At 30.4% G+C, this 144,179-nt stretch overlaps 1 protein-coding gene across 1 annotated transcript; it reads right to left on the bottom strand.

Annotated features, from left to right (window-relative positions):
- Positions 1-40,446: 40,446 nt before the first annotated feature.
- Cpr50Ca (Cuticular protein 50Ca) lies at positions 40,447-132,801 on the bottom strand. The gene is made up of 4 exons (XM_075313086.1): positions 131,935-132,801; positions 113,872-113,955; positions 110,112-113,771; positions 40,447-41,149 (listed from the first exon to the last, which is right to left on the bottom strand). The coding sequence occupies exons 1-4, from the start codon at positions 132,004-132,006 to the stop codon at positions 40,925-40,927; spliced, it is 4,041 nt and encodes a 1,346-aa protein (XP_075169201.1). The 5' UTR covers positions 132,007-132,801; the 3' UTR covers positions 40,447-40,924.
- Between the last annotated feature and the right edge of the window lie 11,378 nt (positions 132,802-144,179).

Raw genomic sequence — 144,179 nt, 5'->3', positions numbered from 1 at the left:
TAGGTGGCAGCCCGATGTATCAGGCTCACTTAGACTATTCAGTCCATTGTGATACCACATTGGTGAACTTCTCTCTTATCACTGAGAGCTGCCCGATTCCATGTTAAGCTCAATGATAAGGGACCTCCTTTTTATAGCCGAGTCCGAACGGCGTTCCACATTGCAGTGAAACCACTTAGAGAAGCTTTGAAACCCTCAGAAATGTCACCATCATTGCTGAGGTGGGATAATCCACCGCTGAAAAACTTTTTTTGGTGTTCGGTCGAAGCAGGAATCAAACCCACGACCTTGTGTATGAAAGGCGGGCATGCTAACCATTGCACCACGGTGGCTCTGATTTTGCAATACTTCTGGCTGACGTTCACATATTCCAAAGTGCAATACATAATGCAATGCATTTTTGCCAAAAAAAATATACCTAGAGTTTTTTTCATACTTAATTATTTTTCCGACAAATCATTTACCTTAGCAACTGAACATTTTTTATATATCAAATGTGTATGAAACATGTATGTCGACACATGTCTATTAACTGACATCCCCTTTCCACAATTACTACTCGCAGCATACAATTTTTCTATACCCATTATTCATAGGGTCCTTATATTTATATGTCATCACCATAGAATGGGGAGTAAAATAAGTTTGTCATTCCATGTGTAACAAATTGAAATATTTTGTCCAAATTTTATTCCTATATGTTAGTTCATTTCTATAGAAATTATTGTCAAAATTTTATTTCTATAGAAATTTTTTCTATAGAAAATTTTGTCAAAATTTTATTTCTATAGAATTTTTTTTCAAAATTTTATTTCTATATAAAATTTTGTCAAAATTTTATTTTTATATAAAATTTTATCAAAATTTTTATTTTTAAAGAAAATCTTGTTTCTATTGAAAATTGTGTCACAATCTTACTTTTATAGAAAATTGTATTAAAATTTTATTTCTATAGAAAATTTTGTCAATTTATGTTTCTTTTGTCAAAATTTTATTTCTATAAATAAATTTGTCAAAATATTATTTCCATTAGAGGTGTGCGCGTGACACGAAACTGTAGTGACACGCGTGATTCACGCGTGAATCACGTGACTCGTGAACAAAATCTGAAGAAGCTTTCGTGAATGTGCGTGAATGGGACTAAAAATAATATGTCGTGCGTGAGCGTGTGTGAGAAATAAAATTGGTTCGTGAATGTGCGTGAATAAAATTTCTGCAAAATCACGCTCACGAAAAAAATCAAGATTTAATTCTTTCTGATATGATAACTGAATTCTATTTAGCTGTCGAACTATATCCTATTTATTAATTTAGTTACCTTTCCTCTTTCCCGGTTGGAAAATGTCGTAAGGCTCGTGAATTTGTCGTGAGTCTGGTGAATTTGTCGTGAGTCACGTTAATTGTCGTGAATCGTGCGTGAGCGTGAGTCTTTAAAAGTAGTTCGTGCATGAGCGTGCGTGAGTACCGGTTTACATTTCGTGAACGTGCGTGAGTGTGAGTGGTTACCAAACATATCGTGCGTGAGCGTGCGTGAACAAACATTTTGCTTCGTGAATGTGCGTGAGTGTGAATGAAATTTCACTCACGCGCACACCTCTAATTTCCATAGAAAGTTTTGCAAAATTTTCGGAAGGTTCGAGTGTGGTTCACTTTGGGTTTAGTGAACTATCGGAATTTATTCTGATAATTGGTTGATAGTTTTGCTGTAAGTAGAGGATGCTGATGAGGTAATTCCGAAATGTACGTCCATCCAATCATCTTGCAGTCTATAGGGCTTTGCCCAAATAAATTTGACAAACATTCTTTTCCTCTGTTGGTTAAGCTACTCTTGTAGTTTATTCAACGCAATGGTTTTAATGCTGAGATCAAGACAAAAATATGATTGAAACAAACCAACAACGAAAAACAAAAACGAAATTTTATTTCCATAGAAAATTTTGTCAAAATTTTATTTCTATAGAAAATTTTGTCAACATTTTATTTCCACAGAAAATTTTGTCAAAATTTTATTTCTATAGAAAATTTTTTAATATATTATTTTTATAGAAAATTTTGTCAAAATTTTAATTCTATAGAAATTTTTTCAAAATATTATTTCTATAGAAAATGTTGTCAAAATTTTATTTCTATTGAAAATTTTGTCAAAATTTTATTTCTATAGAAAATTTTGTCCAAATTTTATTTCTATAGAAATTGTTGTCCAAATTTTATTTCTAAAGAAAATTTTGTCAAAATTTTATTTCTATAGAAAATTTTGTCAAAACTGTATTTCTGTAGAAAATTTTGTCAAAATTTTATTTCTATAGAAAACTTTTTTCAAAATTTTATTTCTATAGATATTTTTGTCAAAATTGTATTTCTATAGAAAATTTTTTGAATATTGTATTTCTATAGGTTAGGTTAAGTTTAATTGGCATCCCGATTAAGTTTCAGGTTCACTTAGACTATTCAGTCCATTGTGATACCACATTTAACTAACAGTACCTATTACATATGGGCACTTCTAGTTTTAACCACTGAACCTTCTCTATTATTTTCTATTGTTGAACCAACCAGATTGTTCCAAAAACAATAACAGACTGCTTAAGTTAACGTTTTCCAGGTCCGCAACTAACCTAAAGCCATATGCCTTTAAAATTCGCGTACGCCTTACACAAGTGATTCCTTTTCCTCCGCATCGTGACAACTCATGCAGTAGTCATTATACTTCGCACCACTAGTTTTTGCAAATTCGCCTATCAGGCAGCGACCCGTTATAGCAGATATCAGGAGTGATAGCTGACGTCTTGAGAATACTAGCATATCTAGTGTGCGGTTTAAATTTAAATGGGGCCATACGAGTATTTGCTTGGCGTCGTTACAACCCTTGCAATTCTCCCATCGAACATTAGCCATAGGCTAGGTTAGGTTATGTGGCAGCCCGATGTATCAGGCTCACTTAGACTATTCAGTCCATTGTGATACCTCAGTGGTGAACTTCTCTCTTATCACTGAGTGCTGCCCGATTCCATGTTAAGCTCAATAACAAGGGACCTCCTTTATATAGCGGCGGGCAAGGCGGGCATGCTAACCATTGCACCACGGTGGCACATCATAACAGCCTTCCCACGCAGTAAGAGCTTGTAGGTAGGCAGAGGCATACCAACAGATTCTAGTTCCCCTGGAATATGTAAGGTAGTTCCTAGCCTTGCTAACTCATCTTCTTCGCGGTTCCCCGGTATGTTCCTAAGGCCAGGCACCTATATTAGGTGAATATTGTACTGCTCAGCCATCTCGTTGGGGGATTTGCGGCAGTCTATGGCCGTTTTCGAGTTAAGGAACACAGAGGATCTTATTGCAGGTTGACTGTCTGAATAAATAATAATGCCAATAATATTTATTGGAACATTACTTCTCAGCCAATTCACCACTCTCTCTCTCTCTCTTATTGCTAATATTTCAGCCTGAAAAATATTACAGTGATTAGGTAATATTTGGCTATTCGAATTTCCAGATCTTTAGAATATACTCCGAAACCCACTTGTCCATCCAATTTAGAGCCATCAGTGTAGAAATCTATATATCGTTTATTCCCCGGGGTCTGTGTACATCACGCCTCACTTTTGGGAATTAGAGTTTCAAACTTTTTGTCGAAAAGTGGTTTCGTAAGGGTGTAATCCACTACGTTAGGCACATCTGGCATAATTTTGAGGACCGAACTGTGACTGTATATGTATTTCAATAGAAATTTTTGTCAAAATTTTATTTCTATAGAAAATTTTATTTCTCTAGAAAGTTTTGTCAAAATCTATAGAAATTTTTCTCAAAATTTTATTTCTATAAAAATTTTTCTCAAAATTTTAATTCCATAAACAATTTTGTCAAAATTTTAATTCTTTAGAAAATAATGTCAAAAATTTACTTTTATTGAAAATTTTGTCAAAATTTTATTTCTGTAGAAAATTTTGTCAAAATTTCATTTCTATAGATAATTTCGTCAAAATATTATTTCTATAGAAAATTTTGCTACAAAATTTATTTCTATAAAAAATTTTGTAAAAATTTTATTTCTATAGAAAATGTTGTCCAAATTTTATTTCTGTAGAAAATTTTGTCAATAGTTTATTTCTATAGAAAATTGTGTCAAAATTATATTTCTATAGAAAATTGTGTCAAAATTTTATTTCTATAGAAAATTGTGTCAATATTTTATTTCTATAGAAAATTTTTTTGAAATTTTATTTCTACAGAAAAATTTGTTAAAATTTTATTTTTATAGAAAATTTTGTCAAAAATTTATTTCTATAGAAAATTTTGGCAAAATTTTGTTTCTATAGAAAATTGTGTCAAAATTTGATATCTATGGAAAATTTTATCAAAATTTTATTTCCACAGAAAATGTTGACAAAATTTTATTTCCATAGAAAATTTTGTCAATATTTTATTTCTGTAGAAAATTTTTTCAATATTTTATTTCTATAGAAAATTGTGTCAAAATTTTATTTATATAGAAAATTTTGTCAAAATTTTATGTCCATAAAAAATTTTGTCAAAATTTTATTTTTATGGAAAATTTTGTCAAAATTTTTTTCATAGAAAATTTTGTCAAAATGTTATTTTCATAGAAACTTTTACCAATATTCTATTTCTGTAGAAAATTGTGTCAAAATGTTATTTCTATAGAAAACTTAGTCTTATTTAGGAAGGAATATTTCGCAAAATCTACTAAAACAGAAGAAAAAACAGCAAACAGAAAAATAGGATAATTTTTCTCCGATATAATAATATAATTTGAAAGGAAATTATTATATTTGATTCATGGTGGTGGGTATTTAAGATTCGACCTGGCTGAATTTACGGTTGTATATTTACTCGTTTTATAATCTATTCACTATTCCGTAATTGCATCTGCCAACAATTAACATTAATTGAATTTATTACAAAATTTAATTGTAAAAAAAAACCCCGCTTCAATGAAAAACATCTATGAACGCTGATAGATAATTGACAAAAAACATCGATATGAGCTATAACATTTGACAATTAAGAAATAATAAATTCAATAACATATGTCAGAACATTACAACATTTTGTAAAAACACATAGATAAGCCCTAGAGAGATTATCGATATGGGAGAAAAAAAAGTTAATGATTTTATAACCTTAAAAAAAACTTACAATGTAGTTTGTTTGTGAGAATATAATGGAAATGTTTTTATTTTTTATGAGTGCTTAGTATATGAATATTTATTAAACTTGAAAGCTCTGAGTGCAGTGTTGCATATGCTATTTTTGATAAGTAGGAAAACAATGTACTGAATAATGAGTTGAGAAGGATTTTGTGGAAGGGATGGAGACTATGTGCAGGAATGTCATTCCATTCTGTCAACTCTAAGTTAATAAAAAGAATGTGGCACTTTAAAAAAAATAATTATGGTATTTTATTTTCGATAATTGCCTCTTTTTTGTACCACTTTCTGAAAATTCCCAATGGTAACGCTGGCAAGAAATGAGGGACCATCCTTTTTAAGCCATTCTTGGTTGACTCGTGCTGAGTACGATGTTGCTGCGTCCTGTTGGAATGTCTATAGCCTTCGACTGGAATATCCAATAATATCCGAAATATATTTTGACGTCACTGTTGATGTAAATGAGCAGAAACCCCAAATAGGCCGTTACGGCGACTCGCACCATTACCATCGGCGGCTCTAGAGTTTTGGTGGCCAATCGAAGGTGTAAATTTTCAGTTGACCTCTTTGATAAATAAAGCTCAATTTGATCGGATGGTATTGCAAATGGGTCATAATGGACAACTTTTACTTATACGTAGCCTCCATTAGAACTGACCCCAGATTTGGCTTGCGGAGCCTCTTAGAGAAGCAAATTTCATCCGAATAGTTTAATATTTGGTACGTATTGTTAGTATTTGGTCTCTAGCGACCATGCAGAAATTGGTTCATATCCGTCGATAATAATATATAGCCCCCATATAAACCGATCTTCAGTATTGACTTACGGAGCCTCTTGGAGGAGCAAAATTCATCCGATTCGGTTGAAATTTGGTAACTAATAACCATGCAACAATTGGTCCATAGCGGTCCATAATTATAAAGGGTGATTTGTTAAGAGCTTGATAACTTTTAAAAAAAAAAAAAACGCATAAAATTTGCAAAATCTCATCGGTTCTTTATTTGAAACGTTAGATTGGTCCATGACATTTACTTTTTGAAGATAATTTCATTTAAATGTTGACCGCGGCTGCGTCTTAGGTGGTCCATTCGGAAAGTCCAATTTTGGGCAACTTTTTCGAGCATTTCGGCCGGAATAGCCCGAATTTCTTCGGAAATGTTGTCTTCCAAAGCTGGAATAGTTGCTGGCTTATTTCTGTAGACTTTAGACTTGACGTAGCCCCACAAAAAATAGTCTAAAGGCGTCAAATCGCATGATCTTGGTGGCCAACTTACCGGTCCATTTCTTGAGATGAATTGTTCTCCGAAGTTTTCCCTCAAAATGGCCATAGAATCGCGAGCTGTGTGGCATGTAGCGCCATCTTGTTGATACCACATGTCAACCAAGTTCAGTTCTTCCATTTTTGGCAACAAAAAGTTTGTTAGCATCGAACGATAGCGATCGCCATTCACCGTAACGTTGCGTCCAACAGCATCTTTGAAAAAATACGGTCCAATGATTCCACCAGCGTACAAACCACACCAAACAGTGCATTTTTCGGGATGCATGGGCAGTTCTTGAACGGCTTCTGGTTGCTCTTCACTCCAAATGCGGCAATTTTGCTTATTTACGTAGCCATTCAACCAGAAATGAGCCTCATCGCTGAACAAAATTTGTCGATAAACACATTTCGAACCGAACACTGATTTTGGTAATAAAATTCAATGATTTGCAAGCGTTGCTCGTTAGTAAGTCTATTCATGATGAAATGTCAAAGCATACTGAGCATCTTTCTCGTTGACACCATGTCTGAAATCCCACGTGATCTGTCAAATACTAATGCATAAAAATCCTAACCTCAAAAGAATCACCCTTTATATAGCCCCCAAACAAACCAATCCACAGATTAGACCTCCGGAATATCTTGGAGGAGCAAATTCACCCGATCCGGTTAAAATTTTGTACGTGGTGTTAATATATGGTCTCTAACAGCCACGCAACAGTTGGTCCATATCGGTCCATAATTATATATAGCCCCCATACAAACCGATCCCCAGATTTGAACTCCGTAGCCGCTTTGAAGAGCAAATTTCATCCGATCAGTTTGAAATTTGGTACGTGGTGTTAGTATATGGTCTCTAATAACCATGCAACAATTGGTCCATATCGGTCCATAATTATCTATAGCCCCCATATAAATCGATACCCAGATTTGACCTCCGGAACCTCTTGGAGGAGCAAAATTCATCCGATTCGGTTGAAATTGGTACATCGCGCTAGTATATGGCCGCTAACAATCATGCAAAAATTGGTCCATATCGGTCTATAGTTATGTATAACCGATCCCCAATCTCACAAAAATTGGTCCATATCGCCAAAAATAATCTAGCAAAATTTTATTTCTCTAGAGAATTTGGTCAACATTTTATTTCTAAAAGAAAGTTTTATTTCTAAAAGAAAAATTTGTCAAAATTTTATTTCTATAAAAAATTTTGTCAAAATCTCATTTCTATAGAAAATTTTGTCAAAATTTTATTTCTATACAAAATTTTTCTCAAAATTTTATTTCTACAGAAAGTTTTGTCAAAATTTTATTTCGGTAGAAAATTTTGTCAAAATTTTATTTCGGTAGAAAATTTTGTCAAAATTTTATTTCTACAGAAAGTTTTGTCAAAATTTTATTTCGGTAGAAAATTTTTTCAAAATTTTATTTGTACAAGAAAATTTTGTCAATATTTTATTTCTATAGAAAATTTTGTCAACATTTTATATCCATAGAAAATTTTGTCAAAATTTTATTTATATGGAAAATTTTGTCAAAATTTAATTTCTGTAGAATATTTTGTCAAAATTTTATTTCTACAAGAAAATTTTGTCAAAATTTTATTTCTACAAGAAAATATTGTCAAAATTTTATTTCTATAGAAAATTTTATTTCTACAGAAAGTTTTGTCAAAATTTTATTTCGGTAGAAAATTTTGTCAAAATTTTATTTCTATGGAAAATTTTGTCAAAATTTTATTTCTTTAGAAAATTTTGTCAAAATTTTATTTCTATAGAAAATTTGGTCAAAATTTTATTTCTACAGAAAGTTTTGTCAAAATTTTATTTCTACAGAAAGTTTTGTCAAAATTTTATTTGTACAAGAAAATTTTGTCAAAATTTTATTTCTATGGAAAATTTTGTCAAAATTTTATTTCTATAGAAAATTTTGTCAAAATTTTATTTCTATAGAAAATTTTGTCAAAATTTTATTTTTGTAGAAAATTTTGTCAACATTTTATATTCATAGAAAATTTAGTCAAAATTTTATTTATATGGAAAATTTTGTCAAAATTTAATTTCTGTAGAATATTTTGTCAAAATTTTATTTCTACAAGAAAATTTTGTCAATATTTTATTTCTACAAGAAAATTTTGTCAAAATTTTATTTCTACAAGAAAATTTTGTCAAAATTTTATTTCTATAGAAGATTTTATCAAAATTTTATTTTTATTAAAAATTTTATTTCTATAGAAAATTTTGTCAAAATTTTATTTCTATAGATAATTATGTCAAAATTTTATTTCTACAAGAAAATTTTGTCAACATTTTATTTCTATAGAACATTTTGTCAAAATTTTATTTTTATAGAAAATTTTGTCAAAATTTTATTTCTATAGAAAATTTTGTCAAAATGTTATTTCTATAGAAAATTTTATTTCTATAGAATATTTTGCCAAAGTGTTTTTTCTGTAGAAAATTTTGTCAAAATGTTATTTCTATTGAAAATTTTGTATAACTGAATTATGTTCGTAATCGACCATTTTTGTTTAATATATACCCCATATGGACAAACTTACAATTTAGAAGACGGTGTTAAGATGTTTTCAGATACCTTGCCATCGGCAAGTGTTACCGCAAACCTAGTAATTCGATTGTTGATGACAGTCTTCAGTAGAAGTTTCTACACAATCCATGGTTGAGGGTACATAAGATTCGGCCTGGCCGGACTTATGGCCATATATGCTTGTTCCATATGTGTTGTATCCCTTTTCGCGATATGTTCAAGTTCAATACGGCGTGGATTTCGATCTAATCTGGCCTTCTTATTTCGGATAATTTCTAACCTAACCAAACTTTACGAGGGCGGTTCGGAAACTTCTTAGCCTATCAATGAAAAAGAATAGTTAGTTTTTCAAAAAATATACTCGTACTTTAATTCGTTGATTTTAGCCATTGTTACGAGTATCTTATTAATGAGTGCTGCTCGATTCTATATTAAGCCCAATGAAAAAATTTCTCCGTTTTACAGCTGAATTCAGTGAATGGTATGTCCTTCTAAAATTACTTAGAGAAGCTTTCAGGGTCAAAATGCGTCCGCTGTCTGTAGGAAAATTTCTTGATCCGTGGCGGAACGTACCATAAGATTAAGCAAAGCCTATGTAAAGCTGACAAAAAAAAATTATCCAAAAATCTAACCTTTAACAAGCAACAATGTAACAATGACATTCAAAAAATACTTTGTAATATATGAACAATAGGATGTATCAATAACGTATTATAGAAAAAAAAAATGAAAATTACAAATATATAAACCTTATATGTTTTTTTTTTCTAAAAATTCTACTTTTTTTCTGTATGTTACACATGCGATTACAACTAGTATCGAAACACATCAATCTTTTTTTTTTTTCAATTACTAGAAAAACAACGTATTGGTCCCTCAACCTACTCGACCCTATTTGCATTATAACAAAATTTTGTACTATAGTCAATTTATACAATTGAACTTGCCTCCAATCTAATACCTTGTCTATGTTCATCTATTCCCAATAGACATATGTTCATAAATATGGCTAGTTTAGATTTTTATCTCCTTGCAAGTCATTATTTGGAGCTGAACACCTTCGGTAGCTCAGTCCCAGTGTATAAATGATGAATGAATGATAAATTTTCATAGTCTCACAAAGTTTATTTATTGCCATAAATCATGCTCGAACAAAAAAAAATCGACGTCGATTAAATGCCACCTTTGCGCATGCGTATTGTAACGCCAGGTTAAGCATAACTGCCATTGTACGCACAAGCGTTTGGGGAATCGATTTAAAGTTCGTCAGACCAAATGTGATTTGAAGATAGTGGAAACGAATGGCATGCGCATAGTACGCAGATGTGCATTTTTGTTATTTATTATTATATTTAGTTAGCGCATCTGACAAGCGCATCTTCATTTTATAAATATTTTAGAAAAAATAAATACAATGTTAATAATAACAATGTAATATTGTGTTTCCGAAGCAATGCTGGATGATGATAAAGGAAGATACTTAATTTGATAGTTTGTTTGTAGCACATAGATTTTGTTACAAATCATAGATTTTGTTACAAACTCCGGGTTATTAGTGCAATATAAAAAGTAGACTATTCCCATGTCCAGGTTTTATTTTATGTAGGGGCCTCACTTCTTGACAAATGTCCACTATTATTTAAAAAAAAATCTTGTCGGACCCACACAGATTTTAATAAGGATAATAATATTCCAAAAGGGTGATATCACTTTCTATGGAAATCATATGACAAATTTCAGAAACATCATGTTGGGCCACATTCAAAAAAAGTGTACTTTGATCCATCTCCCTTAAAGATTTTTGTATTGTTTTAGAACCAAAGATGTTGCTTCTTAAAATAAGGATATCTCATTTATCGATTTTTTTTATCATTTTATATAAGATTTTGACAAAATTTTCTATTGAAATAAAATTTTGACAAAATTTTCTATAGAAATAAAATTCTGACAAAATTTTCTATAGAAATAAAATTTTGGCAAAATTTTCTATAGAAATAAAATTTTGAGAAAATTTTTTATAGGAATAAAATTTCGACAACATTTTCTATAGAATAAAATTTTGACATAATTTTCTATAGAAAAAACATTTTTTCTATAGAAATAAAATCTTGACACAATTTTCTATAGAAATAAAATTTTGACACAATTTTCTATAGAAATAAAATGTTGACAAAATTTTCTATAGAAATAAAATTTTGATAAAATAGTTTATAGAAATAAAATTTTGACAAAATTTTCTATAAAAATAAAATTTTGACAAAATTATCTATAGAAATAAAATATTTGACAAAATTTTCTATAGAAATAAAATTTTGATAAAATATTCTATAGAAATAAAATTTTGACAAAATTTTCTATAAAAATAAAATTTTGACAAAATGTTCTATACAAATAATATTTTGAAAAATTTTCTATAGAAATAAAATTTTCATAAAATTTTCCATAGAAATAAAAGTTTGACAACATTTTCTATATAAATAACATTTTCATAAAATTTTCTATAGAAATAAAAGTTTGACAACATTTTCTATAGAAATAAAATTCACAAAAGTTTCTATAGCAATAAAATTTTGAGAAAATTTTCTATAGAAATTAAATATTGACAAAATTTTCTATAGAAATAAAATTTTGAAAACATTTTCTATAGAAATAAAACTTTGACAAAATTTTCGATAGAAATAAAATCTTTTCTATAGAAATAAAATTTTGACACAATTTTCTATAGAAATAAAATTTTGACAAAAATTTCTAGAGAAATAAAATTTGGCAAAATTTTCTATAGAAATAAAACTTTGACAAAATTTTCTATAGAAATAAAGTTTTGACAAAAATTTCTATAGAAATATAATTTTGACATAAAATGTTGACAAAATTTTTTATAGAAATAAAATTATGCAAAATAAAATTTTTTGTTTGTTTGCTTGATTATTTTTGACTCTAGTGACAACTGTGTCTAAAAGCCAAATCTCGGATCGATGTACAATCAGTTTAGAATTGTTCGAATTGGCTACCTTTGGCACGAATTATGGCCTTCAAACAGTCAACAAAACCATCACATGCTGCACCAAAGTAGCTGTGCTGTATTTTGGTCCAATCCCGATGATGTGTCGTCTTGTGATGATCGACACTTTGGTATGTTTTAGTGCTAACGTTACTCACCAGAACAAATTCTCGCGGAAAAGTCCAATGGACTGAGATTCGGATATTTTGTTGACCACTGTGTGTGTGTAGAAATGTAGCAAAGACTATTGGCCGTTACGGCGGCCCTGTAGGCGACGCTTGAGTTTCTGTCTTAAGGTGTAAATTTCCATCTGTCCTCTTTGGCAAATAAATCCTATCACTGTGGTTGTTCACAAATTGCTGAATTTGGAATGGCTTCTCACGAAAGAAAACTAAACTCGGTAACTGCTCACTTTCGTGCAAGCGAAACAACTCCATGGCTCTTTTCAGTCTATCCTTATTTGTGCATCGGTGAACTCATGTACTATATGGAACTTCAATGGCTCATTTTTCAATATGTATTCCATCCGTTCGCGCGATATGTTCTGTTCACGAGTTATTTTTCTACCACTGCGGAGTGAATTTCGATCAAATTTGGTCTTAATTTTTTGAAACATTTCTGGGGTTTTTATCGCTGTTTTCGTCCACTTGTTGGATGCAAAGTGAAACCACTTAGATAAACACTCGAAATGTCACCAGCATTACTGAGAGGATATAATCCTCCAATGAGGATTCTACCGATACCACTTGTAGTTTTCTAAGCAAATATAAAGCGATCACGCTTGAATTCCATAACGAACGAAATTTTACCAAAAACCTACCAAAAAAATTTTCAAAAACCTTCCAAACAAAAAATCTCATTTACAAAACAACAAAATTTCATTTCTATAGCAAATTTTGTCAAAATTTTGTCACAATTTCATTTCTATAGCAAATTTTGTCAAAATTTCATTTCTATAGGAAATTTTGTCAAAATTTCATTTCTATAGGAAATTTTGTCAAAATTTCATTTCTACAGGAAATTTTGTCAAAATTTCATTTCTACAGGAAATTCTGTCAAAATTTCATTTCTATAGGAAATTTTGTCAAAATTTCATTTCTGTAGTAAATTTTTGTCAAAATTCCATTTCTATAGGAAATTCTGTTAAAATTTCATTTCTGTAGGAAATTTTTGTCAAAATTCCATTTCTATAGGAAATTTCGTCTAAATTTTATTTCTATAGGAAATTTCGTCTAAATTTCATGTCTATAGGAAATTTTGTCAAAATTTCATATCTATACGAAATTTTGTCAAAATTTCATTTCTAAAGGAAATTTTGTCTAAATTTATTTATAAAGGAAATTTTGTCTAAATTTAATTTCTATAGGAAATTTTGTCAACATTTCATTTCTAAAGGAAATTTTGTCTAAATTTCATTTCTCTAGGGAATTTTGCCTAAATTTCATGTCTATGTTCCCATAGACATGTCAATATTTAATTTCTATAGGAAATATTGACAACATTTAATTTCTATAGGAAATATTGACAAAATTTAGGAATTTAAGAAATTTTGTCAAAATTTTATTTCTACAGGAAATTTTTTCAAAATTTCATTTCTATAGGAAATTTTGTCAAAATTTCATTTCTATAGGAAATTTTGTCAAAATTTCATTTCTATAGGAAATTTTGTCAAAATTTCATTTCTATAGGAAATTTTGTCAAAATTTCATTTCTACAGGAGATTTTGTCAAAATTTCATTTCTATAGGAAATTTTGTCAAAATTTCATTTCTATAAGAAATTTTGTCAAAATTTCATTTCTACAGGAGATTTGGTCAAAATTTTATATCTACAGGAAATTTTGTCAAAATTTCATTTCTACAGGAAATTTTGTCTAAAGTTCATGTCTATAAGAAATTTTGTCAAAATTTCATTTCTATAGGAAATTTTGTCTAAATTTCATGTCTATAGGAAATTTTGTCACAATTTCATTTCTACATGAAATTTTGTCAAAATTTCATTTCTACAGGAAATTTTGTCTAAAGTTCATGTCTATAGAAATTTTGTCAAAATTTCATTTCTATAGGATGTTTAGTCAAAATTTCATTTCTAATGGAAATTTAGTCAAAATTTCATTTCTATTGGATGTTTAGTCAAAATTTAATTTCTATAGGAAATTTTGTCTAAATTTCATGTCTATAGGAAATTTCGTCAAAATTTCATTTCTACTCGTATAGGAAATTTTATCAAAATTTTATTTCTATAGGAAATATTTTCAAAATTTCATTTCTATAGGAAATTTTTTCAAAATTTCATTTCTATAGAAAATTTCGTCAAAATTTCACTTCTATAGGAAATTTTGTCAAAATTTCATTTTTATAGGAAATTTTGTCAAAATTCCATTTCTATAGGAAATTTTGTCAAATTTTTTTCTATAGGAAATTTTGTCAAATTTTTTTTCTATAAAAAATTTTGACAAAATTTCATTTCTATGGTATTGAAAATTTTTGAAGTACCTCTAGATGTAGAGGAATGTTTTACAAAATCTACCAAAATATCAACAATTCTACCAATCTACCACACAGTAAAAAATCTACAATTTTTGGTAGAATTCTACCAATTGTGGCAACCGTTGTTTCAATACAATATAATTCTAAGTGGACATTCAAATAAAGTTTACCCTCAAAAAGTTTGGTGTTGATTCCGAGCCAACGATGGGGGTTCTTTACAATAATGACATTTTATTGCAAAGCTCTATATCCTCGATTCTAGGCTTTATCATGCCTAGACTTTATAAAATTGAAATCATGATACAGATTTCATTTAGTGAATTTTCATTCAAGTTTTTCTTAATTTTAACAAAACTTTTCACGTACAAATAAATATCGGTTTAAAAATTAAAATTATAACAGTTGAATCAAAGTAAAAAACGTTTTCTTAATTTCAGAAACTTTTAACCATAGATAGATAGATGGATTAAAATCTATATTTGAAGCTTTTTTATCTGTAGTTCAAAGATTCTATATCTCGGTTTGGAGACAATTTCTTAAAAACAAAAATGTTTTTAATTTTTTTATAAATTTGCCTTATCTTCAAAATCAAACGACTTTAAGAGAGGAACGAAGATTTTAAAAATTCGTGTCCTAAATAAAATTTTTTAAGAAAAATTTTATATTAATATTATGTAAATTGCGTGTCCTTAAATTTTGGTTGAATAATCTTTCCCATTAAGTCAATATTTCTTGCAGTATAGATGCATATCCGTTTGAGTAAAACTGGGCAAAAAAAATTACTATTTATTTGTTTGGAAACTTCTTAAAGTATTGTAACCATAGAGGTTTGTTTATTTGTTCAACCACTAAATTACCGGGTAATTTTTTTTTGAATTTTTTTATGGCATTTATATGCTTGTGTTTCCATAAGTTAGAAACTATTGATATTTTGTTATCTCATTGAATTGAATTTCATCGTATGTGAGATGAACAAGAAAAAAGCATTAATTTTTGAAAGATGTTAAATTTGAAATCTTATACTTGTTAACGGTTATAATTGACACTGACATTTGATCAATTTTTAAGTGCGACCAAATCATATTGAATTCCGGCTCTAACTTTCTGTAGATAAATACCGACAAAGGTCAGTTTCATTGGTTTGCTATACTGTAGCCATTCATAAAGTGCAATCACTATATGATATTAGAAGATGTCTGTTTTTTTTAGATTTTTTTTTGTATCATAGTTGAAGCGAACTCGTAACACCCAATGATTCATGGATTCAATATATTCCTCTCATTCGGTCAGATGCTGACGGCTATGGTGTGGCTTAGATAGTGTTAGTGTGTTTACAGAATTTGTGTTGAACAATTAGACATGGTCATAATACCTCATCGATCATAATCATTAGCGCTTATCCGGTAGTTATGTCGGTTTAATTGTTAATCGGATTTTGTTACCAAACAAAAATTATTTGTTTCATATTTAGTTGAGTTTTTTGTTTTTGTGATGTTTGTTGTTGTGTTTTTTTTTCTCTTTGACACAATTTCTGATTGGAATTTGCCAATAATTTTTTTTTCATTTATGATTATTGTTTAATAAAGTGCTATAATTTGCCCATTAAGGGATTAAAGATGTATTTTTATTTGATTTGATAGTATTGTATACAAACAAACAATTGCAATGAAACATTAGACAGCAAATGACCATGGGAGTTTAGTTTCCTTGGCAAATTTTAATAAATCGAATAAGATTATTTATATGTCAATTTAAGGAAAGGAAGGGGGTTTGTAATAATTCATTGAAGAAATTGGGGAATATGTTATACCTTATAAAATCCCGATATTAAAAATACAGATAACATATACTTGTTCGGCCAGGCCTAATCTTATGTACCCTTCACCATGGATTGCGTTGAAACTTCTATGAAAGACTGTCATCCACAATCGAATTACTTGGGTTGCGGTAACACTTGCCGATGGCAAGGTATCTTAAAACTTCTTAACGCCTTCTTCTAAATTGTAAGTTAGTCCATACGGGGTATATATTAAACAAAAAAGAAGCCGATTAAATACGTATATAATTCAGTTTTATAATTTTCTATAGAAATAAAATTTTAACAAAATTTTCTATAGAAATAAAATTTTAACAAAATTTGCTATAGAAATAAAATTTTGACAAAATTTTCTATAGAAATAAAATTTTAACAAAATTTGCTATAGAAATAAAATTTTAACAAAATTTTCTATAGAAATAAAATTTTAACAAAATTTGATATAGAAATAAAATTTTAACAAAATTTTCTATAGAAATAAAATTTTGACAAAATTTTCTATAGAAATAAAATTTTAACAAAATTTTCTATAGAAATAAAATTTTAACAAAATTTTCTTACAAATAAAATTTTAACAAAATTTTCTATAGAAATAAATTTTTGGGAAAATTTTCTATAGAAATAAAATTTTGAGAAAATTTTCTATAGAAATAAAATTTTGACAAAATTTTCTATAGAAATAAAATTTTGATAAAATTTTCTATAGAAATAAAATTTAGATAAAATTTTCTAAGCAAATAAAATTTTGACAAAATTTTCTATAGAAAAAAAATTTTGACAAAATTTTCTATAGAAATAAAGTTTTTACAAAATATTCTATAGAAATAAAATTTTGACAAAATTTTCTAAAGAAATAAAATTTTGACAAAATTTGCTATAGAAATAAAAATTTCACAAAGTTTTCTATAGAAATAAAATGTTGACAACATTTTCGATAGAAATAAGAAAATTTTCTGCAAAAATAAAATTTGGACAACATTTTTTATAGAAAACAAATTTTGACAAAATGTTCTATAAAAATAAGATGTTGACAAAATTTTCTATAGAAATAAAATTTTGACAAAATTTTCTATAGAAATAAAACCATGTTATTTTCATGGAAATTATGTTTGGTGAGAAAACAATATTTTGCGGCCAAAATAATAGTCAAAAATAACATTTTGCTATAGATCGTGATAAGCGGCTTTGAGGTTATTCAGTTGTCTTTTTTCTATAACATAGAATTTTCTATAGAAATAAAATTTTGACAAAATTTTCTATAGAAATAAAATTTTGAAAAATTTTGTATAGAAATAAAATTTTGATAAAATTTTCTAAGCAAATAAAATTTTAACAAAATTTTCTATAGAAATAAAATTTTAACAAAATTTTCTTACAAATAAAATTTTGACAAAATTTTCTATAGAAATAATATTATAACAAAATTTTCTATTGAAATAAAATTTTGAAAAAATTTTCTATAGAAATAAAATTTTGGGAAAATTTTCTATAGAAATAAAATCTTGAGAAAATTTTGTATGGAAATAAAATTTTGCCAAAACCTGGGGTCGGTTTATATGGGGGCTATACGTAAAAGTGGTCCAATATGGTCCATTTGCTATACCATCCGACCTACATTAATAGCAACTACTTGTACCAAGTTTCAAGTCGATAGTTTGTGTCGTTCGGAAGTAAGCATGATTTCAACAGACCGACGGACGGACATGCTTAGATCGACTCAGAATTTCCCCACGACCCAGAATATATATACTTTATGGGGTCTTAGAGCAATATTTCGATGTGTTACAAACGGAATGACAAATTTTGACAAAATGTTCTATAAAAATAAAATGTTGACAAAATTTTCTATAGAAATAAAATTTTGACAAAATTTTCTATAGAAATAAAACCATGTTATTTTCATGGAAATTATGTTTGGTGAGAAAACAATATTTTGCGGCCAAAATAATAGTCAAAAATAACATTTTGCTATAGATCGTGATAGGCGGCTTTGAGGTTATTCAGTTGTCTTTTTTCTATAACACAGAATTTTCTATAGAAATAAAATTTTGACAAAATTTTCTATAGAAATAAAATTTTGAAAAATTTTGTATAGAAATAAAATTTAGCAAAATTTTGTATAGAAATAAAATTTTGATAAAATTTTCTAAGCAAATAAAATTTTAACAAAATTTTCTATAGAAATAAAATTTTAACAAAATTTTCTTACAAATAAAATTTTGACAAAATTTTCTATAGAAATAATATTATAACAAAATTTTCTATTGAAATAAAATTTTGAAAAAATTTTCTATAGAAATAAAATTTTGGGAAAATTTTCTATAGAAATAAAATTTTGAGAAAATTTTGTATGGAAATAAAATTTTGGCAAAATTTTGTATAGAAATAAAATTTTAACAAAATTTTCTATAGAAAAAAATGTTTGACAAAATTTTCTATAGAAATAAAGTTTTTAGAAAATATTCTATAGAAATAAAATTTTGACCAAATTTTCTTAGAAATAAAATTTTGACAAAATTTTCTAAAGAAATAAAATTTTGACAAAATTTGCAATAGAAATAAAAATTTCACAAAATTTTCTATAGAAATAAAATGTTGACAACATTTTTCATAGAAATAAGAAAATTTTCCGCAAAAATAAAATTTGGACAACATTTTTTATAAAAAACAAATTTTGACAAAATGTTCTATAAAAATAAAATGATGACAAAATTTTCTATAGAAAGAAAATTTTGACAAAATTTTCTATAGAAATAAAACCATGTTATTTTCATGGAAATTATGTTTGGTGAGAAAACAATATTTTGCGGCCAAAATAATAGTCAAAAATAACATTTTGCTATAGATCGTGATAAGCGGCTTTGAGGTTATTCAGTTGTCTTTTTTCTATAACATAGAATTTTCTATAGAAATAAAATTTTGACAAAATTTTCTATAGAAATAAAATTTTGAAAAATTTTGTATAGAAATAAAATTTTGATAAAATTTTCTAAGCAAATAAAATTTTAACAAAATTTTCTATAGAAATAAAATGTTGACAAAATTTTCTATAGAAATAAAATTTTGTTAGATATTTTTATTTTAGGCTATATATAATTATGGACCGATATGGACCAATTTGTGTGTGGTTGTTAGAGACTATATACTAACACCACGTACAAATTGTAAACTGGATCGTATGAATTTTGCTTCTCCAAGAGGCTCCGGAGGTCAAATCTGGGGATCGGTTTATATGGGGGCTATATATAATTATGGACCGATATGGACCAATTTTTGCACGGTTCTTAGATACCATATATTTACACCTCGTATCGGATGAATTTTGATCCTCCAAGAAGCTCAGGAGTCCGGAGGTCAAATCTGGGGATCGGTTTATATGATGGCTATATCAAATTATATATCGATATGGCCCAATTTTTGCATGATTATAAGATACCATATATTAACACTACGTACAAAATTTCAAACGGATCGGATGAATTTTGCTCTTCCAAGAGGCTCCGGAGGTCAAATCTGGGGATCGGTTTATATGGGGGCTATATTTAATTATGGACCGATATGGCGCAATTTTTGCATGGTTATTAGAGACCATATACTTACACCTCGTACAAAATTTCGACCGGATCGGATGAATTTTAATCCTCCAAGGGGCTCAGGAGTCTGGAGGTCAAATCTGGGGATCGGTTTATATGATGGCTATATAAAATTATATATCGATATGACCCAATTTTGGCATGGTTATTAGAGACCATATACTAACACTACGTACCAAATTTCAATCGGATCGGATGAAATTTGTTCCTCTAAGAGGCTCCGCAAGCCAAACCTGGGGTCGGTTTATATGGGGGCTATACGTAAAAGTGGTCCAATATGGTCCATTTGCTATACCATCCGACCTACATTAATAGCAACTACTTGTACCAAGTTTCAAGTCGATAGTTTGTGTCGTTCGGAAGTAAGCATGATTTCAACAGACCGACGGACGGACATGCTTAGATCGACTCAGAATTTCACCACGACCCAGAATATATATACTTTATGGGGTCTTAGAGCAATATTTCGATGTGTTACAAACGGAATGATAAAGTTAATATACCCCCATCCTATGGTGGAGGGTATAAAAATATTTGGTTCGTTCTTGAGATTATTGAAAATTTGCTGCCCTATTGATATCTGTCATTGATAGGTATATTAAATCAACGTATAGCCGCTATTTGCTCCATTGCTAAAAATATCGTCCAAGTTGATTACATCTTTCCCAAATGAGATGTAAAGTAAATTATTTGTCGAATTTTGCAATTATTTTCTGTGGTCCCAATATGTGGTATCAATATTACCAAAGACACCATTTGCCTATCTCGTCTCCTTCTGGGTGTTGCAAACATGTACACTAACTTATAATACCCTGTTCCACAGTGTGGCGCATGGTATAATAAATGGTCACTTGACTAAAAAAATTGATCTGACCAAAATGGTCCTGGAAAAAATTTTGACATTAATTTTGATCAAATATTTGCCTAGTGTGACCACACTCTTAGGATTTGGAGTAATTGTGCTCATAATATGAAAGCAACTTTTGATATTTCTACGTATTCTAATCCACTGAGGTGTAAAGCAGCAAACTCACGCCTTCTCGATTCCCATTTTTTATACTCACCTCTTACAAAAATTCTTTGTGAAATTTTGTCAATAAATTTCCATTATTACATATTGTAAAATAGATTATTTTTTTTATTAAAATTTAATAACAAAAATTAATACACACGCATTTTCTCTCTCTCTCTCTCACAGATATATCGATTACATATTTATATTTGTAGGTATCTGTGTGTATATAAACATAAATATGGAAAAAAAGAAAATTATACTAATTTATAAACTAACAGCTAATATTGCACATGGATTTCAATAAAACTGAATTGGAAATTTAATGAGATACTGTTAATAATAGTAATAATAATAATTATATGTATTATAATAATAACAATAACAACAACAACAAATGTAATAAAAACCAATTTATATTAAATTGTATAGAATATATATGTAGAAGGGAATAGAGAATGTGTTGTGAGTCTGGATTTTCTAACACACACTTGTATATAAATGTGTGTATGTATTTGTCTTTGAGTTGTTTTTTTTTGTATATCACTCATAGACCTTTTGGGGATCTAGATAAATACATGGGTGTGTGTGTACATATGTGATATGTGTTAGTGTTACTAAATTCATGCGGTTTGTAGTTTTTTTTGTCTATCATTTGATTATAGGAAATATGAGTCCACTTGATATTTATATTTATAAATTAGTTTAAACATTATAATTATTATTTTTTTTATTGTATTGCACATATCCTTCATTTTTATAGTTTGTTGTGACAAATTTATATCGTTGTGATTGTGTGAGTAGGGAATTTTGTTTTGTTTGATTTTTCATTGTAGTACTCTTATTATTATGGCAAAAATGCAACTGAAATAAAACTTTAATTCATCGAACATAATTGGAAAGCAATTAACTTAAAATTAAATTATATATTGTCGTAATTATTATTATTAAGTAGTATTACCATTAGTTTCATCGGGTGTAGCAATGTTTCATTTGCATTATATTCATCCATAAGGTTATATATATGAGGCATTTCTGAACGAATACAAGCAATAGTATAAAAGAAAACAATATTTTTTAAGTTTATTAAAAAATTAAAAATAAAAAAAAAAAATAAAATTTCCCAAAATAGAAAAAGCAGCATTTTCCACCGTATATGACAGCCGGTAAGAACCATATGAAATATTTTCTGCTGCAAGTTTCTAACAGACCCATCCTTATATTTTGCCTGGATGGAAAAAGGATAAAAATTCGAAATAAAAGATTTCTTTTTTCCCACCGACTATTTTGTAAAAATCCAAATATATGAGAGGTTTGAAAAAAAACAATAGAGAACAAAAATGGGAAATTATTAGCCGAGACACTTCGATACACTTAAAGAAAAATTCGAAATAAAAGATTTCTTTTTTCCCACCAATTATTTTATAAAAATCCAAATCTGTGAGAGTTTTGAACACTAACAATAGAGAACGAAAATGGGAAATTATGAGCCGAGACACTTTGATACACTTAAAGAAGAGTTTTCTTTTTCGATGAATAAAATTTTAGATAAACAAAGTTTTTTTAAGGCTACAAAATTTCCTTTAAAAACAAAAACAAAAAAAAAAAACAGATTGGGGACAATCCTTGAATCGATTATCATAAATTCGTATTACGTTGCTATTCAAGAAAATACTTTAGGAGAAAGGAAAATTTCGTTTGTCTAAAATTTCATTTTGGAAGAAATATTTTTTTCTTTGAGTGTAAGCACTTTAAATAAATTAAATTTTTTCTTAAGGATTTTGGTATTGATTCCCAGCCAAAAATTCGTTTTTTTTTTCAAAATGAAAACATTTGTTTTCTCTGTATATATTTTCTCTGGGCTTTCAAGGTCATTTTTGAATGCGAATAAGACAAATATTGAATTATTCCATTATTTTCATCCAACGTTTCGCTGGGATTTTTTCCAGCTTCATCAGGGATGATTTTTTTTTAATGGATCTGGCAACAATATAATAGTGAAATATATTAGATCTTTTCGTACAAGTTTCACTTATATTCAATCTATCGTCAATTACATTTGCAAACAAATACGCCAATTATTACGATATTACTAGAATTCGACATATAACATTTGTTTTGGAGGCTATCTGTATTGAAATCTACACTCAAATAGAAGTAAAAGCTACACTGAAAAAAAATATTTACGTGATATTAAAGATTACGCAACCTTAATTTTAGGATGCGCAATTTACACACTATTAAGGACAAATTTCTTTAAAATAATGATATTTTAATTAAAAGAAAGTTTATAATCTTTGATTAAAAAAATTTTTTTTTCATTAAATTTAGGACACACATTTTGAAAATTTGTCTTCCTTAAAGTTGCATGTCTTTAATCTAAGGCGAAATTTCCTTAAAGTAAAGAAACACATTTTTGATTTAAAGAAATCGTCCTTAAATTAACTGAAATATTGAATCTTTAGATTTAGGATAAAACTCTTCAAATATAGGCAAAGACTTATTTTGAGGTTTTAGCATCTTTGGTTTAAATTTTTTTTTTTTAAATTAAGAATATATTTTTTACTTCGAAGTATCCGTTACATTTTGGATTTTTAAACTGGCATTTGTGTGTTCATGAATAACTTTATTAATATACCGAAAAATAGAATGAAAATTCGATAAATGAGATCTGTATCCTAATTTTATAGATCCTTGATTTAAAGCCAGAGAGGTCGCAAACAAATTTCCTTATTTTAAAGAACCTGCATCTTTGGTTCGGAATCAATACCAAAATCCTTAAAGGAAGGTCAAAATCTTTGGATCCAAGTAAACGTTTTTTGAGTGTATATGCCGCTAAAGACAAATTAATTCTATTTTAGTTAAAGGAATTATTATGTTTTGAGAGGTTTTTTTTATAGTTTTTTGCGTACCTTTATTAAATGAACTTAAAAAGGGAGGAAAATTGTACACAAATTAAGCATAAAGATTTACTAAATTCGTGTCTCCCACAAAATAGTTCAAAAATTCTTAAAATTTGTGAATGTTACCAATAATACGTCCATCGTAAAATTCGCATGGTAATAAAGACATTTTTACAATTTTTAATTCAAATTTTTTCATTCACAGTACGAACACCCAAAAAAAATGAACCCACCGTGGAAGAAAATTTTAAAAAATTTTAACTAAAATGGTTCTCTAATTGCAACATGTTACAAATAAGTTAAAAATTTTTGTCAAATTGAAGAAAATTTATTAACAATAATTCATTTTTTTCTTTTGTTTAAGAAAATTTCATATGTTGAAAGAAAAAATTGGATTTAAAAATTGTTAAAATGTCTTTAGCGCTATACGAAGTTCATGACAGGTAAAATTTTAGTAAAATTTACTCATTTGAGAGGCTTATGAACTCAATTTAAGCAAATGCCATTTTAGGAAAATATGAACTATTTTATTTTTTAGTAAAATTGTGGACTATATTTGTATACAACTTTTTTTTCTTATTTTTAGTTCACGTCTTTAAAGTTAGCAACAAATTATCAAATAAGAAACATTTACTCATATTGTGCAAAATGTAACTAAAATCAACTAATCTTCATGAACTAAAATAAAGTTCAGTTGGCTTAGAGCCCCGTTTTTCTGGGTGAAATAAAAGAAAATATTTTTAAAGTAAAAACAAGACAAAAATATGTCTAAAATGAAACTAACTATTCGAAAATTAACTAAAAAGAAAAACAATTAACCAAAATGAAACTAACTTTTCGAAAATTAACCAAAATTTCCCTTCCTTTGGTGGGGTCATTGCTTTTTGAGTATGAGCTTCATAAAATAAAAATTAGGATATGGGACTTTTTTAACGAATTTTCATTCTCTTTGTGCGATATTTTACAAAGCTATTCACGTAAAAAAATAGCATAAAAATGATATTTTGAAGATCCAAATTAGAACGAAAAATCCTCAAAATTAGTCTTAGCCTTTATTTGCCAATTTTTTAGGTTAGGGGGGAATAATCTTTCATATTGGTTCAATAGTTTTTCAGTATGAGTTGCAATTAAACAAAAAATAAGAAAAATTAAAAAAATTCTCTTTTAATTTAAATATTATTTATACAAATAAAAAAATTCTATAGCTTAAAGAAAATTTGCGCTATTAGGTTCACCATTTTTTTTATGATTCGTGTCCCAAATTTAATGGAAAAAAATTTTAAACAAATATTAAAAATATTCTTTCAATTAAAATTTCTTTAGTTTAAATAAAGTTGCCTCAATATTATATAAATTGCATTTTATAAATTTTAGGGGGGAATAGTCTTTCATATTGGTTCAATAGTTTTTCAGTATGAGTTGCATTTAATCAACAAATAAGAAAAATTAAAAAGATTCTCTTTTAATTTAAATATTATTTACAAAATAAAAAAATCTATACTTGAAATTTCCCAAAATATACGACTGTAGCAGGGGTTCACAATTTTTTTTATGATTCGTGTCCCAAATTTAATAGAAAAAATTTTTAAGCAAAGATTATATATATCCTTTAGTAAAAATTTCGTTAGTTTTAATAAATTTATTTTTTTTAATATTATGCAACTTGCATTTTATAAAATGTCGGGAGCATAATCTTAAATATTTTTTCAATATGAGTTTAAATTACGCAACAGATAAGAAGATTTTAGAGATAGAAAAAAATCATTCCTCGTTTCTAATTACTCATAAATACCAAATATTTGTGTGTTTTCATTCTTAAAAAAAAAGTAATAATAAGAATAAAAAATAAAATCAAATTAAAATTAAGAAAAATATTTTTGTGGTCTAAAAAACCACCTTAATCGAGTAAACTGTTTGCAACACATTTGGCATAAAAAATTGAATTGAACTGTGGAAAGTTTTGAAAAAAAAATAGTAATTAAAACGAAATATTTTTTTTATAAAAATAAGACAAAATTTGGCATCAGTTAAAAAAGTTCGTCTGTGTAAAAAAATTAAAATATTTGATCAAACAAATTACCTTGGCCCTGGTGAACAATTTAATATTGCATTTGGCATAAAAAAATGAATTGAACTGAGGAAAGTTTTGAAAAAAAAGAAAATAGTAATTAAAACGAAATATTTTTTTTTATAAAAATAAGACAAAATTTGGCATCAGTTTAAAAATTTCTTCTGTGTAAAAAAATTAAATTATTCGAGCAAACAAATTACCTTGGCCCTGGTGAACAATTTACTATTGCATTTTTATTAGAAATTCACAGATATATAGTCTTAAGGTCATTTGGTATAAAGTCGACTAATTTCCCTTCCTCTTGTTCTATTGCTTTTAGTTTTTCATTTTCATACCGGTTAACAATTAAATATTCCATAAAAATTCCTCTGGAGTAATGACATTTGCAACTGACCTGTTGACAACAGGTTTGACATAAGACTTATTGATATTACTCCTGAAGAATTATTATGGAATTTTTGATTTTTCATACAGCTTAGAATCAATTCGATGCTTTGAACATCATTACATCCATCCATATTTCTATGAAATTGTCCATATCACTGTATGATATAATCTATGAATATGCATATGTATTTGTGTCATTATTATGCATTTCTGTATGTGAATGAATGCTTGCATATACCCATTTCATCATATGCCCATATATTGTTATCCTTATTGGATGGAGAATGTTGTGTTGCAAAAATATTTCTCATATATACCCCGATAATATAATTAAAATTGTTATTTTACATAGAATTGATAATACAATAAAATGGTAATAAAATGCATATCAAATTAAATTATTATATACGAGTATGTGTACGTATATAAATATGTTTACGATACTTTATAAATACGAACATACAGGGATTTTTTGGTGTTAATAAATTTGTGTAATATAATTATTATAGGGGAGAAGATACAAAAAAAAAAAAGACAACAGCAGCTGCAGCAGCAGTAACAATCAGCAACACTAGCAAGTAAAGGCAATTTTAATATACTACTTGTGTCTAAATATGCTATGTGAATTGGTAATATAATTTTTAGATTTCTGTGTGTGTGTGTTAATACACTATTGATTAAAAAAACAATACATTTTTTTTCTATATATTTGTAAAATATTCAAAAATATGATTGCAAAATTAATTTAATATTTCCTTTGTCATTATGTTGCTTTTCAGTTTTTGAGACATAATTTCTTTTTAGACTAAAGGCAAGCAATATTTTTTCTCTGCTAATAAAAGAGATTTTAGACAAACCAAGGATTCATTTATTGTTAAATAAATTTCTTTATTATTAAATAATTGTTTTATTGTGGAGTGATCATCGTTGCCAAAAATTTGATATGCCTTGCGATTTTCAAAAAAGCGATAAGGATAACGAAGAAATAAAAAAATGTTATCGAGTATTGTATGGTAAAATTAATTTATAAATATCTTGTTATCATGTTCTAGCTTTTTTTATTCAAAGCGCCAATAATATTTTTTCTCTGATAAGAAAAGAGATTTTAGACACACTGAGATTTAATTTATTACTGAACAATTTTTTTTATTATAAAATAAATTTTTTTGGGGGTGATCCCAGTTGTCTAGAATTTTATATCCTTTGTGAATTCCAAAATAGCGATATCCATTTCGGGCTCTCTTAATCCTTTTTATATTGTTTTGTTATTATTATTATTATTTTGACAAATTATGACAATGCATTACCACAAGTACGCCGCAACTCTCTTATATAAAAACTATATATAATGATTAAAATTGCTTTTAATTGTATGGATTTTTTATGCAACAAATTAATACAATAACAAATTATAAGCGAATATAATTGTGACCAAAGTGAAAATAAATTGTTATTTTTATTGAAAAATTCAATCAGTATACATATATTGCAATACAACCAATGGTCCTGGACTCCACAATAAAGAAGAAAGTCAGTACAGAGTTTATTGTGAGGAGCAATAAAAAAATGATTTTTGTGTTGACAAAAAAAAAAAAAATTGCGATATTTGGTTAATATTCCATTAAATTAATTTAATAAAAAAAAATTAATTAAATATTTAAAAAATTGTTTGTTTAAAAAAAATAAGAGAAATATTTTTTTTAAAACAAACTATTTTTAAAATATTTAATTAATTTTTTTTTTATTAAATTAATTTAATGGAATATTAACCAAATATCGATGTCTCTATTCCAAAGTACGCTAACTCTAAAAAGTGAATTTTACAGGAAACAAGTTCAAAGTTGTTTTTTTGGGGAATTTCTCAAAATCCGTATAATATGGAAATTCACTTTTTTTTAATACTCGTATCATATTTATTTTAGATTTTTTTTTTTAGTATGTACGAACTCAAAATAGTTATAATAGAATATGGCTAAAAGTGACTTAGACCCCTTTAGATCGAACAAAGCTTTTTGTCCTTTTTGGATTGGACATTTTTTTAAAACTTTAGTCACAGGCTAAGTACAATATTAATCATAAGTGTCCAATAAATTTTTTTGACAGGATATAATTCACTTCAATCCGAATAAAAAACAATGAACTCCATCAAAACATGCTAAGTCGACTTAGTGTACTCTGGAAAGAGGGCATCGGTATGAAGGTAAACAAATTATTATTTATTTTTTGGTAATTTTTTGATAATGTGTAAGATGAAAAATAGTTTAAAATTATTTATTAAATAATGTTATTCAATTTAAAAAAAATATATATAATTTAAATTATATTTATTTTTAGAATAATTCATTTGTTTTTCTTAACTTAGCAATTTGACAAAATTTTCTATAGAAATAAAATTTTGACAAAATTTCCTATAGAAATAAAATTTTGACAAAATTTTCTATAGAAATAAAATTGTGACAAATATTTCTATAGAAATAAAATTTTGACAAAATTTTCTGTAGAACTGAAATTTTGACAAAATTTTCTTTGGAAATAAAATATTGATAAAATTTCCTACAGAAATAAAACTTTGACAAAATTTTCTATAGAAATAAAACTTTGATAAAATTTTCTATAGAAATAAAGTTTTGACACAATCTTCGTTTGAAATAAAATTTTGAAAAAATTTTCTATAGAAATAAAATTTTGACAAAATTTCCTATAGAAATAAAAATTTTAGAAAATTTTCTATAGAAATAAATTTTAACAAAATTTTCTATAGTTATAAAATTTTGACAAAATTTTCTATAGTTATAAAATTTTGACAAAATTTTCTATAGATTGACAAAATTTTCTACAGAAATAAAATTGTGACAAAATTTTCTATAGAAATAAAATTTTGACCAAATTTTTTGTAGAACTGAAATTTTGACAAAATTTTCTTTGGAAATAAAATATTGACAAAATTTCCTACAGAAATAAAACTTTGACAAAATTTTCTATAGAAATAAAATTTTGACAAAATTTCCTATAGAAATAAAAATTTTAGAAAATTTTCTATAGAAATAAATTTTGACAAAATTTTCTATAGTTATAAAATTTTGACAAAATTTTCTATAGTTATAAAATTTTGACAAAATTTTCTATATATTGACAAAATTTTCTCCAGAAATAAAATTGTGACAAAATTTTCTATACAAATAAACTTTTGCAACAATTTTCTATAGAAATAAAATTTTAACAAAATTTTCTATAGAAATAAAATTGTGACAAAGTTTTCTATAGAAATAAAATTTTGCAACAATTTTCTATAAAAATAAAATTTTGCAACAATTTTCTATAGAAATAAAATTTTGCAACAATTTTCTATAGAAATAAAATTTTGACAAAATTTTCTTAGAAATAAAATTGTAACAACATTTTCTGTAGAACTGAAATTTTGACAAAATTTTCTACAGAAATGAAATTTTGACAAAATTTTCTATAGAAATAAAATTTTGACAAAATTTTCTATAGCAACAAAGTTTAGAGAAAAATTTTCTATAAAAATAAAAGTTTGACAAAATTTGTTTTCTGAACTTAGCAATTTAACTGGAAAAATATAATGAATATTAAGTGAAGGAATTTAGATTTATATAAAAATTTGATAAAATTTCAAATTCTACTTTTTCAAATTTTAGTTATTTAAAAATTCAATTTAGTAAACAGCAGAGAATATATTTATTCTTTTAGTTAGCATGCTTTGTAATTCTTAAATCTTTTCATTGAAGAAAAGTTTTAGAAATCCCTCTTTACTATCTAAAGTTTTTGCAACAAGAAAAATAATGTGGGTTTACACTTATCCCTATTTGGAATTGTAGTTTTAAATTTTAGTTTGGATGTTTTTAATTTTTATGGGATACCGTGATAAGTTTTTTTATGTAAAATATGCAATATTTATAAAAAATAATATGTATTAAATTAAATAATTGGTGTTTTATATACACTGAAAATATTTGTTTATAAAAACATAAAGAAACCAATACATTAAAAAAACGATCTCAAGCTTGATTAATTATTTTCTATTGGATAAAAGAAGATCGAATAAAATCAAAATTTCTACATAAATTTTTTTCCTAATTATGATTTTTTTAATAAATATTTAATTTCCAAACCAAATATATTTTTTTTTATATTTTGCAGAACCCCATGTGGTATAAGTAATCATATTTTGGTTCTTTGTGTCGTATAAGTAACAAATAAATTAGTAAAAAATATACGACCTATGATCTTTGACTTAAATGACGTTTTTCTTCATGCTGCAATTTTTTTAGAAAAAAAAAAATGTAACAAAATTTGTCAATTAAATTTTTTTTTGAATTTTTTTAGAAAAATTAGAAATTAGTAAATTAAAAAAAAAACATAAACAACATTTGCCAATTAAAAATTTAATTTAGATTGTACAAAAGTTAAAAAATTATTGAATCAGTTAAAAGTTTTAATTGCATCGATTATTTTTGTATTCAAGTCCATGATTTTGTATCATTTTCGCTATTGAAGTAATTTAATTATTCGGATTTATAAGAGCATTTAATATATATTTATTTTTTTAATATTTTGGCGAACCCCATGTGGTATAAGTAATCTTATGTTTGTTCTTTGTGTCGTATAAGTAACAAATAAATTAGTAAAAAATATACGACCCATGATCTTTGACTTAAATTACATTTTTCTTCATGCTGCAATTTTTTTTTAGAAAAGAAAATATGAAAAAAATGTATTAGAAATTAGTAACTAAAAAAAACAAACAAAAACAAGATTTAGAAATTATTACAATATTTATTCGAGCTTATTGGACAGGAAGATTAAGGGAATTGACATCATTAAGTTACTGAAAAGAAAATGCCAGAAGATTTGCCAATTAAAAACTTCATTTAGATTGTATAAAAATTAAAAAAAAATTATTGGCTCAGTTAAATTTTAACTAAAAAGAAACAAAAAAACACATCAAGAAATTGAATCACTTAAATTTTTAATCAAGTCCATGATTTTGTATCATTTTCGATATTGAAGTAATTTAAAATAATTTTTTTTATGAGTTTTTATATTTTTAAGTGTATCGATTAATTTTTTTTTATTCAAGTCAATGATTTTCTATCATTTTCGCTATTGACGTAATTTCAATTCATCCGATTTATAAGAGTTGTGATTAAAACCAATAAATAGTTTTTTATGAGTTAGTAACATTTAAGGTTTTTTTTTTATTTCGTATAGAAAGCAATACAATTTATGGCTTTTATTTATTTGCTTGGAATACCATGTTATTGTATTCATCATTTTTGCATATTAGTATCATTTATGGGTCAATCGCTTTATTCAGATAAAGCCGGTACTTAGTTCAAGTATTACAAGATGAAACCAAAATTAATACTGCAGGAAAAAATGATAAATTTACGACTGTTTTGAACAATCTAAAATAAATTAGAGGTTATAACTCAAATCATGGCCCTGAAAACATGGCTACTTTTTTTTAATAATTTATTTTAAATAAAATACAATTTCTTGAATTGTTGTTTTCAATCATTCCTTTCCAAGTTATAATAAGACTTGTTAAAAAAATTCGTTTTTTCCATATATATTTTATATGGAAAATTTAATTTTAGTTTTCCCATTAAGAAAACATTTTGTGGAACTTGGTGTGGTATAAGTAATATTATTACGGTTAGTTCTGTCGTATGAAGAACAATAAAGTTACTAAAAATTATACGACCCATTGCCCTTATTTGGTTCTCAAAATTTTTTCTCGCTAACATTTAAATGTTTATTTTTTGCCTTAAAGGATTCAAAATTTTTCGTATGTTGAAGGTTAATTTCCCAATAAATTTATCTCGACAGGACATTTCAGTTCTTGATGTCGTGTGAATAACAATAAAGTTACTAAAAATTATACAACCCATTGTCCTTTATTGGGTTCTCAAAAAAAAAAAATCATGCTGCAGAATTTTTTCTTCTACTTTATTAAATCGCTAACATTTAAATGTTTATTTTTTGCCTTAAAGGATTCAACATTTTTCGTATGTGGAAGGTTAATTTCCCAATAAATTTATCTCGGCAGGAAATTTCAGTTCTTGATGTCGTGTGAATAACAATAAAATTACTAAAAATTATACGACCCATTGTCCTTTAGTGGGTTCTCAATAATTTTTTCTTCCTGCAGATTTTTTTCTTATACTTTATTAAATCGCTATTTAAATGGTTATTTTTTGCCTTAAAGGATTAAAAATTTTTCGTATGTGGAATAATAATAACCCAATAAATTTCTCTCTGAAGGAAATTTCGGTTCTTGATGTCGTATGAATAACAATAAAATTACTAACAATTATACGACCTATTGTCCTTAATTTTTGTTCCGAATAAATTTGATATCCTTTAGAATCACTAAAATTTTTAGCATTTATTTTGTATATTTTTTAACTTTAAAAGATTCAAATTTTGTCCACATTTATTTTGGATTTTCGTGTCAGGAAAGTTAATTTCTCAATCAATTTTTCGCAGAACATTTCATGGAACTTGGTATTGTATAAGTAATATTATTTCGGTTCTTGGTGTCGAATGAATAACAGTAAAGTTTTTTTTTAATCCAAATTATTATCAATCATACGACCCACTGCCCTTTATTTGATTCTGAACAACTTTTGGTTGCTGTATGAATTTTTTCTTATACTTAATTAAATCCCTAAAATTTTAAGTGTTTATTTTTTATGATTTTCAAATTAAATTAAATCTACATGTTTCATGCTTCATAGTCAAATCTACTTCTGATGTTTATTAAATTCTCTTTAGATAAAATGCAAAAAAAAAATGCAAAAAAAACCAACTCTAACTAAATTTAGCACAGAGGAAATTCAAAAATATTTCTTTACTATTGAAAATCAAATTTTATTCTTTTTTTGTCTTAAAATAATTCATTATCATACAGCATAGAATTATATTTGATTTTAGTATTATCCTTTTGCTATATTATTGCCTGATTGCATTTGTTTTTCCTGTATATGCAAATTGAATTTATGTAGCATTTGATTTGTCTCTGAATTAATGACAATAATGAAAAGTTGCTTCCTAATTTTATTTGCATTATTTTGTTGCTGTGTTGTTTTGTGTCTGTACCATTATCCTTTCGAAAAAAGGCGACATTGTATATTCTTAAATAATTTATGCATACAAGCTATGTGCAAACAAAACCAAAATATTATACTAATAAATAATCAACAAGATCCTAAATAAAGTAACAAAAATAACAGCATAAATATACACACTTAAATATATCCTATAGGGTCGCTTCGAATAATAAAACAAATCACAACAAGAGTTAATAACGAAATAATGATGTTTGTAGAATGCAAATGTATGCCAATAAAAATAACAATATCATGGAAATTTCAATAACGCAAAATAGATTTATGTTATATGCAAACTATGATATTATATGGTCGCATAATCAAACAATAATAATAGATAGTGGACATTTATCGAAAGAGGCCTGTGGAATTAAAATATTTCCTCTATGTTTTTAATACTCGAAATTTTCTTTTATATAAACTCATAATTTTTCCAATATACTTTAATGCAAATGTGTTAAAGGGTTCACAAATATTGTTTGCTATAAACGAAATTTCATTATAACCGTGGGAATTATGAATGTGGTCACTTGAATGGAGAATTCAAGAAAGTTTGTTAAGCCTGTTCGTTATAGACGAACACGTTTATGTATGTAAAGGATATCAGTTCGAATTCGAATTAGTTCTGACTATTCCGTTATGGAACAATGGGTTGTATGAATTATAATAATTTTGTGTGTACATCAAGTCGTATGAGCAACATATTTGTAAAAAACTTATACGATACATTGGCTATAATAAAATTCTTGAATTTAGTATGTTAATAATGTAAAAAACTTACAAGATACATTGGCTATAATAAAATCCTTGAATTTAGTATGTTAATAGTTTTAAATTGACTTATTTTTTTAGTTTTTTTTTTTGCAATTCTGATTTTTCAAAGCATTTTTTATTACTTTATTCGTTTATATAGTTTTAATGAAAATTTGTTAAATATTCGGGTCCTGAAAAACTGGTCGTTATAACCGGAGCTCGTTATAAACGTGTTCGTTTGTAGCAGTATGTAAATTATATCAGTTTGAATTGGATATAGTTTTGACTGTTCATTTATGGGACAATGGGTTGTATGATTGATAATAATTTGGTATGTACATTATGTCGTATGATCAACATATTTGCAAACACTTATACGATACATTGGTTGTGTTAAAGGCCATTAATTTGAATACGTTGCTCATGAACTTAAAAACAATAAATTAATGTTGTATGTTGTTTCTGTAATAGCAAGGTGTTAAAAAACGAATTTCCTTATTTTAATTTTCCGCTTTACTGAAAGGCAAAATATCTAAAAATATGAATATTTTGAGACTTACATAAAAAGCATTTTAGAAAACAGCTAATAAATAAATTGTTATAGATTTTAGAGTTACGAAAAAACGAAATAGAAATTCAAACTTTAAGAGGTATAGACTAGGGGGGTAAGAATAGCCAAAATAAATGTTTTTGGAATTTATAAAACAATTTTCATTAAATTGCAAGCATAAGCAAGATTTTTAAAGCCTTACTATATTAGCAGAGACAACTTACTTACACGATAAAAATACAACTGGGAAACAAAATATTTTTGGCCATATCTAAAAGTAGAATTCTCAAAAGTAGATATTAGTTAATAAGTTTGAATTTTTTTAGATATACCTTACAGGGACTTAAATGAGATATAAGCTACTTTCAGTTGGAAGTTACAATTTAGAACAAAAAAAAAAAAATATTGAAAAGGTCCGATATCAGAGTCAATGCTTCAAACTGCTTCCCCCCAAGGATAATTTTTAATTTGTGTAGTTACTACACAGAAAAAAATTTCACGAAAATTTTTCCAATTAAAATCTTAATTGAGTTTTAAAAAATATTCAATTAAAAATTTAATTGATTCAATAAATTTTTTAATTGAAATAAAAATCAATCACACAAATTAATAGTATCAATTAAATATTTAATTGGATCAATTAATTTTTTAATTGACAGTCAATTAATTTTTTAATTGATACTATCAATTCTGTGATGGAAGACATTTCAATTAAAAAATTAATTGGATCAATTAATTTCGTGATTGAATCAGAAAATTTTTTTTTTTGTGTGTACCTTAGGTTTCTATCCTAAGATTTTGAATTTATTTAAATACTTCCAAGCAGAAGTTCCCAAATTGTCACTAAAAATTAGTTGGTAAAAGAATCCGTATAGATTCGATAGACACTTATAGAAAAAAAAATGCGTTCCACAATCGTGAACGGACGGTGACAAAATGAACGGGACCGTTCACAAAAAATCAAAACAGAATGTTCACGATTTCGTCCACGGGCGTTCACGATTACATGAACGGCATTCTTTTTTCTTTGGCCATGAAAAGTCTTAAAATAATCGTCAGACGTTATTATGGCAACTCCCTCGGTGGTGCAATGTGCTAAGGCGACTATTAAATGGTATGATGCAGACAACATAGGTTCGAGTCACAGTGGAAATCTGTTTTTATTTGGTTTATAAATTCGTAACCATTACGTTTTCAGATCATGATCAGGGTTGTTGTTTTGACAACGCATTATGTCAGTTTTACGTTGACCCCGTTCGTTCTTAGTTTGACAACACAGGTGTGTTGATTCAATTTCATGAACGGATGGTTTTGAAATCACCACACCGTTCATAATTTTTTCTATGGATGTATATTTATTCGATAATAGTCGATGCCTTAAAATAAATCTCTTTTAGAAACACGTGAAATTTGGTCATATGGCACCAAGCAGAAGTTCCCAAACGGTTGATTAGTGTGAAAACCCTCTTGAATAAGCGCGACATTATTTTAAATTTTTTTTTGGGCCCACAGGCTTAAATAATGCCTCAAAATACATTTCTCTTAGGAATACTTTAACTGATTTGCTATAAAAAAAATTCCAGAATTAAAGTAAATATCTCAAAATATTACTCACTTACGAAATTTTGAAATTTGATAAATTACTACAAAGCAGAAGTTCCCAAACTGAATAAATTTGTAGAAGCATCTGCATTAGTGAGAAATTTTTTTTGGCGAACCCTTGAAGTGCATCACTGATTTGCTATAAAAAGAATTCCGGAATTAAAGCAAATATCCCAAATTTTTCTCATTTCGAAATTTTTAAATTTGATAAATTACTACGAAGCAGAAGTTCCCAAACTGAATAAATTTGTAGAAGCTTCTGCAAAAGTGAGAAATTTTTTTCGGTATTAAATAGGACCGGGATCATAATCAGCGTAAAAAATTATCTCACTTAGAGAATTTTTAAATATGTGAAGTGCTTCTATCAAAATTTTTCGAAATATTTCCATGGAAGAAAAAAAAAATATTAGCATGAGCCATTACCATCAGTGTTACTATTGTGCAACTTTAGTGACATATTAGCACCTTTTTTCAAGGGGTATAATTTTGTGCCATCTGTTTAACATACTGTGCTACCTTTTATTTACCTTATATATTTTGTGACACCAGATTAAGGAAACAATCAATGTCTTAACAAGCAATTGAGATTACGAGTCGAATATTATGTCTGTTATACAGAAAAAAAAATTCACGAACATTTTGTCCAATTAAAATCTTAATTGAGTTTTAAAAAATATTCAATTAAAAATTTAATTGATTCAACAAATTTTTTAATTGAATCAAAAATTAATCACACAAATTAATAGTATCAATTAACTTTTTAATTGGCTGTCAATTAATTTTTTAAGTGATACTATCATTTCTGTGATTGAAGACATTTCAATTAAAAAATTAATTGGATCAATTAATTTCATGATTGAATCAGAAAAAAAAGTTTTTTGTGTGTAGCAATTTTCCTTTCTTTTTACCATAATATTTTCAATGGACACATGTATCCCCTAAAAGTATGCAACGAAATTTTTCTGCGTTAAACAAACCGAGTTAATCTGCTGAATATTAAATTTTAAGGAGTGGTTGTAGAGTTTTTTTTTTTTAAGTGAGAATCTAACTTGAAAAATTTTTTGTTAAAAATTCTATATAAAACGCTGATATAAATGCGTTCAACTGTGACTTTTTCTTTATAAAGAAGTGTGGCATTTTTGAAAATGATTGTATCACCTTTTATGACCAATGACACTTTTTGTGCCACTTTTTAGAAATTCTTAACGAATTTCTTTTCGTCTTGGTGCTATGGATTTTTTTCCTAAATCAAACGGATGATAGCTAATGGTAATGCCTTCAGTAAATCTCTGAGGATTTGGAAATTACAAATGGAATTAAGTTCTTCTTTTCTCCTTGTAGAAACTATCAAAGACAAAGGGGAAATGCAAGTAAATTTTAATTTTTCCTACTTATTAAAAATATCAAAGGCAAGGGTCTTAATTTTGAATATTTGTACTTTCGTCTTTTAACAGTACTGTTTACAAGAACTAGCCACATGTCCACAGAAAAAAATTTCTCGAAAATTTTTCCAACTAAAATCTTAATTGAGCTTTATAAAATATTCAATTAAAAATTTAATTAATTCACAAATTTTTCAATTGAAACAAAAATCAATCACACAAATTAATAGTATCAATCAATTTTTTAATTGGATCAATTAATTTTTCAATTGGCTGTTAATTAATTTTTTAATTGATACTATCATTTCTGTGATTGAAGACATTTCAATTAAAAAATTAATTGGATCAATTAATTTCGTGATTGAATCAGAAAATTTTTTTGTGTGTGGTTACGAATTTCAAAAAGCACAATTTCAAGCTAAAAAATAATTTTCTTCGTAAAACCGGCTCTCAAGTAAATGATTTGGAAATTTAATTTTGACAATAATTTGAAAGAAAAAAAAACTGGCAATAATTTGAAAAGAAAAAAAAACTTAGATAACGCTAGAAAAGAATTTTTTTAAAGATTCAATACGGTAGTCAAATATTTTTTGCGTTTAGTGTGATATGCCTCAAACTTTAATTATTGTTGGCAAAATAAACATATTTTTTTTCGTCCTAAAAATCAATATTCTTTTTCAAAAGCAATTGTTTTGAAAAATTATATTTTTGAAATATAAAATACTTTTTTTCAGATTAAAATTTTTCTTACAAAAATAGACAAGTATTTTATTTTTTGTCTTTACAATATAATCAGTGGTTTTTTCAAACACTAGATTTTTTTAAATATTGTTAAATTAAATTTTTCCTTTTAAATTGAATTTTTCCCTAAAAAAAAAAAATAAAAATAAATTTTTTCTCAGTTAAATCAATACTCCATTCAGAAGCAGATTTTGTTTTTAATATGAATATCCCAGCAAAAAAAGCATCTCCAAAAAAGTAGTGAAAATATACTTTTTGAATCCGGAAGAGGCGCAAAATTGACGCAGAAGCGATGAATTTAACATGGGCTTGTCATAGGACGGATGTGCACCATTTCAACAGCCATTGCACTGAATTTGCATCACTTCTTAAGGTGTGATGCCAATCCAGTGTTTTGGATGTGATTTAAGAAATTTTGTGATATTTTGACAAATAAATAATTTTTAAATTTTTTTATGATTTTTACTATATTAAAAAGCTTGTCTGGAACTTTTGACATGAAATAAAGGGTGGTTAAATTGTAAGGGCCGATGTTGAATGTGAACCACACCTAAACGCCAAGTTTTTTTTCCGAATTTTATTTGACATTTATCTATTTTAGACTTACTCAATTTGAGCCATGGCAACAGTGGATGATCAATTTTCGAAGAAAATCATCTTCAGTGATGAGGCACATTTTTACCTCAGTGGATTCGTCAATAAACAGAATTGCCGCATTTGGGCGATTGTCAAAAAACCAATGCACCCACAAAGAGTGACTGTTTGGTGCGGTTTATGGGCTGGCGGCATCATCGGGCCTTATTTTTTCCAAAATGAGGCCGGTCAGCTAGTTACTGTGAATGATGTACGCTGTCGTGAGATGATAACGAACTTTTTATGGCCCGAATTGGAAGATATGGATGTGGACGATATGTGGTTTCAGCAGGATGGTGCCACTTGCCAACGAAACAATGGCTCTTTTGCGCAACAAATTCAATGGCCGTGTTATCTCACGTAATGGCGATGTCAATTGGCCGCCAAGATCATGTGATTCGACACCGTTGGACTTTTTTCTTTGGAATTATTTGAATGAAAAGGTGTACGTCGATAAGCCAGCAACAATTCAAGAGCTAAAGGATGAGATAATTCGGCCCATTAACGGCATAGAACCTCCATTATGCCTCAGCGTCATCGAAAATTTGGACCATCGGATGAAGGTGTGCCACCGAGGTCGCGGCGCCTATTTGACCAATATATCATAATAAAATAATATTACAATAATTTCCTAAATAGTTTGTGTTTTATTCAAAATCAACATCGGCCTTTGAAAATTTAACCACCCTTTATATTCAAAAATTCGCAATTTTTCTAGAAAGGATTTACCATTTTTTTCTGTAAAATCTAAATAATTTGCACTATTTTATTACTTTTTAAACTGTTTTTAACCTATTTCAAACAAAAAATTTTAAATTTCCTATTTAAAATATTTAAAGAAAAAAAACGAGTTATACAAAAATTGAATTTCCTGTGCAGTTAAAATAAAGAACATCTTTGGGAGGATATTTTTTGAAGTGCTTTTAATTTTTTTTGCTGGAATGTCATATAAACAAAATCGCTTATGTTTTTGAAATATAAAACATTATTTTATATTATTTTTCAAGATTTAAATTTACACAAATAGAAAAATATTTTTTTCACCCTATAAATCGATTCTTTTTTGCAAATACAATGTTTTTTAAATGAAAATAAAAATACAATAAAATGAAAAGAAAATAAATATATTTTTTCTCAGTATAAATCAATAGTCTTTTTCCCAAAAAAAAAAAATTCTATATATGCATATGCCATATAAAAACCCGATTATCTTCTTGTAATATAAAATATTATTTAATATTATTTTCCCAAATTTAATTTTTGTTAAAAATTTTTTCTCCCTCGAAATTAATATTTTTTCCAAAAAACAAGTTTATAATTATTAATTATTATTTTTAATTATTATTATTTTTCTCAAAATTTAAATTTTGTTTTTGAAATAAATATAAATTTTTTCTCAGTATAAATCAATACTACCTTTCAGATGCAGATTTTTTTTTTATAAATATGCATATATCATATATGCAAAAAAAATTGATTATCTTCCTGAAATATAATTTTTTTTTAATAAATGTTATTTTTCCAATATTAATTATTATTGATGCTATGGCATTTAATTTTGCATTTTTCATTTGGGAAAATAATAATTTCAGTTTTTTATCTTATTTATCATTGATTTTTATTTTCGATATTACCATTCGCCAAAGCTATGTAAACAAGCTTCCACAATTGCTGCTAGTTGATGCTGATGATGTTATTACTGTTGGTGTTGGTGTTGTTGCTGTTGTTGTTGTTTTACCCCCTCGCCCGCCCCAAAAAAAATTATGCTATATGATTGTAGTTGGTAATGCTGATTCTCTTTCGCTTTTTATATCTGGCTCTGGTGTTGAGAGGCCTCCAACATTGGCCAAGGTTTTACCAATACCATTTGACCATCCAATTAGACGGCCGGTCTTTCGGTTCCTTCGAAACTAACATCCGCATGGAATCCTGTATCATCGGCATGATAAACGACATTCTGAATGCGACCATCCGGCAATAAAATGTGATATGAACCCCGTGTCACACCATTTGCATCACGATTCTGTTTGTGGCCGAAATCATTGCCGGTTCCGAAATCACGTATGCGATAACCAAATGCATACTTTGAGGCGTATGATTGCAGCTATATATGGCAACACATACACACACACATGTTGAGGAGTGTGATAGCGAAGATATGAATATGCGGTAGTCACATTGCAATTTTTGTTTTTGGATGGACAATATCAGCATTGTGTCCGCAGCAATATGAAAAGAAGAGAAAAAGAAAACAAAAAATTTGAAAGAAAAATAAGTCATCAGAAAATGTAATCACAGTATAGGGAATCAAGAAATCCTATATGTAAATTAACGAAGCAAGTGACAAGAGGGAAAAAAGGAAATAAAAAACATTTCTGTAAGATAAGACAGCATAAGGAAAAGAACAATGAAGAATAAATACAGTTCAGACATTGATACATCCAAGTTAGAAAAGACTAAGTCAAAAAAATTATATAAAAAATAGAAACTACAAGTTGCTCCAAGCGGAGCCTATAGCTCTGGTGCTAAAAATCCTTAATAAATTAAGGCAACTAAAATGAAATTAAATCTATGACATAATGGTACCCTAAGGAAAAAGTGTTCTTCGTTTTAATGAATTCTGACTATAATATTAAAACAAGTATATACGGCCGTAAGTTCGGCCAGGCCGAAGCTTATGTACCCTCCATCATGGATTGAAACTTCATCTAAACACTGCCATCCACAATCGAATTACTTAAGTTGCGGTAACGCTTGCCGATGGCAAGGTATCTTAAAACCTCCTAACACCATCTTCTAAATTGTATGTAAGTCCATACGTAGTATATATTAAATCAAAAAAGATCGATCCAATACGTATATAATTCAGTTTGACAAAGTAGAAATAAAATTTTGACAAAATTTTCTACAGAAATAAAATTTTAACAAAATTTTCTATAGAAATAAAATTTTCACACAATTTTCTGTAGAAATAAAAATTTTGACAAAATTTTCTATAGAAAGAAAATTTTGACAAAAATTTCTACAGAAATAAAATCTTGGTAGATTATTTTTGGCTCGAGTGGCAACCATGATTATGAACCGAATAAAATTTGAACAAAATGTTCTATAGAAATAAAATTTTGACAATGATGAAAATTTTATTATGAACCGAATAAAATGTTAACAAAATTTTCTCTAGAAATAAAATTTCTATAGAAATAAAATGTTGGTAGATTATTTTTGGCTCTAGTGGCAACCATGATTATGAACCGATATGGACCAATTTTTGTGTGATTGGACCAATTTTGGTATGGTTGTTAGCGACCATATACTAACACTACGTTCCTAATTTGAACCGGATCGGATGAATTTTGCTCCTCCAAGAGGCTCCGGAGGTCAAATCTGGAGAATGTTTTATATGGGGGTATATATAATTATGGACCGATATGGACCAATTCTGGCACGGTTGTTAAAGATCATATACTAACACCATGTTCCAAATTACAACCGGATTGGATGAAATTTGCTTCTCTTGGAGACTTCGCAAGCCAAATTTGGGGATCGGTTTATATGGGCGCTATATATAATTATGGACCGATGTGGATCAATTTTTGCACGGTTGTTAGAGACCATATACCAATATCATGTACCAAATTTCAGGCGGATCGGATGAAATTTGCTTCTCTTTGAGGCTCCGCAACCAAAATCTGGGGATCGGTTTATATGGGCGCTATATATAATTAAGGACCGATGTGGATCAATTTTTGCACGGTTGTTAGAGACCATATACCAATACCATGTACCAAATTTCAGCCGGATCGGATGCAATTTGCTCCTCTTTGAGGCTTCGCAAGCCAAATCTGGAGATCGGTTTATATGGGGGTATATATATAATTATGGACCGATGTGGATCAATTTTTGCATGGTTGTTAGAGACCATATACCAACACCATGTTCCAAATTTCAGCCGGATCGAATGAAATTTGCTTCTCTTTTAAGCTCCGCAAGCCAAATCTGGGGATCGGTTTATATGGGGGCTATATATAATTATGGACCGATGTGGACCATTTTTTGCATGGTTGTTAGAGACCATATACCAACACCATGTTCCAAATTTCAGCCGGATCGAATGAAATTTGCTTCTCTTTTAAGCTCCGCAAGCCAAATCTGGGGATCGGTTTATATGGGGGCTATATATAATTATGGACCGATGTGGACCATTTTTTGCATGGTTGTTAGAGACCATATACTAACACCATGTACCAAATTTCAGCCGGATCGGATGAAATTTGCTTCTCTTAGAGAAATCGCAAACCAAATTTGGGGGTCCGTTTATATGGGGGCTATACGTAAAAGTGGACCGATATGGCCAATTTGCAATACCGTCCGACCTACATCAATAGCAACTACTTGTGCCAAGTTTCAAGTTGATAGCTTGTTTCGTTCGGAAGTTAGCGTGATTTCAACAGACGGACGGACGGACATGCTCAGATCGACTCAGAATTTCACCACGACCCAGAATATATATACTTTATGGGGTCTTAGAGCAATATTTCGATGTGTTACAAACGGAATGACAAAGTTAATATACCCCCATCCTATGGTGGAGGGTATAAAAATACAAAAAATAGAAACTACAAGTTGCTCCAAGCGGAGAATTATATACCACAGCCTATAGCTCTGGTGCTAAAAATCCTTAATAAATTAAGACAACTAAAATGAAATTAAATCTATGACATAATGGTACCCTAAGGAAAAAGTGTTCTTCGTTTTAATGAATTCTGACTATAATATTAAAACAAAGTCCAAATTTGTTAATACAACGAATGATTTCGTAGTATTTAGGTAAATATGCGTTGTATTAACGAATAATATTTGTTTGTTTATTTTATAATCGGGTTGTTGTTTTTTAGTATAGTGTTGTTTTTTAGTATATTTTGTCTGCAATAAGAACCCCAGTTTAACAGTTTTATAGTTAATATTTTTTCTTATTATTTTCCCCCCATTTGTCACTTAGCCTATTTGGTCATTACGTTAGCGATGTGTAAACAATCTCAACGATTGAAATGCATGTACGGTAATCAGAAACTTTTCGCTTGTCAATATGAGGGTATTACTTCGATTGTAACGAAGTATGAAAAACATGCATACTGTATGAGTTTTTCCATGAGATGAAAATGTAAATGACAATGACAAAGAAGGACGTGACTTTCTTTATTGTCTCCTTGACTAAAATTAAGATGAAAATATTTTTTAGTTGTCTTTTTAGCACAATTTCTTATAGGATATTGTATGGGGGACCACTAAGGATGGCTTAAAGTTGATCATTGAGTAAGAATAGTTTTTAGATTTGTGTGTATACTCTACTAAGATTGATGCGAAAACGATAGTTTATTCAAACTAAGTGTAAAACGTCTAAGAGAAGCTTTTGTAATACACATAAATTTGACCAGATATATATATATATATAAGACCACCACTGTGGTATTACAATGGACTAAATAGTCCAAGTAAACCTGCCACTGTACCTAACCTAACCAAATATGAGTCAACAAACTCTGAAAACCGGACACCTCCCAAATATGGACAGTTGTCTGGGGACGGTTGCTATATAAACACTCATAACTGGACACCTCGCAAATGTGGACAAAATTTAGGCGACCGTGGGTGTCCACCTCTCAGAGGTTTCACTGTACAAGGAAACAATGGATATCATCCATTGTTTCACTGAGGCTTCACGTGAAACAATATGACACATTTAGCGCCTAAAAATCTTGTACTGCGAATAAAATAATTACATAATTAATTATATAATAATTTAAAATAAACCATATTTTTATCCTCATTCATCGAATCATCATCCACAATTTGCCGATAACTAAATTACCCAGGAGTTTTACCATAGGATCACTTTTGTCTTTGGGCAAAAAACTGATGCAATTGCATTTAATTTGTATTTGGCTTTATGAAAAAGTGTGCTACCTTTCAAAAATGATTGAGCCATTTTCTATTGCTAGTGAAACGTTTGGTGCCACTTTTTTGAAAGTTTCAATATCTGCAACTCAAGTTTCATGTTATAGAAAATTTGTATAAAAATAGTTGCATATTTTTACCACAGTGCCACTTTTTTCTTTGGAAAAAAAACTGATACAGTTGCATTTAATTTGTATTTTGGCTTTATGAAAAAGTGTGCTACCTTTCAAAAATGATTGAGCCATCTTCTATTGATAGTGACACGTTTGGTGCCACTTTTTTTGAAAGTTTCAATATCTGCAACCCAAGTTTCATTTTATAGAAAATTTGTATAAAAATAGTTGCATATTTTTAGGCTTCCCCTGTACATTTGCAAATACCCTGAGAAGGGAAAAGTGTTCATATAAACAACGGAATTACACAAAAAGTAGCACAAACAAGTGTATACCGCCGTAAGTTCGGCCAGGCCAAATCTTATGTACCCTCCACCATGGATTGCGTAGAAACATCTACTAAAGACTGTCATCCACAATCGAATTACTTGGGTTGCGGTAACACTTGCCGATGGCAAGGTATCTTAAATCTTCTTAACGCCGTCTTCTAAATTGTAACTTAGTCCATACAGGATATATATTAAACAAAAACAAGGCCGATTAAATACGTATATAATTCAGTTTGACAAAATTTTCTATAGAAATACAATTTTTACAAAATTTTCTAAATATAGAAATAAAATTTTGACAAAATTATCTATAGAAATAAAATTTTGACAAAATTATCTATAGAAATAAAATTTTGAAAAAATTTTCTATACAAATAAAATTTTGACAGAATTTTCTATAGAAATAAAATTTTCTATAGGAATAAAATTTTCTATAAGAATAAAATTTTGACAAAATTTTCTATAGAAATAATTTTTTTTCCAATTGATAATTGTTGATAAAAACGAGCTCGAGGTCTGGATGATTAATTTTTATTTATTCAATATTTCGTCTTTTCATTGAAAATAATACACCAACTGTAGAGTAAATAGCTAACGACGGTGTCTGTTGCATTAATGCAGTTGGTGTATTATTTTTGTTCTTTTCAAAAATTTTCCCGATGAAGTCTTTAAATGAAAAGACGACATATTGAATAAATAAAAATTAATCATCCAGACTTCGAGCTCGTTTTTATCAACAATTATCAATTGGAAAATCTATATACAGGTCGAATATAATAAAAACATCCATAATATAAGAAATAAAATTTTAACAAAATTTTCTATAGAAATAAAGTTTTGATAAAATTTTCTATAGGAATAAAATTTTCTATAGAAATAAAATTTGACAAAATTTTCTCAGAAATAAAGTTTTAATAAAATTTTCTATAGAGATAAAATTTTGACAAAATTTTCTGTAAGAATAAAATTTTGGAAAAAATTTTCTATAGAAATAAAATTTTGAAAAAAAATTCTATAGTAATAATATTTTGACAAAATTGTCTAAAGAAATAAACTGTTGGTAGATTATTTTTGGCGATATAGTCCAATTTTTGTGTGAATGGGGAATCGGCTATATATAAGTATAGACCGATATGGACCATTGGCATGGTTAGCGGCGTAATGCACCAAATTTCAACAGAATCGGATGAATTTTGCTCCTCCAAGACGTTGCGGAGGTCAAATTTGGGGATCGGTTTATATGGGGGCTGTATATAATTATGAACCGATATGTGCCAATTTTTGCATGGTTGTTAGATACCATATACTTACAGCTCGTACCAAATATCAACCTGATCGGATGAATTTTGCTTCTCCAAGAGGCTCCGGAGATCAAATCTGGGCATCGGCTTGTATAATTATGGACCGATATGGAACATTTTTTGCATGGTTGTTAGATACCATATACTAATACCACATACCAAATTTTAACCGGATCGTATGAAATTTGCTTCTCTAAGAAGCTCCGCAAGTCAAATCTGGTGGTCGGTTTATATGGGGGCTATATATAATTATGGACCGATATGGGCCAATTTTTGCATGGTTGTTAGAGACCATATACTAACATCACGTACCAAATTTCAACCGGATCTGATGAAATTCTGCGGGTCGGTTTATATGGGGGCTATACGTAAAAGTGGTCCAATATGGCCCATGTGCACTACCACCCGACCTACATCAATAGCAACTACTTATGTCAATTTTCAAGTCGATAGCTTGTTTCGTTCGTAAGTTAGCTTGATTTCAACAGACGGACGGACATGCTTAGATCGACACAGAATTTCACCACGACCCATATACTTTATAGGGTCTTAGAACAATATTTCGATGTGTTACAAATGGAATGACAAAGTTAATATACCACCATCCTAAGGTGGAGGGTATAAAAACAAAATTTTGTATTGTGGCATTATGAAAAAGTGAGCCAATTTTTTGAAATGATTGAGCTACGTTTTACCGTGGGTGATACTTTTTGTGCCACTTCTGTTTTTTTAATTCTTAGCGATACCGCTATAATCCAATTTTCGTACAATAGAAACTTTTGGGCTTCCCCGTGTTCACTTGAAAATACCATGAAATGAAAAGTGCTATATATATAGAATTGGACAAATAAATCGATTATTGAATATATGCCTAATCTAAATTAAAGTCGAGTTCAAAATTTAAAAAATAATCGAGGAATAAGAAAAACAAAAAGTAGCATCAAACACAAAAAAGTGTCACCGATATGTAAACAGTACAAATACATCTAATTTATATTTTGGCTTTTTGGAAAAGTGACACTTTTTCTTGCCACTTTTCCTTCAATTCTCAACGGTATCACTGTAACCCAGTTTTTGTTCTTTAGAAAATTATTATAAAAATATTTGCATACATTTAGGCTTCACCACATCCGCTTAAAAACATTATGAGAGTTCTCATGTATAGACCTGCAATCTTAAGCAAATAACTGCAGTATGAAGGAATTCAATAAAAGGTTGCACAACATACCAAAAAGGTGTCACGAAAATGTAAACAGTACAAATGCATTTAATTTGTAATTTGTCTTTATAAAAAAGTGATCAATTCTTTTGAAATGATTTTTTCACCTTTTACTGCTTGTTACTCTTTTTGTTTAACCTTTTTGAAATTTCAAACAGTACTGCTGTAACCAAAATTTTAGGACAATAACTATTTTATATTAAAATCTTTGCATATTTTTAGGCTTCCGAGCAGGGATCAAAATTTATGAAAATTTAATAAAAAGTAGATGACAGCGCCAAGAGGTGTCACAAACATTTAACAAGAATGGAGATTTGTCGCATTATAAAAAAGTGACATGAAAGCATCATCGCATGAAACGAAATGGTAACGTTGTTCTTAAAGTTTTTCATTTCTGCCCTTATTTGGACTTGAAATGTTCAAGATTTTAGTGGATAGTTTTCCAAAAATCCTACAGAATAGTTAATCCGGTATACCCAAATTTATCTCTGGTTGCGAAGATATTCCACAAATATTTGTGTTTATTTATTTATATTGTTTTATTTTGGCTGAGGCTTGATTTGTACTTTGCGATTTATAGCTCGAGTTTCTTCTATTTCTTCTTCCGAAATTCTCAAAATAACAAAATATTAATTAAATTTTGATTTCTTTGAGCACTATTGACCTGTGTTTGTCTACAATGTAGACCTTAAAGTCTCATGTTTCAGATATATTAATATTAATTCTACTTTAAACTGAAACTGTGATAGATCTGTACACAACAGACCTATGTGTGCAACAGATAACCATTGCAGCACCACGGAAGTCACAGTGATGCAATGGTTAGCATGCCCGTCGTGGGTTCGATTCGTGTTTCGACCGAACACCATAAAGTTTTTCAGCGGTGGATTATCCCACCTCAATAATGCTGGTGACATTTTTGAGTGTTTCAAAGCTTCTCTAAGTGGTTTCACTGCAATGTGGAACGACGTTCGGACTTGGCTATAACAAGTAGGTCCCTTGTCATTGAGCTTAACATGGAATCAGCATGGCAAAACTCAGTGATAGGAGAGAAGTTCACCAATGTGGTATCACAATGGACTGAATATTTAGTCAAAGTGAACCTGATACATCGGGCTGCCACCTAACCTAACCTATCTGTGCAACAGAGACTCTTTTATGACTTTACAAATGTGTTCATATTGCCCTCTGGTAATGATTTAATTTAAAATTAGGCCAAATAATACCATTTTTCGGATACAGAATCCAAAAACCTTTCTATACAAGGCAGTCTTATTAAACTTTGCAAAAGAGACTCGGCTCCAACTTTCATGAACATGGTCATATTGCCCTCATTAATTGCCATATCTAATTCTTGCAATCATTTACTTATGTGGGCTTGGAAATTATGTTTTGGAAGTTTTAATCACCCCATTGAATTTTGAAGGCCATAATATATTCACCAATTTTATTCTATCAAAAAAAAAAAAAAAAAAGCTTTATATCATCTTCCCACTTAAATCTTTTAAAATGTCCATCGTTAAATGGTTATGCAAGCATTATGTCTGCATTCAAAGCAAATCCTTGAAAGAACTCTAACTACTCATTTTTCTTCCTCAGGGAATACCTTGGAAATTTTGAAAGAGAAACAATTTTCCTATGTCCCTCACAAACAAAAACTTTTTTCTGTTATCTACTTATAATTCTACTTGCCATTCTTGTTGTTGTTATTTATCCAATGTCATCTACAAGTGTTCTTACCAAACAAATAACACCTTTTGTAATCCCTTGACCTCATAGAGCCCTTTGGTATATCAGTATGTGTTATTGCTACCATTACACAATTCCAAATATGCATTTCTGAGTAATAAACACTTTGTTGGTGATTTGCATACATTCAATATTAAAACTCCTTTCGAATTTAGGTTTTTATTTGGATAAATTCTTTTTGTACTTTTCTGAGATTTGTTACAGGTAGATATGTGGAAAATCTCAGTTTATAGCTGTCATCTGCACATGTTAAGTTAGATGTTTTTTTTTTTGTGTATGTCCTTTGGTTTGTCTGCATGTCCTTCGGTTGGTCTGTCTGTTATTTCCTGTTTTTATGTCCATCAGGAAGACATGGTCCCACTCATTCACACCACATACGCATACGAGATCTCTAGAGTTTAGGGCAGCTTTAACAAACACTAAAACTCTCAAGTAAACTCATTGCTTAACCATTCTTCATAGGTTCACTTAAATCTCATTTATGTCTAAAAGTATGCAACACATTTTGTATTGCGTTACCTCTCTTGGTTGGTGGTGTGGTGAGTTATCTAACCCTCAATAATACCCCACACTCACACCCACTCTCCCGTAGACACCATTGCAATTCTACACACATTTATTTTTGTAAAGGGTGATTCTTTTGAGGTTAGGATTTTCATGCATTAGTATTTGACAGATCACGTGGGATTTCAGACATGGTGTCAAAGAGAAAGATGCTCAGTATGCTTTGACATTTCATCGTGAATAGACTTACGATCTGCCACAACGTCGAATTTTCAGTGAATGGGCCCTAGAAAAGTTGGCAGAAAATCCGCTTTTTTATCGACAAATTTTGTTCAGCGATGAGGCTCATTTCTGGTTGAATGGCTACGTAAATAAGCAAAATTGCCGCATTTGGAGTGAAGAGCAACCAGAAGCCGTTCAAGAACTGCCCATGCATCCCGAAAAATGCACTGTTTGGTGTGGTTTGTACGCTGGTGGAATCATTGGACCGTATTTTTTCAAAGATGCTGTTGGACGCAACGTTACGGTGAATGGCGATCGCTATCGTTCGATGCTAACAAACTTTTTGTTGCCAAAAATGGAAGAACTGAACTTGGTTGACATGTGGTTTCAACAAGATGGCGCTACATGCCACACAGCTCGCGATTCTATGGCCATTTTGAGGGAAAACTTCGGAGAACAATTCATCTCAAGAAATGGACCGGTAAGTTGGCCACCAAGATCATGCGATTTGACGCCTTTAGACTATTTTTTGTGGGGCTACGTCAAGTCTAAAGTCTACAGAAATAAGCCAGCAACTATTCCAGCTTTGGAAGACAACATTTCCGAAGAAATTCGGGCTATTCCGGCCGAAATGCTCGAAAAAGTTGCCCAAAATTGGACTTTCCGAATAGACCACCTAAGACGCAGCCGCGGTCAACATTTAAATGAAATTATCTTCAAAAAGTAAATGTCATGGACCAATCTAACGTTTCAAATAAAGAACCGATGAGATTTTGCAAATTTTATGCGTTTTTTTAAAAAAAAAAAGTTATCAAGCTCTTAACAAATCACCCTTTATTTAGTAGAACTCCTCAGATTTCTATTCGAGAGAAGAGCGAGATATAAAAAAAAACGCACATGCATATAAATCCACGAATTGAGTAACATGGGTGTGTGGGTGTTAAAAAGTATAAAATAAAAATGCAAAGCAATGCAATAAATGTTGCAAATATATTAAATTCCTGTCATGTACAAAATCATTGTTTACTCTTTTTATGTGTTTTTTGTTACCAAATACCATAGTAAAACAAGTATATACGGCCGTAAGTTCGGCCAGGCCGAATCTTATGTACCCTCCACCATGGATTGCGTAGGAACTTCTACTAAAGGCTGTCATCCACAATCGAATTACTTGGGTTGCGATAACACTTGCCGATGGCAAGGTAGCGTAAAACTTTTTAACACTGTCTTTTAAATTGTAAGTTAGCCCATACGGGGTATATATTAAACAAAAAAGGCCGATTAAATACGTATATAATATAGTTTGACAAAATTTTCTATAGAAATGAAAACTTGACAAAATTTTCTATAGAAATAAAATTTTGACAAAATTTTCTATAGAAATAAAAACTTGACAAAATTTTCTATAGAAATAAAATGTTGACAAAATTTTCTATGGAAGTAAAATGTTGACAAAATTTTGTATAGAAATAAAATGTTGACAAAATTTTCTACAGAAATAAATTTTTTACAAAATTTTCTATAAAAATAAAATTTTGACAAAACTTTCTATGGAAATAAAATTTTGACAAACATTTCTATAGAAATAAACGTTTGACAAAACTTTCTATAAAAATGAAATTTTGACACAACTTTCTATAGTAATAAAATTTGACAAAATTTTCTAAGGAAATAAAGTTTTGGTAGATTATTTTTGGCGATATGGACCAATTTTTGTGTAATAAGTCATCGGCTATATATAACTAAAGACCGATATTGACCAATGTTACATGGCTGTTAGAGGCCATATATTGACAAAATGTACCGAATTTCAACCGCATCGGATGACTTTTGCTATATATAATTATGGACCGATATGGACCAATTTTTGCATGGTTGTTAGATACCATGTATTAACACCATGTACCAAATTTCAACTGGATCGGATGAATTTCGCTCCTCCAAGAGGCTCCTGAGGTCAAATCTGGGGATCGGTTTATATAGGAGCTATATATAATTATGAACCGATATGGACCAATTTTTGCATGGTTGTTAGAGACTATATACTAACACCACGTACTAAATTTCAATTGGATCGGATGAATTTTGCTCCTCCAAGAGGCTCCGGAGTTCAAATCTGGGGATCGGTTTATATGGGAGCTATATATAATTATGAACCGATATGGACCAATTTTTGCATGGTAGTTAGAGGCCGTATACTAACATCGTGTACCAAATTTCAACAGGATCGGATGAATTCTGCCCCTCCAAGAGGCTCCGGAGGTCAAATCTGGGGATCGGTTTATATGGGGGCTATATATAATTATGGACCGATATGGACCAATTTTTGCATGGTTGTTAGAGACCGTATACTAACATCAGGTACCACATTTCAACCGGATCGGATGAATTTTTCCCCTCCAAGAGGCTCCGGAGGTCAAATCTGGGGATCGGTTTATATGGGGGCTATATATAATTATGGACCGACATGGACCAATTTTTGCATGGGTGTTAGAGACCGTATACTAACATCAGGTACCACATTTCAACCGGATCGGATGAATTTTGCTCCTCCAAGAGGCTCCGGAGGTCAAATCTGGGGATCGGTTTATATGGGAGCTATATATAATTATGGACCGATATGGACCAATTTTTGCATGGTTGTTAGAGGCCGTATACTAACATCAGGTACCAAATTTCAACCGGATCGGATGAAATTTGCTGCTCCGGGAGGCTCCCCAAGCCAAATTTGGGGATCGGTTTATATGGGGGCTATACGTAAACGTGGTCCGATATGGCCGATTTTCAATACCATCCGACCTACATTAATAACAACTACTTGTGCCAAGTTTCAAGTCGATACCTTGTTTAGTTCGGAAGTTAGCGTGATTTCCACAGACGGACGGACAGCCGGACAGACGGACAGACGGACGGACGGACGGACGGACGGACATGCTTAGATCGACTCAGAATTTCACCACGACCCAGAATATATATACTTTATGGGGTCTTAGAGCAATATTTCGATGTGTTACAAACGGAATGACAAAGTTAATATACCCCCATCCTGTGGTGGAGGGTATAAAAATACACAAATATACTGGGAGATTGCACAGTGATTTGAGATAAGAAAAAAAAACAAAAATATTGTAGGTACTTTTGAAGAAATCCAAGCAACGTTTTCTATTTAAAACCAAGAATGGAAAAAGTCGCTGTCGCCATCCAAGACCTCAAATAACTTGACTGTCCATGCTATTTTTGTAGTTTACCCAGAAAAAAATGTTGAAGTTGTCCTTCAGTCATTACTTCTAATATTTATCAAAAAATGCTCTTCCAGAGATGGACTTTATTTTCAATTAACAAGCAGCTTTTTAAGGTTCTTCCTTTTGTTTCGCGCAAACATTAACCCTCTAATGCCCAAGCCCGCCTTTAGGCGGGCTTCATTTTATAAGGAAGCTTTCAGTAAAACACACCTTAAGACAACACAAATGGGCGAAATAAAAAGAAAACTTATATGAAACTATTCAAGAGGCTTTGCAGCATATGCTGAATTTTACGGTATAAATTTTTCTTGCTTAGTTCTCATGCTTTTTTGTCGTTAACAAAAAAACAAAAAAGTGGGGCATTAGAGGGTTAATACTCGCCAATTTCGCTGTTAAGTTACTATTAATTATGTCTAAAAGTATGCAATACATTTTGTATTAAATATGTTTATATTGATTGGGTCTGGTGAGTTGAGCCAATGTACCCACACATACATATAGTTTCTCTTTCTCTCTCTCTCCACAGCAAAAGGGCCACATATATTTAATATTCTTTTAGTTCTATTGCATAATTTTCCTTCTAGAAACTACTGTGCACATTGTGTTCAAAGTATGTAGTATTGTCAGCTTTAATGTTTGTTCCTGTATTTGATTGTATTCCAGCTAATACAGTCTATATCATTTGAGAAACTTTTTACGATGATTTTGTTTGTGAATATGGGGTGCGGTGAAATAAGGACGTTTTTCGTAAAAAATAAAGTTGTTACAGATTTTAGCCATATTTTATGAAAAGAGTCAACCAGTAAAATTTTGACGACAAAATTATTATTTTTCACTTATTAATGAAATCTTCGTAGTTTGAAGGACAAAAATGGAGTTCAAAATTGCAAAAATGTCGAAGTTCAAGATGGGCACATTTTTGGTAAAATTTACAAATTTTAAGTAATTCTAAACTTTTTTGTGGGAGACACGATTTAGATAATCGCTAAGCTTCATTTGTTTATAATTTTTTCTCTGTTTTCGTTAAACTAAAGTACGCAAAAAATTATTAAATTCTTAGAAACTTTTCTAACACGTAATAATTCTGTGAAGTAGAATTAAATCGGATTTAGTGAAATATAGGGTTCACTTTATTTGAGTGCATATGGGAGATTCTCATAATCTATAAATAGACTAAATGAGCAATATCCAGCAAAAGAGCATAGCCTAAAAAGTAGTCAAAATTGTCTTTTTAGTTCTGCAAGTGGTGTAAAATTGGCGCAGAAACGATGAATTAAACAAGGACTTGTCATACACGACTATATCTGATATGAAGGATAATTCAAAACCTTCTAAATCTTACGCCGAAGGAAGCGAAATATGTCTCATAGACATATAAGATGATGACCATCTCTGTTTTGGGAGTCACCAAATGTGATCCATTTTAATTACTGAAAACTATCTGAAAACCTATTTGAAGAAACCCTATCTCTTCCAACATAATACATCCTTACTGCTGATCATCGTCACCTTTGAGAATTTCTAAAATGGGGGTCAGAAAGTATCATTCGCAATGAAAGCCGGCACCGTCATTTAAAAAAAGTGACGCACTTTTTATAAACAACAAGTAAGGAAAGTCTAAAGTCGGGCGGGGCCGACTATATTATACCCCGCACCACTTTGTAGATCTAAATTTTCGATACCATATCACATCCGTCAAATGTGTTGGTGGCTATATAACGGTGTGTCCCCAATACATACATTTAAATATCACTCGATTTGGACAGAATTTGATAGACTTTTACAAAATCTATAGTCTCAAAATTTAAGTTGGCTAATGCACTAGGGTGGAACAACATTTTAGTAAAAAAAATATGGGAATCATTTAAATCTGAAGCAATTTTAAGGAAACTTCGCAAACGTTTATTTATGATTTATCGCTCAATATATATGTATTAGAAGTTTAGGAAAATTAGAGTCATTTTTACAACTTTTCGACTAAGCAGTGGCGATTTAACAAGGAAAATGTTGGTATTTTGACCATTTTTGTCGAAATCAGAAAAACATATATATGGGAGCTATATCTAAATCTGAACCGATTTCAATCAAATTTGGCACACATGACTATATTACTAATTGTACTCCTAGTGCAAAATTTCAACCAAATTGGGCCAAAACTCTGGCTTCTGGGGCCATATAAGTCCATATCGGGCGAAAAGTATATATCGAAGCTATATCTAAATCTGAACCGATTTCAATCAAATTTGGCACACATGACTATACTACCAATTGTACTCCTTGTGCAAAATTTCAAGCTAATCGGGATAAAACTCTGGCTTCTAGGTCCATAAATGTGCATATCGGGCGAAAGCTATATATGGGAGCTATATCTAAATCTGAACCGATTTCAACCAAGCAAGGCAAGCATAGCTACAATGCTAAATCTACTCCCTGTGCAAAATTTCAACCAAATTGGGCCAAAACTCTGGCTTTTAGGACCATATTAGTCCATATCGGGCGAAATATATATATTGGAGCTATATCTAAATCTAAACCGATTTCAATCAAATTTTACACACTTGACTATACTACAAATTGTACTCCTAATGCAAAATTTCAACCAAATTCGGCCAAAAATCTGGCTTCTGGGGCCATATAAGTCCATATCGGGCGAAAGATATATATGGGAGCTATATCTAAATCTAAACCGATTTCTTCCAAAATCAATAGGGTTCTATTCTGACTCAAATTAGGAACATGTGCCAAATTTGAAGGCGATTGGACTTAAATTGCGACCTAGACTTTGATCACAAAAATGTGTTCACAGACAGACGGACGGACAGACGGACAGACGGACATGGCTATATCGACTCAGGAGCCCACCCTGAGCATTTTTGCCAAAGACACCATGTGTCTATCTCGTCTCCTTCTGGGTGTTGCAAACATATGCACTAACTTATAATACCCTGTTCCACAGTGTGGCGCAGGGTATAAAAAATATATATTAATCTTATTTCCAAAGTAAATGTTTCCAAATAGAATTATTAAATAGTTTTTATAACCACCACCATAGAATGGTGATGGGGGTATAATAAGTTTGTCATTCCGTTTGTAACACATCGAAATATCGATTTCCGACTATATATAGTATGTATATTCTTGATCAGGAAGAAATTCTAAGACGATATAAGCATGTCCGTCTCTCCGTCTGGTCGTCTGTCTGTCTGTTGTAGTCACGCTACAGTCTTCAATAAAGGAGCTATCGTCCTGAAATTCGGCACAGAATCCTTTTTTGTCTGGAGGCAGGTCAAGTTCGAAGATGGGCTACATCGGTTCAGGTTTTGATATAGCTCCCATATAAACCGATCCCCCGATTTATGGTCTTGAGGTTATAGAATCCGTAGTTTTTATCCAATTTGCCTGAAGTTGGAAATCTAGAGGTATTATAGGACCGCTAATAGGTGTGTCAAAAATGGTGAGTATCGGTCCATGTTTTGGTAGAGCTCCCATATAGACCGATCTCTCGATTTTTTCTGAGCTTCTGGAAACGGTAGTTTTTGCTCGATTTGCCTGAAATTGGAAATCTAGAGGTATTTTAGAACCACTAATAGGTGTGTCGAAAATGGTGTGTATCAGTCCATGTTTTGGTATAGCCCTAATACCGATCTCCCTATTTGACTTCTTGGGCTTCCAGACACCGCAATTTTTATCCCATTTACTCGAAATTCAAAATCTGGAGATATTTTGAGTCTACGCATAAGTATACCGAATATGGAGTGTATCGGTTCATGTTTTGGTATTTAGCTAATATATACCAATCTCCAGATTTGACCTCTTATCCCAATTTTTATGCGATTTGCCTGAAATTCAAAATCAAGAGGTATTTTGGTTCCATACATAAGTAAACCGAATATGGGCGTATCGATCGATTTTGATATAGCCCCATATAAACCGATCTCCCGATTTGACTTCGAGACATCGCAATTTTTATCCCATTTGCCTGAAATTAAAAATTTTGAGGTAAATTCGGTCCGTAAATAGGTGCAGCGAATATGGTGTGGATCGGTTAATGATTTGGTATAGCTCCCATGTGTTAAGTCTCCTGATTTCCATGTTGGTATATATGTTTGTTTGACAGAGTATCTGTCATCAAATCCATCTGAAATTCTATAGTCCTCATGTTCCGATATTCGGAATCGCAAATTGCAAGAATTTACGTTTTCTTATAACGAAAAGTTCGAGATACTTTCGGACTCCAATACAATTTTAGCTGTAATTTCTCATTAAAGAGAACTTTATTGCCGAGATTTAATTTTCAATGTTTCAGGGTTTAGAAATTATGGCCAAACTAAAATTTTGCGATTTGCGATTCCGAGTTTCGGAACATGATTCATGGTGGTGGGTATTTAAGATTCGGCCCGGCCGAACTTATGTTCGTATACACTTGTTCAAATTAAATTTAAATTATCTTAACAATCATTTTAACCCAATTTCATCGAAAATAACTAGAAATCAAATCAGAACTTTACAGTTCAGAGGAGTAATACTATTTACCTACTAGAGACAATTTTTCTTGCATAGTTTTAGGCAGTATATATTGGGCAGAAAACGTTACGATATGCAAAGGAAAAAAGGATCACAAATATAGTATTGGTAGCGTTAAATCGAGTATTTGCGAGGGCAGCGATGCCATACGAATCTTTACTGGAATTGGAATAAAATTCTACAAAATATATTACATAATAAAAGGAATTTATTTTAAAATTGGCACAGCGTGTGGCATAAAACATATGTCATGTAGTGATAGAACTAAAATGTAGGAAAAAAGTATAAAAAAATTGCAAATTTGTCATTAAGGTGGCATAATGAGAATGCTGATCTTTATATGACTCCATGCAAATTTTATTGTATTTTTAAGAATATATAATAAAACTAACTTGTTGGGTGTAAATATCAATGTTCATTGAAACAAGCCTCAAAACAACGAATTTTGGATACCGATTAAAAAATAATTGACGCAGCACTAAACCAGGTCTATACTTATAAGCTCACATGTCAAGTTTTAAATCATCACATTGTTCAAAATTTCAAAAGATCTCTCAATTTCTTCTCTTCTCTTCTTAATCCAAGACTTCCCTCGTATATGCATAAATGAGAAGAGAAGAACATACAGCTATTATAACATCCAACTGTATCAGCGTTGCCACAATGAATTATTAGTTTGGTCCAATATTATTCCAAAATTGGACCAAATTTCGTACCAACGGACCATTTTTCTAAATTAAATTAATATCATTAAAAAGTTAATTTTTTTCTAACATTTTACTTCGATAGAAAATTTTGTCAAATTTTTATTTCTATAGAAAATTTTGTCAAAATATTATTTCTATAGAAAATTTGGTAAAAATTTTATTTCTAAACAAAATTTTGTAAAAATTTCATATCTATAGAAAATTTTATCAAAATTTCATATCTATAGAAAATTTTGTCAAAATTGTATTTCTATAGAAAATTTTGTCCAATTTTATTTCTGTAGAAAATTTTGTCAAAATTTTATTTCTATAGAAAATGTTGTCAAAATTTCATATCTATAGAAAATTTTATAAAAATTTCATATCTATAGAAAATTATTCAAAATTTTATTTCTGTAGAAAATTTTGTCAAAATTTTATTTCTATAGAAAATTTTGTCCAATTTTATTTCTGTAGAAAATTTTGTCAAAATTTTATTTCTATAGAAAATTTTGTCAAAATTTTATTTCTATAGAAAACTTTCTCAAAAAATTATATCTGTTGATTAATTAGAGAGTCAATCCATAAGGGTTTTATGATCAAAAAATTATGGTCAAAATTTTATTTCTATAGAAAATTTTGTCAAAATTTCATATCTATAGAAAATTTTGTCAAATTTTTTTTCTATAGAAAATTTTTTCAAAATTCTATTTCTATAAAAATTTTGCCAACATTTTATTTCTTTAGAAAATTTTGTCAAAATTTTATTTCTATAGATAATTTTATCAAAATTTTATGTCTATAGAAAATTTTGTAAAAGTTTTATTTCTATAGAAAATGTTGTCAAAATTTTATTTCTATAGAAAATTTTATCAAAATTTTATTTCTATAGAAAATTTTGTCAAAATTTTATAGCTATAGACAATGTTGTCAAAATTTTATTTCTATAGAAAATTTTGTCAAAATTTTATTTTTATAGAAAATTTTGTCAAAATTTTATTTTTATAGAAAATTTTGTCAAAATTTTATTTCTATAGAAAATTTTGTCAAAATTTTATTTTTATAGAAAATTTTGTCAAAATTTTATTTCTCAAGCCTTTATTCCTATAGAAAGTTATCGCAGAATATTATTTCTATTTAAAATTTTTACAAAGTTTTCTTCCTATACAAAATTTTTGCATAATGTTGTATCTATACAATTTTTTTTTTAATATTTATTTCTGTACAAAATTTTATTTTCCTAGAAAATGTTGTTAAAATTTTATTTCTATAGAAAATTTTGAAAAAAATACCGATTTGACGAAAATGGACAACAATCAACCAAATTCTATTTGGTCCTACCATCGGACCAAATTTAAAAATGAATAATTTTGTGGACCTATTTTGGCAACCCTGAACTGTATGTATATCTCGAGATACTATGCTCATAGTAAACTATAGACTGCGATACCGTATTGATGTGTTGTATGTATGTGAGAGGCCATGAGAGAGTATATTATTCAGTATGTGTACAATAGCTTCGACTATGGTCTACTCTAAGCTTAGGGAGTTAACATAGCTGTGATACAAATACCAATACCCTCTTTGCTTGCCATATAACTGTGAACAAAATACAATTGAAGTTAGCACATACCAATAACCAATGAGACTAACAATGAATGCAAAAAAAAATCGTATATCTGTTGAAAGAACTCATGTACTCTCATGCTACGTTATAGTATTGTCAATGTAATGACATTTACAAAATCCTTTTTGCCTATAGCCCCCCTCATAGCTCCCCTTCCTATGGCCATTTTCCCGGAAGCAAACAAAAACCTCTTCACATATCGTAGTTACGAAAAAAAATATACATGGGCCGATAATAGCAACTATATCCATATTCTAAGAATAAGATAATATTCAAGGGATTTGTAGTGTGAAATGATAAAGAGGACATGTTGAGCATACCGATCTATTTGTTTAGTCATTGTGCCTGAATCTAAAACAGCTTGAGGGGAGTTTTGAGCAACTACCTAAGGTTTATGTTAACACAATAACAAGGCAAACTAAATTGTGTTATTCCTTGCCATACAAGGTAATAATTACCTGGAAAAAAAATCTTGTTTTCTTTTTATAGAATTCCTTCGTAATGCATTTTATATGTCCTGGTCTTTGCGAGGGGTTCTTAGACTATGAATTTCCTTAAATGTTATTAAATATTTGTATAGCTTGGTTTTCAAATGTTTGCTGGTGACATTTGAAAAACTTCCTTTTCTTAGATGTTATTTATGTAGTGAAATGCAATTCTACTCTTTTCAATGAAATCACGTTTTTCCATTTTCTATTACTTGACAATTTGCATTTTCGGTCCTTAATGCTGCTGTTGATTGGAAAGGTGGTCAAATAGGAATTTATTTTGTATATGACTTGCTAAGTGTATTTGATTTGTTATATTTTTTTCTCGAACATGAATTTTGTCTAGCCAGATGTTTTTTTATTTGGTCAGCTAAAGTATTTCCCAAATAGAAAGGTGTTTTCCTAAGAATCTATTTAGATTGAAATTGATTTTAGCTAAAGTAGTATGAATATGATTGATAATGGAGAATAGAATTATGACAAAATTATTTGCAAGAACATGCTAATCGATTTTTTGTAAAAATATAAAAACAAGTCGAAGGAATTTCCATAAAAGTACAAGCAACATAGAAAGCCATTATTGGGGATACAAAAGCGGAAACTCAAGATTAGGTTAAGTTGATGGTGGTAGATAGGAATACAAGAGTCCTGTAAGTTAGATAGCGATTACAGTATCTTTCAGGCGGAAACTTCGGCTATTGTAAAAGCTTCTGAGGTCTTGGAAAATAGAGACATAAGGTCCAGTCTATATTATTTGAGAATGTACCTTTCAGGCGGAAACTTCGGCTATATTAAAAGCTTCTGAGGCCTTTGAAATAGGGACATAAGGTCCAGTCTATATCATGTGAGAATTTGTTTTATTTTTTCAGACAAAGTTTAGTTTTTACGATGATTTTGTATGTGAATAAATGGGCGGTGAAATAAGAACGTTTTTAGAAAAAATAGAGTTGGTATCGAATTTTGGGCATATTATATGAAAAGAGGTAGACGAGTTAAGTTTTGACGATTTAGTCTTAGAAGATTAAGGGAAGTTGGGATTTTTTGTTAATGTGACAAAAGTATTCTTTACAGACTCTTAGGTGGGTTAAAATGGGGGGGTTAGATCATAAATATATGAAATTAATGTCTCCTATTCGGAATGTTTCATAGATTCTCAAAGTGTGAAACGCCCTTCCCTCTCGACTATAAGAATCGTATTGCAGTGTGCCAAATCAACCAAAACTTCCTTAAGAATTTCAACGTCCCATAGAAATTTAAATTTTCAAATGATGGTGGCGTATGAAGCTTTCTCCCATGCTTCAAAACCCGAATTTTCAATGATAGTCATTCAGAGAGAACTTAGTTCTCAGTCCTTCATAACGTTCTTCATCCGTTGTCTTAATATCTTTACTATAAGAATCGTATTGCAGTGTGCCAAATCACCAGAACTTCCTTAGGAATTTCAGCCTCCCATAGAAATTAAAATTTTCAAATGATGGTGGCGTAGGAAGCTTTCTCTCATGCTTCAAAACCCCGAATTTTAAATGGTAGTCAGTCGTAGAGAACTTAAGGTTTTCAGTCCTTGATGACGTTCTTCCTTCGCTGTCTTAATATCTTTACAAGATTCTGTCAAATATGATGAACTATGGCGAGAACGTTAGGTCTCTTCTGGAAGGTGTGAGCCAACCTAGATGATATGGGACGAAAAGAACCTTAGGAATTGCGAAATTCTGATGGTGATGAAGAGACAGGAGTTCAGACCTTGAATTGGAATTATAACTGGACATAAAATACTTGGAAAACATATGGTAAGCATAGGCCTTTAAGATGATGAAATTTGCAGATGTTGTCTGGACCCAGAAGTTATGGAAGACTTGCACCACTTCCTGTGCTAGGGTCCAGTATTATCCTTTTGAAGAAACAAGACACTAACTCCGTTTTTCTTTCAGGCTCTCGCCGATCTGCAGGAAAGTAGCTTATGAAACATACTCGCCTCCATCAGGGCCTACGGTTCGATGAAGCAAGAAGGAAAAAGGACAAATGAATGTTCTTGAGCATCTTTAAAGGAGACCATTTCAGGAAAAGAATTTGTGAAAATTACCCTGAGGAATCACAATGGACCTACAGTGGGCTAAATGTACATTAATTCGATTCAAGACTTGTTGTCATCCTCTACAACCTAACCTAACGTAGGTTGATGACGACAAGATGACTTTTGTAAGACACGAAAAGTCGACTTGTCCAAAATTTCAATGAGACGAAATATCTAAAAGACGGTTCTGAAGGAATTTGCAGATAAATTCGAAACGTCATCATCAGGAATACAAATGCGAAAAATCAAAGTCGAAGTCGTATGTGGTAGTCTTTATATTCTTCGAATCCGAAAAATGACGACTTTTTAGTGCTGAAGGAGTTTTCACTACAATTCGTGATGATTCAAGGCACATGGGAGGCCATCAATGGGAATACAAACAAAAAAGGGTCGAAAAATCGAAAAGTAGGCTTTTTAACTCTGAAAAATTTGCGAAGTCAAAAAAGCAATGGAGATGTTTTTCTTAGACCCGGAAGTCAGACCAAAACGGATCAGAAGCAATGTATTTTAAAAGCGTTTCTTATAAGTTAGAAGTCATCCTTTAAAATAGCCGCTGAGTTGATTGCGCTTTAATTATCCAGATACGATTCTAGTATTTCGGATTTCATGTGGAAAATTAAGAAACAGAATTTTTCGATTTTTATACCCTCCACCATAGGATGGGGGTATATTATCTTTTTCATTCCGCTTGTAACACATCGAAATATTGCTCCAAGACCCCATAAAGTATATATATTCTGGGTCGTTGTGATCTGAGCATGTTCGTCCGTCCGTCTGAGCATGTCCGTCCGTCTGTTGAAATCACGCTAACTTCCGAACGAAACAAGCTATCGGCTTGAAACTTGGTACAAGTAGTTGTTATTGATGTAGGTCGGATGGTATTGCAAATGGGCCATATCGGTCTACTTTTACGTATAGCCCCCATATAAACGGACCCCCAAATTTTGCTCGCGGAGCCTCTAAGAGAAGCAAATTTCGTCCGATCCGGCTGAAATTTGGTACATAGTGTTAGTATATGCGCTCTAACAACCATGCAAAAGTTGGTCCCCATGGATCCATAATTATATATAGCTCCCATATAAACCGATCCCCAGATTTGTCTTGCGGAGCCTCTAAGACAAGCAAATTTCTTCCGATCCGGTTGAATTTTGGTACATGGTGTCAGCATGTGATCTCTAACAAACATGCAAAAATTGGTCCACATCGCTCCATAATTATATACAGCTCCCATAGGTTAGGTTAGGTTAGGTTAGGTTAGGTTAGGTTAGGTTAGGTTAGGTTAGGTTAGGTTAGGTTAGGTTAGGTTAGGTTAGGTGGCAGCCCTATGTATCAGGCTCACTTAGACTATTCAGTCCATTGTGATACCACATTGGTGAACTTCTCTCTTATCACTGAGTGCTGCCCGATTCCATGTTAAGCAATGACAAGGGACCTCCTTTTTATAGCCGAGTCCGAACGGCTTTCCACATTGCAGTGAAACCACTTAGAGAAGCTTTGAAACTCTCAGAAATGTCACCAGCATTACTGAGGTGGGATAATCCACCGCTGAAAAACTTTTTGGTGTTTGGTCGAAGCAGGAATCGAACCCACGACCTTGTGTATGCAAGGCGGGCATGCTAACCATTGCACCACGGTGGCTCTCATATAAACCGATCCCCAGATTTGGCTTGCGGAGCCTCTAAGAAAAGCAAATTTCATCCGATCTGGCTGAAATTTGGTACATGGTGTTAGTATATGGTCTCTAATGACCATGCAAAAATTGGTCCACATCGGTCCATAATTATATATAGCCCCCATATAAACCGATCCCCATATTTGGCTTGCGGAGCCGCTAAGAGAAGCAAATTTCATCCGATCCGGCTGAAATTTGGTACATTGTGTCAGCATATGATCTCTAACAAATATGCAAAATTGGTCGACATCGGTCCATAATTATATATAGCCCCCATATAAACCGATCACCAGATTTGAGATCCGGTGCCTTTTGGAGAAGCAAAATTCATCCGATCTGGTTGAAATTTTGTACGTGATGGTAGTATATGATATTTAACAACCATGCTAAAAGTGGTCAATATCAGTCCATAATCATATATAGCCCTCATATAAACCGATCCCGAGATTTGGTTTTCGAGGAGCAAATTTCATCCGAGTCAGTTGAAATTTGGTACATTGTGCTAGTATATGACCGTTAACAACATATAGCCCTCAGATAAATCGACCCCCATTCACACAAAAATTGGTCCATATGAAGTTCATAATTGTATATAGCCCCCATATAAGCGACCCTCATATTTCAATTCTGGCTCTATACGTACCGTGCAAAAGTCCATATCGATTCGTAATTATTTGTAGACTTACCTATACATAACTGTTTTGTTTAATATATACCACGTATGGACTAATTCACAATTTAGAAAACGGTGTTAAGAAGTTTTAAGATACCACAACCCAAGTAATTCAATTGTGGATGACAGTCATTCGTAGAAGTTTCTACTCAATCCATGGTGTACATAAGATTCGGCCTGGCCGAACTTGCGGCCGTATATATTTGTTCTTATTTCAAATCTAGATTGACCCTGACCGTCCGTCCGTCGAGGGGTTTACATGGTTATTGTTCGTACAATAAAAATCATAGGTTTGATGTGATCCAAATAAATTTAATCTAAGTTTTCTATGTGAAAAATATATTGATTGCCTTTATATCACTACTATTGTGAAGATATGAAAGATTCACAATTACCTTTCACACAAAAAAAAGAGACTAACATTCAATGAAGCCAAAATTAAACCAAGTGAAAAAACATATCTCCCATAGCAAAAGCTACAACAAAAGTTCAACCATACGCGAAAAAGCCAACGAAATGACTTTGATACTTGCCCAATCATCACGTAAATTGTCATCTCGCAAGTGTCACTTATTCTTCATAGATGACTTCACGACTCTGCGTGTGGGTGTGTGTGCGGTATGTGTGGGAGACTACTAACCATTGGCCATAATGTACGTGAACAAATCCTCGTATATATTTCCCCCCATTTTAGCCATGATGCACAGCATATACTGTACTCGTATACTATTAGATTGTCCTGTGTTTTTTTTCCTCTCCTCTGCTAGCTTAGAACATAAAGCCATCGCCATTGCCATCACTTGGAGTAAAGTCAACAAACTGATAATTCAATCATGTTCTCCTCTGCACATCCTCCCATTTTTTTTTCTAGGAAAAATAAAACAAAAAATTCTAGAAAATTACGTGCTCAGATTTCTGAATAAAGCTGACGGCAAAGAACCTAAATGCAAACCACAATGCAAACATGACAACGAAACGACTATAATCATACACGCCGCCAACTATCCACCAACTTAACCACTAGGAGCTATAGCAACTAAGCATTGAATTGTATTTTGTTGTTAAAGAGGAATCATGCTAGAATGAACATAGCGAATTCTAGGATAAAAACAAAAAAGTAAAGTTCATGCAATTGCTTGGTCACCAACTATCAGCCGTGTATGAAATGCTTATTAGTGTGATGCAACGAAAACAAAAAATGTATTCACATACAGCGTTGCCAGAATTGTTTCACCAAAAACCGCTAGATTTGTCCAAAAAACTAGCCAAAAAAGCTAAAAAATGTTAAAAGATAGCTAGAAAAAAAGCTAAACTTTTTATATCAAAAGTCCCATTTTTGATTGAAATTTAACAAACTTAAAGGCTTTATTTCAATTAAAATGCATATTATTTTAATTGTATTCATTTTATTTCCATTTCTGTGAGACTGTAAGAAAATCTAAGTCATATTAGCTCTGTTTGCGTACAAATTTTTACTGGAAGTCCTTCATTTATATTTCCTAGTAAAAACTTTTTTTCCCGGTAAACTTGCAATTATCAGCTAGTTATTCATCCACAAGTCCAATGTCACATAGAACTGCATTAGAAAATATCATTATATTTCGTTTTAACTGAATTAATGATAAATTCGTGATCGTGTACACTTCTCCTAATATTACCCAAGAGAATAAAACCCATTCTAACTGTCTTGCAAGTTTATACTGAATAACTTTTATTCGAAAATTTCCCATACAAACCTATTGTTGTCCAATTTTCGTAAATGTAAATCCATTCCATTAATAAATAGCAGATTTGTTTTGATCCTATCACTACGAATTTTTTTTTGTTGCATTTTTTGATGTTAAAAAAAATAATACCACATTCAAAACTTTATTTCCTTAATTATTTCTATGTTCGGTTCCAAAGATTTTGTACACTAATGATTTTTGTATTGATTCCGTGTCAATTTTGAATTCATTCGCTTTTTCAGCTTTTTCTTCATGAGCTATCACAGTGCTTTAAAAACGTGTTAACGATAACTTAAATTTCCAAATTCAGACTCGAATTTAAGTAGAAATTATTCTGTGTATACGTTTTTAAAATAAAATGTTGAAAACCCTCTTCTATTTTTTAACGCTATTTTGGTTTGTGGTCAAGATAATAAAACTCCACAAATTTAAAGACCATTTAATTAATTTTAAGAATTTTTTAGAATTGACCTTAGCCTTCTTTCATGAAAAGATACCCATTTTTAAGTTGAATCACTTAACTATAAGGACAAAACGATTTTATCGGCTTTTGGACAAGGAAAGCAGTTTACGTAAGAGAAATGCACAAATGCTATTATAACCAAAATTCGTGTTCGTATGAGACATGAAATCTTTGGCCTCACGACAATATTTTTTCAGTGTACAAAGCAATTCACATCTACTATTTTAATTTAGTAATATAATAACTTTAGAATACGTATTATAATAACATAAAAAGGATAAACGAGTCAAATGCTTTTATTCCTAATAATTTACTGACAGTTTATATAAGGAATTTGTATAGTAATAGTAGATTTAAAGTTCACGATAACTTTTATGAATACGAGGAAAAGACTTTACCACAAGGTGTATTTGCTGCAAAAATGCCCGCATAATGGCTGGAATAATTATTAAGGCTTCAATTGATCTTTGAAATATGTGGAAAACCTTATTCTGGCAGCAAGACTTTGATAAAAACGAAGTTTTAACCCTATTTCTATTGGAACACTAAAAAAGCCAAAAATAGCTAAAAGGGTCATGAAAAAAAACCAGAAAAAAGCTAAAAGCTAAATGCATTTTTTCCCCGCTAAACGTCTTCAAAAAAAGCCAAATCTAGCGGGAAAAAAGCTAAATTGGCAACGCTGTTCACATATATAAGGAACCATTAGAAATACAAGTCATATATGAACTGGTAATATTTTCCTCTGTGAAACAGAAGCGTTGTAGATGAGTATGAGGCCAGTAACATTTGGAAGTGGTCAACAAAATGATACCACAAAAAAAAATAAATGAAGATAAACTTCTGCCACACAATTTCAATCAAAAATATATTGTCGCAATTTATTCACATTTGTATCTGCTTATGTATGGGGGAATCAAATCAAAATGGGATACCGAGGGAAATAAAATTGGTGAGTTAATAAAAAAATTCTAAAAAATCCATGACTCTTAAAAAGACTAAGAATCACATGTGTAATTCGTTTTATATAGTTCTTCAATTTTGTAAGACTATAAAAATAGGATTTTAATTGCTGCCTTAATTAGAATATCACCTTCTAAGAATTTTTCACAATTTTGTTGTTTTTGAGAAAGCAATATCGATTTTCGATCTTATAAAAATTTGTCATCCACACACCTATGTGTTATGTCGATCAATGGCATCAAAATATTTCAGGCTTACTTAGACTATTCAGTCCACTTTGATATGTTAGTGTGATAAGGTTAATGTAAATATCATAATATTTAAATTGAAGCATACTTTTAGGTGTCTCCGGATTAATGTTTGAAGTATACAGTCTTACGAATTTTTGTCATAATATTTATATTTTAGGGAAATTTTGCATCATACGTCTGTTGAATTAGACTTCGAAATAAAAGAAATGTAAATATTTTTTCTGTTGTCATAGGTCGAGGTGAGTTACATTTTTTCCATATTGTGAGATTAAACAAGTATATACGGCCGTAAGTTCGGCCAGGCCGAATCTTATGTACCCTCCACCATGAATTGCGTAGAAACTTCTACTTAAGACTGTCATCCACAATCGAATTACTTGGGTTGTAGTAATACGTGCCGCTGGCAAGGTATCTTAAAACTCCTCAACATCGTCTTCTAAATTGGAAGTTAGTCCATACGGGTATATACAAAACAAAAGGCAGATTGAAAACCTATATAATTCAGTCCTTGACCGGTATGAATTTTTGCACGGTAAAAGAGAGGCAGAAGTGAAATATCAGTTTATGTGGAGGCTATATACAATTATGAAGCTATATGGTCCAATTTTTGTGTGATTAGTACCAAATTTTAGCAAAATAAAACAAGTAAGGAAAGTCTAAAGTCGGGCGGGGCCGACTATATTATACCCTGCACCACTTTGTAGATCTAAATTTTCGATACCATATCACATCCGTCAAATGTGTTGGGGGCTATATATAAAGGTTTGTCCCAAATACATACATTTAAATATCACACGATTTGGACAGGATTTGATAGACTTTTACAAAATCTATAGACTCAAAATTTAGGATGGCTAATGCACTAGGGTGGAACACAATTTTAGTAAAAAACAAGTAAGGAAAGTCTAAAGTCGGGCGGGGCCGACTATATTATACCCTGCACCACTTTGTAGATCTAAATTTTCGATACCATATCACATCCGTCAAATGTCTTGGGGGCTATAAATATTTGAACCGATTTCAATCAAATTTGGCACACATTACTAAAGGGTGATTTGTTAAGAGCTTGATAACTTTTTTTTAAAAAAAACGCATAAAATTTGCAAAATCTCATCGGTTCTTTATTTGAAACGTTAGATTGGTCCATGACATTTACTTTTTGAAGATAATTTCATTTAAATGTTGACCGCGGCTGCGTCTTAGGTGGTCCATTCGGAAAGTCCAATTTTGGGCAACTTTTTCGAGCATTTCGGCCGGAATAGCCCGAATTTCTTCGGAAATGTTGTCTTCCAAAGCTGGAATAGTTGCTGGCTTATTTCTGTAGACTTTAGACTTGACGTAGCCCCACAAAAAATAGTCTAAAGGCGTCAAATCGCATGATCTTGGTGGCCAACTTACCGGTCCATTTCTTGAGATGAATTGTTCTCCGAAGTTTTCCCTCAAAATGGCCATAGAATCGCGAGCTGTGTGGCATGTAGCGCCATCTTGTTGAAACCACATGTCAACCAAGTTCAGTTCTTCCATTTTTGGCAACAAAAAGTTTGTTAGCATCGAACGATAGCGATCGCCATTCACCGTAACGTTGCGTCCAACAGCATCTTTGAAAAAATACGGTCCAATGATTCCACCAGCGTACAAACCACACCAAACAGTGCATTTTTCGGGATGCATGGGCAGTTCTTGAACGGCTTCTGGTTGCTCTTCACTCCAAATGCGGCAATTTGGCTTATTTACGTAGCCATTCAACCAGAAATGAGCCTCATCGCTGAACAAAATTTGTCGATAAAAAAGCGGATTTTCTGCCAACTTTTCTAGGGCCCATTCACTGAAAATTCGACGTTGTGGCTCGTTAGTAAGTCTATTCATGATGAAATGTCAAAGCATACTGAGCATCTTTCTCTTTGACACCATGTCTGAAATCCCACGTGATCTGTCAAATACTAATGCATGAAAATCCTAACCTCAAAAGAATCACCCTTTATATTTCTAATTGTACTCCTAGTGCAAAATTTCAATCAAATTGGGCCAAAACTCTGGCTTCTGGGGCCATATAAGTCCATATCGGGCGACAGTGTGGCGCAGGGTATAATGAAATTTGATTATCCAGGAAGAAGTAAAATCTGGGTATCGGTTTATCTGGACGCTATACATAATTATTGACCGATATGGACCACGTTTGGAATGGTTGTTAGCGATCATATACTAACACAACCTACCAAATTTCAACCGAATCGTATGAAAGTTGCACCTAAAAGAAATTTGCTCTTCCAAGAGACTCCCGAAGTCAAATTTGGGGATCAGTTTATATGGAGGCTATATATAATTTTAAACCGATATGAACCAATTTTTGCATGGTTGTTATAGACCAATCAGGCGAAATTTGCCCCTCCAAGAGGCTCCGGAGGTCAAATCTGGGGATCGGTTTATATGGGGGCTATATATAATTATGGACCAATATGGATAAATTTTTGCGTGGTTGTTAGTGGCCACAAACTTACACAAAGTAGGAAATTTCAACCGAATCGAATGAAATTTGCTCCCCCAAGAGTCCCCGAGAGCCATATCTGGGGATCGGTTTATATGGGGGCTATATATAACTATGGACCGATATGGACCAATTTTTGCCTGGTTGTTAGAGACCACACACAGAGAAGAGGTTGGTTGGAAATCGGTTGAAGTAATGAAAATTCTACATTTATAATTAAATATCAATTATCCCAATCTATGTACTATATTTGCAATCATACGTTGGTCTTTACTATAATAATTCTACTATTTCAATGGATTCACGTTTGTGATAGACGACAGACAGTTGTAGGAACTGAATATCTCTACTTTGAAAAATTATGCTTGAATTCGGATGATACGACCTGCCGTAATTAATTGTCGTAACTGTCACTTAGTTATCACCACTTACGGACGGTTTTCACAACCGAATGTCATTTGAATTATTTTACAAATGTCATTTCTATTAAAATATTAATTTCATATCTAAAGGAGACTTATTTTTTTGACTTCAAATTAAAACGGCAGAATTTTCAGCTGCCGTAATTCTTTAATCATCTAAGCATGCACCAAATGATCTGGAGAATTCGGTATTTAACAGATAGGATGATAAATACACTTCCTCAATGGTCAGTGAGTCAAATATGCAGGGAAGCCAGGTTATATTACATGTCAGAATAACATCACAAATTGAAACAGCAGCTGTGTAAAATGTACCTCCATGATTCTACAAAAACAACCTTAAAAGTTGGACACACCATGTAGGTCCAGATTACATTATATGCTCCAAACCGGATTGGGATACATCCCAATTTGTAATACTATATGTTTAATTTTTCTTAATTCCTTTGCATGATAAAACAGATGCGTTGCTACATTTCAACAGGTATTTATCCCTAGCATCGTCCAGTCCATGATTTGACCAGTGAATCAAAATCGGTTTCTTTTAATTTATTAAAATACTGACTAGAGATGTTTATAACAGAAATCCATGCCGAAGGAAATATGAACTTTCGCGATATCTGGCGAAGTCGGAAAAATGTTTTGAGGTATTTTGGACTAATTATTGACGTTCATATACATATTTATACAAAAGTTTCTATACTCCGATAAATGTATTTCAGATTTACTTCTGAACCATTCGAACCGACCTTTCTACGTTAAGATTATAGTAAGAATCAACATGATGTGTCCACAAATGGGGTGGTCCGTAAATTTTATAATCTGCTACAGTTACAATAGTACCGATTTTCACCATTTTACGTCCAAATCAGCTAAACAGGTGCAGATGTTCATGTCATATGTTACGTGATATTCGGCCCGGCCGACTTTTCTGTCGTATTTAGTTGTTTTTTATATGAATATATATAAGAATCAATTTATTAATAAATTTTTATTTTATTTGTAGTAAAAAAATCATAAAGTGAATTTGCATCATTTGATATCAAATACATTGTATTTAAATTTATATGCACCATTATACATATATTTAAATAAAATAAAATATAATATTTAATTGGGAAGGAATTAGTTTTTAATTTGGCTATGAGTATTGTTAAGGTTGGGCAGCACAACCGAATGAAGAAGGTAGCTACAACCGATGTCGTTGGCAGACCAAACCAATACCATATGAGATATTAGTTGTGACGACCGAATCAGTCGGGTGACACAACTGCCAACTAATAGTTGCTACAACTGCCAAAAGGAGGTTGGCAATAAATTCGATTGTTACAACCAATCTGTATTCTCTGTGCATATACTTATATAACGTATAAAATTTTAACCGAATCGGATGAAATTTGCTCCTCCAAGAGGCTCCGAAAGCCAAATCTGGGGATCGATTTATATGGAGGCTATATATAACTAAAGGGTGATACGGTCAAAATTTGGTCAATATAAACTTGACATATTTCTTTCAATTTTGCTTTTAAAAAGCTGAACACCCCTCATTTTGAAGGTGTGTGTGTAGAATGTTGCTCCTATTTTGATTTTGGAATTCACTCTTCAGTTGTCAAAATGCCTTCCAAGCAAGAAGAGCAGCGTATCAAAATTTTGCTCGCGCATCGCGAAAATCCGAGCTACTCGCACGCAAAGCTGGCAAAATCGCTAAAAGTTGCCAAATCAACCGTTACAAATGTAATTAAAGTGTTTGGGGAACGTTTGTCGACAGCCAGGAAGTCTGGATCGGGGGGAAATCGAAAACCGGAAGCCGCTGAGACGACAAAGAGAGTTGCCGGTAGTTTCAAGCGAAACCCTAACCTCTCTATCCGAGATGCCGCAAATAAGCTGGGTGTATCGTCTACAACCGTGCATCGAGCCAAAAAATGAGCCGGACTATCGACTTACAAAACACGACGGCCAAAGCGCGATCCCGGAGGCTGTACACGACGATGCTGACGAAGTTTGACTGCGTGGTAATGGACGACGAAACCTACGTCAAAGCCGACTACAAGCAGCTTCCGGGACAGGAGTTTTATATGGCAAAAGGAAGGGGAAAGGTAGCAGATATTTTCAAGCACATAAAACTGTCAAAGTTCGCAAAGAAATATCTGGTTTGGCAAGCCATCTGTACCTGTGACTTGAAAAGCAGCATTTTCATAGCTTCCGGGACTGTCAACCAAGAAATTTACGTGAAAAAGTGTTTGAATAAACGTCTGCTGCCTTTCCTGAAGAAACACGGTTGTTCCGTACTGTTTTGGCCGGTTTTGGCATCTTGCCATTACGGTAAAAACGCCATGGAGTGGTACGCCGCCAACAACGTGCAGGTGGTTCCCAAGGACAAGAGCCCTCCCAACACGCCAGAGCTCCGCCCAATTGAGAAATACTGGGCTATTGTCAAGCGGAACCTAAAGAAGACCAAAAAACTGCTAAGAACGAGCAGCAGTTCAAGGCAAACTGGCTTTCTGCGGCGAAGAAGGTGGACAAGGTGGCTGTACAAAATCTGATGGCAGGTGTCAAGCGTGAGGCCCGGCAATTCGGATTTGGAAAAGCGAAAGCCTAACTGAATATGTTTCCTGAATTTTATACTAATTGAACTTAAAAAAGAAATTTAATTTGATTTTGACCAAATTTTGACCCTATCACCCTTTATGGACCGATATGAACCAATTTTTGCATGGTTGTTAGAGACCATATACTAACACCACGTACCAAATTTCAACGAATTGGATGAAATTTGCTTCTCTCTCTTATATAATTGTGGACCGATGTGGACCAATTTTAGCATGAATGTTAGAGACCATATTGTAACCCCACGTACAAATTTCAACCGAATCGGATGAAATTTGCTCCTCCAAGTGGATCCGCAAACAAAATCTTTGGGATCGGTTTATATGGGGGCTATATATAATTGTGGTCGGATATGGACCAATTTTTGCATGGGTATTAGAGGTCATATACTAACACCATGTACTAAATATCAGCCGGATCGGATGAAATTTGCTTCTCTTAGAGGCCTCGCAAGCCAAATCGGGGGATCGGTTTATATGGGGGCTATATATAATTATGGACCGATGTGGACCAATTTTTGTATGGTTGTTGGAGACCATATACTTACACCATGTACCAAATTTTCGGCCGGATCGTATGAAATTTGCTCCTCCAAGAGGATCTGCAAAAAATATCTGGAGGATCGGTTTATATGGGTACTATGTGTAATTGTAGTCGGATATGGACCAATTTTTGCATGGGTATTCGAGGTCATATACTAACACCGCGTACCAAAATTTCAGCCGGATTGGAAAAAATTTGCTCCTCCAAGAGGATCCGCAAGCCAAATCTGGGGGTCCGTTTATATGGTCCGTATAACTTGGTCCGTTATGGCCTATTTTCAATACATCAATAACAACTACTTATGCCAAGTTTCAAGTCGATAGCTTATTTCGTTCGGAAGTTAGCGTAATTTCTACAGACCAACGGACGGCCGGACATGCTTAGATCGACTCAGAATTTCACCACGACCCAGAATATTTATACTTTATGGGGTCTTAGACCAATATTTCGATGTGTTACAAAAGGAATGACAAACTTAATATACCCCCCATCCTATGGTGGAAGGTATAATAGTACACCCTTCTAACATAGTACTGCAAGGGTTCGTAGATCACTTCTTCTCCTCTAATATTCTCCAAGTGTATACAATTGTGGTTGTATGCCATCCCACATAAGCACATCTAGTTAACCATTTCCTTTATATTCATAAAAATAAACTTTATTTGTGGATTCTCCCAAATGTTTGTAAAATAGGAAAATTTTATTAAAATTATTTTTTAGCCATGCACCATAAGTTATGAAAATTGTTTGATATTCAGTTTCAGTTTTTGGGTTTTTGTTTTTCAATTGCTGGAAAAATTTCACAATAATTTAGCCGTAATTTCCGTTTAGCATACGAGTTGAAAATATCAAGAGGAATATGACACATGGTTCTTTATTGTGGTAAGTGTAGAGAAAAAACTCAACAAACTGGTTGGCCTTTCTTGTACTAATTGCTTTTGAATTTTTTTACTGGCCATTGGTTTGTGAACTCTTGTGGAGAGTTAAGTAAAGTTTTGCTTCCGTGGATAAATGGTTATATGGCTTTTTCATACTAACAACAATTTTCAAATCACGTTCACTGTAATACAGATATGAATTAAAAATTTTCGATCTTTATTTTCTTGCTGTATTTTTGAGTGTTTGCCCCTTAACCTCATATGCAGGGATAAGAAATTAATTTAAACAATTTTTCCATTTTCATTTATTTTTAACCATGTGTTACACTTCAGTTTGGTAATGGTGAAGTTATGCTTGTGAGAAAAAAAAACCCAAATTCATTACATTGCAGTCGAAACATGCGAAGAATAAAAATTTGATATTTCTGAATTGCTGCAAAAAAAAAAAAAATTAATATAGCCTTTATGCTCCAAGGCCTATTGCATTTGAAAGATTAGCGAATCTATGCGAATCTCTCTTGTTGTCCATAGAAAGATATGAGCACGGTATGGAAGATGCTGAGGAACTGATTACAAATGCCTTCAGTATTGCATTTAAACTGGAGCGAGTTTTACCTTTGAGTCAGTTTTTTTTGTAGTGCCACTAAATAACTAACGTTTCAAAATCGGGGTTTTGGGTTAGGTTAGTGGCAGCCCGACTGACTTAGACTATTCAGTCCATTGTGATAACATAGTGGTGAACTTCTCTCTTATAAATGAGTGCTGCTGTTGTGGGGGTTTCTTCAAGGTGGAGTTCTTTGTATTCAATAAAAACAAAACAACGATAAAAGTGTTAGCTTATGTAGTCTGCGCCTGAAAGTATGCATATAATTTTCCCGGATTTTTAAGACAAAAATAAACAGGTTTCATTTGTGCTCATCAGTATATATACCTTCAACGAATTCAAATAAAAGTGGTACACAGAAAAAAAGTCCGCCTTGGGATTTTCTCCCCGGTGGAATTCTTTGTCTTCAACAAAAACAAAATAATGATAAAAGCGTTAGCTTATGTAGTTGGCCCCTGAAAGTATGCAAATGTTTTCTTGGAGTTTTAAGACAAACGAATATAGGTTTCAGGCATTACTTAGAAATATATCTTCAACGAAAGTGATACTTTGCAATGAGTTGGTTATATTATTTTTGAATGGAACTTTCTGTGTCACTTTTGGAAATTTTTGGAATGTAACTCTAGTGGAGTATAATTAAAAATTCCCTCTGGGGAAGTTTTGGTTATGTTTTTCTAATTTACTTCTACACATTTAAAATTGTCCCATCATGGCAATTAATTTACTTTTTACCCTAAAATTCAAAATTCCATTTTAAATTTTACTCAAAAAAATAATCTTCCCACTTTCACTTTCGCATGAATTCTATTGGATTTTATGAAAGATTCATTCGTAACATTCCGGTGCACAATCTATTTTAATATTTCATAACTAACAATTATCATGGCTGAAAAGTGGCAATGCTATGCCCTGGATGCCCAACAATTTTATCTTTCTGAAAAAAAAACTGTTTCATTAAATTTTCAACACTTCAATGAAATCACAACAGCAGAATTTTGTTTTTATTTGTACAGACCAATGCGAAAACCTTGTCGGCAATTTATGAAAACATTTTCCCTTTTGGCAAACTAACAATAATGGAGCCAATGCGTTTCACACATTCATATATCGAAAAGATGCCCACATAAAATTCCACAACAATGTGTGTGTTATTCCTCAAACAGCCATGACGATTATGATGAAAATGCAGGTATCAGGTAAGTGAGTTTATGAGGAGAAAGTAAAAACAATATACAATGAATAAAAATTCAAGTACAGAGAATGGCCAAAAATTTCTCGAAACATATGTTTCTCAGGATGTTTTGGATGAGAGACAAAAAAAATGGTTTTCCAAAAAGGACCTAAGGCAAATTGCCAGACACTTGAATAGTCATGTCCCTTTCATGGTCATCATTGCTGTCAGTCATCATCACCCTCATCAGCCATGTCAGCAGGACTACAAGTATCCTGATGCGGCTGCATCAGTTGCTCATTACAATGGTTTTTGGGTTTTTTGTTGGAATTACAAAATGGAAGACATTTGCAAAACGTGCTCAGAGTTTATAAAGATTAAATGGACAAATCATCATCGCGGGGCTTATGTCTGTTAAGTCTATGGCAGTCATACTAAGAGGTAAGAATGGATTGAAAGTTTCAAGATTTTTTTGACATTTAAATAATTGCTTTAATATTCATTAAAAATAAAAACTGTTATAATCATCATCATAGAATAGAGTTAGAGATCCCCACGCCTTTCTGTCATCCTTGTGCAGCTATGGAAAATCCTTCTATATTTTTGATATCGTTTCGAAATTTGCCAACATATTTCATTTATGTCTGTAAACTGGGCAAGTTCGAAGTTTGGTTATATAGTAGTCGCCAAAGTGTTGTGTTATAGATAACCCACAATGTTACCTGCCTGTTTGGTTTATGTCTGCAGGCCGGCATAGGTCCTCAAAACGTGGTACTGTGAAGTCCTCCAAACGATATTGTAATGTCCCCAAAGAGGTTCTTAAAATTTTTACCTATTCAGTTTATGTCTACAAGCAGACCAAGTCCACAGAATGGTAATACGATCACGGTTGCCACTCGTGCCATAACAATAATCTATAAAAATTTGAATACAAATTTACCAAAAATCTACCAAATTTAAAAAAAAATATAAATTTTATTTAAACGTAAATTTGTCAAAATTTTATTTCTATTAAAAATGTTGTCAAAATTTTATTTCTTTAGAAAATTTTGTCAAAATTTTGTTTCTATAGAAAATTTCCCAAAATTTTATTTCTATAGAAAATTTTGCCAACATATTATTTCTATAGAAAATTTTGCCAAAATTTTATTTCTATAGAAAATTTTGTCAAAATTTTATTTCTATAGAAAATTTTGTCAAAATTTTATTTCTATAGAAAATTTTGTCAAAATTTTATTTCTATAGAATATTTTGCCAAAATTTTATTTCTATAGAAAATTTTGTCAAATTTTTATTTCTGTTGAAAATTTTGCCAAAATTTTATTTCGATTGAAAAGTTTGCCAAAATTTTATTTCTCTTGAAAATTTTGTCAAAATATTACTTTTATAGAAAATTGTGTCAAAATTTTAGTTCTATAGAAAATTTTGTCCAAATTGTATATCTATTGAAAATTTTGTCAAAATTTTATTTCTATAGAAAATTTTGTCAAAATGTGATTTCTATAGAAAATGTTGTAAAAATTTTATTTCTATAGAAAATTTTCTCAAGTTTTTTTTTTCTATAGAAAAGTTTGTCAAAATTTTATTTCTGTTGAAAATTTTGCCAACATTTTATTTATATTGAAAATTTTGCCAAATTTTTATTTTATTTTATTTCTATAGAAAATGTTATCAAAATTTTATTTCTATAGAAAATGTTGTCAAAATTTTATTTCTATAGAAAATTTTGTCAATATTTTATTTCTATAGAAAATTTTTCCCAAATTGTATATCTATTGAAAATTTTGTCAAAATTTTATTTCTATAGAAAATTTTCTCAAAATTTTATTTCTATAGAAAATTTTGCCAAAATTTTATTTCTATAGAAAATTTGCCCAAAATTTTATTTCTATGGAAAACTTGGCCAACATTTTATTTCTGTAGGAAATTTTGCCAAAATTTTATTTCTATAGAAAATTTTCTCAAAATTTCATTTCTATAGAAAGTTTTGTCAAAAATTTACTTCTATAGAAAATTTTGCAAAAATTTTATTTCTATAAAAAATTTTGTCAAAATTTTGCCAAAATTTTATTTCTATAGAAAATTTTGTCAAAATTTTATTTCTTTAGAAAATTTTGTTTCTATAGAAAATTTCTCAAAATTTTATTTCTATAGAAAATTTTGCCAACATATTATTTCTATAGAAAATTTTGCCAAAATTTTATTTCTATGGAAAACTTGGCCAACATTTGATTTCTGTAGGAAATTTTGCCAAAATTTTTTCCTCTGTTGGTTAAGCTACTCTTGTAGTTTAGTCAATGTATGGTTTTAAGCTGAAATAAAAAACAACAAAATTTTATTTCTATAGAAAATTTTGTCAAAATTTTATTTCTATAGAAAATTTTGGCAAAATTTTACTTTTATAGAAAATTGTGTCAAAATTTTAGTTCTATAGAAAATTTTGTCCAAATTGTATATCTGTTGAAAATTTTGTCAAAATTTTATTTCTATAGAAAATTTTGTCAAAATGTGATTTCTATAGAAAATTTCTCAAAATTTTATTTCTATAGAAAATGTTGTCAAAATTTTATTTCTATAGAAAATTTTCTCAAGTTTTTTTTCTATAGAAAATTTTGTCAAAATTTTATTTCTGTTGAAAATTTTGCCAAAATTTTATTTATATTGAAAATTTTGCCAAATTTTTATTTTATTTTATTTCTATAGAAAATGTTGTCAAAATTTTATTTCTATAGAAAATGTTGTCAAAATTTTATTTCTATAGAAAATTTTGTCAATATTTTATTTCTATAGAAAAATTTTCCCAAATTGTATATCTATTGAAAATGTTGTCAAAATTTTATTCTATAGAAAATTTTCTCAAAATTTTATTTCTATAGGAAATTTTGCCAAAATTTTATTTCTATTGAAATTTTTATCAAAATTTTATTTCTATAGAAAATTTTATCAAAATGTGATTTCTATAGAAATTTTCTCAAAATTTTATTTCTATAGAAAATTTTGTCAAAATTTTATTTCTATAGAAAATTTTGCCAAAATTTTATTTCTATAGAAAATTTTGTCAAAATTTTATTTCTGTAGAAAATTTTGCCAAAATTTTATATATATTGAAAATTTTGCCAACATTTTATTTCTATTGAAAATTTTGTCAAAATATTATTTCTGTAGGAAATGTTGCCAAAATTTTATTTCTATAGAAAATTTTCTCAAAATTTTATTTCGATAGAAGATTTTGTCAAAATTTTATTTCTTTAGAAAATTTTGCCAAAATTTTATTTCTATAGAAAATTTTGCCAAGATTTTATTTCTATAGAAAATTTTGTCAAAATTTTATTTCTATAGAAAATTTTGTCAAAATTTTATTTCTATAGAAAATTTTGTCAAAATTTTTTTTCTATAGACAATTTTGTTAAAATTTTTTTCTATAAAATTTTGTCAAAATTTTATTTCTATTGAAAATTTTCTCAATATTTTATTTCCATAAAAAATTTTGCCAAAATTTTATTTCCATAAAAATTTTTTTTGTATAGAAAATATTTGTATAGAAAATTGTGCCAAAATTTTATTGCTATAGAAAATTTCCATAGGAAATTTTGCCCAAAAAATTGGAAAATTAATCACTGCCCATTGATTTGATTTTTTGTATTGTAAGGTAAAGTGTTTGGGTTTACAGTGAGTCGCTTCTTTGTCATATATGGGTCTAACGGGTTTAAAAGATATCGTTGAGATTTGAAGGCCAATGACATCCAGCTGCCTCAAAAATGGCCACGAAAAAGGATAAAGTGAGAAAAAACACTATCTCGTATTTTTAGACTGCTGTGCGAGATAACTGAGACAGTAGATATTTCAAAAATTCTGCATGACATATTTGGGCCTTAAGAACAACTCTATGTTGGAAAATAACTAGAAAGTTTTCCAAAAATTGTGTTTTCTTTAAGGTTGGTGATCTAAGCACCCTAGTATATTAAGTCTATATCTTATGCCATATTAATTTTCTCCATCAATTGCCAAGAACCCCTTTTTGGTTGATCAAAAATTTCCTCTTTTTTAATTGCCTAACAATAACCACAAATTTTACAACGCAATTTCCTTTCAATAAAGAAAATGAAAAATAAACCCAGCATAAATTTTCCTTCAGTTTTCAGTATAATTCAGTGGATAGCAAAATCATGAAATACAAAAGAGGCAGGGTATTAAAAACATGCAGATTTCTCTAGGCAAAAAGAAGACTCATCACAATGTTTTGGCTTCATTATCCACCTGAAGGCATTCAATCTGTCTTTGTGTTATATTTAATTCGACAACCCAGCCCAAAGCTCTTCTCTAGCTTCCTGTAATCTGTCATCATCAGATGAATTGGCATGCCAAGGACGAAATTGTTGTAGAGATTTTATCATGACTCTTTTTAGCCCGCTCTCTGTCTCTGCCCTCTGTCAGGGCAGCTATCATTTGTTGCTAATTTTGTGTGATTACTTTGTTGTCTTTTCCAAATGCCGCAACGAAAGCTCATCTCTTCAGTGCAGTAGATTTTGTGTTTTTATGTTTTCATCTGGCTTAGAAGGACACAAAATTATTTGGTATGTATTTTTTTATGTTATTTCCTAAAAGACCGGGCGTTGGGTGATATCTTATTTGTAGTATTCGCATGGGGGTATATAAACTTTGTCATTTCGTTTGTAACACATCGTAGTATTGTTCTCAAGACCCTATAAAGTACATATATTCTAGGTCATGGTAAAATTTTGAGTTGATCTAGGGATGTCTGTCCTTCCAACTGTTGAAATCACGCAAACTTCCAAACAAAACAAGGTATCGGCTTGAAACTAGGTACAAATAGCTATTATTTATGTAGGCCATATGGTATTTATCACAATGGACTGAATAGTCTAAGTGAGCCTGAAGCTTAATCGGACTGCCACTTTAACCTAACCTATGGTATTACAAATGAGTCATATTGGTCCATTTTTAGATTCGTCCCCATATAAGGCAACCCCCCAGATTTGACTTTCGAAACCTCTTGGAAAAACTTTCATCCCATTCGATTGAAATATGGTACGTGATGTAAGTATATGCCCTCTAACAACCATGCCAAAATTGGTCCATATCCGTCCATAATTATATAACCCCCATAAAAACCAATCTCCTGATTGCGTCTGAGACTCTTTCTTCAAAAAAAAAAAAAAAAAAAAAAACGAGACTAAGACACTGTTTTCTATAAAAAAAAATTTGTCAGAAAATCTTTTTACAAAAAAAAAAAAAAAATGCTGAGACAATTTTCTCTATAAAAATGTGTTAGAGAAATTTTTATACCCTCCACCATAGGATGGGGGTATATTAACTTTGTCATTCCGTTTGTAACACATCGAAATATTGACCCCATAAAATATATATATTCTGGGTCGTGGTGAAATTCTGAGTCGATCTGAGCATGTCCGTCCGTCCGTCTGTTGAAATCACGCTAACTTCCGAACGAAACAAGCTATCGACTTGAAACTTGGCACAAGTAGTTGTTATTGTTATTATATATAAACAGACCCCCAAATTTGTCTTGCGATTGCTCTAAGAGAAGCAACTTTCATCCGATCCGGCTGAAATTTGGTACATGGTGTAAGTATATGGTCTCTAACAACCATGCAAAAATTGGTCCACATCGGTCAATAATTATATATAGCCATAATATAAGCCGATCCCCAGATTTGACCTCCGGAGCCTCTCTGAGGATCAAAATTCATCCGATCCGTTTGAAATTTTGTACGAGGTGTAAGTATATGGTATCTAACAACTATGCAAAAATTGGGACATATCGATATATAATTTTATATAGCCATCATATAAACCGATCCCCAGATTTGACTTCCGGACTCCTGACCCTCTTGAAGGATCAAAATTCATCCGATCCGGTTGAAATTTGGTACGAGGTGTAAGTATATGGTATCTAACAACCATGCAAAAATTGGTCCATATCGGTCCATAATTATATATAGCCCCCATATAAACCGATTCCCCGATTTGGCTTGTGGAGCCTCTAAGAGAAGCAAATTTCATCCGATCCGGCTGAAATTTGGTACATGGTGTTGGTATATTTTCTCTAATGACCATGCAAAAATTGGTCCACATCGGCCCATAATTATATATAGCCCCCATATAAACCGATCCCCAGATTTGAACTCCGGAGCCTCTTAGAGGAGCAAAAGTCATCCGATCCAATTGAAATTTGGTACGTGGTATTAGAATATTGTCTCTAATAACCATGCCAAAATTGGTCCATATCGGCCCATAATTATATATAGCCCCCATATAAGCCGATCCCCAGATTTGACCTCCGGAGCCTCTTAGAGGAGCAAAATTCATCCGATCTGGTTGAAATTTGGTACGTGGTGGTAGTATAGGGTCTCTAACAACTATGCAAGAATTGGTCCATATCGGTCTATAATTATATATAGCCCCCATATAAATCGATCCCCAGATTTGTCCTCCGGAGCCTCTTGGAGGAGCAAAATTCATCCGATCCGGTTGAAATTTGAAACATGGTGTTAGAATGTGGTCTCTAACAAACACGCAAGAATTGGTCCATATCGGTCCATAATTATATATAGCCCCCATATAATCCGTTCCCCAGATTTGATCTCCGGAGCCTCTTGGAGGAGCAAAATTCATCCGATCCGATTGAAATTGCAACGTGGTGTTAGTATAAGGCCTATACTATATACAGCCGGTCTATACTTATATATAGCCGATCCCCAATCACACAAAAATTGGCCCATATCGGTTCATAATCAAGGTTGCGACTCGAGCCAAAAATAATCTACCGAAATTTTATTTTTATAGAAAACATTGTCAAAATGTTATTTCTATAGAAAATTTTGTCAAAATTTTATTTCTATAGAAAATTTTGTCAAAATTTCATTTGTATAGAAAATTTTGTCAAAAGTTTATTTCTATAGAACATTTTCTCAAAATGTTATTTCTATAGAAAATTTTTTTCAAATTTTATTTCTATAGAAAATTTTTCCAAATTTTATTTTTATAGAAATTTTTTTCCAAATTTTACTACTATAGAAAGTGTTGTCAAAATGTTATTTCTATAGAAACTTTAATTATATACGTATTTAATCGGCCTTTTTTAGTTTAATATATACCACGTATGGACTATGTGGTATATATTACGGTGTTAGGAAGTTTTAAGATACCTTGCCATCGACAAGTGTCACTGCAACCTAAGTAATTCGATTGTGGATGACAGTCTTCAATAGAAGTTTCTACGCAATCCATGGTGGAGGGTACATAAGCTTCGGCCTGGCCGAACTTACAGCCGTATATACTTGTTTCTTACTAAAATGTGTCTGAGACATTTTTCCTATAAAAATGTGTCTGAGATACTTGTTTTCTAGAAAAATTTGTCTGAGACATTTTCTTAAAAATCTTTCTGATTATTCTTTCTTCTATAAAAATGTATCTGAGAGATGTATTCCTATAAAAATGTGTCAGAGACATTTTTCCTATAAAATTTGTCTGAGGTACTTTTTATAACAAAATGTCTCAGACATTTTATTCTTACAAAATGTGTTGAGACACTGTATACAATTTATCTGCGACATTACTTTCTATAGAACTGTACCATAGACAGTTTTTTCTATAAAAATGTGCCTGAGACACTTTTTTCTACAAAAAATGAGCCTGAGACATTTTATTCTTAAAAAAATGAATCTGACACATTTTTCCTATAAAAATATTAAAAATGAGTCTTAGACACTTTCTTCTATAAAAATATGTCTGAGACATATTTTCCTGTGTCTGAGACACTTTTTCTTAAAAATATGTCTGAAATATTTTATTCTTAAAAAATGTGTCTAAGATACTTTTTTTCTAAATCAAGGTGTCTGAGACATTTTTCCCACAAAACATGTGTCTGAGACACTTTTTTCCACAAAAATGTGTCTGAGACATTTTTTCCTACAAAAATGTGTCTGAGACACCTTTTCCTACAAAAAAAATGTCTGAGACATTTTTTCCTACAAAAAAAAATGTGTCTGAGACTTTTTTTTCCTATATAAACGTAGATTAGACAATTTTTCTTAAAAATAGTCTTAGACATTTTGTTCTTAAAAACTGAGTCTTAGACACTTTTTCCTATAAAAATTTGTCTGAGATACTTTTTCCTATAAAAATGTATCTTTGATCCTTTTTCTTAAAAATATGTCTAAAACATTTTATTCCTTCAAAAATGTGTCTGAGACACATTTTCCTAAAACCGTGTGTCTAAGACATTTTTTCATATAAAAATGGGTATGAGACACTTTTTTCTATAAAAATGTGTCAGAGACAAATTTCATCCGATATAAACCTATCTCCTGGTTTGCCTTCTGGAGCCTCTGGGAGGATGATATATCAACCGATTCGGTTGAAATGTGGCTCTATAACTACCATGCAATAGGTTCATAATTATTTATAGATTCCTCTATATAAACATTTTTTTTTAATCTCTTTAGTAGGGTGTATACAAAATACGACCTTATACCATTTGTATAAAATTCTATATTTCTTTGCTATGGTAAATGCTTGGTTGTATTATTGTAGAATTGCTTCAAAATTAACATCCACAACAATGTTGATTTCATTCATGGCTTGTTGTTTCATCTTACAACGAATGATGAATATCCAACATTCATCTGGTTCGTGCTCTATAAAGTCCATAGTAATAGTCTTTGCCATGTTCTCTATGTATAGGTTGGCTTATTGAAATAATATAACTGGGGATTGGTGTTTAAGTGTGTGTGTGTGTGTGGGTAAGTTATCTAGTTTGATATCCCTTCCTTTGATCATTGATTTTAACATTCTTTAATTTGCATTTAATCATCGTCATTTCATGACTCTTAATGGTTCATTTATTTCTTTTTGTTGCAAGTTAAGAGAGAGAGAGAAAAGAAAATTACCCATCATAGAAAACTCTGATACAAACACAGCTTCATACTTTTTGCTCATTTTCCGTATTTCGTCCTTTAGCCTTTGTCTAATTTACAATAACATTGTAATCAAATGCTTGATTTCATTGTCTTCTCTAACCCCCCTCCTAACCGAACAATGCCATTACAGACACTTCTATTACAATATTCTCTTGTGTTTAAGGAAATTTGCAATGGTGGTTACCACCGCATTTTTTTTATTGTGGCTTCTCTTTTCTCTGTCGAAGGGACCTTGTGGTTATGGTATTGTGGTCTGGCTTTGTCGGTTTGATTATCTAATCAGGCTATAGACATGAATAATTTGTTGTATGTATATATGTATAGCAAAATACAATTATGTTACATACAAGGTGGTATAAAAAACGTTAAAACCTGTATGTGGTTCTATTTCTATGGCTATTACTACAGGGGTTATAGTGGTCTTAGAATCTAAAACTAAATTGTTGCGAATTTTATTATATCCAGAAAACAAATTTTGTATGAGTTTTTTATTTAATATCATAAAATTCTAAGAAAAAGAACATTCAGTCGTGAAAAGTTGCACGGAATAGGACAGACTATAGTGGACTAGGTGGCGCTGGTTAGAGAACCTATGACTGCCGCAATAAATTAAAACCAGTATTCCAAAATTTTAATTCTAAATTTGAAATATATATTTTTCAAAGGTGCTTACTTTTTATTGCAAAGAGAATGAGACATTTTTTCTTATAAAAAATGCATATGATACACTTTTTTCTATAAAATTGTGTGTGATACACTTTTCTCAATTAAAGTGTGTCTGAGACACCTTTTTCGATAAAAATGTGTCTGAGACACTTTCCTGTCTGAGACACTTTTTTCGATAAAAATGTGTCTGAGACACTTTTCAATAAAAATGTGACTGAGACACTTTTTTCTATACAAAATGTGTCTGAGACACTTTTTTCTATACAAAATGTGTTTTAGACACTGTACTAAAAAAATGTGTCTGAGACACTTTTTCCTATAGAAATGTGTGTGAACCACTTTGTTCTATAAAAATGTGTCTGAGACACTTTTTTCTACCAAAAATGTGTCTGGGACACTTTTCAATAAAAATGTGACTGATACACTCTTTTTCTATAAAAATGTATCTGAGATACGTTTTACTATTAAAAATGTGTCCGAGACCATTATTTCTATAAAAATCTGTCTGAGACACTTTTTTCTACAAAAATGAGTATGAACCACATTTTTCGAAAAAAGTGTGACTGAGACACTTTTTTCTATAAAAATGTATCTTAGACACTTTTTTCCATAAAAATGTGTGAGATACACTTTTTGAAATAAGAGTGTGTCTGAGACACTTTTTATAAAAATCTGTCTGAGACACTTCGTTCTATAAAAATGTGTCTGAGACAATTTTTTATAAAAATCTGTCTGAGACAATATTCTCGATAGAAATGTGTCTAGACACTTTTTTCTATAAAAATGTGTCTGAAACACTTTTTTCTGTAAAAATGTGCCTGAGACACTTTTTTCTATAAAAATGTGTCTGAGACCATTTTTTCTATAAAAATGTGTCTGAGAGACATTTTTATAAAAATCTGATACACTTTTTTTGCTAAAAATGTATTTGAGAATCTTTTTTTATAAAAATGTATCTGAGACACTTTTTTTCTATAAAAATGTCTGAGACCATTTTTTCTATAAAAAGGTGTCTGAGGCCATTTTTCCTATAAAAAGGTGTCTGAGACACTTTTTCTATATAAAATGTGTCTGAGAAACTTTTTAGTATAAAAATGTGTCTGAGACATTTTTTACTATAAACAAGTATATACGGCCGCAAGTTCGGCCAGGCCGAATCTTATGTACCCACCACCATGGATTGTGTAGAAACTTCTACGAAATACTATCATCCACAATCGAATTACTTGGGTTGTGGTATCTTAAAACTTCTTAACATCGTTTTCTAAATTGTGATTTAGTCCATACATGGTATATATTAGACAAAAAAGTTATGTATAATTAAGTCTACAAATAATTACGAATCGATATGGACTTTTTGTACGTCGAGAGCCAGAATTGAAATATGGGGGTCGCTTATATGGGTGCTATATACAATTATGAACTTGATATGGACCAATTTTTGTGTGATTGGGGATCGATTTATCTGAGGGCCATATATACCTATAGGCCGATATTTAGTCCATACATGGTATATATTAGACAAAAAAGTTATGTATAATTAAGTCTACAAATAATTACGAATCGATATGGACTTTTTGTACGTCGAGAGCCAGAATTGAAATATGGGGGTCGCTTATATGGGTGCTATATACAATTATGAACTTGATATGGACCAATTTTTGTGTGATTGGGGATCGATTTATCTGAGGGCCATATATACCTATAGGCCGATATGGACCTAGTTAGGCATGGTTGTTAACGACCATATACTAGCACAATGTACCAAATTTCAACTCACTCGGATGAAATTTGCTCCTCCAAGAGGTTCCAAAACCAAATCTCGGGATCGGTTTATATGGGGCTATGTACGATTATGGACTGATATGGACCACTTTTGGCATGGTTGCATATATACTACCACCACGTACCAAATTTCAAGCAGATCGGATGAATTTTGCTTCTCCAAAAGGCAGCGGAGGTCAAATCTGGGGATCGGTTTATATGGGAGCTATATATAATTATGGACTGATAGGAACCAATTCCTGCATGGTTGGTGGATACCATATACTAACATCACGTACCAAATTCCAACCGAATGGGAAGAATTTTTCTCTTCCAAGGGGCTCTGGAGGTCAAATCTGGGGCTCGGTTTACATGGGGCCTATATATAATTATGGACCGATATCGACCAATTTTTGCATAGGAGTTTGAGGCCATATACCACGTACCAAATTTCAACTGAATCATATGAATTTTGGTCTTCCAAGAGGTTCCGGAGGTCAAATCTGGTGATCGGTTTATATGGGGGCTATATATAATTATGAACCGATGTGGACCAATTTTTGCATGGTTGTTAGAGACCATATACTAACATCACGTGCCAAATTTCAGCCGGATCGGATGAAATTTGCTTCTCTTAGAGGCCTCGCAAGCCAAATCGGGGGATCGGTTTATATGGGGGCTATATATAATTATGGGTCGATGTGGACCAATTTTTGCATGGTCATTAGAGAACATATACTAACACCATGTACCAAATTTCAGCCGGATCGGATGAAATTTGCTTCTCTTAGCGGCTCCGCAAGCCAAATCGAGGGATCGGTTTATATGGGGGCTATATATAATTATGGACCGATGTGGAGCAATTTTTGCATGGTTGTTAGAGACCATATACTAACACCATGTACCAAATTTCAGCCGGATCAGATGAAATTTGCTTCTCTTAGAGCAATCGCAAGCCAAATTTGGGGGTCCGTTTATATGGGGGCTATACGTAAAAGTGGACCGATATGGACCAATTTTTGCATGGTTGTTAGAGACCGTATACTAACACCATGTACCAAATTTCAGACGGATCGGATGAAATTTGCTTCTCTTAGAGCAATCGCAAGCCAAATTTGGGGGTACGTTTATATGGTGGCTATACGTAAAAGTGGACCGATATGGCCCATATGCAATACCATCCTACCTACATCAATAACAACTACTTGTGCCAAGTTTCAAGTCGATAGCTAGTTTCGTTCGGAAGTTAGCGTGATTTCAACAGACGGACGGACGGACATGCTCAGATCGACTCAGAATTTCACCACGACCCAGAATACATATACTTTATGGGGTCTTAGAGCAATATTTCGATGTGTTACAAACGGAATGACAAAGTTAATATACCCCCATCCTATGGTCTGAGCCACATTTTTCGATAAAATGTGACTGATATACTTTTTCCTACAAAAATGTATCTTAGACACTTTTTTCTATAAAAATGGGCCTGGTCCCTTGTTTCTATAAAAATGTATCTAAGACACTTTTTTTCTATAAAAATGTTTCAAAGACTTTTGTCCTACAGAAATATGCGTGATACACTATTTTCTATAAAAAAATATGTCTGAGAATTTTTTTCTGTAGAAATTTGTCTGAGCCACTTTTGTATATAAATATGTTTTTATGAGACGATTTTTTCACTGATATCGGTTAGATATCGCCAAGATAGGTGCTCAATTGTGGGTTTTGAGATAATATGTGGTCAGGCAACATTTACCCAGTTTGGAGTGTTATCCAAATTTTAACCCATCTATGGGCAGTCTGTGTGTAGGACATGATTGCATTACAGTGTGTAGGACATGATTGCAATATGGGGAAATCATCATAAAATTGTTGTAAAATGTTACCAACATTCAGGTCATAATTAACTAAATCGGAAGAACATATATATGAAGGCTTTATCTTTATCTGAACCTATGTGGATCAAATTCAACACACTTGAATATATTAAATCTACAACTCTGTGTAAACAACCATAGTCATTTGGACGAATGGGTGTAAACTATGAAATGTTCTACCGTTTCCTCCAAAATCGGGCGTACAGATATATGGGAGCTATATCTAAATCTTAGCCGACTTTAAGCCAATTTGGTACATATTGCCAAAATCTAATTCTACTGTCAGTGCATTATTTCAAGTAGATTGGAATTAAATTTAGACTTCCGGTCCTTATATGAAACTAAGTTGGGTGAAATATATATGGGAGATATATCTACATTTGTTCCAATTTTTCTGATAGTTTGCAAATTTTACGGGACTCTCAAAAAATGTAGATATACGAATAATACGAAAAATATCGGTTAATAAACACGTAAATTAAAGGGTGATACGGTCAAAATTTGGTCAAGGGAAAACGCGTGTAAATCGGTGAAATCGTTTATTTAAATAATCAAAATAAATTTCTTTTTCAAGTTCAATTAGTATAAAATTCAGGCAAAATATTCAGTTAGGCTTTCGCTTTTCCAAATCCGAATTGCCGGGCCTCACGCTTGACACCTGCCATCAGATTTTGTACAGCCACCTTGTCCACCTTCTTCGCCGCAGAAAGCCAGTTTGCCTTGAACTGCTGCTCGTCCTTAGCAGTTTTTTTGGTCTTCTTTAGGTTCCGCTTGACAATAGCCCAGTATTTCTCAATTGGGCGGAGCTCTGGCGTGTTGGGAGGGTTCTTGTCCTTGGGAACCACCTGCACGTTGTTGGCGTCGTACCACTCCATGGCCTTTTTACCGTAATGGCAAGATGCCAAATCCGGCCAAAACTGTACGGAACAACCGTGTTTCTTCAGGAAAGGCAGCCGACGTTTATTCAAACACTCTTTCACGTACATTTCTTTGTTGACAGTCCCGGAAGCTATGAAAATGCTGCTTTTCAAGCCACAGGTACAGATGGCTTGCCAAACCAGATATTTCTTTGCGAACTTTGACAGTTTTATGTGCTTGAAAATATCTGCTACCTTTCCCCTTCCTTTTGCCGTATAAAACTCCTGTCCCGGAAGCTGCTTGTAGTCGGCTTTGACGTAGGTTTCGTCGTCCATTACCACGCAGTCAAACTTCGTCAGCATCGTCGTGTACAGCCTCCGGGATTGCGCATTGGCCGTCGTATTTTGTTTATCATCGCGATTTGGAGTCACTACCTTCTTGTAAGTCGATAGTCCGGCTCGTTTTTTGGCTCGATGCACGGTTGTAGACGATACACCCAGCTTATTTGCGGCATCTCGGAGAGAGAGGTTAGGGGTTCGCTTGAAACCACCGGCAACTCTCTTTGTCGTCTCAGCGGCTTCCGATTTTCGATTTCCCCCCGATCCAGACTTCCTGGCTGTCAACAAACGTTCCCCAAACACTTTAACTACATTTGTAACGGTTGATTTGGCAACTTTTAGCGATTTTGCCAGCTTTGCGTGCGAGCAGCTCGGATTTTCGCGATGCGCGAGCAAAATTTTGATATGCTGCTCTTCTTGCTTGGACGGCATTTTGACAACTGAAGAGTGAATTCTAAAATCAAAATAGGAGCAACATTCTACACACACACCTTCAAAATGAGGGGTGTTCAGGTTTTTTAAATGCAAAATTGAAAGAAATACGTCAAGTTTATATTGACAAAATTTTGACCGTATCACCCTTTATCACCAGATCGGTGGTAAATATATATGACAGCTATATCTAATTCTGAAGCGATTTTTGCCAAATCAATAGGGATTGTCTTTGAGTCAAAGTAAAACCAAATTTGAGGAAGATCGGAGTAAACTTTTGTGGATATATGAGTGTATATGGGGCGAAAGATATATATGAGAGCTATGTCTAAATCTGAACCGATTGCAACCAAATTTGGCACACTTTACGACTCTGTCAATTGTACTCTTCTCATATGGTTCCTGGAGCCATATGAGCACATATCGGGCAAAAAATATATATGGAAGCTATATCTAAATCTGAACTGATTGCTTCCAAAATCAAGTGGGTTCTATTCTGACAATATATGGTTAGGATAGGTTAGGTTAGGTTAAAGTGGCAGCCCGATTAAGTTTAAGGCTCACTTAGACTATTCAGTCTATTGTGATACCACATTTAACTAAAAGTACCTATTATTGACAATAGATATCAGAGCTAATTAATTGAAATTGATTGGACCAAACCGGCAATCTAGGCTTTGGTTACAAAAATATGTTCACAGACAGACAGATGGACGGGCAGACTACTAGATCGACTCTAGCATCGACATACAGCTGGATCGACTCAGTGGCTGACCCTAAGCATTATTGCCAAAGGCTCAATGTATGCGTCTATTTCGTCTCCTTCTAGGCAATGCAAACATATATACTAACTTATAATATCCTGTTCCACAGTGTGGTGCTATCAGTGATTACCGAAAAATGTTTAACTTCCCTTGGATTTATGGTCTTCTGAAAGAACTTTTTGCCTACAATACATAATAGAAAAATTCTATAATAGGTCTTTTGCAAAACTTTAGCCCTATTTTCTTGTCATTCCCTGACATATAACCTCTCCGTGAATAGAAATAAAATTCCACTCTTTTATTATTTTTTCTTGTTGACCATCACCTCAAGAACTATGCCCTGCATCTCCTTTTAGGATTTACTTTTGCAAAATCTTTCGCAAATCGATTGTATTAAAATTGTTTCGTAAACTAGAGTCATCTTTTTCATCGTGTTGCCAGATTGTTATCCTGTCTGTTCTTCGAGTTTATTGCAGTTTCGTTTTTGTCGTATGTCCTTTTCGTGTATTCCGTCGTTTTTGTTTTTGTTGTTAACCCTTTTTATTGAACTTTTCGAATTTCTTTTGGGCAAAGTTAAATTGCTTGTTCTCGTCTATACAGCTGCCGATGACTCGTAATTTTTAAAGTTTTGCTCAGCATCACCATCATGTCGTCCACACTTTTAATTTTATTTTCAAAGGGTTTTTTTGGGTTGAATAAAAATAGTTGAACACACGTTATGCAAGGCTATTGCAATTGAAGACAGTGGGGGGAAGGTGAAGAAAATAAAAAAAAAATCCTCCTTAATAATACCTTGTGAGTTCCAGAAAATGGTGTCCACCACCTCTTCGGCTTTGTCATTAGGCTAAATATAGAATGGGCCTGCATTTCATTGATACCAAAGAGGTGACAGTCTCTGTCACCTCTTATGGTATGACAATGGATTGAAGGCTGTAAATGAGCCTGCAACAGCTGATCTATTTTCCCTATTTTTTTAATAATCCCTAACCAACAATGTGTTCCTGTGAGTTAATTTTGTATTTTTTTGTCATTTTCTTTCATTATAAAACAAAACCCACCAATGTGCAATGACATCGTCACCGGGCATTGCCAAAACACAGTGTTGAGAACTTTTCTTCGCTTGATTTTGGAATTTCAGTCTGAAAGTTTTCGTACAAACAACGAAGACGAAACGACAAAATTGACAACAACCAAGAGATGAACATAAGAGGTAAAGATTTTCTTCGAAAAGTCACCAAGAATTTCCTCCAGAGACTCAGGCAAATAGACCAAGGGGAAAAAGCGAAACACTACATTTGATGATGCCAAACTAGAAAAATAACTATTGGAAAAATGTTTTCGCCACTTCTATATGCTCTCAAAGGACACAAAATTCTTTTGGTATTATCGACATCCATACATCACGAAATAATGATGGTGACACCTTAAATTATGGCAAAGTTTTTTAAGGGAAAAGTGTTTGAATTTTGTTGAATATTTGAAAATTGCATTTTTTAAACATGTACAGATAAGATGATGGTCCGATAAGTACTTTGCATAAGATGGGTAACATATGGGAAGTGGACTTAGTTCATTGGGGCAAAATAAACAAACTAAACGAGACAAATACAAGGATGATTCGAAGACCGGGGGAAATTTATTTCCCTCGATGAGAGTAGAGCGAGAGCACGAAGATTTGTAAGTATTAACACTAAAAGCTACTCAAAAAAGAACCAAGGCAACTGATATTCCTTCTGACGCTTTCTTTACATTCGATCTGAGTGAGTAAGCTCCTAAGAAATTGTAAACAAGTATATACGGCCGTAAGTTCGGCCAGGCCGAAGCTTATGTACCCTCCACCATGGATTGCGTAGAAACTTCTACTGAAGACTGTCATTCACAATCGAATTTCTTGGGTTGCGGTAACACTTGCCAATGGCAAGGTATCTTAAAACTTCCTAACACCATCTTCTAAATTGCAAGGTTGTCCACACGTTTACATATATAACTAAAAAAGGCCGATTGAATACGTATATAATTAAGTTTGACAAAATTTTCTATAGAAATAAGATTTTGACAACATTTTCTATAAAAGTAAAATTTGGAAAAAAATTTCTATAGAAATAAAATTTGGAAAAAATTTTCTATAGAAATATCATTTTGACAAAATTTTCTATAGAAATAAAATTTTGACAAAATTTTCTTTAGAAATAAAATTTTGACAAAATTTTCTATAGACATAAAATGTTGACAAAATTTTCTATAGAAATAAAATGCTGACAAAATTTTCTATGGAAATAAAATTTTGACGGAATTTTCAATAGAAATAAAGTTTTCACAAAATTTTCTATAGAAATACAATTTTGGCAAAATTTTCTATAGAAATAAAGTTTTGAAAATTTTTTATAGAAATAAAATTTTGACAAAATTTTCTATAGAAATAAAATTTTGACAAAATTTTCTATAGAAATAAAATTTTGACAAAATTTTCTATAGAAATAAAATTTTGACAAAATTTTCTATAGAAATAACATTTTGACAATGTTTTCTATAAAAATAAAATGTTGGTAGATTATTTTTGGCTCGATTGGCAACCATGAATATGAACAGATATGGACCAATTTTTGTGTGATTGGGGATCGGCTATATATAGACCGATATGGACCAATTTCGGCATGTATATTAGCGGCCTTATACTAACACCACCGGATCGGATGAATTTTGCTCCTCCAAGAGGCCGGAGATCAAATGAGGGCTATATATAATTATGGACCGATATGGACCAATTCTTGCGTGTTTGTTAGAGACCACATTCGAACAGCATGTTCCAAATTTCAACCGGATCGGACGAATTTTGCTCCTCCAAGAGGCTCCGGAGGATAAATCTGGGAATCCATTTATATGGGGGCTATATATAATTATGGACCAATACGGACCAATTTTTGCACGGTCATTAGAGAACATATACCAACACCATGTACCAAATTTCAGCCAGATCGGATGGATTTTGCTCTTCTAAGAGGCTCCGGAGGTCAAATCTGGGGATCGGTTATATGAGGGCTATATATAATTATGGGCCAATGTGGACCAATTTTTGCATGGTCTTTACCAACACCATGTACCAAATTGCACCCGGAGCCAAATCGGGGGATCGGTTTATATGGGGACTATATATAATTATGGATCGATGTGGACCAATTTTTGCATGGTTGTTATAGACCATATACTAACACCATGTACCAAATTTCAGCCGGATCGGATGAAATTTGCTTCTCTTAGAGCAATCGCAAGATCCGTTTGGGGGTCCGTTTATATGGGGGCTATACGTAAAAGTAGACCGATATGGCCCATTTTCAATACCATCCGATCTACATCAATAACAACTACTTGTGCCAAGTTTCAAGTCGATAGCTTGTTTCGTTCGGAAGTTAGCGTGATTTCAACAGACGGACGGACGGACGGACATGCTCAGATCGACTCAGAATTTCACCACGACCCAGAATATATATACTTTATGGGGTCTTAGAGCAATATTTCGATGTGTTACAAACGGAATGACAAAGTTAATATACCCCCATCCTATGGTGGAGGGTATAAAAAAACCAATTCTCTTAGGTGATATTTTCTTACAATCAGAAGTAAGCGAATAAGACTAAGTGGAGATTGCATAAGAATTCCCAGAAATAGGGAAGATCTTCTAGCGAAGTCGGTTATACTCGTAGTAGAACCAAGGCGACTAATATTCCTTCGAACGCTCTCGTGACATTCGGTCAATGCCAATAAGCTCCTAAGAGAGTGTTAGAAAGACCAATGCTCTTAGGCGAAACTGCCCTACAATACGAAGTAAGCGAATACGACTGAGGGGAAATTGCAGGTGAATCCCTAGAAATAGCGATAATCTTCCTGCGATCCGAACTATATGAATAAATTCAATGGCGACTGGTAGGAAAACTTCTAGTGCATTTCGAACACCTTCTAAAAAAGCTAATCCTCTTAGGTGAAATTCTCCTACAATACGTAGTAAGCGAATAAAACCAAGGGGAGATTCCCTGATCCGAATTACGCGAACAAGCTCCATGATAAGTAGTAGGAAAACTTCTAGAGCATTTTTCACCCTCTCTATATCCAGTCATCTGAATAAGCTCAATGTAGTGTTGTGAAGAAAGCTTCAAAGGATCACAAAAGAGGGAACGCTGTAGAGCCATACGAAGATGTGGAACAGTTCATTGGTCGAAAGGACTACGAGAACACTAATTGGTAGGACTACAAAAGTCGAAGGAGTCTGTTATTCTTTCGAATGCTCTTTTTACATTCGATCCATTCGAATAAGTTCCTAAGAGAGTATTAGAAGGATCGATGCTCTTAGTTGAAATTTCCCTACAATCCAAAGTAAGAAAATAAGACTAAGATGAGATTGCAGGAGAATCCCTAGAAAAAGGGACGATTTCCTGCGGTCAAGTTTGGAGCAGGTGGTAAGAAAATTTCTAGAGCACTTAGGGAAAGACCAATGCTCTTAGGTGAAATTTTCCAACAGTCCGAAGTACGCGAATAAAACCAAGGTGAGGTTACAAGAGAATCTTCAGAAATAGGAATAATATTCGTGCGATCTCAACTATGCGAAAAAGCTTGGAGCAGGTGGTAGGAAAACTACTAGTGTATTTCGGACCTCTTCCAAATCCATCCAGTTGAATAAGTTCAAAAGAGAGTTGTGCAGAAAACTTCGAATGAACACGAAAGAGTGTGTGAATGATGTGGAGCAGTCCAATGGTTTGAAAGATCACGGGAATACCAAGTCGAAAATCGGTTTTTCGGTTAATTTCGATTTCGTTTTCTTATAAAAAAAATCGAGTTTTTGTAATCTTCAATCTTACAAATGCTATTTGTGGTCGTGAATGCAGTCTGGGCTGTTTGTGTAGATGTTATCTTTCACGTGGCCACTAGGGAAGAAGTCACAAGGTCTAAAATCACAAGATCTGGTTGGGCAATTGTGAACACCCTGTGAGAGATAAAAAGATCAGATAAATTGGTAATGGGTTTATCGTTCGTGGAACATGTAGCCACGTTGCCTAGATCTATAAAATTTTACAATAAAACTCAAAAGAGCAATCCATTCTCTTAGCGGTGAGGTTGGACCATCATTGTCGACATAGTAAACCCCTTTGACCCCATCGGACCATAAAGAGCACCAAACAGCCTCACGTTGAGAATGGAGAGCTTTTTTGTTAATAACTTTTGGGTTCTCGAAGTCCCAGCTGTGACAGTTGTGCTGTTGACTTAACTACCGAAGTGGAAACGGGCCTATGGCGTCATGATGATTTTGTGACCGGAGGATTTTCACTACATTTGTAGTGAATTTTAATGATATCAATGTTAATGGTAGTGGATGATGTCAGTTAATCGATGTAGACCATGCCTTGCGAATTCTAGAAAACGGTGGCCATCACTTTTCCTTTCGAGGAAACAGTTATCGCTGAAAGCAATTCCGACTGTAGTTCCCTTCTTGGGTTAATCGATGTGGATCACGCCATTTCAATGCCACAAAATGGTGAACCTAACTTTTCCCTTCGATGGGGCAGTCATCGCTAGAAGCAAATCCGAGAGTTCCTTCATTTGTATCAGTGGATTCATATTTCAGAAAACGGCGGCACGCACCTTTGCGGTCAGTAGGGCAGACTTGTCACCTGCGTTGCTGTACGTTCGCCGTGAGCCATTCACTTTTCCAACTGTTCTCTTATTTAACCAATAAATTAGCATCAAGTATCTCAGCAATCAAAGTTTTCTTCTTCAGTTAATCGATGTGGATGACGCTGTTGCAATCCCACAAAATGGTGGTCCTAAATTTTCCCTACAGGGATGACTGTCGCTGTCATCTCTGGGAGCAATTCCTATTGTTCCCATTGTGTTCCAGTTGATCTATGTTTCATCCCGCATCCACGTTACGAAACCAGAAAACGGAGATCCGCACCTTCTCGTGCGATGGACATCCTTGCCCTTTGCATCGGAGTACGTACGCCGAGAGCCTTTCACTGTTCCAACTGTTCTATCATCGATCCATTAAATTAGCATCGGACATCTCTGTCATTGCAGTCCCTTCCCTTCTTGAGTTAATCGATGTGGATCACCGCCTTGCGAATCACAGAACCGGTGGCCCTAAGTTTTCCCTAAAAATGTCAATACGAAATATCGGGTGTTTCAAAATAACACCTATTGTTGGAAACGTCTTTACTAGGAGCTTGATATTTTGTAAGTTTAGATAAAAAAATCCCTTAAGAGCATTCATAAGAGTTGAAACCTCTATCTTTCGAAAGTAAAATATAGCGAGATGAACGGACAGCCAGGGTCAAACCACATAACTACTGAGTTGGTTAAAAATTCATCTTGGCCCATTTTCTAGAGAATAATTTTAATCAAGTCTTCCTTTCTCCACCTCCCCCATAAGTAATCATTGTATTAACACAATGATTTCCCTTAAAGCTTGTGGTTTCATTCCTTGGTTAGAATAGAAATTGATTTGCCTATCTCTGGTCAATGTGGTTGTTGTGATAGCATATCGATGTCTTTTGTGCGAAAATTCCCCCGAAAACAAAAATTTCAATCTTTTCGATTTTCCCATTTAACTTGAGTATCATCATACTGCTCATTTTGGTTTAGGGATTTTGTGAGATTTTCTCTGAAAGACATTAACAAAAAAGACACAAATAATGTATTTTATAGTAAGGAAAATTTCAAGTTCGTGAAACATTTTCACTGTCGTTGAGTAGTTTTCTCAATCTAAAGCTTTAACCAAAGTACATTAACATTCTTCAATGCAATCGGTATACCATCGTATTACATTTGCAGGCATTCAAATCAGTCGATGTACATTCAGAAAAATGTTTTCAAAAGCAGAAAATAATTTCTTGTATGTACGTAAAAAAGTGGAATTCGATTTTTTCGAATAGAAAATTAAAATAATCTCAGAATTAGTTAGGACATTTTCCCCAAAAATTTTATCGAAACTTTATTTTTATAGAAGTAAAATTTTGACAAAGTTTTATATTTAAATAAAATTTTGACAAAATTTTCCATGGAAATAAAATTTTGACAAAATTTTTTATAGAAATAAAATTTTGACAAAGTTTTCTATATAAATAAAATTTTGACAAATCTTTCTATAGAAAAAAAATTGACAAATCTTTCTATAGAAATAAAATTTTGACAAAATTTTCTATAGAGATAAAATTTTGACAAAATTTTGTATAGAAATAAAATTTTGACAAAACTTTCAAAGGGAATAAAATTTAAGAAAATTTTCTATAGAAATAAAATTTTGGCAAATTTTCTATAGGAATAAAATTTTGACATAATTTTTTATAGAAATACAATTTTGTTTTGATCTCAGCTTAAAGCCATTACTACAAGAGTAGCTTAACCAATAGAGGAAAAGAATGTTTGTCAAATTTATTTGGGCAAAGCCCTATAGACTGCAAGATGGTTGGATGGACGCACGTTTCGGAATTTCCACATTCCTCATCAACATCCTCTACTTGCAGCAAAACTATCAACCAATTATCAGAATAAATTCGGGCAGTTCACTAAACCCAAAGTGAACCACACTTGAACCTTCCTAAAAAAAGTTGAAGATAGTCGGCTTTTGCCGAAATAAATCTTTGTACAAACATTTATCTTTTCCTATGCCAGTGGCAAATCATTGATTTCAGTGCAGTTGGCTGGGTTTATTTGAGCGTAGGGCATTTTCCCAAAAATTTTGTAAAAATTTTATTTTTATAGAAATTTTGACTAAGTTTTCTATAGAAATAAAATTTTGACAAAATTTTCTAAAGAAATAAAATTTTGACAAAATTTTCTAAAGAAATAAAATTTTGACAAACTTTTCTAAATAAATAAAATTTTGACAAAATTTTCTAAAGAAATAAAATTTTGACAAAATTTTCTAAAGAAATAAAATTTTGACAAAATTTTTTATAAAAATAAAATTTTAACAAAATTTTCTATGGAAATAAAATTTTGACAAAATTTTCTATAGAAATAAAATGCTGACAAAATTTTCTAAAGAAATAAAATTCTATTCATTTTTGTTTTTTTTTTTTTATTTTTTATTTCAGCTTAAAACCATGCATTGAGTAAACTACAAGTGTAGCTTAACCAACAGAGGAAAATAATGTTTGTCAAATTTATGTGGGCAAAGCCCTATAGACTGCAAGATGGTTGGATGGACGCACGTTTCGGTATTACCACATTCCTCATCAGCATCCTCTATTTGCAACAAAAATCAGAAGTAAAATTTTGAAAAAGTTTTCTATAGAAATAAAATTTTGACAAAATTTTCTATAGAAATAAAATTTTGACAAAATTTTCTATAGAAATAGAATTTTTACAAAATTTTCTATAAAAATAAAATGTTGACAAAATTTTCTACAGTAATAAAATTTTGACCAAATTTTCTACAGTAATAAAATTTTGACAAAATTTTCTATAGTAGTCAAATGTTGACCAAATTGTCTATAGAAATAAAATTTTGGTAGATTATTTTTGGGGATCGGCTATATATAACTATAGACCGATATAGACCAATTTTGGTATGGTTGTTAGCGGCCATATACTAGCGCAATGTACCAAATTTCACTACGTACCAAATTTCAACCGGATCGGGTGAATTTTGCTCTTCCAAGGGGCTCCGGAGTTCAAATCTGGGGATCGGTTTATATGGGGGGTACTTATAATTATGGACCGATATGGACCAATTCTTGCATGGTTGTAAGAGACCGTATACTAACATCACGTACCATATTTCAACCGAATCGGATGAATTTTGCTCATACACGATTCCGGAGGTCTATTCTGAGGTTCGGTATATAGGGGGGCCCTTTATAATAATGGACCGATATGAATCAATTTTTGCATGGTTGTTCGAGACCATATACTAGCACCATGTACTAAATTTCAGCCGGATCAGATTCATTTTTCTTCTCTTAGAGGCTCCTCAAGCCAAATCGGGGCTATATATAATTATGGACCGATGTGGACCAATGTTTGCATGGTTGTTAGAGACCATATACTAACACCATGTACCAATTTTCAACCGGATCGGATGAATTTTGCTTCTCCAAAAGGCTCCGTAAACCAAATCTAAGCGTCGGTTTATATAGGGGCTATACGTAAAAGTGGTCCGATATGGCCCATTTGCAATATCATCCGACCTACATCAATAACAACTACTTGTGCCAAGTTTCAAGTCGATAGCTTATATCGTTCGGAAGTTAGCGTGATTTCAACAGACGGACGGACAAACATTTGCTCAAGAAATAAAATTTTGACAAAATTTTCTATAGAAATGAAATTTTGACGACAATTTCTACAGAAATAAAATTTTGACGAAATTTTCTATAGAAATAAAATTTTGACAAAATTTTCTATATATAAAAAATGCCAAAATTTTCTATAGAACAACATTTTTGACAAAATTTTGTATAGAAATAAATTTTTGACAAAATTTTCTAAAGAAATAACATTTTGACAAAGTTTTCTATAGAAATAAAATATTGACAAACTTTTCTGTAGAAATAAAACAAAACAAAATTTTTTATAGAAATAAAATTTTCTATAGAGGTAAATTTTTGACAAAATTTTCTATAAGAAATAAAATTTTCTATATAAATAAAACAAAACAAAATTTTCCATAGAAACGAAATTTTGACAAAATTTTCTATTGAAATAAAATTTTGACAAAATTTTAAACAGAAATAAATTTTTGACAAAATTTTCTACAGAAATAAAATTTTGACAAACTTTTCTATAGAAATAAAATTTTGGCAAAATTTGCTATAGAATTAAAATTTTGACAAAATTTTGTTCAAGAAAACTTACACAAGACCGTGTTTTTTTTTCTTTGTGTATTTATATTGACAAAACTTAACCTTTGTTAAATCCCCAAATCCTGTGCTCAGCCATTGCATTGATGAAGGCATGCAGGAAATTCGTTATTTGCCTTTTTATAGAAAATAAGAAATGAATTGATAGAGACGAGCAGAGAAGAGCAAACAACTTGGGAAATGGGAAGCGAAAATTGCAAAAGAAAACAGGGAAGGCACCAGACAAGTCAACAACAGCAACTTAACGAAATGACATGATTTGGTGTCATGATGTGCGTTTGTTAAGCGTTCATCCGTCCGTCCGTTCGTTCACCAGCCCCTCAGTTCTTGCCAATGTCTGCTCTGATCCTACTATACAGTGGTGTGTTATGCTACCAGAAAGAGAGAGAGAGAGAGAAAAATATGAGGAGGATTGGCGGCAAACTGTAGCCGGAAAACGGAAGTACATTCACTTGCACACCAAAAATGTGGTGGCATCCAGTTGTGTTGCACTGCAATGGTTTGTCAGGAAGGCAGAGTTTCAGCCAAATGCTCTTCAATTGACACTGACACCCCAAACTGTCGTTTTTATGTTCGAGCAATTTTAACAGCAGCGACAATAACAATGGAGCCATATCATAGATTTTTATTTTTTTTTGCTTTGCTGGCTGCTATAACTTTACATTGAGATGATTGGAAACAGGAAACTTGTTTCATCGTTTGCAACACATTAAACGGTAAGAGGATTTGGATCTGAGAGGAATTCTATGGAGAAATACTTAAAATAAAACTTTAAATTAAAAATTGAAACTGAAACAATCTGGTCCAGGCTAGACACATTCCCGTCCGTTCTATCCAATTGTTGGTTTTAAGACAGTCTTTTAGCCTGTTGATATAGGAGCCAGAGGCGAAGATGTTAGCACGAAGTCATTTCTTTTAATTTGGAAAAATTCTAAGTCATAGGAGCATATCAGACGATTGGCCCACAATTTTACTATGGCGAAGAGGAGCCGGAAGGAAATCAGTTTACTGTCGTCAAAACAACCCATTAAATTACCATTCCGAGTGTTCCGTCAGCCGTTTTCTGGGATTCACGCCATGTGGATTTTAGAAAACGGTGTCCTGTATCAGTGTCAGTGGATCCATGGTGCCAATTGCCAACACGTTGCGAATTCGAGAATGTGCTGGCCTGCATCTTTTCGTGCGATGGGATAGCCTTGTCATCTTCGTTGCAACACGTCCGCCGAGTTTCGTTCACTGTTCCAGTTGTTCTCTCATGGACCCAATGAATTAGGATCGGACATCTCTGCGATTGTATTTCCCTTCTGCATTTAATCGATGTGAACTTGCTGGCTAGCGATGGGACAGCCTTGATATCAACGTCACAGAACATTCTTCGTGAGTCGTTCACTGCTACGGCTGTTCTCTTATCGACCCAATAAATTAGCATTGGACATCGAATGTAGTTCATTTCTTTAATTAATCGCTGTGGATCACATCTTGCGAATCCCAGAAAAGAAAAAAGGTGGCACTCACTTTTCCTTTCGCTGGGACCGTTATCGCTAGGAGTAATTCCGAGTGTTCTCTCATCTCCGGTGTGTACCAGTGGATCCACATTTTATTCCAGATCCACATTACGAGTCCCAGAAAACGATGGTCCGTGACTTTTCGGTCAACAGAACAGTCTTGCAATCTGCGTTGCAGTACGTTCACTGTTTCAGATGTTCTCTAATGGAGTCAATAAGTAAGCATCGGTCATCGCTGCGACTGCAGTTCCAGTTCTTCAATTAATCGTTGTGGATCACATCTTGAGAATCCCAGAAAACGGTGGCCCTCACTTTTCTTTTCCATGGGACAGTTATCGCTGAAAGCAATTCCGACTGTTCCTACATCTGCGTTGTGCGTCGGTGGATCCATGTTTCCTCAACTGCCAACACGTTGCGAATTCTAGAACGTGCTTATCAGCAACTTTTCGTGCTATGGGAGAGCCTTACCATCTTCGTTGCAGCATCTCCATCTCCGTTCAATATTCCAGCTGCTCTCTCATGGACCCAATAAATTAACATCGGACATCTCTCCGATTCTAGTTCCTTTTTCAGTTAATCGACGTGGATCACGCCTGGTGAATCCAAGAAAACGGTGATCCTAACTTATCCTCATCGCTGGGAGCATTTCTGACTATTTCCAAATCTGCTTTGTGTACCAGAAGATCCATGTCTGATCCCAGATTCACGTAAAGAGTCCCAGAAAACGGTATGCCCGCATTGCCATTTTCATCACATTACGTTCGCCGAGATTTCTTCACTGTTCCAGCTGTTCTCTCATGGACCCCACAAATTGGCATCGGACATATCTGCGATTAAAGTTCCCTTCTCCAGTTAATCGCTGTGGATCACATCTTTCGAATCCCAGAAAACGGTAGACCTCACTTTTTTCCAGTCAATGCCGGAAACAATTCAGACTGTTCCTACATCTCTGTTTTGTGCCAGCGGATCCATGTTTTCTCAACTATTAACACGTTGCGAATTCCACAACATGTGATGGGGCAGATCCGTTCACTGTTCCAGCTCTTCTCCATGGACCCAATAAATTAGCATCGGACATCTCTGCGTTTGTAGTTCCCTTCTTCCCTTAGCTGTCGATCACATCTTGCGAATCCCAGAAAATGGTGGCCCTCACTTTTCCTGTCCGGCTCTTTCCAAATCTCTGTTGTGTACCAGTGGATCCATGTTTTATTCCAGACCCACGTTGCCAGTCGTGCACTTTTTAGTTCAATAGGTCGACCTTGTCTTCTTCGTCGCAGTACTTTCTTCACTGTTCCAATTATTCTCTCGTATCCCGTGTTTGCCAATGGGTGTTTGTTTCGTCAAATGCCAATAAAATGACAAGAATCTCTCACGATTTCCCCAGCGATAACACTCTTCGGAAATGATCTCACTGTTTAGCTTCTGTTCGGATTGAGCAAACGTGGTGCCCAAGACGCCAAACTTTGATGCAAGATATAGCCCACTGCCTCAGAGAAATCGCACCTAATTAGAAGAATAAGAACGATAGGACAACACTTAGTGGGACATTTCAAGCAATATGACTGAACTTTAGTTCACCACTGTGGTAGCACAGTGGACTGAAGGGTCTAAGTGAGCCTGAAATATCGGGCTGCCACTGTACCTAACCTAACTTCAGCCGATAGGCTGGTATGGTAAAAATACACCTACGCTAAATGGAACCACTTTTACTTCTACTCGGCATTTAATTTTGCAAAAGTCTCGCTGTGCTCCTTTTCAATAATACGCAGACGCTCCTGTTTCCATTACTCTAAGTACTTATCATACCACCCTCTTAATATTTATATTGGTGATATAGTGTAACATCGTTTCGTTTTAACTCATCTTTTGGCGATAATGTTACTTGACGTGTTTCTTGTATACGCTGTTCATAGATTTCATGTTCACGCGCTCTCTCACTAGCCGGAATGTTGCTGTGTGACTTGTGTTGCCGATTTTGCCGTTGTCGTCGTTTCACTGTTGTCTGAGTTGTTTGCATTAATTTTATGCGCAAAAAGGTACAAAACGTAATTTAAACATACCTCTCGCCATCCCTCCTCTTGCCAAGTGCTCCACCATAGCAAAAAGAGATGACAAGAATCTTGGGTGTTTTTTCACTCGTTTGGTAATGAGCATCGTAAATGGATTAATGCTGTTTGTGACGCGGTTTAATCCATGGGGGTGTTGTTACTCTGAACTGTAGTATTTTTTTTTGTGTACTAGTTATTCGTGCCAGACAGAAAATTAAGTCCTTCTTTGATATTCACATTCATGCTATTCCTCCCCCTCCCCCCTACATCTTGTCATTGTTGGTATAAAAATGTACTGCGCAAAAATGGCGACCAATATACAAAAAGTTTGTATTAGGATTATTTCTAGTTGTCTATGGTTCGATTTATCTTTAATTTGCCAAATGAGAATCCTATTAATGGAGTGCATCGTAATGAGATGAGATTTTACTATAGAATCAAAGGAATTCCATAAACTGGATACTTAATGGTGATTCAATTAGAAGATGGTTTGTAGCGACAAGAAAAAACTGGTCAATATGTATGTAGAGTTTATGGAAGGGGTTTTTTAAAGAGGAAATGTGGGGAAAGAATTGATTTTAATTTAAAATCAAATAAAGAAAGTAATTTTGGGAATTATCGCATTATTATCGACGATATATGTGAAGTAAAACTAAAACAGCATATATAATTAGAGCAGAATAATTTAAGGTGGTAACCACTTAGACTTCGATTCAAACATATCCAATGCTGAGAATTTGTTCTGACATCATAAACTCTTAAGAACAAAAGTCCTGGAAAGACAATGAGGCATTTGGCCCACTGTGACTTCTGTCTGCTATTGGAACACCGATGGTTTAGCCAGAAAATCCAATACTGAGTCTTTGGTCCACAGCTCAAACTCTGAGAGCTCCGTCTACAGTTCCAACTTGCATTTGGCCTACTTTGACTTCAGTCTGCCATTGGAGCAGTGATGGTTTGGCCCACTGTGACTTCAGTCTGCCATTGGAGCACTGATGGTTTAGCCAGAAAATCCAATACTGAGACTTTGGGCCACAGCTCAAACTCTGAGAGCTCCGTCTACAGTTCAAACTCGGAGTTTTCAGTAAGCAATTACAAATACTGAGACTTCAGTCTGAAGTTCAGGCACTAAGACGTTATTCTTCACTCGCACTCACATACGCTCAAGAACAAAAATCCTGCGAAGACACTGAAATTTTGGTTAGCATTTAGAACTCTGAGACTTCCGTCTGAATTGTGAATTCTGAGATTGAAAATTTAAGATTGAAACTTCGGTCAGCAGTTAAAACAATGATTATCCCACCTCAGTAATGCTGGTGACATTTCCGAGGGTTTCAAAACTTCTCTAAGTGATTTCACTGCAATGTGGAACGCCGTTCGGACTCGGCTATAAAAAGGAGGTCCCTTGTCATTGAGCTTAACATGGAATCGGGCAGCACTTGGTGATAAGAGAGAAGTTCACCAATGTGGTATCACAATGGACTGAATAGTCTAAGTGAGCCTGATACATCGGGCTGCCACTTAACATAACCTAACCTAAAACAATGATATTTGAGTCGGAAATTCGAACACTGGGATTTGGTTCAAATCTCACAAACGCTCACAAGCAAAAATCCTAATGAGGCTTCAGTTAGTATTTAAAGCTCTGAGACTTCAGGTTACAATGCAATCACTTATACGTTAGCCTGCAATGCAAATATTGAGACACTGAACAGTGCCAACACTTATACCTTTTCAGTTCAAACACTGAGACCTGGGTGTCATGTTCAAATATTGAGATTTCAGCCTTCAGTTCAAACTCTGGGACCTGGGTATGCTGTTCAATCAATGGGACATCGTTTTGCATTGTGAATACTGAGACTTCGATGATAATTTGGGTTTAAAATGCAACACTGAGACTTCGGTTCGAAGTTCAAACACTGAAATCTTAGTCAGAAATTCGAATACTGTGATTCGGAACTTCATCTGCATTCCAAAAAAATTTAGGTTGCAAATCAAATCCTGCTGATATCCTACGGGTGGTATCTTGAGCTCTGTAAACCGACAATGGTGATTATTTGACTTAAAAATCAAAAGGTGAGACTGCGGTTCAGTTCAACCATTGAAACCTTGGTTTATAGTTAAAACACTGAAATTATAGTAAAAAAATCGAATACTTGGATACAGCACTGAGCCACTCAATACTTGATAGTTTGGTCTGCAATGAAAATGGCGGTATACCTTGGTGAACAGTTCAAACGCTGAGATGGTAGACTGCAGTTTCAACACTGGGTCTTCAAGTTCAGCAGTTCAAACACTGATATTTCAGTCAGAAATTCGAATATTGGTATTTGATCTGCAGTTCAAATACAGCTCCCAGGCTCATACAAGGTCATCAGAATAAATCCTACTGAGACATTCAGAGTTTGTTTAGTACTGATATCGCTTGGTTCGCAGTTCAAACCGTGAGACATCGGACTGCAGTTTCAACACTATGACTTCTGTTTCGGTGCAAACACTGAGACTTTGGTCCGCAGATCAAACACTGAGACCTCGTTAAAATACTGATTTTCGATCAAGAAATGCGAATACTGGGATTCGGTCTGCTGCTCAAATACTGCAATTAGACTCATATACTCTCACCAAGAAAAATTCTCCTAAGACAATCAGTTAGTATATAGAGCTCTGAGACACTGATACTTTGGTTAGCAATTCAGATACGGAGACACCTTGGTGCGCAATCCAAATGCTGCACTTCGGTTTGCAGTCTCACCACAGACTTAATTCTGCAGTTGAAACAATGAGATTTCGGTAGTCAGTTCAAATACAGAGACGCTGATGTGTAATTTATGCACTGAGACTACGGCCAGCAATTAAAACACTGATATTTCGGTTTGCAGTTCGAGACCTCAGTCTATAGTCTACCTTCAATTGGTATTTGTTGCTTTGTTCAGCAATTCAGATACGGGTACACGTTGGTTAGTAATCCAAACGCTGCTCTTCAGTTTGCAGTATCAACACAGACCTAATTCTGCAGTTGAAACAATGAGATTTCGGTAGTCAGTTCAAATACTGAGACCTTGGTGTATAATTTATACAATCTACCGAAATCTCAGTGTTTTAATTGCTGGCCTCAGTCAGCAATTAAAACACTGAGATTTCGGTTTGCAGTTCAATCCCTGAGACCTCAGTCTATCGTCGACCAGTTCTAGCTTCAATTGGTATGTTGGATACCAAAATTTTGGTCTACATTTAAAATCCTAAAAGCTCATGCTGTAGGAAAAGCGTTAATTTTTCCAGGAACTAAGGATTCGGTCTTCAGTTCAAATACTGAAACGTTAGCCAGCTGCGCAAACACTGCGACTTCACTCAGACATTCAAAATCTGAGATTTCATTCGTACAACGCGGTGTGTAACTCAAACTATTAGACTCTCTTTGATGGTCAAAGCACCGAGGTAAGGGCTTCAGTGTGCGGTTGAAAAAAACCGAGACTTTAGCATCCAAATGGAATGTTTGATAGCATAAATTTTAACTTACCTTTTCAATTGCTGAATTATAACCAGCCTCATGTAGGCTATTCACAGCACCACCTCCGCCACCAAAATATCCATCTGCACCTTTGAGATTATCACCGCCAGCTCCGATGCCACCACCACCACCACCGCCAGCTTTCAAAGCCGCAAATGGTTTGTAACTCGGTGACAATCCATATGAGATATACGAATGAGGTGCAGCGTATTTGTCCCCTAAACCAGCACCTCCGGCACCACCGGCCGCTCCACCTTTTCCTGCAATAGCAAGTGCAGCTGCAGCTGCTTTATATTCATCCACGGGATATTGTTCAATTACCGGTACATATTGTTTCGATTTTGCCATACCTAAATATTTACCAGCACCAAATTCGCCGCCGTCACCATGAGCGCCGCCACCAATACCACCGTGACCGGCACCACCACCGCCACCAATACCACCGTGGCCAGCACCACCATATGCTCCTCCTCCAGCTGCATGGCCACCTCCACCACCAGCTACTGCTGCATTATCTGGATGGAAAAGTTGAGGAGCTTTACTATCTTGTGGACGTAAACCGGCGCCACCGCCTTCGGCACCAGCATTCTTCTGCTGATTGCCTCCGTGTAAACGGTTTTGCATTTCTTTGGCCAACAAATAGGTCAGACCGTGTATTTGGTCTTCGGGAGACTTACCGACCAATGATGAGAGTTGTTGAAATTCGGGTATTTCTTTGTAATTGCCTTTGAGAGCATTAGCTCCAGTATGATATTCGATTTTGATAAGAGGTCCGGCGCCACCGCCGCCAGCACCACCACCCCCATGGCCACCGGCACCATAACCAGCACCGCCATGACCACCGGCTCCATAACCAGCACCGCCACCGCCGCCATGACCACCGGCTCCATAACCACCACCGCCGCCATGGCCACCAATGCCAACACCACCGCCATGGCCTCCAGCAGCAAAACCACCTCCACCATGAGCACCAGCACCATATCCACCACCACCGTGTCCTCCAGCACCACCACCTGCTCCATGAACAACGGCGGCAAAACCACCACCTCCATGGCCATCATCGCCAATGCCACCACCACCACCACCATGACCTCCAGCAGCAAAACCACCACCAGCACCATATCCACCACCACCGTGTCCTCCAGCACCAAAGCCACCACCACCATGTCCTCCAGCACCTAAGCCACCACCACCATGTCCTCCAGCACCAAAGCCACCAACACCATGACCACCTGCCCCAAAGCCACCTCCGCCGTGACCACCTGCTCCAAAGCCACCTCCGCCATGACCACCAGCTCCAAAGCCACCTCCGGCATGACCTCCAGCACCACCACCACCGCCTCCTCCATGACCTCCAGCACCACCACCACCGCCTCCTCCATGACCACCAGCTCCAAAGTCACCTCCATGACCACCTCCACCTCCACCTCCACTACCACCCTTTCCAGCACCTGCAACAGCAGCATTTGCAGCTTTTACTGATTCCGTTATCTTTTGATTCTCAGCATTGATAGCTGCTATCTTCAGTTTAGCTTCCAATTGAGCTTTGGCTATCAAAGCTTCAGTAGAATAGAGTTTCAAATTAAAGTCATGGGTGGGTACATTATTGGCATAACCCTTCGAGTAATGCTCAATTGTTGGAGGTATACTTATTTTTGTACCTAGGATAGGTTCTGCTTTTAATTGTGGCGCTGGTACGGCTTGTATAACATCGTTACCAATGGCTTTCACATCGCCACCTTTGGAACCAGCACCAGCGTCGGCTACAACAATCGGATGAACAACAGCTGGAGCAGGACCAGCATGAGCGCCTAAACCTATATAGCCTTCGGATAAACCATTGCCTTCTCCGCCTTTACCATCATTACCACCATCATCGTGGGCAATAAGAGCTACAACTTCAGGTTCCTCACCATAATCACCACCTTCTCCACTATGGCCACCACCACCACCACCATGTCCTCCTTCACCACCACCGCTTCCTCCACCACCATGATTTTCCAGGAGACCTACAATTTGAACTGTATTTGCAGGCCCATATGCATGACCTCCACCACCGCCATGTCCAGCAGCATAGCCACCTCCACCACCACCACCATGTCCTGCAGCATAGCCACCTCCACCAGCACCATGGCCTCCTGCATATCCTGCACCTCCTCCGTGACCACCTACATAACCTACAACTTGAACGGCATGTTCACTACCGGCACCAGCAGCCCCACCATATCCAGCGCCAGCATGTCCTCCATCTCCTCCACCACCATGTCCACCTCCTGCATATGCTGCACCGCCTCCTCCATGGCCTACATCGTGACCACCGGCAACATAAGCTACCACATGACCTCCTCCATATCCACCTCCTCCCCCATGGCCTCCACCATATCCTCCATGTCCTGCTTCATAGCCACCATATGCACCTCCACCGCCATGACCTCCTCCTTCTCCACCGCCACCACCAGCTGCTCCACCCTCAACTACAGGTGTATAGACATAACGTATCTTCTCCACCACAGGAACTGAATGAATTTGAACCTGAACTTTTTCAGCCTTAGGAGGGGCCGCTACGAAATGAGGACCATGACCACCATATATTGGTAAACCGGGTTTGCCGTAGGATATTTTCAATTTATTGTAATCCATCTGCTGGGCTGGTATATACTTGAGCAAGGCTTTTCCATGGGGCGGACCCTTAATGATTTGGGAGATTATATTTTGAACTCCATGGGGCAGTGATGATACCGACTTCTTCACTTTATGGGATGGGTCTTTGTATGCGAAGTAGCGTTTAGAGGCTTGGGAATTTTGATCGTCTGTTTCCTGATCTGCAGGAGAATCATTGCTTACCTTATTTACTGGAGTTTTCAAATCTTTGGACTCCCTTCCTTGGCTAAATTTGTTGACGGTAAATTTTTTCAAATTTGGATCAGGATCTTTGGCATCGGACAGTTCAAATTTTATCATTTCTGGAGCACTTCTTTTGGATCTTTTGGGTTTTCGTTGCTTTTGGTATTTACTACGTTTAGGAAAGGTTAGAGATTTTTTTGTGGCATCCGTGGAAGCAGCCTGGGTAATAGCTGGCAGATCCACGGTTGGTATTCTTTGGGAAATTTTCTCTATATCTAAGGCACGCATGCGTTTAATCAAAAGTTTAGTTTCTTCATCTGGTTCTCGGGCATCAGATTCATCGAATGGTATAAACTGGACTTTAAAGTTGTTGGGTTGTTGCTGTTGTTGCTGCAGGGTCGAACGTTTAGGTCTTGCGGAGAACTTGGTTGAGTGGTATCTATTTTTCAAAGTCGTGGGTTTTTGATTTCCACCAGCAATTGGGGGATTACGTTTGCTTAGCCTTTTCACATTGACATCTTGGGATCCTTTGATGCTCTCTATAGCTAAAGATGGTTGTTTACTCTCTACTTCACGACTTCTGTATTGGCGTATTAGGGTCTTTACTTCATCGCTGGGCTCTACAGCATCGCTAATTTCAAATCTTATTAACGTGGGCATTTTAGGAAGATCCTTTCTGGTTTCCTTATTATCGGCGGAACGTTTTTCTCTTTGGACCACCTGTTCATTATGACGATTGAAGGCATCTACATAAGTATCAGCCGCAGGATTATCCAAATGCCTAAGACTTCTTTGATTGCGATGATCGAAATAACGTTGCATATCCTTTCCCAATAAACATAAAAAAAAAAAAACAAACGAGAAAATTAATTATTTTTTCTATGACTCTTCGATTATTAACAATTATAAATCATTGCTAGCTTACCTCATAACTGGAAAATGTATCCAAATGTGGTAAGACCTGATGCCATGGTATAAGAGCTTCCTCTGCTGCCAGGGGTTTGCATAGCTGAAAATCAAACAACAATTTTGAGTTTTAAAAAAATGAGAAATGCTTTCACTTTTAATTCAGCTTTGGTTACAGAGACAAGTTTCGGTGTCTTATGAGATAAGACTGACAATCCTGCGGTGAAGTTTTTTTTTTCGAAAACCAGTTGCGCATGAGCAATAGCAATTATTATTGCACAAGTGTGATTTTTGCATGTGTGTCGTTAGGCTGGTTATTTCTTTCATTTCAATGTCATTAACTTGTCTCTTATTTGCATTTATTTTGGATATATTTTACGGGTTACATTATTAAGTCATGAAAAAATTGCGTAATCCTCAAGGAAATGAAATGCGTATTTCCCGTGAATATATCAGTTTTTGTTTACTTCAAAATTTCCATTACAAATCAGCTTTGTATTGACATAACATAGCTCGTCTAACCTCCTATTAGTTAGGTTAGGTTAGCGTCCACATAGACTGCTACCATAAGCTTTTTAGATCTGTCCGATTTGTTATTTATTATGCCCTACAGCATAGGATGACACCGCCCATCTACCTAACGTAAGAGGTGGCAGCCCGATTTGATTCAGGCTGACTTATAGACTATTCAGTCCATTGTGATATTAACTTTGTTATTCCCTTTGTAATCCATTGAAATATTGCTCTAGAACCTCAGGAAGCATACAGTGTGGCTGATATGTATTGCAACCAACTTCGACTTCATGTTTCCCTACCTCATGTTGGCTCACATAAACCAGGATTTGGTTTGTTGTGCTCTCTAACCTCTTCGACATATATGAGGGAAACCAATAACTAAACCAAAACTACACTAATACTATAGCAAAACTATCTATCATAGCATCCATAGAGTATTTTTGTACTCTATAGCGAGTAGAAAGGATATCACGCATTTCTGGCAAATAAAATCGATACACACACAAACACTCTCATATAGGTACTTTAAAATGACATTCTAAAGTCTTTTTGGCCTGATGAGATACTGTTTAGTGACTACACTAGAGAGTATGTGGGAGCTGGATACGATGACAATTTTAAAAATAACGATAAATTTCAGTTTATGTACTTTTATTAAACCAACAACGAACGGCACAATGATTTTAAGTGAATCAAGTTAATGACACCGAATTCAATTTAACTAAAAGGTCTCGACGAAAGTGTTTCACACAAACACTGTCGGTGTGAAACTGTTCAACTATACATGAAGTGGTGAATATTAGGATAAGCCGAAATACAAACTGATTGAATTTTTCACACAATTTCCTACAAATATGAAAATTTAACAAAAATTTCTATAGAAATAAAATTTTGAGAAAATTTTCTATAGAAATAAAATTTTGGGAAAACTTACTATAGAAATGAAATTTTGAAAAAAATCCTTACTCTTTTGAGAAAATTTTTATAAAAATAAAATTTTGACAAAATTTTTTAATAAAAATACAATTTTGACAAAATTTCCTGTAGAAATAACATTTTTACAATATTTCATATCGAAATCATATTTTGACAAAATTTCCTATAGAAATGAAGTTTTGACAAAATATCCTATAGAAATAAAATTCTGACAAAATTCTTTTATGAAAGAAATTTTGACAAATTTTTTATAAATATGAAATTTTTTACAAAATTTCCTATAGGAATAAAATGTTGACCAAATTTCCTATAAAAAGAAATTAAATTTTTATAAAAATAAAATGTTGACTAAATTTCCTATAGAAATGACATTTTGACAAAATTTCCTATAGAAATTACATTTTGACAAAATTTGTTATAATAATACAATTTTGACAAAATTTCCTGTAGAGAAAACATTTTTACAATATTTATATTGAAATCATATTTTGACAAAATTTCCTATAGAAATGAAGTTTTGACAAAATATAAAATACAGAAATAAAATTTTTAGAAAATGACCTATAAAAATCAAGTTTAGACAAATGTTCCTATATTATGACAACACTTCCTATAGGAAAGAAATTTTGACAAAATTTTGTATAAATATGAAAATTTTTACAAAATTTCCTATAGGAATAAAATGTTGACCGAATTTCCTATACAAAGAAATAAAATTTTGACAAAATTGTATATAGAAATGAAATTTTTATAAAAATAAAATTTTGACAAAATTTCCTATAGAAATTACATTTTGACAAAATTTGTTATAAAAATACAATTTTGACAAAATTTCCTGTAGAAATGAAGTTTTGACAAAATATCCTATAGAAATAAAATTTTTAGAAAATGTCCTATAGAAATCAAGTTTAGACAAATGTTCCTATAAAAATAAAATGATGACAAAATTTCCTTTAGGAAAGGAATTTTGCCAAAATATTTTATAAATATGAAAATTTTTACAAAATTTCCTATTGGAATAACATGTCGACCAAATTTCCTATATAAAGAAATTAAATTTTGACAAAATTTTATATAGAAATGAAATTTTTATAAAAATAAAATTTTGACAAAATTTCCTATAGAAATCATATTTTGGCAAAATTTCCTATAGAAATGAAGTTTTGACAAAATATCCTATAGAAAAAAAAATTTACAATATTTCATATCGAAATCATATTTTGACAAAATTTCCTATAGAAATGAAGTTTTGACAAAATATCCTATTGAACTAAAATTATGACAAAATTCGTTTATGAAAGAAATTTTGACGAATTTTTTATAAATACGAAATTTTTTACAAAATTTTCTATAGGAATAAAATGTTGACAAAATTTTATATAGAAATGAAATTTTTATAAAAATAAAATTTTGACAAAATTTTATATAGAAATTAAATTTTTATAAAAATAAAATTTTGACAAAATTTTATATAGAAATTAAATTTTTATAAAAATAAAATTTTGATAAAATTTCCTGTAGAAATGACGTTTTGACAAAATTTCTTATAGAAATGACATTTTGACAAAATTTGTTATAAAAATGCAATTTAGACAAAATTTCCTATAGAAATAACATTTTTACAATATTTTATATCGAACTCATATTTTGACAAAATTCCCTATAGAAATGAAGTTTTGACAAAATATCCTATAGAAATAAAATATTTAGAAATTTTCCTATAGAAACCTAGATTAGACATATGTTCCTATAGAAATCAAATTATGACCACACTTTTTATAGGAAAGAAATTTTGACAAAATTTTTTATAAATATGAAAATTTTTACAAAATTTCCTATGGAATAAAATGTTGACCAAATTTCCTACACAAAGAAATTAAATTTTGACAAAATTTTATATAGAAATGAAATTTTTTGACAAAATTTCCTATAGAAATGACATTTTGACAAAATTTCTTATAGAAATGACATTTTGACAAAATTTCTTATAAAAATGACATTTTGACAAAATTTGTTATAAAAATACAATTTTGACAAATTTGTAGAAATAACATTTCTACTATAACATTTTTACAATATTTCATATCGAAATCATATTTTCACAAAATTTCCTGTAGAAATGAAGTTTTGACACAATATCCTATAGAAATAAAATTTTTAGAAAATTTCCTATAGAAATGAAATTTTAACAAAATTTCCTATAGAAATGAAATTTTGAGAAAATTTCCTATAGAAATGAAATTTTGAGAAAATTCAATATAGAAATTAAGTTTTGAGAAATTTTCCTAAGGAAATTAAATTTTTACAAAATTTTCTATAGAAATAAAATTTTGAGGAAATTTCCTCTAGAACTGAAATTTTAACAAAATTTCCTATGGAAATTAAATTTTGAGAAAATTCAATATAGAAATGAAATTTTGAGAAATTTTCCTAAGGAAATTAAATTTTGCCAAAATTTCCTATTGAAATACAATTTTGAGGAAATTTCCTATAGAAATGAAATTTTAACAAAATTTCTTATAGAAATGAAATTTTGAGAAAATTCAATATAGAAATGAAGTTTTGAGAAAATTCAATATAGAAATGAAGTTTTGAAAAATTTTCCTAAGGAAATTAAATTTTGCCAAAATTTCCTATAGAAATACAATTTTGAGGAAATTTCCTATAGAAATTTTGAGGAAATTTCCTATAGAAATGAAATTTTAACAAAATTTCTTATAAAAATTAAATTTTGAGAAATTTTCCTAAGGAAATTAAATTTTGCCAAAATTTCCTATTGAAATACAATTTTGAGGAAATTTCCTATAGAAATGAAATTTTAACAAAATTTCTTATAGAAATGAAATTTTGAGAAAATTCAATATAGAAATGAAGTTTTGAAAAATTTTCCTAAGGAAATTAAATTTTGCTAAAATTTCCTATAGAAATACAATTTTGAGGAAATTTCTTATAGAAATTTTGAGAAAATTTCCTATAGAAATGAAATTTTGAGAAAATTCAATATAGAAATGAAGTTTTGAGAAATTTTCCTAAGGAAATTAAATTTTGCCAAAATTTCCTATAGAAATAAAATTTTGAGGAAATTTCCTATAGAAATGAAATTTTAACAAAATTTCCTATAGAAATTAAATTTTGAGAAAATTCAATATAGGAATGAAATTTTGATAAATTTTCCTAAGGAAATTAAATTTTGCCAAAATTTCCTATTGAAATACAATTTTGAGGAAATTTCCTATAGAAATGAAATTTTAACAAAATTTCTTATAAAAATGAAATTTTGAGAAAATTCAATATAGAAATGAAATTTTGAGAAATTTTCCTAAGGAAATTAAATTTTGCCAAAATTTCCTATTGAAATACAATTTTGAGAAAATTTCCTATAGAAATGAAATTTTAACAAAATTTCCTATAGAAATGAAATTTTGGGAAAATTCAATATAAAAATGAAGTTTTCAAAAATTTTCCTAAGGAAATTAAATTTTGCCAAAATTTCCTATAGAAATACAATTTTGAGGAAATTTCCTATAGAAATTTTGACAAAGTTTCCTGCAGAAATGAAAATGTGAGAAAATTTAATATGGAAATGAAGTTTTGAGAAATTTTCTAATGGAAATGAAATTTTGCCAAAATTTCCTATAGAAATGATTTTTTGCCAAAATATCCTATAGAAATGAAATGATGACTAAATATCTTTAAGAAATGAATTTTTAACACAAGTTCCTATAGAAAGAAATTTTTAGATAATATTTTAGCTAAGATTTAAATCCCTAAATTTTATTTTTTTTCATATATATGGGCAGGGAATATGGTCTGCGGGAAATCGAACCTACTATGAATATTAGCTCCAGAAAATCACAAATAGTTTAACTTTCTACATCCTTTGATTTGGAAAAGGTGACAAAATTTGAAAATGATAACTTTCGATTTTTTACAAAAGTAAAAAAAAAAAAATATTTTTTTTTTGATTTTATAAAATTTTCGAAACTTGGAATTATGACATCACTATGAGTATATTCGATTTTGTGATAAATTTTTATTAAAAAAGAGCTACATCATATTGTCCTTTCCAAAATAAATTTCATTCCAATCTATAAAACCTATAGCCTTGTATCCTTATATATCTCTTACCCAGTTGAGAACTCAAAACGACTCAACGAATGTGTAACAAAAGACAGACCAAAAACAAAATATAAATAAATAAAATGGGAAGAGAGGTAGAGCAAATCGACACGATAAAAACATAAAGAAAGCTGCAAATAACCTCCAATTGTATTATCAATAGTTTGGAGGAAGAAGCTTTTAATTAAAATGTCAAAATGAGTTTTAAACACCAACAACATTGGGGAACACTGAATTCATTGCTGGTTTGATTATAACATGAAAAAGAAGGATAAAATAAACAAATACTCCAGTAAGCCATGCGTATACACACAATTCGCAATTAAATCCCCAACACACAAAACAAAAGGATACTTAACTATGTTCAACATACTTAAATAAATTGCTTTTTTCACAAGGTGTTATAATGAATCTACATCAAATGAAGGCTTAAAATGGGTATTATTCATCTATTATGCGATTTTCAATCCGGAATGATTTACATTTTCTCTATAGGCTTAGGTAGTTTTTATCATCGAGTTACAAGGCTATTTTTAGGGGTTACAGAAAGAACAAATTAATGAATTTCACGTTTCTTATTGCTCACTAATTGCATATCACATATACATGATTAATTTTAATAAAAAAAAGACAAGCATCGATAGGTATATAATTAAAATTTTATATAGAAATGGACGTCTAATAAAATTTTACAAGAAAATTTCCTGTAGAAAGGAAATTTTGTCAAAATTTCCTGTGAAAATGAAATTTTGACAAAATTTCCAGTGAAAATTAAATTTTGACAAAATTTCCTATAGAAATGAAATTTTGACAAAATTTCCTATAGAAATGAAATTTTGAAAAAATGTCCTATAAATCCGAATTTGAGAAAATTTCGTTTACAAATTTCTTTTGACAAAATTCCTAACAGAAATTAAATTTTTACAAAGTTCCTTATATAAATGGCATTTTGTAGAAATTTCCTAAAATTCAAATATTGACAAAGTATACTAAAAAAAAACAAATTATAAAAAAAATTGCAATAGATTTTATTTTTTGACAAAATATATAAAAGTAATAAAATTTAGAAATGAAATTTTGACACAATTTCCTAGAGAAATGAAATTTTGACAAAATTTCCCATAGAAATTAAGTTTTGAAAAAAATTCCTATAGAAAATAAAATGTACAAAATTTACTATAGAAAATTTTTTTTACAAAATTTACTATAGAAATGAAATTTTGACAAAATTTCCTATAGAAATGAAATTTTGACAAAATTTCCTATAGAAATGAAATTTTGACAAAATATCCTATAGAAATGAAATTTTGACAAAATTTCCTATAGAAATGAAATTTTGACAAAATTTCCTATAGAAATGAAATTTTGACAAAATATCGTATAGAAATGAAACTTTGACACAATTTCTTATGGAAATGAAATTTCGACAAAATTTCTTATGGAAATGAAATTTTGTCAAAATTTCCTATAGAAATGAAATTTTGTCAAATTTCCTATAGAAATGAAATTTTGACAAAATTTTCTATAGAAATGAAATTTTAACAAAATTTCCTATAAAAATGAAATTTTGACAAAATTTCCTATAGAAATAAAGTTTTGACAAATTACCTTAGAAATGAAGTTTTGACAAAATTTCCTATAGAAATTAAATTTTGACAAAATATCCTAACTAAATTAAATTTTGACAAAATTTCTAATAGAAATTATAACAAGTTTCCCAAAATAAATGAAAATTTGAAAACTTTCCTATAAGATACAATTTTCAAATTAAATTTTTACAAGGTTCCCTATAGAAATGGCATTTTGACAAAATTTCGTAATAAATGAAATTTTGACAAAATTTCTTGAAAAATCAAATTATAAAAAAAAAATTCCAATGGAAATTAAATTTTGACATAATTTCCTATAGAAATGAAATTTTAACAAAATTTCCCTCAGGAATGAAGTTTTGACAAAAATTCCTATAGAAATGAAATTTTGACAAAATTTCCTATAGAAATGAAGTTTTGAAAAAAATTCCTATAGAAATGAAATTTTGACAAAATTTCCTATAGAAATTTTGACAAAATTTCCTATAGAAATGAAATTTTGACAAAATTTCCTATAGAAATGAAATTTTGACAAAATTTCCTATAGAAATGAAATTTTGAAAAAATTCCTATAGAAATGAAATTTTGACAAAATTTCCTATAGAAATGAAATTTCGACAAAATTTTCTATAGAAATGAGATTTTGACAAAAAATCCTAAAGAAATGAAATTTTGACAAAAAATCCTATAGAAATGAAATTTTGACAAAATTTTCTATAGAAATTAAATTTTGACAAAATTTCTAATATAAATTGTCACAAGTTTCCCGAAAGAAATGACAATGTGAAAGACTTTCCTACAAGATCAAATTTTGACAAAATTTACTACAGAATTGGAATTATAACAAAATTTCCTAGAGAAATTAAATTTTGACAAAAATTCCTTTAGAAATGTAATGTTGACAAAATTTCTTATAGAAATGAAATTTTCACAAAATTTCCTATAGAAATGAAATTTTAACAAAATTTCCTATAAAACTGAAATTTTGACAAAATTTCCTATAGAAATAAAGTTTTGACAAATTACCGTAGAAATGAAGTTTTGACAAAATTTCCTATAGAAATTAAATTTTGACAAAATATCCTAACTAAATTAAATTTTGACAAAATTTCTAATAGAAATTATAACAAGTTTCCCAAAATAAATGAAAATTTGAAAACTTTCCTATAAGATACAATTTTCAAATTTCTTTTGACAAAATTCCTAATAGAAATTAAATTTTTACAAGGTTCCCTATAGAAATAGCATTTTGACAAAATTTCGTAATAAATGAAATTTTGACAAAATTTCCTGAAAAATCAAATTATAAAAAAAAAAATCCAATGGAAATTAAATTTTGACATAATTTCCTATAGAAATGAAATTTTAACAAAAATTCCTATAGAAATGAAATTTTAACAAAAATTCCTATAGAAATGAAATTTTGACAAAATTTCCTATAGAAATGAAATTTTGACAAAATTTCCTATAGAAATGAAATTTTGACAAAATTTCCTATAGAAATGAAATTTTGACAAAATTTCCTATAGAAATGAAATTTTGACAAAATTTCCTATAGAAATGACATTTTGACAAAATTTCCTATAGAAATGAAATTTCGACAAAATTTTCTATAGAAATGAGATTTTGACAAAAAATCCTAAAGAAATGAAATTTTGACAAAAAATCCTATAGAAATGAAATTTTGACAAAATTTTCTATAGAAATTAAATTTTGACAAAATTTCTAATATAAATTGTCACAAGTTTCCCGAAAGAAATGACAATGTGAAATACTTTCCTACAAGATCAAATTTTGACAAAATTTACTACAGAATTGGAATTATAACAAAATTTCCTAGAGAAATTAAATTTTGACAAAAATTCCTTTAGAAATGTAATGTTGACAAAATTTCTTATAGAAATGAAATTTTGACAAAATATCCTATATAAAAAAATATTTACAAATTTTTAATAGAAATTGTAACTGGTAACCCAAAATAAATGACAATTTGACAAGATTTGCTATAAGATCAAATTTTGACAAAATTTCCTACAGTTATGAAAGTGTGACAAAATTTCCTATGGAATGGAATTATGACAAAATTTCCCAAAGAAACGAAATTTTCGTCTAAACATGAAATTTTGACAAAATTTCCCATAAAAATGAAATAGAAATGATATTTACACAAAATTTCCTATAGAAACTAGTACATTCAAAGAAAAATGGTTTTGTTGGTAATTAGTTCCTCTTGGAGTTTGTTTTTCACCATGTGCTTTAGATCCATTTAGTTAAATTCTATTGATACTTAAAATTTGCTTCGCTAAAAGCAACAACGAAAATAACAAAAAAAAAATGAATTCAAGTTAAAAATTGAGTGTGGTGTATTTGCATTCAATGATTTCCTCATACACAAATTCAAATTAAAAATTGAGAGTGGTATCCTTGCATTCAATCATTTCTTTGTACACAAGAGGTTACTAGGATACACGTGTATGAACTACGGGTATGTAGTCCATTTCTCAATATATAATTTTCCATTGTGTTATTGTGGAAAACTAATGCAAGAATACAATGTAAAATATTTCCCCTTGTATTTGAACCCAGCGTATACGGAAGATGAAAATAAGGATCTTTTGTTGTTGATTAATTTCAATATTGATTTGAAGACCGAATAAAAATCCAAAAGAATATGTACGGACATTAAATAGAAAATATCTATAGTAGTTCATACAAAGGCGACAGTGGGTTATAAAACTTTAAATTTAAATAAAATATTCTGATGTATGTTTGTAGTAGGAAAAAGTGTAAGATCTCATAGTAATTGCAGTTCAAATGGCAAACTCAGTAATTTACTACTTCTCGATAAACATAGTCACATAAACTTAGGATTGCGGTAATTGTCCTACTGTACCACGTTGTGAAAAAAAAACAATAACCTTCTGAAGGTAGACAATAGTGTGAGAAAATAACGAAGACCTATCAATGCAATGATATGAAATGGAGCATGGTTTTGTATTAAAATAAAATATGAAAACTGCATACGTCCATTGGATGAATGAGAGATTGATTTAAGAATATATACGTAACAAGGCACATGTTTACATATGTATATGAGGCATTGCGTGACAATTGGAAAAGTCATTCTACAAAATTTTTTAGTTATATAGTGCTTTCTCTAAAAAAATCTCGAGTGGACATGGTCACGGTGGCCCATTAGTACCTCCTTTTCCGGAATTTTAATTGCATTGGATGAATGGGTCCTCAGTAAGATCAATTGAATGATCTTACTTCTAGATCCAGCGTTTTGCAAACATGAGTCCAGAGGTCAACCAGTATAATAGATAGGCATAAGTAGGATTCATCATAAAACTGCAGCGAAAGCTTCGACAAAATCCACAACGTTAATCCTGTCTTAGGCTTCGCCCGCCTAATCACCAAAACATTTTTATAACAAAACAGTATGTCCCAAATTTGTTTTGGAATACTCCATTATTTTGTCCTTGAAATGGTGTGCAAAAATCCTCAGCTTTCGCCACATATATAGATAACAAATAAACTTGAACAATTACAAAGAAAACAATTTTCAAACCCAGAAAGCAATAATGAAGCTATTGCTATTGCTTGGACCCCATATAGACCCCATATAGTACAATGTTTTGTGTATGAATTCAAAAGAAAGGGTAACATTACCTTAAATGATAACACAGGGAATAGAGATTCATATGGAAAAATAATTTTTGCAAACCATAAAATATGTAGCATATGTAAGAAAATGGATAGTGGAAATTTATGCAATTCCATATATGAGAAAATTTTCCATAGAAAATAAATTTTGACAAAATTTCCTACAGAAATAAAATTTTCATATAGAAATGAAATTTTGCAAAAAAAAAAAATCATATAAAAATGAAATTTTGAGACAATTTTTTATAGAAATAAAATTTTAAGAAAATCTCTTATAGAAATGAAATTTTGCGAAAATTTAATTTTCTGAAATTTTTCTATATAAATGAAATGTTGACAAAATTTCCTATATATGGTAAATGAAATTTTGAGAAAATTTCCTATAGCGATAAAATTTTGAAAAAAAAATACCTTAATTGATAACACAGGATATATAGTTTTATATATAGTAGTATTTGCAATCCCTAAAATATGTACTATACGGAGAAATAAAAAAGGATATTGTGGAATACAAATTGCAAAAATGAGACAATTTTCGATAGAGAATAACTTTTGAAAATTTCTAATAGAAATGAAAATTTGCGAAAAGTTAACTTCTGACATATTTTTATATAAACGAAATTTTGACAAAATTTCCTATATATGGCAACCTAACCTAACCTATATATGGTAAACAAAATTTTGACAAAATTTCATACATAAATGAAATTGTGACAAAAATTTCTTATACAGATAAAATTTTGAAAAAATTTCCTATCAAAATTAAATTTTGAGAAAAATTCCATAAGAAATTAAAGTTTAAAATTTTGCAATAGGAATGAAGTATTCAGAAAATTTCCTATAAAAATTAAATTTGTGAAAATTACTTATAGAAATGAAATTTTGACAAAATATCCTTTAGAAAAGAAATTTTGTGAACATTTTTTTTTATAAAAATTAAATTTAGAGAACATTTCCTATAGAGATGAAATTTTGCGAATTTTCTTATTGAGATGAAATTTTATTAAAACTTCTTATAAAAATGAAATTTTGAGAACATTTCCAATTTATATGAAATTTTGAGAAAATTTCCTATAGAAATGAAATTTTAACAAAATTTCGTATAGAAGAAAAATTTGACAAGATTTTCTTTAGAAATGAAATTTTGATAAAATTTCTTAAATAAATGAAATTATGAGGAAATTTCCTATAGAAACAAAATGTTTGACAACATTTTATATAGCGATGAAGTTTTGACAAAATTTCCTATAGAGATGAAATTTTAACAAAATTTCCAATAGAAATAACATTGTGACAAAATTTCTTTTAGAGATGAAATTTTGACAAAATTTTTAATAGAAATGAAATTTTCAGAAAATTTCAGAAAACGACATTTTGAAACAACTTCCTATAAGAATGAAATTTTGAAGAGAATTCCTATAGAGGCGCATTTTTAAAAAAAAATCCTGTAGAAATGAAATTTTGTGGAAATTTCTTATAAAAATGAAATTTTGTAAAAATTTCTTATAAAAATGAAATTTTGTAAAAATTTCTTGTAAAAATAAAAATAGAGTTGAAATTTTGAGAAATATAGATGAAGTTTTGACCAAGTTTTCTATAGAAATTAGATTTTGTAAAAATTTTCGATTTAGATGAAATTTTGAGAACGCTTCCTATAGAGATACAATTTTGACAAAATTTCTTATGGAAATGAAATTCTGGCAAAAATTCTTATAGAAATGAATTTTTGGCAAAATTTCCTATACATATGAATTTTTTACAAAATTTCCTATAGAGATGAAATTTTGACAAAATTTCCTATAGATATGAAATTTTAACAAAATTTCCTATAGAGATGAAATTTTGACAAAATTTCCCATATAAATGAAATTTTGACAAAATTTTCTATAGAGATGAAATTTTGACAAAATTTCCCATATAAATGAAATTCTGAAAAAATTCCTATAGAGATGAAATTTTGTCAAAGTTTCCAAATGAGATGAAATTGTGAAAAAATTTCCTATAGAAATGAAATTTTGACAAAATTTCCTATAGAGATTAAATTTTGACAAAATTTCCAAAAGAGATGAAATTTTGACAAAATTTCCTATAGAGATGAAATTTTGACAAAATTTCCTATAGAGATGAAATTTTGACAAAATTTCCTAAAGAGATGAAATTTTGACAAAATTTCTTATAGAGATGAAATTTTGACAAAATTTCCTATAGAAATGAAATTTTGACAAAATTTCCTATAGAAATGAAATTTTGAGAACACTTCCAATTTAAGGTGGGTATTAAGTTCGAGTTTAGCCGCTAAAGTGAAACTAAATCAATAAAAAAGGCATAAAATTATACATATTTTATTATAACTTGATGGGGAATAGCACAAAGCAAATTTTCACAAAGTTTGTATTCCATAAAATGGATTATTAAAGAAAAGTAATCATGAAAAATTGCGATTTTAGCGGCTAAACTCGAGCTTAATACCCACCTTTAGTCGCTAAAATCGAAAATTTTTCACAATTAATTTTCTTTAATTATAAATTATACAAATTTTGTGCAAAATTGCATTGGGATATTCCCCATCAAGTTCTAATAAAATTTGCATCAAAGAGGTAAAATTTTACACTTTGTTTACTGATTTAATTTGGGTTTTAGCGGCTAAACACACACTTCACACCCACTTTTAGATGAAATTTTGAGAAAATTTCCTATAGAGATTTTGACAAAATTTCCTTTAGAGATGAAATTTTGACAAAATTTCCCATAGATATGAAATTTTGACAAAATTTCCTATAGAGATGAAATTTTAACAAAATTTCCCATAGAGATGAAATTTTGACAAAATTTCCTATAGAGATGAAATTTTGACAAAATTTCCTATAGAAATGAAATTTTGACAAAATTTCCTATAGAGATGAAATTTTGACAAAATTTCCTATAGAGATGAAATTTTGACAAAATTTCCTATAGAGATGAAATCTTGACAAATTTTTTTTTATATTTAATTTTTTTATACTTTGACAGTTGTCAAGCGTGGACACTCGGATCATATATTTTCATATTATAATTTAACTCTCATAAGTGGACTTCCAAGAATTTCCAATTTATTATTTAGTCATGTATGATATTTGTGTTCATATTGTATATTTATTAAAATTAAATGGATAACGAAATTCTTTATATCATCGGTTTATTTATTAACAAATTATAAATTTAAATGTTTAATTGTTTTCTTTTTGTTAATATTTACTTTTAGCTATTTTGTAGTTGTGATTCTTTATTTTTCTAAGTAGCCAAAAAAAAGTTCGGCTGGTACACCAACTGCATTGTATTGGTTTAGGAAGTAATGCTGTATAAAAAACCCCTTCCAAAACACGTCAGTGCAAAAAGAGAAAACGCTTGGCATTTATAGCATACAAAGGAAGGAAACGGAAACTGGGCCACAAAACTTTTCTAATTGTTTGGCAACACGCAGTGGTAAATGTTTCACTTTTTTTGTTTTGTTATTGTTGTTGATTTTGTTCAAAAACCACAAACGGGAACACTAGTACATCTACACTTTAGTTTTTCGTTTTTATTTTTTTGGAAAATTTGTTTTGTTTTTATTTTTGCAAATGAGTCGTTGGTAGGAATTTACCAAAAAAAAACACAATAGGAGAAGGACCACGGGAAATGGTTTTCTCTAACTAACCAAATTTAGAATAAGCTAAGCATTGCTAGAGGAAACGATACAAAAAAAAACTATGCTTGCGATTCTCTTAGCTTCTTGGAAATAATTAGGAATTACTTTAATTTACCCACATCTTGGCATATTCTTGTTGATTCAAGTTGATTGTAATCAAGAAATGGATTTTCATTAATTGTTCTTTTTTCTGTCCAAATTAGTTTGGTATACAAACAAAAAACAAAGTCCAAAAATTAAACAGGAATGGTGGTGGCAAATTAATTTTAGTTTCAGCTCTCTACAGAATTACATTTCTACGTGGAAGATAATTTAAAAATATGACCTTATTTGAAAACAAATAACAAAAATCCCCAATCATGAAGTTCTTTCAATCTGAACTCTCGCATTTTCTTATTGTGAAAAAAAATTTCTGTAGAACTGAAATTTGAAAAAATTTCCTATAGAAATGAAATTTTGAAAAAATTCCTATAGAAATGAATTTTTGACAAAAACGAAAATAGAAATGAAATTTTGACAAAAATTTCTATAATAATAAAATTTTGACAAAATTTCCTATAAAAATTAAATGTTGACAAAATTTCCTATAGAAATGAAATGTTGATAAAAATTTCCTATAAAAATGAAATTTTGACAAAATTTCCTACAGAAATGAAATTTTGGCAAAATTTCCTATAAAAATGAAATGTTGACAAACATTCTGATAGAAATGAAATTATATATGGACAAAATTTCCTATGGAAATAAAAATTTGACCAAATTTCCTATAGAAGTGGAAGTTTGATGAAAACTTCCGGCGGAAATGAAATTTTGCCAGAATTTCCTACAGAAAGGGAATATTGATAAAATTTCCTGAAGAAATTAAATTTTAATAAATATGTCATATAGAAATGAATTTTTAATAAAATTTCCACGAACATGACATGAAATTTTGCCAAATTTTCCACAGAAATTAAATTTTTCCAAAATGTCCTGTATTAATTTTTTTCAAAATGTCCAATAGAAATGAAATTCTTGCAAAATGGAAATGAAATTTTTGTAAAATTTCCACTAGAAATGAAATTTAGTCAAAATTTTCCATAGAAATAGAATTTGGCAAAAGTAGCTGCAAAAATAAAATTTTGACAAAATTTTCTTTAGAAGAGAAATTTTGTCAAAATTTCCTACAAAAATAAAATGTTGACAAAAATTTGGCAAAATATCCTACGAAAATGAAATTTTGACAAAAAAGCTATAGAAACGAAATTTTAGCAAAATTTCCTATAGCAATGAAATTTTTGCAAAATTTTCAATTGAAATTAAATTTTGGCAAAATTTCCTGTAGAAATGAAATTCTGACAAAATTTCCTATAGAAATAAAATTTTAACAAAAAATTAAAAAAATTTCCTATAGAAATGACATTTTTGCATAATTTCCTATGGAAATGAAAATTTTACAAAATTTCCTATAGAAATGACATTTATGCAAAATTTCCTATAGAAATGAAATTTTGGCAAAATTTTGTACAAAAATTAAATTTTGTCAACATTTGCTATAGAAATGAAATTTTGGCAAAATTTTCTATAAGAATAAAATTTTTACAAAATTAGCTATAAAAATGAAATTTTCACAAAATTTTTAGTAGAAATTAAGTTTTGGCAAAAAATTTTCCGCAGAAATTATATTTTTCAAAAATGTCCTGTATAAATGAATTTTTCTCAAAATTTCCTATAGAAGTGAAATTCTTGCGAAATTTCCTATAGAAATTTTGTTTTTTTTTAATTTCCTATGAAAGTGAAATTTTGGCAAAATTTCCTGTAGAAATGAAATTTTCACATAATTGCCAATAGAAATGAAAATTTGACAAAATTTCCTATAGAAATGAAATTTTTGCATAATTTCCTATAGAAATGACATTTTTGCAAAATTTCCTATAGAAATGAAATTTTGGCAAAATGTTCTATAAAAATAAAATTTTTACAAAATTATCTATAAAAATGTAATTTTCACAAAATTTTTAGTAGAAATTAAGTTTTGCCAAATTTTCCAAAGAAATTAAATTTTTCAAAATTTCCTATAGCAATGAAATTTTGGCAAAATTTCCCATAGAAATTAAATTTTGGCAAAATTTCCTGTAGAAATGAAATTTTCACATAATTGCCAATAGAAATGAAATTCTTGCAAAATTTGCCATAGAAATGAAATTTTTGTAAAAATTCCTATAGAAATGAAATTTTTGTAAAATTTCCTATAGAAATGAAATTTTGGCAAAATTTTTTACATAAATGGAATTATAACAAAATTTTCCATAGAAATAGAATAATCTGTAAAAATAAAATTTGAACAAAATTTTCTTTACAAAAGAAATTTTGTTAAAATTCCCTACACAAATAAAATGTTGACAAAACTTTGGCAAAATATCCTATAGAAATGAAATTTTGGCATAAAAACTATAGAAACGAAATTTTAGCAAAAGTTCCTATAGCAATGAAATTTTGGCAAAATTTCCCATATAAATTAAATGTTGGCAAAATTTTTTTAGAAATGAAATTCCGACAAAATTTCCTATAGAAATGAAAATTTGACAAAATTTCTTATAGAAATGAAATTTTGGCAAAACTTTTTATAAAAATGAAATTTTTACAAAATTTGCTATAGAAATGAAATTTTGTAAAAATTTTCTATAAAAATAAAATTTTTACAAAATTTTATGTAGAAATTAAGTTTTGGCAAAATTTCCAAAGAAATGAAATTTTTCAAAAATGTCCTGTATAAATGAATTTTTTTCAAAATTTCCTATAGAAATGATTCTTGCAAAATTTCCTATAGAAATGAAATTTTTGTAAAATTTCCTATAGAAATGAAATTTTTGTAAAATTTCCTATAGAAATGAAATTTTGGCAAAATTTCCAATAGAAATGAATATTTGACAAAATTTTTTATAAAAATGAAATTTTGACAAAATTTGCTATAGAAATGAAATTTTGTCAAAATTTTCTATAAAAAGGAAATTTTTACAATATGTGCTATAAAAATGAAATTTTCACAAAATTTTTAGTAAAAATTAAGTTTTAAATTAAATTTTGAGGAAATTTTCTATAGAAATAAAATTTTGACGAAATTTCTTTATAAATAATGGTTTAGAAAAAAATATTCCTCTCATTATTTAAGTCTGTTTGTTTTTGTATGAAAATCCTATTTTTTGCGGACCAGATTAAAATCTTAATTGTGGAAAAACATCTTTTGTTTGTTGGTTTCGCTCTCGTTTTGTATATATGAAATATTATGTTATATGTAGTAGAGCGAAAAAAAAACAGCTCAAAACAATTTCGCTTTCAATTACCCAAGTGGGTAGGCCACTTAGCGTTTGAGAACCACATATGTAAGGTATCTGTGTATTGAGTGTGTGTGTATGTGTATATGGTGAAGTGAGTTTTGTGAAAAACTTGTGAAAAGTTGTAGCGAAGCTGTTGTTGGTTTTTGGAGAGTCTGGGAAAAACAAAACTTGCTTTTCTACTAAACCGGCAACTATGATGCCTGATGGTCATGAGATATATGAGAGGAGAGAGAGAAAGATAGAGAAAAAGAAAACAAAAATACACAACTTACCAAAGCCAAGGTGAAGAGGCACAAAGTGGTTAACAATGCCGCCATGGTTGCAGTTGTAGCTGCAGACTTCATTGCTGCAATGTATAATACGAAAAATGGCCCTGAACTTTGATGATGATGGCAATTGGCCGTGATGTTCCGGTGGGTAGTGGAAGATATAGATCTTAGCTTAATGCCTCAATGAATGAATGAAATGTAACAGCTAATATTGTCTTTTGTAACACGTTTAAGTCAGTCTTTTTGCCAAATGCATTGAAAACCCGAAATCAATGTTCAAAGTGAAATTAAAAGAAAAACGAAACGAAAGCACTTTTGCCTCTATTGCATAAACATAGATGCGCATGCGCTCCGACCGATGTTGATGGGGACGATGAATTAGATTAATTCAATGTAAAGGAGAGTGGTGTTTAAATTACGTTAAGCGCGTTTTCAAGATTGTATCCAGACAAAAACTCAACAAAATGGACAGGTTAAAATATTATGGGAAGTTTGTTGATTGTTTTTTTTTTGTCACTTTATTATTGAATTTGTTTTTTTTTACAAAAATCAAAAATAGTTTATTAACGAAAACTTGTTATTGTTATAATAGAAAGTTTCTTTCATATACACAAAACTAATAATCACACAATCACTTTTCTAAATCCAATTAACGTTGAGGTCCTAAGGACCTTTACTAAAAGTCCTTAGAATTTTAGCTTTATTTCTCTTTTAAAGTTTATCTCTTTATTCTCATTTTATACACTTAATATATTAATAATTTCTTTCCAATTATCAAAAATTTATTTTTATGTATTTGAATCGATAAAACGTTATTATCCTTTCTAATAACTGAGCGATATTTCAATCGAACTGATCTATCTTAACCGTTGCACGTATCTCCAACGACTGTCCGTTACCAATTGTAGATTGCTTCGTTTTGTTTGAATTCCCTGACTGAGTAGTTGTTGGGATATGTTGCACATCCATTCAAACACACTCTTTGCTTTTGGTATTTGTTCACACTAACATGATCGGTAAGTTGCCTGGACTCTTTTTGGTAAACATCACAGCCAGTTTGGTTTAGTAATTTCTTTAAGGAACCTCTTTGTTTTTTGTTGCAAATATACACTCAAAGAAACATTTTTTATTAACTAATTTCCGAATCGAAATTAAATTTTGATAAAATTTCTTATAGAAATTAGATTTTCAGGAAATTTCCTATAGACATTAAATTTTGACAAAATTTCCTAGAGAAATGGAATTATCAGAATATTTCCTATAGAAAAAAAATTCTCAAAAAATCATCCCCAAAAAATTACATTTTCCGAAAATTTCCTACAGAAATGAAATTTTGGGACAATTGCCCATAGAAATGAAAATTTGCCAAAATATCCTTAAGAAGAGCAAGTTTTTGAAAATTTCTTATAAAAATAATTTCGTAGAAAAATTTCCTGTAGAAATTAAATTTCAAGAAAATTTTCCTATAGAAATTAAGTTTTAAGAAAATTTCCTGTAAAAGTGAAAAAGTGCAAGTTTTTGAAAATTTCCTATAAAAATAAAATTTTTAGAAAAATTTCCTATAGAAATTAAATTTTAAGAAAAATTTCCTATAGAAATTAAGTTTTAAGAAAATTTCCTGTAAAAGTGAAAAATATCCTTAAGAAGTGCAAGTTTTTGAAAATTTCCTATTGTAATAAAAATTTTAGAAAATTTCCTCTAAAAATAAAATTTTTAGAAAAATTTCCTATAGAAATTAAATTCTAAGAAAATTTCCTGTAAAAGTGAAATTTTTAGAAAATTTCTATACAAATGAAAATTTGACAATATTTCCCATTGATATGAAATTTTGAGAGAATTTCTAGGAAATGAAATTTTTTAGAAAATTTCCTATAAAAATGAAAATATTAGTAAATTTTCTACATATATGAAAATTCTAGATAATTTCGTAAAGAAATACATTTTTGAAAAACCTTCTTATGGAAATACAATTTTGAAAAAAAAATCCAATTTACGTTTTTGATAGAGAGGAAATTTTCAGAAAATTAACTATAAAAATGAAATTTCGACAAAATTTCCTATAAAAATTAAATTTTGAATAAAATTCGTATATTAATTAAATTTTTACTTAGGTTAAAGGGGCAGCCCGATTTAGTTTTAGGCATACTTAGACTAATCAGTCCATTGTGACTATTCAGTCCATTAGTAAGTTTCGTAAACGAAATTGTAACAAAATTTTCTATAGAAATGAAAATTTCAGAAAATTTCCTGTAGAAATGAAATTTGATAAAATGTCTTTTAAAAATGAAATTTTGACAAAATTTGCTAGAGAAATAAAATTCTGAAAAAATGTGTTATAGAAATCAAAATTTTCACAAAATGTTTATAAAATTTTCTATAGAAATTACATTTTGATGAAATTTTGATGAAAAATGAAATTTCGACAAAATTTCCTTTAAAAATTAAATTTGGAATAAAATTCGTATGTTAATTAATTTTTTACTTAGGTTAAAGGGGCAGCCCGATTTAGTTTTAGGCATACTTAGACTAAACAGTCCATTGTGACTATTTAGTCCAATAGTAAGTTTCGTAAACGAAATTTTAACAAAATTTTCTATAGAAATGAAAATTTCAGAAAATTTCCTGTAGAAATGAAATTTTGATAAAATGTCCTTTAAAAATGAAATTGTGACAAAATTTGCTAGTGAAATAAAATTCTGAGAAAATGTGTTCTAGAAATCAAAATTTTCATAAAATGTTTATAAAATTTTCTATAGAAATTACATTTTGATGAAATTTTCTTTAGAAATTAAATTTTGATAACATTTCCAATGGAAATGGAATTTTCAGAAAATTTCCTATAGAAATGAGATTTAAAAAAAATATTTTAAAAATATGATATATTTAGGAAATTTTGTAAAAATATGAAATTTTTAAAAATTTTCGATAGAATTTCGATTAAATTTTCAGAACATTTCTTATAGGAATGACATTTTTAGAAAATTTCCTATAGTAATGAAATTTTTCGAAAATTTCCTATAGCAATGAAATTTTAATAGATTTTCATAACAAATTTAATTTTCAGAAAATGTTCTATAGAAATGAAAATTTTAGAACATTTTCTATAAAAATGACATTTTCAGAAAATGTCATATAGAAATGACATTTTCAGTAAATTTCCTATTAAATTTACAGAAATAAAAATCTCATTTTTAAGAGAAATGAAATTTCGAAAAAATTTCCCATAGAAATGAAATTGTGAGAAAATTTCTTACAGAGAGATTCTAACAAAATAGAAAAGGAATTTCAAAAAATTTTCCTATAGAAATTAAATTTCAAAGTTTCCTATAGAAATAAAAATTTTCAAGAATTTCCTATCGAAAGACAATTTTGACGAATTTCCTACCGAAAAAAAAAATTATCAAATATTTCCTATAGAAATGAAAAAAAATTTCTGATAGAAATGAAATTTTTTTAAACTGTTCTATAGAAATTAAATGTTTTTTAACAAATTTCCTTTAGAAATGAAAATTTGCAAAAATATCCTAAAAAATTAAATTTTGCAAAAATTTCCTATAAAAATAAAATTTGTAGAAGATTTTCTAATGAAATCAGATTTTTAGAAAATTTCCTACAGAAATGAAATTTGGAAAAATTTTACTAGACAAATTAAATTTTGCAAAATTTTCTATAGAACTGACATTTTGAGGAAATTGTTGATAAAAATAAAATTTTGTGGAAATTTTCGATATAAATAAAGTTTTGAAGAAATTTTCGATAGAAATGAAATTTTTACAAAATTTCCTATAGAAATGAAATTTTCAGAAAATTTCCTATAGAAATGAAATTTGTAGAAAATTTCCTATTGAAATTAAATTTTCAGAAAATTTCCTATAGAAATGAAATTTTGATCAAATATCCTTTAAAAAATTAAATTTGGACAAAATTTGCTAGCGAAATAAAATTCTGAGAAAATTTCTTATAGAAATCAAAATTTTCATAAAATTTTTATAAAATTTTCTATAGAAATGAAATTTTGATGAAATTTTCGTTAGAAATGAAATTTTGACAATATTTCCAATAGAAATGGAATTTTCAGAAATTTTCCTATAGAAATGAGATTAAAACAAATATATATATATATATATATATATATATATATATATATATATATATATATATATATATATATATATATATATATATATATATATATATATATATATATATATATATATATATATATATATATATATATATATATATATATATATATATATATATATATATATATATATATATATATATATATATATATATATATATATATATATATATATATATATATATATATATATATATATATATATTAAAAATATGATATGTTTAGAAAATTTTGTAAAAATATGAAATTTTTAAAAATTTTCTATAAAAATGAAATTTCCTACAGAAATGACATTTTCAGAAAATTTCCTATTAAATTTACAGAAATCAAAATCACATTTTTAAGAAATATGAAATTTCGAAAAAAATTTCCCATAGAAATGAAATTGTGAGAAAATTTCTTACAGAGAGATTCTAACAAAATAGAAAAGGAATTTCAAAAAAATTCCCAATAGAAATAAAAATTTTCAAGAATTTCCTATCGAAATGAGAATTTTGACGAATTTCCTACCGAAAAGAAAATTATCAAATATTTCCTATAAAAATCAAAAAAATATCTGATAGAAATAAAATGATTTTAAAATGTTCTATAGAAATTAAATGTTTTTAAAATATTTCCTTTAGAAATGAAAATTTGCAAAAATGTCCTAAAAAAATTAAATTTTCCAAAATTTCCTATAAAAATAAAATTTGTAGAAGATTTTCTAATGAAATCAGATTTTTAGAAAATTTCCTACAGAAATGAAATTTGGAAAAATTTCCTATAGAAATAAAAATTTTCAAGAATTTCCTATCGAAATGAGAAATTTTACGAATTTCCTACCGAAAAGAAAACTATCAAATATTTCCTATAGAAATGAAATATTTTAAAAATGTTCTATAGAAATTAAATGTTTCAAAATTTTCCTTTTGATATCAAAAAATTTCCTGTAGCAATGAATTTTTTAGAAAGTTTTCTATAAAAACGAAATTTTCAGAAAATTTTCTATAGAAATGAAATTTTCAGAAAATTGTCTATAGAAATGAATTTTTCAGAAAATTTTCTATAGAAATGAAATTTTCAGAAAATTTCTTATAGAAATGAAATGTTCAGAAAATTCTTATAGAAATGACGTTTTTCAGAAAAATTTCGATAAAAATGAAATTTTCAGAAAATTTTCTATAAAAATGAAATTTTCAGAAAATTTCCTATAGAAATGACATTTTCAGAAAATTTTCTATAGAAATGAAATTTTCAGAAAATTTCTTATAGAAATGAAATGTTCAGAAAATTTCTTATAGAAATGACGTTTTTCAGAAAAATTTCGATAAAAATGAAATTTTCAGAAAATTTCCTATAGAAATGACATTTTCAGAAAATTTTCTATACAAATGAAATTTTCAGAAAATTTTCTATAGATATGAAAATTTCAGAAAATTTTCTATAGAAATGAAATTTTCAGAAAATTTCCTATAGAAATGAAATTTTCAGAAAATTTCCTATAGAAATGAAATTTTCAGAAATTTTTTATTACATTTGTTATATCCTAGTTGGGGGATATAATAAATGTAATAAAAATTGGGATTATAAAATATGGGATATCTCAACACACCATAAATATTTGTAATAAATACAATTGTTTGCTAAATTTTTTGAGTGTAGTTGTAAAATTTCTTGCTATTCCTTTTTGCAAACATAGTAAAATGTTTTTTGTTTTAGCCACAAATGTGTAGATTTGTTGTCATTTTCCCCCAACGTTTATCATACCAAAAGGCTAAATCCTGTTAATCGGCTTGTTAAAATGTTATAAAATCATCATCTAAATCAAGATGCTTGCCAGCATCACCAATCTCATAATTAAGAGAAAACTCTAAATACCAGTTAATTATTTCATTGGTCATTAGTGGGTATGACTATAGTTTTCCGGTACTCTCACTTATGGGCAAACAAACCTAAATACTAACTGGGTTTGGTGCTCGCAATGCTCTATATTTCTAATATTTATAATGGGACAATGAACGTTATTTAATATAATTAGCTGCAAAAAAAGTTACATCTAAAAAGTTACATTGGCACCTTTTAAAGGGGGTGAAATTTTAATTAGGTTTTGTAGTGAGATGGTGAGAAAAACTGTAATTTAAGTAACTGAAATCGTTTCAGTGCCCATAAAAGAAATTAACTCCGGAATGTTTTTGAGAAAAAGATACTCTTATTTATTTTGACAAATTTGTAATGATTACTCAAAATCATTTATCATGAAATTTCTATATAGGTTTTGCATAAGGAAAACATTTTTTTTTATTTAATTGAGTATTTTATTTAAGTATTTGTTGAGATTATATCCCAAAAACGCTAATTGCCTCATTGATATATGTCACGAATGTTTTATTTCTTTGAAAGTGATTTTTTTGTGAATTTAAAAATAAGCTTCCTTATTCTGAGTAGCAATAGCTTTCCGATACCAGGAGTCATATTCATGGTATTTTCGCCTACTTTGTGGTATCATGAGGATATCTAAGTATGCAATTTTCATGCATGTCTCATCTTAACCTAAGGAACTGACATCTCATAACACTTTGAATAGCTTTTACATTTCCGTCTTTATTAGGACAATTATGTGGTATGGTATTTTTATTTTTTTTATTAGTTTTTGTTGCCTATAATAAACTTATAAATCAACCATAATAATTTTCATGCAAAAATGATGCTTTAAATTTCTATAACTCATCTTTCTTTCGGGGCATCTAACTTCTTCTAATGGGCTTTTCAATATTCATGGCAAATATTTGAACCGCATCAAAGCATTTCTATTCCACAAACGGAAAAAGAAAAAGACATTCAGAGGCCAAATTTAAATTTTTTTCAAACTTAAAACTTTTGAACCAAGACCTCTCCGATGCTGGCTTCAAACCTGAAGACAAAGAGATGCAATATGCCAATAAGATCTTAATTGCTTTGTTTGGCTCACAGAGACAAATGTTTCATACAAATGTGGCAGCAATAGCAAGCAAGCACTAGCAGACATTTGCTATCATTATGCAGTAAAAGTGCTATGCAGCAGACATACTTACGTACGTGCCATGCCTGAATGTCAGTTCATTGCAATGTTTCCTAACATTTTTTTTTCCAATTTTGTTGCACCCCAGCGAGTGTTGAGATGCCATGCTTTGGTTATAAATCATTTAAAGGATGAATTTTTATTATTTTTTCCGAACTTTTTTTTAGTGTTTGTTTATTGTATCGCTGTATTTATAAATTGTTTAATATGATGTTAATAAGAAGAATTTCATGAATAAAACATTTTTTTTAGGAAATAAAAGTTACTTGGATTTATTAATAACAATGTGAACGGAAAGGATCATATACATCATATAAGATGGCCAGTAAATTTGACCTTCTGTTTGTAATAAATCGAAACCTCGGTTTTTCTTTGTAAATTTTACTAATTTCACTGCTATCATGGTGAAATCCTTCTTAGAATCGATTTTTTATATTGTAACGCGGTTGCCAATTGTAGAAAACATAATATACCAAAATTTTACCACAAATTTATCAAATTCAAAAATACCAAATAAATTGGGCAAACATACTTTTCCTCTATGGCTAAACTACTCTTCTAGTTTAGTCAACGCATGTTTTTAAGCTGAAATCAAAACAACAATAAAAATTTTATGTCTATAGAAAATGTTGTCCAAATTTTATTTCTTATTGCTTTGATTTCAGCTTAAAACCATGTGTTGACTACAACACAGAGAATATTTTGACAAAATTTTATTTCTGTAGAATTTTTTTTCAAAATTTTATTTCTTTAGAAAATTTTGTCATAATTTTATTTCTATAGAAAATTTTGACAAAATTTATTTCTTTAGAAAATTTTGTCATAATTCTATTTCTAAAGAAAGTTTTGTCAAAATTTTATTTCTATAGAAAATTTTGTCAAAATTTTATTGCTATAATAAAAGTTGTCAAAAATTTATATAGAAAATTTTGACAAAATTTTATTTCTATAGAAAAATTTGTCAAGAATTTATTTCAAAATTTTATTTGTAAAGAACATTTTATCAAAATTTTATTTCTATAGATTTTTTTTTTTAAATTTTATTTCTTTAGAAAATCTTGTCATGCTTTTTTTCTAAAGAAAATTTTGTCAAAATTTTATTTTTATAGAAAATGTTGTCAAAATTTTATTTCTATACAAAATTTTATTTGTATAGAAAATTTTAGTTCTAAAAAAATTTTTGTGAAAATTTTATTTCTTTAGAAAATTTTGTCATAATTGTATTTCTAAAGAAAATTTTGTCAAAATTTTATTTTTATAGAATATCTTGTCAAAATTTTATTACTATAGAAAAATTTGTTAACAATTTATTTCTATAGAAAATCTTGTCAAAAGTTTATTTCTATAGAAAATGTTGTCAATATTTTATTTCTTAAGAAAAATTTGTCAACATTTTATTTCTAAAGAAAATTGTGTCAAAATTTTATTTCTATCGAAAATTTTGTCAAGAATTTATTTGAAAATTTTATTTGTAAAGAACATTTTATCAAAATTTTATTTCTATAGAAACTTTTTTAAAATTTTATTTCTTTAGAAAATGTTGTTATAATTTTATTTCTAAAGATTTTTTTTTTAAATTTTATTTCTTTAGAAAATGTTGTAAAAATTTTATTTCTATAGAAAAATTTGTCAACAATTTATTTTTTTATTTTATTTATATATTTTATTTTATTTATATCGAAAATTTTGTCAAGATTTTATTTATATAAAAAATTTTGTCAAGATTTTATTTTTATACAAAATTTTGTCAAAATTTTATTTCTATAGAAAATTTTGTCAAAATTTTATTTCTTTAGAAAATTTTGTCAAAAGTTTATTTCTTTAGAAAATTTTGTCAAAATTTTATTTCTTTAGAAAATTTTGTCAAAATTTTATTTCTAAAGAAAATTTTGTCAAAATTTTATTTCTAAAGAAAATTTTGTCAAAATTTTATTTCTATAGAAAATTTTGTCATATTTTTTTTTCTAAAGAAAATTTTGTCAAAATTTTATTTTTAAAGAAAATTTTGTCAAAATTTTATTTTTATAGAAAATTTTGTCAAAATTTTATTACTATAAAAATTTTTTTCAACAATTTATTTCTATAGAAAATTTTGTCCAAATGGTTTTTCTATAGAAAATTTTGTCACAATTTTGTTTCTAAAGCCAATTTTGTCAAAATTTAATTTCTAAAGAAAATTTTTGTTCTAAAGAATATTTAGACAAAATTTTATTTCTATAGAAAAATTTTTTTAAATTTTATTTCTTTAGAAAATTTTTTCGTAATTTTATTTCTATCAGCTTAAAACCATGTGTTGACTACAACAGAGAGAAAATTTTGACAAAATTTTATTTCTGTAGAAAATTTTTTCAAAATTTATTTCTTTAGAAAATTTTGTCATAATTCTATTTCTAAAGAAAATTTTGTCAAAATTTTATTTCTATAGAAAATTTTGTCAAAATTTTATTGTTATAATAAAAGTTGTCAAAAATTTATTTCTATAGAAAATTTTGACAAAATTTTATTTCTATAGAAAAATTTGTCAAGAATTTATTTCAAAATTTTATTTGTAAAGAATATTTTACCAAAATTTTATTTCTATAGAAATTTTTTTTTAAATTTTATTTCTTTAGAAAATGTTGTCATGATTTTATTTCTAAAGAAAATTTTGTCAAAATTTAATTTTTATAGAAAATGTTGTCAAAATTTTATTTCTATACAAAATTTTATTTGTACAGAAAATTTTGTGAAAATTTTATTTCTAAAAAAATTTTTGTGAAAATTTTATTTCTTTAGAAAATTTTGTCATAATTGTATTTTTAAAGAAAATTTTGTCAAAATTTTATTTTTATAGAATATCTTGTCAAAATTTTATAACTATAGAGAAATTTGTTAACAATTTATTTCTATAGAAAATGTTGTCAAAATTTTATTTCTATAGAAAATTTTGTCAACATTTTATTTCTTAAGAAAAATTTGTCAACATTTTATTTCTAAAGAAAATTTTGCCAAAATTTTATTTCTATCGAAAATTTTGTAAAGAAGTTATTTGAAAATTTTATTTGTAAAGAACATTTTATCAAAATTTTATTTCTATAGAAAATTTTTTTAAAATTTTATTTCTTTAGAAAATGTTGTTATAATTTTATTTCTAAAGAAATTTTTTTTTAAATTTTATTTCTTTAGAAAATGTTGTAAAAATTTTATTTCTATAGAAAAATTTGTCAACAATTTATTTTTTTTTATTTTATTTATATATTTTATTTTATTTATATCGAAAATTTTGTCAAAATTTTATTTATATAAAAAATTTTGTCAAGATTTTATTTTTATACAAAATTTTATCAAAATTTTATTTCTATAGAAAATTTTTTTAAAATTTTATTTCTTTAGAAAATGTTGTTATAATTTTATTTCTAAAGAAATTTTTTTTAAAATTTTATTTCTTTAGAAAATGTTGTAAAAATTTTATTTCTATAGAAAAATTTGTCATCAATTTATTTTTTTTATTTTATTTATATATTTTATTTTATTTATATCGAAAATTTTGTCAAAATTTTATTTCTATAGAAAATTTTGTCAAAAGTTTATTTCTTTAGAAAATTTTGTCGAAAGTTTATTTCTTTAGAAAATTTTGTCAAAATTTTATTTCTAAAGAAAATTTTGTCAAAATTTTATTTCTAAAGAAAATTTTGTCAAAATTTTATTTCTATAGAAAATTTTGTCAAAATTTTATTTCTATAGAAATTTTTGTCAAAATTTTATTTCTATAGAAAATTTTGTCAAAATTTTATTTTTATACGAAATTTTTCCAACATTTTATTTCTATAGAAAATTTTGTCAAAATCTAAAGAAAATTTTGTTAAAATTTTATTACTTTAGAAAATTTTGTCAACATTTTATTTGTAAAGAAAATTTTGTCAAAATTTTATTTCTATAGAAAATTTCATTAAATTTTATTTTTATACAAAATTTTGAAAAAATTTTATATCTATGGAAAATTTTGTCAAAATTGTATTTCTATAGAAAATTTTGTCATATATTTTTTTAAAGAAAATTTTGTCAAAATTTTATTTCTAAAGAACATTTTGTCAAAATTTTATTTTTATAGAAAATTTTGTCAACATTTTATTTCTAAAGAAAATTTTGTCACAATTTTATTTCTATAGAAAATTTTGTAAAAATTTTATTTTTATACAAAATTTTGCCAAAATTTTATTTCTATGGAAAATTTTGTCAAAATTTTATTTTTATAGAAAATTTTGCCAAAATTTTATTTCTATGGAAAATTTTGTCAAAGTTGTATTTCTATAGAAAATTTTGACAAAATTTTATTTCTATAGAAAGTTTTGTCATATTTTTTTTTTCTAAAGAAAATTTTGTCAAAATTTTATTTTTAAAGAAAATTTTGTCAAAATTTTATTTTTATAGAAAATTTTGTCAAAATTTTATTTTTATAGAAAATTTTGTCAAAATTTTATTTTTATAGAAAATTTTGTCAAAATTTTATTACTATAAAAATTTTTTCAACAATTTATTTCTATAGAAAATATTGTCCAAATTTTTTTTCTATAGAAAATTTTGTCACAATTTTGTTTCTAAAGCCAATTTTGTCAAAATTTAATTTCTAAAGAAAATTTTTGTTCTAAAGAATATTTAGACAAAATTTTATTTCTATAGAAAAAAATTTTTAAATTTTATTTCTTTAGAAAATTTTTTCGTAATTTTATTTCTAAAGCAAATTTTGTCAAAATTTTATTACTATAGAAAAATTTGTCAACAATTTATTTCTACAGAAAATTTTGTCAAAATTTTATTTCTATAGAAAATTTTGTCAAAATTTTATTTCATATTTGTTGTTTTGATCTCAGCTTTAAAACCATTGTGTTGATTAAACTACAAGAGTAGCTTAACAAACAGAGGAAAAGTATGCTTGTCAAATTTATTTGGGCAAAGCCTTATAGACTGCAAGATGGTTGGATGGACGCACGTTTCGGAATTACCACATTCCTCATCAGCGCCCTCTACTTGCAGCAAAACTATCAACCAATTATCAGAAAAAATTCAGGCAGTTCACTAAACCCAAAG

This window comes from Haematobia irritans, chromosome 5 (assembly GCF_050003625.1).
Source record: "Haematobia irritans isolate KBUSLIRL chromosome 5, ASM5000362v1, whole genome shotgun sequence".
In the NCBI taxonomy this organism is placed as follows: Eukaryota; Metazoa; Arthropoda; class Insecta; order Diptera; family Muscidae; genus Haematobia; species Haematobia irritans.
Note: the sequence above shows the minus strand (reverse complement) of the source record. Positions and strands in the feature narration are given on the sequence as shown.

What these genes read in the sequence shown, in the direction of transcription:
- Cpr50Ca (XM_075313086.1), bottom strand. Translation starts at nt 132,006, where the DNA reads ATGAAGTCTGCAGCTACAACTGCAACCATGGCGGCATTGTTAACCACT. An exon ending in ATACATTTTCCAGTTATGAG is followed by an intron (nt 113,772 to 113,871) that starts GTAAGCTAGCAA and finishes TTATTGGGAAAG; the next exon opens with GATATGCAACGTTATTTCGA. An exon ending in ATAATTCAGCAATTGAAAAG is followed by an intron (nt 41,150 to 110,111) that starts GTAAGTTAAAAT and finishes TGCCATATATAG; the next exon opens with CTGCAATCATACGCCTCAAA.